Source organism: Phalacrocorax carbo, chromosome 2, assembly GCF_963921805.1.
Source record: "Phalacrocorax carbo chromosome 2, bPhaCar2.1, whole genome shotgun sequence".
NCBI lineage: Eukaryota > Metazoa > Chordata > Aves > Suliformes > Phalacrocoracidae > Phalacrocorax > Phalacrocorax carbo.
This window is the reverse complement of record NC_087514.1, coordinates 114,702,825-114,847,003: the sequence shown is the minus strand read 5'-3', so window position 1 is coordinate 114,847,003 and position 144,179 is coordinate 114,702,825. Positions and strand designations below refer to the sequence as shown.

General features: G+C 40.8%; 2 protein-coding genes across 3 annotated transcripts; both read left to right on the top strand.

Annotated features, from left to right (window-relative positions):
- Positions 1-3,489: 3,489 nt before the first annotated feature.
- Positions 3,490-43,112, top strand: TBX20 (T-box transcription factor 20). The gene is made up of 8 exons (XM_064443931.1): positions 3,490-3,822; positions 5,840-6,074; positions 7,275-7,439; positions 12,724-12,832; positions 18,426-18,584; positions 22,353-22,429; positions 33,319-33,428; positions 37,319-43,112. Exons 1-8 carry the CDS (start codon positions 3,696-3,698, stop codon positions 37,657-37,659), a joined length of 1,323 nt encoding a protein of 440 aa, XP_064300001.1. The 5' UTR covers positions 3,490-3,695; the 3' UTR covers positions 37,660-43,112.
- Positions 43,113-68,480: 25,368 nt separating this feature from the next.
- On the top strand, positions 68,481-121,813 carry DPY19L1 (dpy-19 like C-mannosyltransferase 1). 2 transcript variants are annotated; one of them, XR_010371648.1, is made up of 24 exons: positions 68,481-69,047; positions 69,991-70,059; positions 75,090-75,114; positions 76,404-76,491; positions 77,124-77,261; positions 82,125-82,245; positions 83,908-84,001; positions 87,650-87,707; positions 91,244-91,335; positions 93,392-93,491; positions 94,753-94,830; positions 96,812-96,898; positions 98,382-98,441; positions 100,958-101,038; positions 101,787-101,888; positions 102,690-102,761; positions 104,167-104,216; positions 104,815-104,839; positions 105,973-106,092; positions 112,301-112,475; positions 113,293-113,392; positions 114,743-114,868; positions 115,960-118,692; positions 121,186-121,813. XR_010371648.1 is itself a non-coding variant. In XM_064443930.1 (23 exons), exons 1-23 carry the CDS (start codon positions 68,747-68,749, stop codon positions 116,114-116,116), a joined length of 2,319 nt encoding a protein of 772 aa, XP_064300000.1. In that variant the 5' UTR covers positions 68,481-68,746; the 3' UTR covers positions 116,117-121,813. The 2 variants fall into 2 exon arrangements, 1 of the variants encoding a protein (XP_064300000.1); XM_064443930.1 differs by having other exon boundaries at positions 115,960-121,813.
- Positions 121,814-144,179: the final 22,366 nt, after the last annotated feature.

Here is a 144,179-nt window from a genome sequence, read left to right as displayed (position 1 = left end):
AAAAGGCCGGGAAGAAGCGGTGGTCAACCTTTTCACGGGATCAGGGTTTTCGCTTTTGCTTTTCAGGGATCAGAGAGACGTTTAGGAGGGGGGACTGCAAGCTCCCTCTTCGAAACCCGACGGTGAAACTGAGATGTATTCCTGATTAAAGCTGGTGACCGAACGAGCGCAACGAGGTGTGCAGCAATTACGCGCAGCGGTTACCCGCACGCTGGTTTTTGCCAGAGCACAAGACAGCAAGGAGATTTTTACGCCAAGGAGGGTGGACAAGAAAGGTACTTTGAAAGCATAATGAAGCCTAATGAAATGGCTCTGCCGTACCAGACTGCCACTAGTGACAAACACCTGAATTTGCTAGATAGAATGCGAACTCTGCGGTGTGGGTGGCGTGTTCTTTACACACGGATAAAGAAATAACGAAGGATTTAATGTAAACGGGTTCATAGAAGGCAACCGCCCCGCTGGGATGCAGCAGGGTTTGTAGCTCTGCCGTCGGGTCGGTGCAGCGGGGACAGCCGCTCTGTGCCGGGCTGCAGCGGGGGCAGGCGGTGGGAAGGGCGGCAGGGACCGGCTGCTCCAGCTGCACCCCCCGGGAAGGGCGCCCGGGGCTTTAATCATGACACCCCCTCGGCTGGGAAAGCAGAGGGGGACCACGAGCACTGGGGCAGCGGGCTGTCCCTCCGACACCCCCCGTCTCTGAAAGCCTCCCACGGGCCACGGGCAGGGGCGGCAGAGCAGCCCAGCAGAGCTGGGCTCTCTCCCCTTCCCCACTCGGGACCCAGGACCCGCTTGTCTCCCCGGCTCGGCCCTGGCGGGGGAGGGAGAGGCAGCGAGGATTAGACGGCCGGAGCCGAACCACGTTCCTTGCCCACGGGGGAGGAGGGGGCTCTGGGCGTCTAGACAAGGCTCCTTTCCTTATCGGAGGCGGAGCGAGGGGAAAACTAAGAAAATAAAGGTCCTCGTGGGATAGAGCGAAAGCTCGCATGGCTTAACTGAGCAAACACGAGCCATCCCGTGTGGACGGACCCCGGTTAAAATAAAATAAAACGAAGCCCCCGCTTTCTTTCCACCGGGGTGTTGGATGTCCAAGGTACGAGCGGGGACCCGCACGTCCCCGAGGCCGGACCCTCTCCCAGGGGAGCAGCCCCCTGCCCGGCGGCGATGGCCAGCCCCGTCCCCGCTCCACGGCCGCGCCGCGATCCCGGGCCGGGGCCGAGCCCTTCACCCCCGGCTAAAGGCAGTGACCGGTCACCCCGCGGGGCTGGAAATCCCGCGGCCAGGAAAAGTAGAAAGGGGTCCGGGGGCTGCCGTAGCTCCCGGGACTGAGCCGATCCCCGCATCGCGGTGTTTTCCAGCCAGGCGCTGTCGGCACTGAAATATTCGCCGCCACCCGTCGGCCCCCTCCCCTGAGCCCCGACGGGCCGGGCACGCCGGGAGCAGCCCCTGCTAGGGACAGGTACGGTATCGCCCGGCTGCCCGGGGACGGAGATAAGCAGACAGAAAGGGAGAGGGATTTTTCGCAGGATCTGCGCTGTTACTTTGACGGAGGCTTGGTTTTGGTTTTTTTTATTGTCCTTATTTGCGCGGTGCCCAGATGAGGTAGGAAACCGAAGGGGACCTGGGAATCCCCACCACCACCACAGGAAGGGTGAAGAAAATAATTCCACGGGCTATTTGTTCACTCCCTTGTCTTTCTTTTCAGGCAGGCCGGACCCTGCTTTTCAGGCCAGACCAGGGGAGCGCAGGGCCGTCGCCCCGGGACCCCCGTCCCACCGCCGCCCCCCGGGAGCGGCCCCAGGAGCGGGGCTGTCCCGCAGGGAACCCACGCTGTTAAAAGGAGGGATCTCCCTCGGAGTAAAGCGGTAAAGCGATGTGGGGACTCTTTTTATTCGTTTATTTGTTTTCTTGAGATTGATGTCGGGGCAATCGTTCGTCTCGTTTTCTCCATAGCGAGAGGCGACGCTTCGTGAGCCGACCTCGCCGCTGCAGGGTCTCCGGGCTCCCCGGCCGGCCCCGGGCCGGGCTTTTCGTCTGCCCCCCTTACCCCCTTAGACAAGGCCGGGAACCCCCAGATCACCTTGGGCCACACCGAAATCTTAGCCCTCTGCCAAACGTTTCAGGCGCTTCTAAATACGCGTCCTGTTCGCGATAGCATATATATCTTTCTATTCTATTCTGTTCTACCTATATAATCTATAGGCAATTTCAGCTGATAAAAGGGCAAAGCTCTGTTGGTTCTCGTTCATTTTAAGGTGATAAGGCACTGTGTGTGTTGCCCACTTCCCTGGCTGCGACTGCAGCGGGCGGCCAGAGTGACTCGAATCACTGTTTCTCTGTATAAATTCATTAAGTTCGGCAGGAACAGGAGTGGCACAGATCTGTACCTGACCGCGGGGAGTCCTTCTAGCGGTATGTCTCTTGGCATAAGCCTGCGTATTAAAAGTTTCTGGAATTCTGCTTTGAGTTTAGAAGTTGGCACTTCAGTAAAAAATTAAAAATTGCGTGTCCTTTTCAGTCGTTTTAGCAAGAGAATCTTTTCAGTCCTCTTTTTATTTAAAGGACTTTAGTTAGGTTGTCCGCTCTTGTATTTACGGAAGGTGCTTGCATGATATGTCTAAAAGAGCAGCGGTGAGTAATTGACTTAAATCACTGTCTTGGGATAATCTGCTCGTTGGCACCATCGGCCCGTCCTGGTTTTCTCTGTCTTATGCGCTTGATCAATACCATCTAGTTTGGTGGAGCCCATGAAACGGAGTTGAAGAAAACTGCGGGCAGTGGCCCACGCACTGGGCTGGCTGGGACGGGAACCCAGCCAGGGTCTCACCTGGCGTCGGTGGGGGCGAGTACATCTGACTGGGACGACAATATTTGGGAGCCGGTGCAGAAAAACCAAGTGCCCGATCAGCCTTAAGTAACCTTCTGTCCCAGCAGAAGACAAACAACGACGAAACGGCTGCTTTAAAAGCTGTCGCCTCGTAAAGATTTGAATTTAAAATAGAAAATTGACACGCAGACGAAAAAGAAAAAAAGGGAAAGCTTTTCCTCCTTTCGACCATCTCTCCACTGATTCTTGCCTCGACAAGGCCAGCAGCCTCGGGAGCTTCTCGGGAGCATCCCTGGCCGTGTGACGTGCCCCCCCCCCCCGCCGGGGTCGGAGGGGCGGGCGGCGCGCCCCGAACCGCTCCCGCATCCCGGGACCTCGGCGGGGAGCGGGGCTGGGTTGCCCGAAGGGGGAGCGGCGGCGACAGGGAGCTCTCCCGGGGGCCGGCCGCCCCCTGCCCACCCCGCGGGCGGGCGGAACCCTCCCCTCCCCTCCCCACCCCTCTTCCTCCTCCTCCTCCTCCTCCTCCTCCTTCTCCTCCTCCTCCTCCTCCTCCTTCTCCTCCTCCTTCTCCTCCTCCTTCTTCTTCTTCTTCTTCTTCTTCTTCCTCCTCCTCCTCCTCCTCCTCCTGCCCGCCTCCGCCCCCTCCGCCGCCGGGCCGGGGCCCTTGACGTGTCCCGCCGCCGATTGGCCGCTGGCCGATAGGATCTCCGCGGCCCCGCGTTAAGGCGGGGGAGCGCCCAGCGCCCGGCGCAGAGCGCCTTCATCCCGCCCGCTGTCCCCGCTCCGCTCCCGCTCCCGCGCCCGGCCCGGGCACCGCCGAGCCCAGCCCAGCCCAGCCCAGCCCAGCCCTGCCCGTCTCCGCCGGGTGGCCATGGAGTACACGCCGCCCCCCAAGCCGCAGCTCTCCTCCCGGGCCAACGCCTTCTCCATCGCCGCCCTCATGTCGAGCGGCAGCTCCAAGGACAAGGAGTCACCCGAGAGCACCATCAAGCCGTTGGGTGAGTGGGGACGAGGGTGGTCCGTGGGGCGCGGGGCTCCCGTCCGTCCGTCTGTCCCCGGCGGAGCCCGCTTTCCGCTGAGGCTCGCCTCCCTCAAGGCTCCGGCGGCCGGGTCAGGCGGCGGCGGGTTCCCCCGGCCCCGAGGCTTCCCTTGCAGAAGGAAAAACTCACCGCGAAAGCCAGTTAAGTCCCCTCAACACCCACCGCCGTTTTCAGGCGAGGCTTTTTACAGCACAAACTATTTCCTAAATTCCTCCAGCTTAAAATTACGCCGTCTATTTATCCAGCTTGGCCATTCGGAGAATAATTTCGCACCCTGAGGTAGTTACGTTTCTCTTCGCTGGTACGAAATAAACCTCTTAAATATTTATTGCAAATCATCTATGTTTTTGAAGTCAAATAAGAGAATCTCCGGTATCGTGCCTAGGCTTACAAGGGGTGGTAAAACTTGTACCTAGACCCGAAAATCCCTTCGCTCCACAGCTACTCGATGTAGGCTCATGCAGACTCTCACACTCTACATCGACCGGGAGGATTTTTTAATAGCGATTCCTCGCGATTTTCCGGTAAGCGATTTCGCTTCTATTCGGTCGCCTCGATTCAGATTCTCGACGGCTTCTAAAAAGCATCAGCATCTTCCCCGCCTCCCCGCCAGTTTCTGCGGCTTGTGGTCCTTGCATGTCTCCAAGACGTCGCAGAAAACTACAAAATAATAATAATAGTGTATTAAGCTTTCAGGGTGCCAATGAACAACATTACAGTGGAGCTTAAAGGAATTTGGAAAAGGCAGCTCCATCTGATCAAATGACTCAATAGATTTCACAGGGATTCATTGTAAACTTTATTTTTCAGTCTAGGCCGGGAATGTCGTAGTATTCCCGTTTGACATATTTTCACGGTCCTGTGTTAAAACTAGCTAACTTGCCGCTTTTATTTTTGTTTGGTTGGTTTTTTTTTTTTGTTGTTGTTGTTTTTTCCTGAAAACGCTCGCTCAATTAATTTCGCATATTTTTTTTAAACACGTTGCCCCACGCCATTCAATTAGAAATCGAAGGGAAACGACTGCCTGTATAACTCGGTTTTTATTACCCGGAGACCTGGGCGAGCTCTTCCCCCGCAGGGGCAGGGCGCCTTCGGGCGCCTCCCGGTTCTTGGCGGCAGATGGGTCGCCGCATCCCGGGGCCGGGGCAAAGACCCCGCCGCCCCACTCCCTCCCGTGCCCTCCTTGGCTCAAGCTCCCGGCGGAGGCGCTGAAGCTCCCAAAGCCTCCCGGAGCTTGCAAGGGGTGACGAGCGCCGGCGGCAGCCACCTCCCCCGCGCATCCCGCGCCCCCGCGCAGCTCCCGCGCAGCCCGATTCTCCAGCGGAGAGCGTTCAGCCTCAGCAAACCAGCCGGGAGGCTGGGCACACACGGCTTTCCGGGCCGGTGAGTCCTCGCCAGGCCTTGGGTTAATATTAGGAGCTCGCTCCCCCGCGGAGGAAGCGCGGAACCTGCGCGGCCGCGCTCGGGCTCTGTCTGGGTTACGCGCTGCGCCAGGGCGCAGTTTGGGAGCAGCCGCCCGCGCTGCCCCAGCGCGACCCCGGAGCCGAGCGCTCCCGTTTTAATGGGAATTAGTGACCTTTCCCTGAAAACCCCCGGTTAGCGGGGGGCACCCACGACCCGGCCCGCCCTTCCGCGCCCTGCGGAGGGGGTAACAGCCGGGCGGCGGTGCGGCCTGGGCCCAGCCGCCCCACGAGCATCGCCCCCCGGGAGCCTTCGGGGAGAGGCACCGCGCCGGGCTCTTCCCGGAGCTGATCTCCGAAAAACACCACCCCTGCCCTCAAAAGATGAGCTGACGGCTAAGAAACAGCGCGGATCTGGGGGTGTGCTGGACCACGGGGGGGCAGCTGAAGGAGAAGTGCCTTTTTTCTTTTTTTTGTCTTTTTTTTCCTTCTGGAAAATAATGTTTCTCGGCGGTCGCCCCGTCCTGGCTCAATCCCCTCTCTCTTTCCTTCCCCCCCGCTCCCAAATCCTGCAGAACAATTCGTTGAGAAATCCTCTTGCGCCCAGCCTTTGAGTGACTTGTCCAGCCTGGACCCTCACGGGGACTTTAGCACCAGCCCTTCGTCCCTGTGCACCGAGCCCCTCATCCCCACCACCCCCATCATCCCCAGCGAGGAGATGGCCAAAATCTCCTGCAGCCTGGAGACCAAGGAGCTCTGGGACAAGTTTCATGAACTAGGCACCGAGATGATCATCACCAAATCCGGGAGGTAAGGCTGGGCAGTCCCGGGGTCCCTCCGGGCAGCTGCCTAAAGGTGGCTTTGGCGGCGGGAGGGAGGAAAAAAAAGGCAAGATAAACAAAACCCCGTAGTTTTATTTCAGGAGAGCAGCACGGATGGGCTAAGAGGAGGAGGAGGAGGAGGAGGAGGAAGGCGAAGCCCGGCGCGGCTGAAATCACACTGGGGGGTTCCGGGGACTGGGTAGAAAGCTTGTTCCCCTAATAATTTGGTCTGTGGCTGTAACAGCTCTTTCGTGCGGCGCAGTGATTTTGCGGGGCTGGAGTGCTACAGGCACAGGGAAATGTGGGGTCGTGGGGAAGTAATTCAGGCAGGGCTTGGTTTGGTTTGGTTTCTCTCGCTGTCGCCAATAATGTGCAAAAGAATCCCAGGCTTTCTCGTCACCTCAAACCATGCCGTTTCTTCAGTGAGGCTTTGGGGTTTGGGTCAGTAAAACGCAGTCCGGAGGAGCCGAATGTCTTGTCGGGTTTTGTAATCCCCAGTTACTTGTCATTAATGTAGGTCCCTGATGATTTTTTTTTCTAACAAGACAGCTCTACCCGCCTGTGTTTAAAAAAAATAACTTCAAAAAGTACGTATAAAATCTGCAAATCGAAGTTTAGAATTTTAAACCGTTTAAAGTTATTTATTTCTCGACTACGGCAAACCCTTGCATTTTAAAGTTGCGTTTTTGTCAAAATTTAAGTGAAGAAAGGAAAGTTTAGTTTTGAAAATTCCCCTCAGAAATATCGTGAGCAGGCTTAAGAGAACATGCGTCTAAAATGTGTGAGATTATTAACGGAAATTATTTCTGCAATATTTCCCTAACGCTAGTATGGATCCCATTAAAAAAATATAAATCCCTGCTTCTAAGGACTTATGTACCTTAGGTGCAACTATTTTCTGAAATCGTTGTGTACTTTTAACTAACAGGGCAAACGTATGTGTCTCCCTTCTCACTTTCACGCTTTTTTCTTTTTCTTACAAAAAATCGTTCTGATTTCAAGACGCATTTTCTGTGCGTATTAGAGATACACGGGATTTAACTTCTATCCTGCGGAAGCAGAATCGATAGATGCTTTACATTTTTTTTTCAGGTGGTTTAAATATAATTCTTTATTTTAGCAGCTTTTCAGAAGCTCTCATTTCTTTTCTCCATCCACGTATTTATTTTCTGATTTACCTTTGTTTCAGGAGAATGTTTCCTACGATCAGGGTTTCCTTCTCGGGGGTGGATCCTGAAGCCAAGTACATTGTGTTAATGGATATAGTTCCTGTGGACAATAAAAGATATAGATATGCCTATCACAGGTCTTCCTGGCTAGTGGCTGGAAAAGCTGACCCTCCACTCCCTGCAAGGTTTGTAGATTTTACTGCCGGTCTTTCTTTTATTTTATTTACTTTTAATTTTCTTTTCCTTCAAGAAATAAGTACTATTAATCTTTTCATGCTGTTTGCAAACTGTGCTCTGAGACTTCGAGTCTATGCTTAACAAAGTTGGTTGCAAAGCTCTGATTTTCTGTGATGCAGAATCGGGCCTCAGATCTCTGCTTGAGGTTTGTTTTATACCGAATGTTCCAAGGCATGCAGGATTTGGCTAAAGGCTTTTATATATTTTTATATATATTTATATTTATATATAAATACATATATGCATATATATAAACGACACTTGCCTCAATTCAGATAAGAAAGCTTTAAAAAAAAAAAAATTATTTGTCTCTTGGGTTTGACCCCCCCAGTGTTTGACTTCATAATTTAATGCAATCCAAGCACCACCAGCCAAGTCTAAGTAGGAATACTGCATTAGAGTACTGTGCTGTTTATGCTTGAAAAGATATTATTTCTTGATAACATATCCAACATTTGCTAACCAATAATTTTATTCTTGCTCTTAGTCAGCAGGCAAAGTACGGATCAGTTCTACAGCACAGAGATTGATTTGTTGTTGTTGTTAAGAAATCATGACATTTTCTGAGATGTTAGGAAAAAATCAAGTAAATCCCCCCCCCCCCCCCCCGCTTTTCTATACAGAAACAAAATGCTGTAGAAAATTAATTTCTAAAATCACTCCATTAATGTAATTAATGACTGGCTCCTTTCAGCATTGGGAAGCTGAGGCTACAGCACTAGGCTGTATGGTAGGAGTGCACTTCAGCGGAGATCCACACTTCATCGTACTCAGCACTTCAGTGTGTGCCTACTGAAGTCCCCAAGTCCAGTAAGGCTGAAGCACATGTCGAACGGCTTTGCTGAGTCAGAGCCGGAGATATGGAAATAACGTGGATGCCTCTCTGGCTTCAAAGAAACTTTTTGTGGAGGGCTCTGTGCAGGCACACAGATCCGCTCCAGGTGGCTTAGCCCGGGGTTAAATACTTGCTTATTACAGAGTCAGAAATTAGAAGTGAAACGCAAGAAATGGAAGTGCATTTGTGTGTGTGTGTGTGTGTGTGTGTGTGTGTGTGTGTGAGTATAGGGACCAAATCCTGCACGCTTTCCTCACATAAATAGTTTGACTGAAATCTTGCTGACTGCTGATCTCTGGAAGGCGGCTCAAGGAAGTAAACAAATAAAAAGCGCATGCAGAGAAGCTGTGATTAAAGACAGCAACCTAGGAGTTATGTCGGCTTTGTTTTCATGGCCAAAAACTCCTTCTTGCGATGTGGTTAACGTCTGAGGGCTTCATTTGACGTATTGTAATGGGCACTGATCAAAACCCAAGGGAAAAACACGGATCCTGCTCCAAAAGAGTCAGCACCAAAAGAAGAAATAAGGGAAGGACAGAAATAGTTTTAAGGCAGGGTTGTCCCCTTCTTATTTCTTTGTTCATGAGCCTTTTGGGATACCTTTAAATAGACGGCTAATTCACACTATCTGGCATAGACTTGTTCAATGAGAAAATACAAGGGTATAAGACAAGTGGTTGATCCTTGGAATAATTAGCAACTGCTCCTACTGACTGTTTTAGAGCTGGGGTCAAACCTTCTTGGAGTTTAATATTTATTATCATCATCATACTCTGGTAGCTCTTTAAGGTCCTCATCGAGTCAGTGCCCTGGGTGTAAATGTGTACCTGTGCTGTTTCGTTTTCAGGATGTTTTGCCCCTATGTGCAAACATGTACCTTTCCTGTTTAGTTTTCGGGATGCTTAGCCAAAAGACCAGTGATCATAGCACAGGCACAGATTAATTGTCCTTTGTATGAACAGTACTTGCACATACATTTACGTATTTTCTGCTTCTTTTGCTCCTTTGGTGAGAAAAAAGGATGTCAAGAGGTTCAGTGTGCTGATGTTTGCATTACTAGTGCTTTTTCTGGAGTGTTAATGGATCTTTTTGAGATGGGAAGTCTCAGCCTTGCTCAAACAGATTAAAAGTAGTACTCCTCCCACTGCAAAACGGGTTTGGTCCTGCTCTAGTAACAAGAGCCCTTAATGAACTTATCACTCGTGATTTCTTGTCCTCTAAACACATGGGTTTAGCGCTCCTTGCTTGAGAAGTGTCAGCGAGGCGTGTAGGCATGCTTAGCGTCTGGGTGCTAGTACCAAGGTGTTAACTCCCCACGCACATCACTGCCCGCATCTGCATAGGCACAACCGCATCAGGGGGATTATTCAGGATTCAGGAGCCACGTTGTGCACGGGTGCAAGACTTTGCAGGATTGAACTCCTCAGGTGATTTGCTCTTTCCATCATAAAAATAACTTTCAATGCTAAGACAGCTTTCCCCCCCCCCCCCAAATTAATAAGTATGCTGTGATTCTGTTTGAAAGATTAGCCCTTCAGGGAACTTTCTACAAAAAACAGTTTTATCCCTGTCTTCCTGCTGTCAACGTTTAAGACAAGTTTGTGTTGCAACGAACACTTAAATAAAAATACTTTTCAGAGAGTCTTTTGTAAATCTTCTAAAGTGCTATCTGGGGATAGAATTCCTGTGTGGTATTTCATGTTTGTTCTTCCAAATTGCTAAGACTGTGTGAAACATCAGTTTAATAAGTTTCAGCATGTACCTTTATTCGCTCTTCTACCCTTTTCACCTCCTTTCTTTCACTCAAAAGTCTGGGTTATTTTAAAAATGTTTAATTGTTCTTTACCTGGCTACAATAATTTGTTTAATAAAGTTAGTGTTTACACACTTACAGAGAACTCAAGGTAGGAAACCTTTAAAGGTATTATATTTTGCAAATTATTTGAGACATGAAGGTAATTAAAAGCAGCATGCGCAGGGCTTGTAGGACCAGACCAACTGTTAAAACTAACTAGGAGAGCGGTGTTGCATTCCAAAATATGCAAGAAGGAAGCAGTACTCAAACCTTGCATATATCATGAAACATTATATACTGTGGAGCAAATTCACATCCAAATATGGCTCTTAAAGCCTTTGTGAACTGAAGCGAGCAGCCCCTCGCATCTGGCTGGCCTTATGCAGCAGAGCCCGCGCGAACTTCTGGGGGAGCCTTGTGTGCCGCACTGGAATGTGCACGTTTATTTCTCTAACCCGTTTGCTCGTGCGTGCTCGTGGTCTCGTTGACTACTTCTACTTCAGAGGGCAGTATGTCTAGTTTTCAACCCTCTTCTCCAGGGTGTACAGGCTCAGGCTGTAGAAGTGTGTGGATAGGTGTAGTTCACCAGGTGGAGTCACATGTTGCAGTGGGATAGATGGCGTGTAACAAATCAGTAAAGAAAAGCAAGGGTCTGTTCATACATTTATGAAACAGATATTCAGGTGCCCATCCTTCAGTGACTTTCCTGTTAGCCCTCTGCTAACATCCAGGCACTTCATAGTCTGAAAGCAGCGCCAAGCATTAACTGGCTATGGTGTAAAACAATTGTGCTGAGCTTCTAGACGCGTGAAGATTTTTACTCATTCCCCAGCACATATTTGAAATAGTTTGGCTTTTTGGTCCCAATTAGCCAAACCTTGCTGAGCCTGACACTATGTGATCACAGTAAACATTACTAGCTATCCAGACATTGAAAATTAGGAGTCAGGCTCCGTTTAAAAAAGCAAAAAATCACCAGGCTGGCTGAAAAGTTGCAGGACATGTTTGGGACTGGTTTTATTTTTCCTTTGCTAATTCTGGGCTCTAAAGATTGAGATGTTCACAGGAGGGCAAAGTTAATTTTCATGAGAGGTAAAATTCTTTTGACATAACAGGATTCCAGGTCTTGGGTTTTCAGACACATAATAATTTTTTCATAAGCCTTGCAGCGCAATCAGCACAGTTGATAGCAATGAGGACGCCTGTATGCTAGGAATATTTTATTGCCACCGGAACCCTGGCTCAGCATCCCTCCTGTGGACATAGCTATACCAGCCAAGCCGTGCTTCGGATCAATGTAAGGAAAACATCCTGCACATCTGAAGTGAGCTGTGATGGTAAAACTTCAGTTTCACTGTGTCTTGGGGATTCTGCTGGCAAAAATGGAGAGCGCAAGATCAAATCACCTTCCTCTTTGTGCAACAGAGCTGTGCTCCCCAGAGTCTTCTCTATAGGCATTCCTTGATTAGGGATCAGTGTAGTCTATCAGAGAGTTACGCCCCATTGTTTAGTGGTTTTTCCATTCTCCTCTTGCCTAAACAAAATCGTAGCTCAACAACAACAAAAAATGTTTATCTTTCTAACCCGGCATCTCAGTGTTGCCCCACCCATCTAATGGAAGAAATCCACCCATGTGGCCAAAGGCATCACCCAAAATGAGAGTCCGGCCCTCAGTGAGTGATAACCAACACTGACAGAAGCCGAGCAGGTCTGGTTTGCACAAGCTGAAGGTCTAGTTCAGCTCTTAATTCACTATCACGTAAGAACGTTTGAGTTAAATAGTTTTAAACAACACATTATACCTATAAAATAATTGTTTTTAAATAGCCTGGCACTTGTAATTAGTCTAGTCATAATGTATATATCATTGTATCTACATGTCTTCTGTGCTTCCTTTTCTTCTGCTTAATTTCCCAAGTGGTGGATTGTTAATTACAGAGCTGCAATTAATTTTTTCATGTCAGACCACTGTGCTGGACTGCAGCCTTCAACCTCTTATAAACAGACGTCACCACAGCTAACGTGTGATCGAGTGCAGGTTAAAATCATTATCACGGCTTAATGTTACATATAAAGAAAAATGCATTTTTATCTACATTCCCCCATTATCTCTCTAATGACACCATGTTTTTTCTCTCGGAGCTGTAGTCATTGTTATTTTAAGTGCTTGTTAGTACAGCTGTGGGGAAAGACATGATCAATTTTTCATTTGGGAAAAGACACAACAGTGAATGTTAGTTAATGTCTCCATTTCAGATAACTAGATAAAATAATAGGTATGGTTAGAGAGCAATCTAGCACTTGGACATGGGATTCTTCATTACGTTCCACTGAATTAAACAACACAAGTCATCTGCTTTACTGTCTTTCATTAATGGTTGTATTTCAGGCGTTCATTAATTTGGGGGAGATTGTGCGTGTCTTGTTCAAGTAGCAGCTCTGTATTACCCTAAGCTCTCAGGAAATCCATGTCCGTGAAAACACTGCATATCCCAAAAAGCAAGATATTACGGGCCTTTTGATTTCATATGGAAGTGGTGCTCATGCACAAGTCAAGGGGTGAGATTTTTTTATGAGCAGGCCTTTCCCCTGTGTTTTTTAGGTTGTACGTGCACCCTGACTCCCCGTTCACAGGAGAACAACTGCTGAAGCAGATGGTGTCCTTTGAAAAAGTCAAACTCACCAACAATGAGCTGGATCAGCATGGCCACGTGAGTAGCCCTCCTTGTGGGAAAGGTGAAGGAATTGCCATAGAGGAACTGCTCGCTTGTGCCACAGGGCTAAGCTTGCAGGATAAAGACTGCAATGGGGAAAGGCTGTCATGGCCCCAACCTTACAACTCTCTTGGCCAGCCCTTCACACCGCAGTGGAGTAGGATGCTGTGTGAAGCTTAAACATGTTGGGTTTTAGTCTCTGTTGTAGAGGAACAGGTGATTTCAGAAATCAGGATTCTACCATTTATAAGGTAGAGCCCGGGCCATTGCAAGTGTTCAGCTTATGGTCCTACTGCTATCAGGGGCAGGACATCCACTGGGGACAAGTTCAGGGTGGAGTTGAGTACCAAAGCAAGGGAGAGAAGGGAGGCAGGTGAATTTTTTGTTGTGATTCTGCCCACATTTTGCTGTGACTTGGCAGTATGTTCTGCCACGTCCACTGGCTAGCAAGTTCACACACTTTTCCATGTATGCTTGGAAGCTCCCTCTCGTTACAGCAACCTGTTAATGTTGAGTCCATCAGTAAGAGCCTTTGTACTTCCAGAGGCAGCACAGCATGGGTACAGAGTCAGCCGAAACTACTGATGTGACACCAAAGCAAGGGCTACCGAATTATAAAAATAAGTGTGCCTCAGTTGCCCTTGAAATAACTGTAGGCTACCTGCAAGTCAAGGTGCCACAGGATGGACTTGTGTCTCTGAAGGAAACAGGTCCTTCCTCTGATTGGTACCAGTTTGTTGTCACAAGCCCTGAGGCTGGAAGCTGATAAATAGGATGCAGAGCTGATGGCCATGGCCTCCTGCTATGCTCCATCAGTGGGGGAAACTTCTTCAGCTACCTGGCTCTCTAATGGTAGGTGGTAAGAAAAAAAAGTGTCACCCATCCTGTCCCTTCACCAAAAGGCCCTGTAAAGTGCAGGAGCAGCTTGGTAGCACCTCCAAATTGCAAAGGCAGAGCTAAAAGTGTTATCTCCGGGCTCGGTGGTTCCCCAGGAGAAGGCTGAAGGTGCAGGGGGACGGATTTGAAAGGGTTGTTGGCAGAGAATGGGGCAGTTAAAAAGCATAAAGGCAGTGTTAGTAAATGAGGTGTTGGGAAGAGAAGAGTGATTTTGAACTCTGAAGCATGTGTAGGGGTAACTAACTTGTAAAGCTGATTAATTGTGGCATACATGGTGTCAGAAATCCCTCCCCTAGTGTGCTATTTATTGCCTCTTTGGACTGTGTGAGACAGTGGCTGTTTGTCTGAGCTGTGCTCTGTGCAAATGCTTCTCATCCAAAAGATTATTTTTACTCATTTCAAGGCCTAAGTGTTGAAATACAGCCATGATCATTTAAAATACATCCTGGAAAAAAACAACAACAAAGGTTGTTAACCCCCCCACCCCCCCACCAACAACAAAAAAAAAACCACACAAAAGGAAGCCCAGATAGATGCCTCTGTGTTGTTCTTTTGTAAAGATCCACCTGTGGGTATATTTTTCTTGAATCTGGTTCCCACTGTTGTTCCCTTCCTGACTAGCGGAGAATGTATTTTTTTTTGTCTTCTCTCTTTTATTTCATAATCTGTAGAAGGGCAAAGCTGAAGATTTGTGGGCTCCATCACCGAGTGATGATAGAGCAGTATACGTGCACATTTAAAAAGAAGCATTTTTCATCATAACAGGGGCCATGTGTGCCTCTAATAAAGGGCTTGCAGCAGTATATTGCAAACTAGTTAGGAGCAGTGCAGTTCCCAGAAGCCCAGATGAGTATAAAAAAGAAGTAGGTCTGAGAAGCTGTCGGGAACAGAGACATGTGACAGAGCAAGAAGACGTAACTGTCTCAAATACAGGCAGTGGGAGAAAATGATCCGTAACGTTTGAGATGCGGCCTCCCAATTATCTTTCCAAGAAGGGGCAGAGGTGGGATCCCATTCCTTACGTGAAGGCTTTGGACAGCCGAAGTCAATGGAAAGTTTTGCATGTTCAGTTAAGAATAAGCCCCGAAGGCTTGATCCCATGTTGAGATTTTTGTGATAGGTGTTACGCCTTCGCAGAGCACTCCCTTTTAAATATTTTGTGGGGGTTTATGTTCCAAATTAGGGTGTCAGGTTTTATGTTCTGCCTTATTAAAGCTATGTAAATATCATTATTAGATGCTCAGTGGAAGTAAGGAAGAAATTAATTCTCTGGAGCCTTTAAGGAGAGCTCACTGTGCTATGGCCAGTGGCACTTCTGAGCTCCCATGTACTAAAAGGAGAGACTTGAAATGCCTCCTGAAATCTCTCCCTTCGGTTTGAAAGAGCCCTTCTTCACTGGTGAGAACTTTTTAATTGACTTCCTAAAATGTCAGTTATGTTTGCTAAGGTGTGTTGATTTCTGAGGAAGTTATAATGACTTTATATAAAAGATGCCTTTAAATGCTAGTTATAGGTAGAGAAGCTTGGTCCAACCTGATTCCAGTTTGTTCTAGTTGCTTGCTTTCTCCATCCTCCAGAAGACAGTTTTGGTTGTTAAGGTAATTGTGGTGTTTTATTTGCAGGGTGGTTCATTTCCTGAAAAGGAATCTGAAGAGAGGCATTTGTTTGTTCTAGCATTTGTTTGTTTTCTCATATTCCAAGACTTTTGGACTTGGCAAGCATCTCTGCTTGTGTATCTTCAGCAGTGAGCATAACCCCATAGCTATGTACATATTCTCCCCAAGCATCAGGCAGAAGTCTTATCTCTGTGTGCGTGACACACAGCTTGCTCCATGGAAACACTTTCAGATAGCCTTACCAGAGGAAGGAAATGGCTCCTCTCTCTGGATTTTTACAGCCAAGAAAGTAATTCCCATTTTTCTTGTTGTGGAATGTTTATGAATGTGGGGTTTTTTTTTCCAGGTTTCTGGTGATGTTTTTCACACAGATTGCTTTTTTTTAGGAATATTGGTTGCACTTAGTTGGGGTGGTATCATTTCTGGTTTATGGTGAGGTGAACCATGAATGTATACATTATTGTAATTGCTTTTCTGGCATTTATAATAGCAAAGTGCAAACACATGAATGTTTGTAAAAGCAAACACAAAGGTGTGAACATGGCCAACAAGTAACTGTGAAAGCAGGGGTTTCAGAATAGACACAGGGAAATATGCCCCGTGTGTTTTTTTTAAAGTCTGAGGCAGAAGTTAGGAACCTGCATGTTTTTAGAAAGCAAACTTTGCCTGGTAATGCTCTTCTTTGGTGAATGTGGAAGCTGTATTCACAGCATAGTTCCTGAATTTAAAGTCACCTCGGGGGTTTCGCAGCTGGCATCCAGATCGCCTCTGGTGACTGGTCTGTAGCCAGTGGGAGCCAGATGCCTACAAACCTGCTTGACCTTACAGCAAGCAGGACCCCGTAAGGACAGATCCTGGTCATCTCCCCCGCCACAGGCTGTCAGCATGAAGGCAGATGGGATGACTGGGGGCCTGTGACCACTCAGTACTGCCCGTAAGTGAGTGCCGGGGGGGCTGCTTTAAGTATACGTGCATGTGATGTTACTCTTGGGGCACACCAGCATGAGTGTCACAAAGCTGGCATCGGGGATTTTCTGATAGCTAGACCCATGCAGGTACGGACTGCTTGGACTTTAGGACCACCCTTGGGGGCTACTTTGTGAGATGCACCCTGTGTATCTATCTCCTTTAGACTGTTTTGATGGTCCTGACATAAGAGGTTGCATGGATATTAGGGAGTATCTTTGTGCAGTTTCCTGCTGACTTTAATATCAGTGACTACTGCCACATCGGCAGCCCGTGCGGGGATGCAGATGGAGCACTACATACACAGACCCTCAAGAAAAGGAAAGAGTGACCTTAACCTTGGCCATGGGTTTTTTTGTGAGCTCCTGGCTACTTTCAGTACTCATTTTGTACCTGAATGACCTGCCTTGCCTCTGGTGGGAAGGCGCGGGTAGAGCGTCGTGGCCGGGATGTTATCCATGTGCACTTTTGGTTTCGGAAAACTTCATAGAGGATTATGTGGTCTTGTTTGAGAAATGGAGTTTCTTTATCATGATTTGCATTCACAGAGGAGTGAAAGGAAAGGGCATGTGTGGGAGCTGCTCTGTCACAGCTTTTTCCTCCTTCCGCTCGGCTGCTGCTCAGATGTAATGCCTTGGTGTGGATATTGCAGCCATGAAAGGCAATGGGAAGCGCTGAGCTCTGTGGGCCAAACCTTCAGTAAGCTCATCACCATCCACGCACTGTCCTTTAAAATGTCTTTTCCAGCTGCTTAGAGCAGCCCAAGTGACTAGGCTGGTAAGACCAAATTTTACAAAGAGAGGGAAAAGTGCTGAGAATATTAAGGGCAAGGTCAATGGCCACTCTGTTTGTGCATATATAAAATGGTGAAGTGATTTGAGAAAGGGCCTAAGTGGGTAAAAGCGGACATGCAACACTTTCAGGATGATGGTTCCCCATCACTGTAATTACTTTCTTGTTGCTGTGTGCGACCCAAAGTCACAGTGTGAATCATAGCAATATTTGGCCAAGAAGGAGCAGCAAAGAAAATGCTGATGGAAATTTTAGCCGTGACAAAGCTGTGTCTAAGCTCCCCACTCCAATGCAACATGCAACCTTTCGCATTGACTGAGTTAGCATGAAATACTGCACTGCTTCTGCTGTGTTTCAGCTGAAGTTAATGCTTCCCAAGGAATGCACATTAGCTATTCCAGATGTACAGAGCTGGCTGTAACATCGTTATGGCCCCTGCAAAATAGAACCACCCACACCATTGCCAATTTCGTCTCGTGACTGTGATTATATCCAAAACAAGGACTGGTGCGAGCCGAGCTCTGTATTTAATTCTTATATTGTAATACTGTGGTTAGAGGCAGCCCAACAGGCTTCTAGCCAGTGGTAACTGAAGCAAGTCGGACTCGGTTTGACTCCAGTGAACACTGAAATTGGTTCGTTGGTACATTAGGTTTAGAATTATTTTGGGAGCTTGTAAACAATTATTAATGAGGATAAAATGGCAAAACCTGGTCATTTTTGGGTTCTGTACTGGTTTCCCTCCTAGCTCTCATTTTTGGTAGTCTGTGGTGAAGAGCATCTACAAATTAGTCTGTTTTAAAGGTTTGCCACAGTAAAAGGATCTGGGTATTTTATTTTTGGTCAGCCAGTTTGTGCTGCTGCTGGTGGTGGTTTTTTGGTTGGGTTTTATTTTTTTCATTCTGCACCTGCATATTTTTGCAAGTGTGGATTCTTGGTCATGAGCTTTCAAGGGTTATGTATTTACACTTGCAGCTGACACCTGCAAACTGGGGTACATGCTACCAATAACAAATTCTGTATGTAAAACAGCTCACCTGTAGGAACAGGTATTTATGCTTGAAAAAACATGTGCTCATCAGTGGTGTAGGGTTGAGAGGAAACCAGCTCCTGGGGTGCCTACTATTTCACCTTCCTTTTCTGGAATTGCCCAAAGGAGCTGGGGACTCTGCTCTGCAAATCAGCCCCTGGCTAGTTAGATTTCTGATGCCCCCTCCTGCAGTGTTAATTGGATCTTTTTTCTCTCCTACGGTTTTATAGCCTTCGAGGGTCCTATTAACCTTCCTCTCAGGATGGTGCCTTCTTACTCTTTCTTGCAGATCATTTTGAACTCCATGCACAAGTACCAGCCAAGGGTTCACATTATTAAGAAGAAGGATCACACAGCTTCTTTGCTAAATCTGAAATCGGAAGAGTTCAGGACATTTATCTTTCCAGAGACAGTTTTTACAGCTGTTACCGCCTACCAAAATCAACTGGTGAGTACAGTTGCTAATTTCCACACATTTAACTAAATCCCCCCCTGCTGAAAACTCACTTTTCCCCAACCTAAACTGGGAAACTTTCTGTGATAACCTACATTTCCATGCCAATGCCTGTAGTGACCTTGCCCAGCCTAATTCATATTCAGGAGTAATTCTTCACGTATACAGGTAGTAGTACAAACTTCAATGAGCCATAAGGATTATTCATGGGAGTGAGGATGGCCTGAAAGAGCTTTAATTTGTCTTCCCTTCTGTTTATACAAAGCTGTTTGCATATTATCATTTAGTCCTTTTCTAATTATAGCTCATTAAGGAACTGTTCTTATTTGCAGTGATATTCCACGCCACAAGCCATTATCTGAGAGGGATTCTGGCTTGCACATGATGATTTCATGGGCTTAAAAGGTTGACTAAGCTGTAAGGCTCAAACGTAAGGGAAATCACTCAGAGATATGCTTTTCAGAGGCTGCCCAGATTACCTCCAGATGTTTGAATTTCAATTTGCATGCCAGTGAATAATATATACAAAATGGAGGAGATCACAGCAATGGTTTGCTAATGAGTAATTTTAGGAAGTATATAAACAATTGGAGAGCAGAGGGTCTGCTTGACAATGGATAGGGCTTTAATATTTAAGTCAGTGGAAATATCTTGTTGGCTTCAGTGCTATTCAGTGTGCTTTAAGGGTTTAATGACTCTGGCACCTCAAAAAAAATGTGTCTTTCCCTCTCTAATTCCCCCAAGTTAAGAAAATATAAGTACTGTCCAAACATGTGGGCAGGCAGCAATCACAGTCAATGTACCTGCTGGATTATTTAAGGAAGTCTCGATTTCCTAATATGAAGCAAAAGTAATTAATTTCTAAATGTTATGAATAAAATTAAACTTCTGCACAGGGGTCCAAGGAAGCTCTGAAGATAATAATATTAGTATTAAGCTGGTCCTTATGACAGACCCTGCATCCTGCTTTAAGGCTTTAATATCAGAACGTATTGATTTTAAATTCAGGTTTCTATCTGAATGCTGCAGAAAATGCATTCTGCACCTGGCAATCTCAAGAATATAATGCTTGGACAGGCGGTTAGACTTTTCCACTTAACTTTCTCTAGAAACCAGCAAAATAGTAACAGGCACAAGACCAGCTAAACCTGGAATTTATTTCTGTAGGATGGATTTGTGTTTACCGATGATATTTACACCAGAGACATTTCTAAACTAACCTTCCCAAAGCACATACATTGAGCCCTGGAAAATTTCTCAATGGAACATCTCCGGAACCCCTAGAGGTTGATGCTGTCATTTTATTTATGACTAATGAAAATGGAGCCTTTTTTCATTTTTGCCATTTCTTTCAGAACTGTTTTAAGGAGGGATTGATTACATTTCTGGAGCTTATTAGATAAAAGCTAAATACATTACACTTTCAACAAACTATCTCATAATTTAAGATATAAAGGGCATGCATTTATTTAAACAGTCAAACCACTGCCACAGAGTTGAATTGTAGGTCAGATTTCATTTTAAAATGCTTTCTAGCAGATGTTCTCTGATTGTTTGTGAGACAGTCTCTCAGGAAAAATATGGCCATAAATGATTGTGAGTCTCATCTGGCTTCAGTGGATACAAAAAGTTTCTCTTGTGATGTCATACCAAATCTTTAATATTAGGAAAATGGAAGTTTGATTGGTGAAAATACGCTCAAGAGATGAATAGACATCCTTATTATTCTGCAGTGCAGTTGGCTCAGTGTGTTGGTGATCTAAGTCAATGGAACTAGTTAGAGCTCATCTTTTTTGAAGGTAGTTTTCAAAATGATGCCATAAAAATGTTCACTGGACGTGAGGCACTAACCTGCTGCTCTCTGCAACATCAACATAAGCCAATATATCCATCCAGCTTATGGATATCTTGGGAGTAGGACGAGGCTATAACTAACTTGCTGAGCTGTTGCAAGGTCAGAGAATGGTCTGTGTTGGAAGGGACCTTAAAGATCATCTAGTTCCAACCCCCCTGCCATGGGCAGGGATACCTCCCACTAGACCAGGTTACTCAAAGACCCGTCCAACCTGGCCTTAACAAGGTCCTGTGACAAGGCTAGTGCTCAGGGTAGTTTCCACCAGTTTTACCTACACACTGAGACGGCCTCAAACCCTTGGCCAGCATTGAGGTCCCATGCTGTGTGACCAGCCCATAGAAACAACTGGTGAGCTGCAGCACCTCCTACATACTGCCTCAGAGCAAGGACCTGCCCCAGAGAGCTTGCCTCTGTATGGACCTGAAACGCCAGGCAGTGAAGGCAGCAGTCCAGGGGTGCGGTGAGTTTTCCAGGGTGGCAGAGCAGTTGGGTGGCAGCTGCAGGAGCAGCCGCTCAGCACATCATTCATATACTGCAGACCAGTAAATAAATACTCAGGTTTTGTCTTTGTAAGCCTGTCCCTCTCTCTCTGTGTTTCTCTCCCAGAAGACCTCTTTCTCAGAAAAGTTGGGTTCAGTTGTGTTCTTTTTTGTTTTTAATTTTGGAGGATAAGCCAGCCTATTTTGAAATACATTTGCTTGATGAGAGCATTTGATGGTTTGAGGATTTGGAAAAGATCCCTTTTCTTCCTGAGTCTTGAGGGCCAGCTGTTAAAAAATAGCTTTTTTTTTTTTGAAGGAAGACAGGCTGCCATAGCCGTTTGGTATGAAATGCTGAGCGCCGTTGATTTTCATGGGCTTTATCTAGAGTTGGTGGCATTCACTGCCTTGCAGAACAGGTCCTGTGTTGTCCCTCATCAAGCTCAAACTCCCACTTACAGTTTTATTTTTAATCCTTGGAAGAAGTATGGCTGGAAAATCTGAATATTATGATGATGTCTCAGCTTTTATTCACTAAATCTCATTTGGTCGGACAGCTAGAAAATTTCACAAGGGCAATGATGTACTTTTTTCCTGCTCCCCAAAAACCACAGTGGAAGCCGCCACCTATGCCTGAAAAGTTTGACTGCAAAGTTAAGGGGAGCCCTGATGCTTTGGGGCAGAGCAACTCCTGATCAGTGGGTTATTCTGGCTGAATGCGAAGGTTGACGGGATCTAGTGGGTAGGTTTGTAGCTGGATTTGAAGAAGGGAGGAGAGTTTTTGTTGTAAGACCTCTTTTTTTCTAGGACTGTAATCTTTTTAATGGGGTCACTCCTTTAACCCAGGCTTTGTAATTTTAAATCTGAGTTGTCCCCACATTTTTCCTCCTTCCTTCCTTTCCTCAGCCTTTTTCCATGCAAAATCAGTTAAACAGTCCCTATGTGATTGTTGGTAGGTCTGGCTGAGAACATTTGCATCACAGTTAAAAAAAAAAAACCAAACCAAACAAAAGTGGGGCTGAACAGAAGCAACATCTTCAGGTTTGCAGGCAGTGGCTCCTAGTTTGGGCTCCACCAACGAGGCTCAGATGTTACAGTGTGCTGTGCCTTGCTCGCAGAAACGACAACATGATTCACGCTGTTAAAGTATTTGGAAGCCATAATGTTGTAGGTGGGTGGGTTCCTCCTGCTCTGGGTGACGCGAAGGCTGAGCCCATTGTGCCCTTTGGTCTTTACGTTGCCATATGTGGAATACACCCTGGTTTGTCTCCCCAGCTTTGCAGCATCTCAGAGTAGCGTGCACACACACACACAAGGAATATGGCTAAAATTAGCAGTGAAGTCAGGAGGATGGATTGGTTAACACTTTGTACACTGAAATACCTTAACACTATATTCATGTTGTGTTGCTCTTTTCTGTGTTTCCAGATAACCAAGTTGAAAATTGACAGCAACCCTTTTGCTAAAGGATTCCGAGACTCTTCCAGACTCACTGATATCGAGAGGTAATGGGGACTTTCTGTTTACTTTCCATGCAGATAAGATAAAGAGAAGAGAGAGTTTGTAGGAAAAGCATCCTTTCAACTCCTGAGAAGCTGTGCATTTTAATGTTATCTTGCTGCATATAGTAAGCCTCCTCCACCTCCTTTAAAAATGCTTACAAACTTTATGAAGAAAGAGCTGTTTTGAGTTTTGACATCTGTTCCAGTTGGGGCTGATATATTCGTCTTCCTGAGGGGGTTTCTTGAAGGGGGGAGAGGGTCAGTTTTACAACTTCAGAATGAAAAGCTTTTTTCTTATCATGCCATTTAATCCTGTTGAGGGCTCTGAATTGGGTCACTGGGAAACAAGGGCAGTGGTCCTGTGAAAAACATCTTTATAGCTCCCTACTGCTCCACACAGTGGAAAAGAGAGAGGGGAGCTTCCCAAAATACACTTCAGCAGTCCCAGACACTGAAGTCAGCAATTGTTGCCATCAGGACAAATCCCATAACTCCCACTCTGACGACAAAGATGCCATTTTTGTTTCACCAAAATTGTACTGCAGGCTGCATCAGGGGAAAGCTTTATCTGGAAACTGTTGAGTTTTGTGTGTGTGTACAGCTCATTATAAGCAACTGCTGCCATAGGGACAGAAGCATTAACCCACAGTTGAGTAGGAAATAAACTTCAATCTCTTGGTAGCTCTCCAGCACATCACATTTTTATGATATCTTGTCAAATAGTTTGGCAAATGAAGCAAATTAAGCTGCCCGTGTCCTTTAGGCTGAAAGAGAACTCGATGGAGATGGATATAGCACATCCAAATTTTCCTGTGAGCACACAGGCATGAAAGAAAGTTTGGAGAGGCCAAAACCCTCTAGGCTTCTATGTGGGGATATCCAGATGTATCTGTGAATCATCTTTCACGGGTGCTTATGGGGGACAAACTGCTCAAAGAAGTCATAGCCATACAGCTAGAGAAAGTCTTTATAGCATTTCAAAAGTACATCAATCTAAGCAGGTCCATGGCTGGGAAATAGTGGTATATTTTATATCTTACTAGTGACCGAATCATTAGTGATCCATTGAGTAGGTGGGTGAAAAAAACAGTAATCTGGGAAAGCAAGTTTGTAGACTGCAGTGCACACTTGCAAAGTTGTTAAGAATTGCTTCCGAAGTGAAAGTCTTAGTAGAAAATGGGAAAAAACCCAAAGCAGATTTAATTAGAATAGCATAGCCTGCTGTAGTGACAGAGCACTAAGGTAAACAACATCCAAAGCTCAGGTTTGTATGCAATAAATAGCCAAGAAAAGACCTGGAGGAAGAGAAGAGACTTTGATTTTTCACATTTCAGTTTTCTTGTTCTACAGATAGGCAATATCTAATGACACAGCTTTGCAAGGGCTGAGAGAGTCTGAATAGATAAGCTGGGAGAAAAACTTAGTTACCTCTGTGCAGATGAACCAACTATCATGGTGCTGGATATGAAGGGAATTTTTCCAGAGGGCATCTTATTATAACAGCACATGGCATGGAGTCAGAAATGCTGAGCATAAACCGCAGTGCCCTTTTGTTTATTGATAAGTGTAAGAATAGAGACTGAGACAGGCAGCTTAGCCCAGGCATGAACGTTGCCATGCAAGATAAGGTAGCCAAATGTGAAACCTACAATAAATACAAGAAACAGAATGTGATAAGTATTGAAATGACATTAAACCCGTGGATTTGAGAGTCCAAGTTTGGGTAAGGCCTTATTTTGGCTTAAATGGGGAAGCTTAGCTCTGATCAGGGAACAACAGTATTTAAAAACACAAAATCTGCTGCACAACACATCAGGTAATGAAAAAGTAAAACTGTAACAGACAAGAGAGCTGGTAAGAGACTTTGAGGATTTCCTAAGTTATCTGATATGGTCCAGAAATACCAAGGGTTTTTTTCAGTTCCAACATCAAAATGTTCAGGCAGATGAGAATGTCATTCTCTGAGTGCCCTCTGGTTCAACAGATTTCATCTTAGCGCCAGCAAAATTGCTTAAAGAAATCTGATACAAAACAACAAAAAAAGCCGTAGCAAAATGAGATATGACAACAGGAAGAATTTTTTGCTTGATGTCCATCGTGACATGCATTACAAGATAAAGGTGATATGTTGAATAGTACAGCGTAACTCTTGGAAACTTGGTTAATCCTAGGAGACCACTGCCTCAGAAAAACAGTTATTTGCCAGGGAAAAGACTATGCAGCCATGCATATTTGCACAGCTCTTGAAAATTTAATATTTATCTAGAAACTGTGAAAATACCAACCGTGCACTGCTTCCAAAGCAGGCCTGTGTACAGCACATGCATGCAAAATCTGCAGTGCTGTGCAGTGATCCTAATAGTCGCCTGTAAAGCATCCTGTGATGTTAGGGCCAAGAGAGCGCTCGTTTGTCACGAGTTCCAGCTTTTCCGAGTGACCCAAGTAGTGCGAAAGTGTACAGAGCTTTGTATTTCATTTCCAGGTATTTAAGCCTGCTTTTTCCTAAACAGCCTTTGGGGAGGGAAACAAATCAGATCAATTGATCTTTAGAGACCTAAAGAAATTCAATTAGTCTGGAGTCAGTTACTGCACTAAACCATCCAGTAATTGGATTGCTCCTTGTAACTGATTGAAAACAGCCTCTATCTGTAACAATATAGGGAGCTTTTCTTTATAGTAGATCTGAGAGAAAAACACATCTTTTTATGACATGATGACAGAAATTGCACTTTTTTAACCTAATTGAATATGATTTTATAAATATGTGACTTTAACGATTTCAGGCTTCCCATTCTAGATTTATGATCCCTGTGTAGGGAATTCAAGCTGCAAATGCCTTTAGGATTAAATCTGTTTGCACTATATGTGTTAGAGTTAAAGTAATGTATGTAAAAGTAGTGAAATTTGCAAAATGGTAGAGGAGGTAGACAACAACAAAGCCATTGAAGTGCCTGTATTTTCTTTTGTTCCTGCCTAAATACCTTGTAATGGTTTCCTTGTATTCATAATTATATATGCAAAGCTTTTAACCACTGAAAAAATCTTTGGTGAGTTTGGTATATGTCAAATTTTCAGTAGGATGTGAGATTCCTTCCACAACCAACTCTTTCCATACATTACTTATGGTAATCTATTTATGGCAATGGGGCAGATTTTATCTGGGGCTACTGTGATTTAGATAAGTTGCTGATTCAGCTTTTGATCTTTTTACATGGTATTTACATTCCCTCTATTATAAGAAGGCTCCCACAGTGGTTGTGACTGGAAAACTGAACATTCAGTGGCAATTGTCAGAATGTGGAGCTTAATATAGTGTGGTGTTGACTATGGGGTGCCAAATGCAGTAATGTGGATGAAGATGATCTTTTTCTTACTGCTAATCTTTGTGAAAAAGGCTAACGTAGGTTTTATAAGGAGCAATTCACTCTGGAGATAGGCTTTAAGGGAATACCTTTATGCTTCTGCTTAAGAAAAAACTGCCAAAGCCATAAAGGATGCAAAATCAGAACCCAACAGATTAGGTTTTTTTATCTTGAACCTGAATTTATCTTTTGAGTTGTTGTGAAGAATTAGCCTTTTAAAAATAGATAAATAAATAAAATAATAATAATTAAATATTGTGCAAACAATCCAGTGAAAAAGGTGATAATTTCAAGAGCATGAGTCAACAGAACTACTGAATTGTAAAATAATGTTCAAACAAGAATTGACAGATCATAATCAAGCTGGTCTATTGGTTCCAGTATGTGATAGGCAAGTTCACGGCGTGGACTTGTAACTATTAAAGAGACCTAAGGTAGTATATCCATCTGCACAAGTCCAATAATGATTCTGGGATGTAGATACATACATGGGAGGCAATATGGAAAAGTATGGCTGTACACCCACGTAATTTTTAGGCAGAGAAAGGAAGGGTTGGGGGATGGGGGAAGTAAGTAAGAGGGCTACATCCCAGCATCCCAGCTGGATTTGCATGGTAATCAGATTCTGAATTTTCCCCTGAGGAACTTCATGTCTGAGATGTGGAAATACATTGTCCTGGCCTACAAGGTAGTAAGTGAAATGGATGCTAATGCCCGGATATGGGCACAGCCCTGTTGAAGTAGCAGTCAAAGCCATGTGCTTAATGATGAGCTGTCGCAGCAGTCCTCTCTTCTGTCCCTTCCCTGATCAATCCACAGAGCTGCCTTCCTCCCCATTCCCACTTTTTACTGCTGGTCTAGAACTTCACTGACTCTTGAAAGCCCCCTACCAACAGCCAGAAATGTATTTGCTTTATGACCTATTCCTGTGTCCACGGTTAAGTAGGGTTTTGTCATAGTTCTCCAACAAGTCAAACTCACCAGCTAGTTCTCGGCCTGTGAATGTCAGTAACCAGCCATGGGAGATCATCTCCGATGTTTAGGTTGGGAGAAGTAAAGTCCTGAGTTTAGGAAGAAACACCAAGGACCCTGGTGCTTAGACGCCTGGTATCTGGTGCCATTCCAAATATGCTGAGGTTACTCCAGCCTCCAGCTGCTGCTCCAGATGGGTAGATGGTTTGTCTTTATTTTCTGTATGATCCCTTCTGTTGCAATGGAACAGCTTTTCCTCATGTCAGGCTTCAGCCAGGCTACATCACCTCCATGCATATTATAGCTCTTCCAGAATTGCCATTGGCAGCCAGAGGTTTATTGTAAGGGCACCAGTAAACACCACTTTGGAGGTACACTTGTTCTTTCTCCTGCAATGATCAAAACCCAGATTTTTCATAATTTAATTCTCATTTCACTTCTTTCTTTAAATTGCATGTATTCATGGAGGGTTGCATTCACCCAACACTTGCCCAATAGTTTTGACTTTGTGTGAAAGTGTTTGGTGGCTCTGTATGACCTTTGGGGCCAAATTAAACTTCAGCTCATGTGAGCCAATGTGGTTTGATGGGCCCTGGTTCTTCCCTGGTTGGAATTGTTTCAGCTCTAACCCAAGCAGTGGAAAGGAGCTACTTTGTTCTGCCCAAGGATTTGGTCTGTACCATGTCAGAGCTGAATTAGGCTCCTAGGGTCAGTCTGTAATATTAATCTATCAGTATATGTAGCAAATTAATATGTCTGTATATTTGTGCACGTGTAAAAGGGCAACTAAGAGCCACAGGAGCGTGAAGGCTGAGTGACATCCAAACAGTTGTTCTGTTAGTGTTTGCTGTTCACTCTTAGCTGCTGTTATGGAAATGTATTTGTTCCTCCTGCTGTGTCAGGTTTTTTTGGTTTGGGTTTGGTTTTTCGTTGTTTTGTGTTTTTTACAGACTTGTTTTTAGCACTTGCGTCTTGGACAAATTAGTCATCTTTTCCCTTTAAAAAAAAAAGTTCTAGTACAGTGCGACTTCCGACAAGTTTATTTTTGTGCCTTCTCAGCCCATTTATTCCATCTGTCTTCACCTCACCTCACTTCTGATGTCTTCTGTTATCTGGGCTTTCTTCCAAACATACTAACTGGCAGCTACAAAAAAAAGGAAACCTTTGAAATGCAGACCTAAAGAAGTCATTCAGGCTGCAAACTGATAATTCATACACTTTATATCCTGGTCTGTATTTTTCTTTGTGTTGAACTGAATAGCCAAGCAAAACATGGTTGTCAGTTTTATTATTTTATTATTTTCCTTCTGTTAATTTTTTTATTAACATTGCCTTTTTCTTGTAAGGAAAAAGACAAAAAACCAAAAACAACAAAAGAAAAAAAACCCAAACTCCATGACACCAGGAACAGGGAGTGGACTCTGAGCATATCCTTACCTTTTTGCTTACCTAGCACTTGGATAGTATGGGCAAAAAGCAGAAACGCGAACAGGTTGTGTAACCCTGCTCTGAAATTTGTACCTCTTGCAGCCATTCCTGAGACAGTAACTTCTGCAGAAGATATGAGTTCAGAGTGCCTGTCTCGGCCGCCTGCTCTTTCTCACCTCAGTCTAGCTTTTGCACGTTGTCTTCAAAGGAGGTTGAACCTGGCTCCCAGTGGAATGGGTGGCTGCCCATTACACCAAGTCCATCCTCTTTGGAGCCATTGTATAGATCTAAGAGGGACACTAACCCAGGCCTGGCTCCAGCAAGCTAGTTCTAGGTTAGATTTTCTAACACATTCTGCCAAAACCAAATATATTGCCTCAAGCCTCCTCATCACAAAGGGAGAATGTAGGCTTCCTGTCTCCATCCCCTGGGTGCGCAGTCTGCCAAATTCAGGAAAATCCATAGCTTCAGGTGCATACAGGCATGTAGCAGCAGCCGTGCTGACAGTGCATTTTGGCCAGGTGAGCCCTCTTTCATATCAGCAGGGCTCGTGGGCATGCACTTCAGAATCAGGGTCATGATGATCACCAGGCTGCTGCGAATGCACAGCTGAAGCAGAGTAACAACAAAAGAGGCAGAAAAAAATGACATGTAGCATCAAAGAGATGCCTGCTTCCACCTACAAAGAAGCACTGTTCTTTCATCTTGATTAAAGATCCTGCTTAGGGTAATCTGGGACTTTACCATCTCGAGAGAATTTCTGTAATCTGGGTTGACAGCAAAAGGAAGTGAGCATCCTCACGCAGGGCCTCGCTCCTCAGCTGCTTCCCAAGTCAGATCTGTTTTCTACCATCTCCCAGTTCATATCCACGGCAAGGTCTTGGGTTTAGTCTGTAAAGTGTTAGTGAATAATTTGTCAGCTACATCATGATTTTCCTATCTACTTTTGATCCTCTGAGACTACTCTGTATGTACAGGGCACTGTTAACTAAACAAGACCAAAGGCTCAGCTTGTAGCTGCAAGACAGAAAGCATCCCTAGCTGGAAATTTAGTTTCAGAATCAGTTGCCAGCAGGGACAAGAGTGACACGCTCAGTCAAGAGGTTAAAACCTGCAGAATGGCAAGATGTTCCCTGTGCACCCTAAAACCTTGCTAATTGATAAATTCGCCCAACCCCTCACTTCCTTTGATTCCTGGTTCAAAATTAGCTGTTTTATTTCTTGGACAAAGAAGTGCTTCATTCATAATAAACAGAGGTTTATTGACAGGGCTGGGCTCCAGGTGTGCTTCTGTCAGAACACAGATCATTGGGATCAGCCTGTGCTCCTTTTCCATATTACCTCCTCACATTTGTCCTGCCTCCGCACCTTCCTGTGGGCGCGCTAGCCAATACGAGCTTAGTTTTTTCCTCTCCATTTGGCACATAGTTCCTTCTTCTTTTTCTCAAACAGCTTCATCTCCTAACTTGCTCTTCTCCAGCCTGTCATCTTACTGCTGCTATTCATTTGTACACATAGCACAGTTTAATCGTAGTAATATATTATGCCTATGTGTGTGTTTTTCCCCTCCTCTGGGTATTTACAAGACATCTGTGAGTTGAAGAGCAGTCTGGAAGACTGAAAATGGTTGGTAGACCACACGAAAGAATTTGACGGAAAGAAGACATCTTTCCTTTATCCAGCTGGCAGCTTATGATCTCGCAAAACAAAGTTTATTGCTAACTTATTGCTAATAGAAGGGACTGTGGAATTCTAACATATATTAAAAAGTAAAAATTGTTAGGTCCAAATATTAGATAACAAGTGTCTGTCCACAAACTGAGTAACAGAAGTACACAAGTTGAGCACTAAGTAACTGGAAGTCACTGTTCTTCAGCCAGTTTAGTGTGGTTCAGCTCTGAAAAAAAACTAAAAAGCTTTAAAAAAACCTCCACCATACTCTTCACTTGTTAAATTTTTTTTTATTGAGCAGAATTATTAAATGGCAAATATTGAATTATCATTCAGTAATGTATAAAATTATTTCCAAAAATCCTTTGAACCCCATTGAGATATATGAAGATGTTGCAATCAGAACTATAAAGCCAGAGGTTTAATGTATCTCTCTCTTATTATTAGTAGTATTAGTATCAATATTTTAGGACTTAAAAAATTTATTTTATTGGTCCACTCTACAGAACACCATATTCTGGATATCCTAAACAGTTCACATTTCCATAAACAGAATTTTAAGGCAGATTTTGAGATTTAGGTCCTTTCGGCCCCAGTTGACAAAAGGGTATGAGCAGGAACCTGTGTTCCAGATTGCCACCTTTGTTCCTGCAGTTCAAACTAGATTTCACAGGCACTTAAATCATATTGTTAAAATTTTGCTTCCTCCTACACATCTACTTTGGAGAAAGTCCTAAAGCACCTCTGTCTTTAAAGGGTGGAGGAAGTTGGCTTCCTCTTTCCAACCTATGTGGGAAACTCTACATGTTCCCACAGATTAGATGAGTTGCAACCTCTTTCTTCTCCAGGAAGACTTGACCTCTGGGAGGTGTTGTCTGAGCATGAAATATTTGAGCATGGTGCAGAGGCCACCACCCCTTTCCTTTGAAACACAAGGAGAAGGAAAGATTATCCCTTAACTTACGTCACTTGTCCAGGATGGGGGACACCTGAGTGCAGACTTCAATTCTTGTTTTTCTAAGTGGAAGGAACAGTGCTTGGTGGCATAACTCGAGATATATTTCACAAGTGGAGGAAAATACACCACTTGTGGCTTTTGTTTCTTGCCTTTTGCATGCTTAGATGGCTTTCTGCTCAGCCTTTTGCATTTCGTAGGTCTGTTTGGAGGTTTATATGCAGCATGTGTTGTATGTGGAAAGAAGAGTGTCCACCTGAAGGCTGTGGGGGCCAGGTGCCTAAATTCTACTGTGAAGCTCAACGCTTCACACTCATGTTGTGAATCACACCTTCAACCTCTAAAATGAAAAATTAGTAGGTGTGATTATAGCATAGACCACCAACATGGTTAGGCAAGATAAGCATATATGATTTTGAATATTAAAACCCAGCTGCACAAAAGGAACTGCTTCTGTGAAATTAGTTGCTTCCCCTATTCCAAGTTTCCTCATTAGACCGTTCCCTCTGACATGAAAACCTTTGCTTCTTGTGCCAATGAGTAAGATTAATCTTCTAAAACCTTTAGCATACTACCTGCAACATTACAATGTTGAAAATAAATAAATAAACCTACCACATAGTTCCCTGGTTTCAAACTTTGCAGATTCAAGGTTCACTAAGAAGTCATCTCTCTTTTTCCTTTAAAAGAAGACAACCATATAGAATAATAGAGTTCTCTGTCTAGCATACAAACCCATCTGGAAATAATTTAGTCTGCAATAATTGTGGGCATTTGATTTAGATTTAAATCCCTGTAGGTAATTCAAATGTAAATTTATTGGGGTGAGTTTATCCCCACACTGCCATTGGATCTAATGTTTTAGAGATGAATTTGGCCTACTGCACTAAAACTACAGCCTGCATTGTTTCTTGCATCAGGATATTATTACATCCTGTAATATTCGTCATTATAAGCAGACCTTTACTAGAAATAAAGTCAACAGAGACAATACAGACAATCACCTGAATCACATTTATTTTTCAGACCTTTAAAGAGTAGTAATTCTTTGGTTATGAATATATTTATAGACTGGTATCTAAATCATTCAGACAAACATTGGTCTAATTCATTATTCTGTTATCCTGTACCCATCTGAGATACTCTTTTTGGTTAAGTAAAATTCTTTGCATTTCACGTTCTGTTTCAGGAAAAAAAAAGTTTCAAGAGGCATTCAGCACATAATGTAAACAATGCCATCTGTCTTTTTCTTTGTAAAATCTTCTTTGAGATAGCCCTTATATGCCTACTGTTTTCAATCACTTAAAAGGCAGTAATTCAATTATATCATCCTCTATGTAGGAACTGCCATTGCTTTCAGTCCACTTCCAATCCTGACACAAGTAAATCACTTTGATAAGATCCCCTTCTTATTTATTTTTTTCTGAGGAGACTAGCATAAGTAATGATGCCAGTGATAGACCAAGGACAAAATAATCATAATGGGCTTTCTGTAGGAAAGGAAAACATGTGCCATTGTGATTTATTGTGTTACTTGGAAAATGTTTTTCGTGGAATTTCTGCAACTGCCACACTCTCTGAGCAAAGGGCATTAGCAAGTATGAATGGCTAAATGGTAAATTCAGACAAAACCTGCACCGAGAAGCAGATTCAAACCGCTATCGCTACCTAGATTTCTTAAATGGGAACAGAAGGTCAAAGCCATTTTGGAAATGTGCCTAGGTCATATTAATCTTTGGTATAATGCCACCTACTTACATGGAAATGCACTGGGAACATGTAAGGTTGGCTCTTCCTTACAAACTGCTATGGCTTATCGTGCAGATATGCCCTCCTTCTTTTTAAAAAATTTTTTGGGTGACTGCAGTGCTTTGTGCCACCAGCCAGGCGGGGTCCTGGCAGACACGACTAACCTCCCAGAATAGACACAGCACAAGATTGGTAGTATCTAGACTTCCTGCTATGAACTGGCCTTGACTCTGACGCTGAGAGAGCATGGTTAGAGCTGAGCTGTCTCTGGACATATCTATCTCTTGCCCCTGAATTCAGAAAAATGGGAGAATGCCAGAAGAGCTAGTCAGATGTGATGTGAAAGCTTGTTTGAAAGGAGCTGGACTGCAGGTGTCCCTCTGAACCCAGATTGGTCACTCAGCAAGACTAATCCCAGAGCTTGTGTTTTCAAGTTTGTGAAGAACCTTGGTTTTATATTCCCTGTCTGAGACCACACCCACAAAACACAGTGGGAAGTTCACTCTACTTTGTCTGCTGAAGAAGCAATACCATGCAAATAAGAGGTGATCAGCAATGTTAAAAAACTGCAGGCTAAGTTTGGCATTTCCAGTGACATGCTATGAGGTAACTCTTTTGTTAAGTAATTTTGGACAGTCTGTGTGAGAAAGCTGCAATCTGGCCAGGGAAAAGGCAGCATGTTGTTTGTATTCAACCTAATGAATTAGGAGACTGTTTAGGATGTTATTGATACGATATGTTGTTTCCTTTCACAGAGAAAGCGTGGAGAGCCTTATCCAAAAGCATTCCTATGCCCGATCCCCCATTCGAACCTATGGAGGAGAAGATGATATTGGAGATGACAGCCAGGCAACACAAAGCAGAGGTAGGAAAATGTGCTCGTGAAGTAAACTGCGGTGACCTAGTTATGCTTGAGAAAAGGAGCACCGCAGTCATTACTGTGTTACTCTGAAGCATTTCTCTGGTGTGTCTGTCCGCCATGAAGTCTATAATGAATAGGAATACTTGTTACCTTATGGGTCTTCTGGACATCTGTTATGCCATGGCACTGGTGTGGATGGCTAGTTCAGAAGGCAGCTGTAGAGATGCCTACACAGCTTTTGCCAGCAGAAGACAGCTGTCTCTGCTTCCTCTTCAAGATGGCTGAAAAACAGGCAACTTCATTACTGTGGTGCTGAGAACAAGATAACACTCCCTATCCCTTGGCAGGACTTACTAGCTGGGTCTCAGCACTGTTTGTAAAGTACCACGTAGATGTGCTGTTTGCTGCCCCTCCAGCCACCTGTGAACAGAGGACTTGGTTCTGACCATCTTCAACCAGCTTGTGGTTAACTTGCTTTGCCTCTATAGGAAGGAAAGTCCATGGCTCCCTGTAAAATAGATGTTAAATTGTTATTTCTTGGTATCTAAAAGGTGCTTTTCTTGCTGAGGCAATTCACCTCAAATGCTTTATCAAATGGTTCGTCTACTTTTGCAGTTGCAAAAAGTAGTATAAAGGCAGAGTTGTTGTTTGTGGAGATACAAATCCCATCTGTCATAATTTGCCACTGGAAATAGATCTCAAATCCATCCTGTGGGATTGCTGACTAGCATAAACTTGTGTTGCATTATATTCCGCATGTTGACTTCGTGACCTGCCTGATATGCAACAGCCACTTGAGGTAAAGCAGTTCTATCTCTCTTCTGACTGGCAGTGCCCTTGTCTTGTCCTCTAACTTCATACAGCGTTGCTAAGATAAGGGCATTATTTCTGGTCATAAGCTCTTTGGACTTGTGCAGGGAAAACATACTTATTTTTAACCATGAGTTGCTCTTCAGCCAAATGTGATTAGGTGGGCTTGTTCATACATGTCTATTCCCAGAGCAGTTCCTTAGATTGCAGAGTTTCTGGAGCGACTCCTCAGCTGGTATGATTCCATCCTTCCACATACTTCTGGGGGATTACCTTGCTTCCCGTCAGATTAGATCCTAGGCCAGTTATTGTTGAAGACTGTTAAATTTACCCTTGCCAGAAGTGCACAAAGCAGGGCACCTTTTCGTCAAGAATTACATTTCTCCCTGGTATGCCCTCCTTTGGGAGTGAATGAGGTGAACCTCCCTGTGAGAACTGGCCTTTAGAGCCTTTCTCTTCTGAAGAGAATCCCAAGGAAGGTGTCAGAGGATGAAGGAATAATTTATTAAAATTAATTTTATATATAATATATACAGGGTGCAGTTCTGCATTTGCTTACAATATGGCAAATGAGTAAGTGAGGAAGATGATGAGTTGTGGCAACCAACTCTTTTCTGATCTGGGAGCCATATGCTAACATAGGATGTGATTGCTCTGGGCAACCAGAGGCATGCACAGAGGATAAAACATACCGCTCTTGCAGATGAGTACCTTGTACTGCCTTCACTGTCTGTTTAGGTCTGGTGTCCTTAAATACAGAAAAGTCCTCCAAGATATGAGGAAATAACGACCTTATTGAAACTCTATGGACGTTTTTATTTCCTCTGATGTATTTGAAAACTACCTTACCTGCAAAATTGAGGGGTGTCCTTCCGTATGTATGACGGTTGAGAGCCAAACACAAACACACTGCTGGGTGGTATGTTTTATAAGGTCTTGACTGCCTCAGAATTACTACAGCACATTTTCTTGGTGCTGGCAAATGTGGCATGTGAGACATTTTGAAGTGCTAAGTTGCAATTAGACCATTACAGTTGGAGGAGGAAAGGGCCCTTATGGAGCTTCCTTATGAGAAGGAATCACGTACTTTGTTCTGTATAAACAAAGGAAGTCTATCACTGCTATTTATTTCTAATTACATCCAGAGCATTCTCATCTCAGCCAATTTCAGCCATCTAAACATGGAAGTGGCTAGCCTTCAGTAGTATATTTATCACAAGAAGCCTGTTTCCAAAGGAATTAACAGATATGAAATATATAAATCCAATTAAAACTCTTTAATGTGTAATGTCTTTGTGCCTGTGCCCCAGCATCCACACACAGGATTCATGGTGTCCACCTGGAAGAGAACCAAATGTAAACCTTCTTGTCAAATCCAGATTATCATCCTGCTTTTCCTGTAGTGCAATATTGCTCAGGTATCCCCTGATTTGCAAAGGGTTTTGCTCTGGTCTGTGAGTATGGTGTTATCCTTACAGTCTGGCTCTGGATCCTAACTTCCCAGCAGTTAGGATTTGGTTCAAGTCTGTTTCTACTGCTGAACTGACACTATTTCTTTTTCCTGTTACTGGGCCAATTTACATGTTCCATTAAGCAGAGAAGGAATTAATCCAGAGTAGCACTCTTTCTGATTTGGGAATATATCCCCAAAGAGATTTATTTTTTAAAAAATAATAATTTACATTTTTTTCTGTTGTTTTCTCATATTTTTGTTCTGAGTATGTGGCTACAATATACATAATTCCAATAAGTTTACCTTGACAGATAGATGTCTTCATATTTTTTCTTTTCATAGTTTGGATGAACCTATCTTCTAGAATCAGATTTGTAAAACCAGTACCTGTTATAAAATTTGTTTTCTCAGAACGTTTTGCAGAACTGGCTTGAAATAATATTTTGCAAAATATTCTTGCCAGTAAGCGTATTCCTTAAAGTAAGAAGCATTTTCTCAGTGGACAAAGTTGGACAAGAAAGAAAATACAGAAGGGACATGAGTGGAATTGCTGTTTGAATAGGAATAAAAAAATAAGAGTTTATTTAAAGATTTTATTGTATTCCTCATTTCTAGAAATCAGACATCTGATAATGACCAGATGCATAGAGGAACCGCAGAGGTGAAGGGCATCAACGACACCAGATTATTTGAAAATGACCATGAATAAATATCAAAACAAATTACTCATTGTTTTCAAAAAAATATTACTATCAAAATAAAAGAGTAATTAGATACAATTTAAAGACACCATTTTTACTTTTTTCCTGATTTTGCAATCTTTAGAGAAAAAGTGTTTTAAAGAGGTAGAAAATTGGTGAAGATAATTTTTGGAACTTTTCAGATTAAGAAAATACCAAAGAAGCCACTGCCATTTGATCAAAGGTAGATAATTACCCTGGGAGCAAGCTTTTGATATTTTTGTGCATTTCACTTAAAACCCCCCATCTCTTACTATGATTATTTTTCCAACTGTGTACAGTGCTCTGAGAAACAACAAATGTTTTGACATTTTAGAATTTTTTGTTCTATATTTTGGAAGAAGTCAAGTTCAGTGAAAAGGTGCAGCGTTGACAAGTTTTACTGGGGTAAAAAAAAAGAGGAAAACTCATAGCGCAAATTACATTTTTCTGCATTTTTTCCAGACTGAAATTTTAGGAAAAAAACTCAAACCAACAGTTCTGCTGAGGATCTGATGTAAAAAGCTACAAGCATGTCTTCAAAAGAGGCATGTAATGCAGTGAGATTCCACGTCAGAGTAGATGCTTCAGTGCTTAGTAGCACCATTGCAAGGTTCTTCAGTGTTTAATACCAAAAATGTCTAATGTGCAACACTGATTTTACCGTTCAAGCCACTGCAGCCAGCTTCTCAAAATGGAAACTTGTCTAAGATGTAGTGATAAAGGACGGCAACTGGCAAATAATAACAATATAAAGAAAGGTATAAGGGGAAGTATTTCGGAAGTATTTCCAATGACAACTTGTCACTAAAATTAGCCTTGCTGTGAAAGACTTTTTCTCCCTTTTTGCTATTTTACCAGCTTTGTGTATTGCAGTGCAAACGTCAGGCATTCTTTCTCTTTGCTTGCAGGGTCAGCTTTTACAACATCTGATAACCTGTCCCTCAGTTCCTGGGTATCTTCCTCAACCAGTTTCCCTGGATTTCAGCATCCACAGTCTTTGAGTGCCCTGGGTACCAGCACTGCATCCATAGCTACGCCCATTCCTCATCCAATCCAAGGATCTCTGCCTCCATACAGCCGCCTGGGAATGCCTCTTACACCCTCTGCTATAGCCAGCTCGATGCAAGGTAGTGGCCCCACTTTCCCTTCCTTCCACATGCCTAGGTACCACCATTATTTTCAGCAGGGTCCTTATGCAGCTATCCAGGGACTGCGTCACTCCTCCGCAGTGATGACGCCGTTTGTATGACTGATGTAAGGCCAGAGAAACACGAGATTTTAAATGTGCAAGTTTGGTATGAAAAATAGAAGGGACCTTCCTGAAAGGCCTGTGGCAGGAGTGCTGAACTCATAAAAAACCAGCTAAGAAAATGCATTATGGATATAGATTCCTCTGTTGAGGGATCACAAGAAACAAGCATGCAGCTTGGAGCTGCTCACAGATCTATGTGTAAAACAGCCGAAATGGATCCCAAAGCTCCCAGGATTTTTGGTCGCGTGCAGCTTGTCCCAAAGGTACATTATACCTAGCGGAAAGAGATTATCTTTATGCAGCAGTGTACAAATTAATTGTGCATAGGTCTTTTTTTGTACGCTGGAAGAATTCTGAAAAAGGCAATACTCTTACTCATCTTCATCTCTTCTTGTGACTGATGAGTATCTAAACAGAAAAAAGGTATTGCTATAACTTTGAGCATGTTTTAGGCTATCTCAGCATACTTTTGCTGGGAATGGGACAAAGTGGAGAAGGCCACTGTCCTTTTTAAAAGACTGGCTTATATTCACCAAAAGCAGTATTTCTTAGTTGCCACTATAATCCCAAAGAGAAAATGATTAATGAGTCTTTCTTTCTTTCTTTCTCTGTTTCTTTCAAAAAACACTATCAGTTCTGAAAAAGAACTGTTACAGGACTGTAGCAGTAATGATCTATTCTGTCCTTCAGTCTAAAAACCCCATTTGTTCTATATCGTAGGAGGAGCAATTTAACTGTCTATTAAGGTATGATGAAGGAAAATGTTGATTTGGGATATTCTGTTACTTAAACTTAGAAACCGAAGGTATCAAAGTAACGTTTGTTTGCTGCTGCGCTTGTCACTGAAGTCCTGTTGCTAGCTGCAAACGTGTACCAAGATAATGGAATTTCAGGCTAGATCAGTCTATAGGCTCTCTAGACCAAACTGTAATCAATGGACTGGTGTAAGATGAGTGGCATTGGAATATCCTTCTACTTGTTCTGGCTTTCTTTGGTTTGGCCATGGCTGTTATTATACGAGCTGTTTGGCCAGGAAAATAAGGGTTGTACTGTCTGTTTCTCCATGTCCCAGGAGAATGGTGGAGTTTCCTTGGGAAAGTATCAGCGCAGAACTTCACATGTACTTTTTTTTAAAAAATTCATATCTGCCTTTTTTGAGTTAGTAATTAGGGTTCTAATTCAAAGTACTGTCCACTTTTTCTAGTATGTTATGTCTGATGCAACAGAGGAACTGTAGAGGTATAAGAAAAACATGACCTCTCTGCAGAGAGCTAGCACGAATCCTTTGCACTGCTGAAAAGAGCACCAGTGCGATGCTGGTTTTCTGCATGGCGGGAGCTGGGATTTCACTGTAAATAAGGAGTCAACACGGAGTTTCTGTGTAGAGTTACATCCAAGTTATAGGTGATAACACATCTACTGATAAAAAAGAACTAGCAATCCAATCTCATATATCAAAGATCTCTGTAGAGCTGGAACACAGAATGGAAACCAGACCTTTTTGGCACTATTCTTCTGTACTTTTGACCAGTGTGTGTTGGTATAATATGGTAAGAAGCAGAGTGCATTACACTGAGTCACCTATCTCCCATCTCAGTGAAGGTCAAGGCACGTCACATGCCTTTTATTTTGTCCCATTGCCTTGTCTTAAATGCCCAATCACACAGAGCAATGAGAACCTCTCAGGCTTTTCCCAGTTTTTACTGTAGGCCAGTATTTGCATCCCACAGATAAGGGGCATCTTTATGTATTTCCCAGTAGTTAAATTCAAAATCTTGCCAAACTTGCCATTTTGATTACCTCAGTTATGGGCTGTATCATCCCAATTTCCCTTTCCTCACTGTTGGATCTGCTGATAAAAAATGACCTGAAGCAATTTACAAATTTTGTGCTCTGTATGTGAATGAAAACAAACTTTTATTTACAGTTTCTGGGTCCAGAGCTACAAGGAATTCCAGAAATGCATATAATAAGCTGAGCTCTGCAGTATTTAAATGGTTTAAAATCAGACACTGAATTTGGTTTGATGTATCCAAATACTAGATTTTGTTCCAGGCTATCAGATTTACCTGAACAGTGCATGTTGCAAAGTTGTGCCTATCCATGACCCATTTTGATATAAACCCCCTGTTTTTCAGGAAATTAGATGATACTAGCCCCACAACAAAAAAACTCTTGAAGTACATATCTAATTCCACAGAAATTAGGATTTCAGGGGAGATTTGGAAGATTATTTTAATCCCTCTCCTTCAGTTGCCTGACTTCTGTTAGAGTTCTATGAAGGTCCTATGACAGCATGCGCTAAAGCCTGTGGTGAAATTCTATTTCTTTTATCTGTTTCCCTCTGCAGCTCCATTAACTTATCTGGAGTTGCAGGGGATATGGTTAGGTTCAGAATTTGAGCCAGCAGCTGTAATGCTGATACTTCCATCAAGAAATGGTCAAGTAAGTAGGCAGCTTTCACATGACTCCAGAAATAAGTTTGGAACAGGCAGGCTGATGTAGGCATGCTTTACAAGTCACATAACGCCTGCTTATACATTGACCTGTCCTTCCTTCATGAAGCAAATTCAGGGAAATAAAGTGTACAATCTCTTTAGTCCTCTCCCAGTCCCTGTTCTGAACACACCAATATTGGGCATGCAGAAATGCCCCTGATACCATTTCAGGGGAAATTCTCCAGGCTTCCTGGAGAAGGAAACTGGGTTTTGACAACATCATTTACAATAATATTAAATGAAAGACATGCAATGTGATCTGAAAAAATATGGCAGTAGACTGTCCCTATATAAAAACATGATACGGCCAACTCCTCATCCAAATTCTCTGTGATGAGTTTCATATTGTAGATGATGCAGAACTATCTGTTTAAAATCCACAGCTTGATTTTTTCAGTCAGATCAAGTCTCTCGGTGTCCTCATCCCTCCCCACACTGCTCTCTGGCATATCCTGCTCTCTGAGGATTTAATTCTTTTGTATCAGAAACCCACTGGGTTCCCCACTAATGCAGAATCACGGGCAGATCCCAAGCAAGGGAACCAAGGCAGTTTGTGAGAGCCTTCCCCAGGAATAAGGTCAATAGTCATTCCTGTTCTCACCTCCTCTTCTTTGCTCTCACAATCCTACCTCCAAAACCTGTTGTGCAGAGTTCAGGTAGAAGGCATTAAGTTCACAGAGACCACAGGATGCCAACAAAGAGGTCCTGCCACCTTGCAAGGTTTCTTCTACCTGTCTCTCTCACTGTCCTGCGGGCAGGGGCCAGCATGAGAGTTGTTCCATGGATACAATTCCTGCCCCACCAAAGTCAGCCACAGATTTCTTGACTGTAATGGAGATGGGATTTCATTCAACATTCTTACCTAAAAATAAAGCCTAACTGTAAGAACAGTGATTGTAGGGACAGCAACAATATAGGTACTCTACAGAAAAGGCTAAAAACCAACAAGAAATCAGCTTTAGCATTGATTTCACAATTGGAAGAAAATGAATGTAAATTAATAATTAATCGGTTGAAGAGTGAAATAGCTTTTCCTAAAAAAAATTATCTATATTACTTTGACAATAACTCAGTAATTTCTTTAAGGAGTTGCTGTACTGCTGTCAAAATTATATCACTTTCAGGACAGAACATCTGTTGCTGGTAGATGGTCTAGGAATGCCAAATATAATCTAGAGCTTATTTTCCAATATAATTCTCATTTTATATCCCATGAGAAGTGCTCTTCACCTTTATGAGCTCTCTTGGCTGAGCAAACTGGTGCTGGTTTATGTTGGGTTTAGTTTTTTGTTTTTTTTTTTGTTTGTTTTTTAAAAGGTGGAGAGAACACGCCTGAATATGCTTTTCAAAGAGAATTATAAGATTATCATCCAAAGTGTTACAAGCACTTTTGGGTGTTTTCTTGATTACACTTTTATTCATAGTGAACAGCCTCAGGTCTTCAATCCAACAAAAGCATCCCAAAGGCTAACAAAACTGACTTAGATGCATTTGTCTGATTTTTTTTTCTTCTACTCTTGGACCCTGAGAAGCTACACATTAAAAAAAAAATATTTAAATTTGGCTGTTTGGTTTGCAGTATTGCTTTATATGGCCTGAGGCACTGTCAAAGACAGAAATTCAATGCCACTGGTTTCAGCAATACTCTTATAGCTATAAACTGACGAACAAGCACAGATCAAGTGGATAAAGGTGCAGAGTTTCTAATGGAAATGTTTCTTCACATGTTCAAAGATAGTATGTTGTATGATAGCTAATATACTTGGTAGTACAGTCTATGAAATGCAATAGAAAATTTTCTCCCAGAAGGCTTTATCTGTGGAAGACATGACACTGTGTGATCGTGTACACATAAGATGTTGCAGCTTCCAACATCCAGCAAACATTAGCCAGCATTTGAAAAAGATCCTCTTTTAAACAGAAAACGTTTTGGCTGGCAACTTGATTATGCACTACATCCTCTTCATGTGTGTGTACTATAGGGAAACATAACTGTCAATGAAAATTATTGCAAAAACTTGGGGAGCTTTCAAAAAATGTAAGTTAATAAAAATTGTGGTAATTTACCCCTAGATAAGGGGTAAAAGCAACCGTGAGATCAGTGTAACACTTAGGGCTCCTTATCTGGGAGGAAATTGTGGCCACAGTGCTTATACGAATCATCTGCGGAGGGATGACATTCACTCGCTGCAAGATTATTTTGGGGTTAGTGAGATCTTATTCTCACTGGTCCTTACAGAGTATTTTCTGTTGCAGGAGATTGGTTTCTTTACTAACCACTTAATTGCTGGCCAGAGTATTTATGTATTACTCTGTGATAAACTGTCCTTGCATATAGTCTCTAGTTTATCAAGTGACAACTTCTTTTTCCTTATTTTATCTCTTTAAAAGAAAACTAAGCAATGATTTAAGTACACTCTGAACTAACTTTTTATGATAGTTTAAGGACAAAAAATACAGGTTGCTGTATTTTACCTTTAGCACATTTAAACAATCTTTTTTTTTTCTTAATTGTACCTTCAGAAACATGAGGAAAGATTTGGTTTATAAAAAGGAAGGTAAAAACTGGATGTAACCTCTTTAACAGAATGTACCACAGTTCTGCTGTTTGCTGTGTTGACTTTGTTGTTTATAATGCATTGCGTGAGCACATTCACCATGTACTGAAGTGTGTGTTTGTGTGTATGGGGTGGGGGTAGGGGGAAATCTTTTTATGGAAAAAGAAGTTATGAACATAAACTATGAAGCAACATCTAATGAAAAGTTTCTTTTTAAGTGCAATATATTTATTTCTGCTAGAAATATAATATCAACATTATGTAATATTTGAAGCATTAAATGTTATTTGTAAACAGCTTAAAATTATATATATATATCACAAAAATGTACAGAAGTGCAAATGTGTGGATATTCAGTTTCTTTCATTAAAATATTGGGTGTTTTGATATATCATTCTTATTTAGCCAAAGCTTTCTGCTTCTGGTTTTTTTTTTTTTTTTTTCTCTCTAACCAAGTGACTGAGTGCAGTGGAACCAGGGACGGATTTTTCTGAGAGTGCGCAAAATCTGGTAGGGCTTTTCATCTGCAAAAGGTGGTCTAAATCTTGGATCCATATGGAGTGATAGTTGTACTGAAGTTAAATACAACTGTAGTTTGCATGTAGTTACACAAATGATTTTTTTCAAAGTGCTTTGCAATCATACTCAGAAAAATTGCTGGTTTTGCCACCGGAGCCCAAATAAGAGGCTGAAATATGGGGTTCCCAGGATCCCCAAGATAATAAACAGAGACCTAGGAAACATAGTCTAAGAAGAAAGTGGAAAGTAATCAGGTCTGTTTAGCCTGCGGAAGTGAAGATTATGGGAAGGCACAGTAAAGTTTTAAAATGTATGAACAAAGTAAAGAAGCAAGGAATAAATTCCTCTCCATATCTGCTGCTGCAAGCTTTTATTTAATAGGATTTTATTTCTGTTTTAATAGCATGTATTAAACCAAGGGAGAGTTACTTGAGACATCTAAGATATTCAAAGAAGAGGGATAGTGAAGCACAGCACTGGATTGCCTGGAGAAGATAAGGAGCAATGTCTATCACTGGAAGTCTTTAAGAACAGGTTGAACATGCATTAGTCAAGGATGATGTGATTAAAGCTAATCTTGCCTTGGGACAACCAAACAATCCCTTGAGGTGCTTCTGAGTTTTCTGTGAAAGCCACCCCTTAGAGCAGTTTCTGACAAAATCCTCATGTTGCTCCAAAAGTTTTTGTTACGCACCTGTAGTTCAGCTTGTCCTCAAATTGAGGCCAGCTGCTGGTTCTTTTACAGCTAGATCACAAGAGTTGCTGGCTTACAAAGAAACTTACAGATAGAAGATAAATAGAAGAGCTGCAAGGTCCTAATGAACAGCAGTAGCCTTGCCTTAATTTGATTTTGTCTGTGAATGTAAGCAAGGAGAGAACAGCCTGAGGTAATTCAAATTCACTTTTAACTATGTTGAGTTGCAACCGTGCATTAATGTATCTCTTTTACATTTGGAATATATGAAAATGAGGATAGCTCACTGAGTTGGTAACCGTATATGATGCCTTTTGCCTCTGTATTATATTTTTATGTTGTCTTGGTAGCAAAAAGCATGTGTTCTTTCATAGATAATTCAGTGCTGTGAAAGTCTTTTGCTTAACCTCAGGCTAGGGGGCTTTCTTGATTACATGTAGAACAAAGTCTGTGCATTGACACTTTCCTGAATCAGAGCTATGGGCTGTATGTTGATTCAAGATGTAGGTTATGCTAATGGTCTCACTGAAATCAGTCGGCTTGCTCACTTAAAGTTAAATCAATGTTTAAGTATTTCAGTGGCTCTTCAACTGTAAAACTCCCTGTGCTTTGTAGAATCAAGACCTTTGGGAATAAGTTGTCTGTGCAACAAACACGTGTATAATTGGAGCCTTTATTTGCTGTTGTCCAAAAAGAAACCAGGGGGTTAAATAAAGTGAAGACTGAACTGCCTCTCAATAGAGTTACTCTGAAGAGACTGATGAGTAGTCATGATGACTGTAGGCTGCCTTGTGTTTCACATTTAGAAAACAGGTTTATATCCAAATTATCTATCTTGGAGATAAGCAGTGCAGAAAACAAATGATTTGGGGAGTGATAATTTTCTAAACTTCCTGTGCAGAAGCACAATGAATGCACCGATTTAAAGGTATGCTAAAAATATGAAGCAATAAATTATATTTTGAGTCATGAGTAAAAAGACCTTTTCAGATACACATAAAATATTTATATTATACACCATCAGATCAATATATATAAACTAACAATAATCAGTAATGATAATTCTAAGAATAAAGAATTAAAATGTCAGTGGTCTAATGCCAGGGAAGCTTAATAAAGTTAGTCATTGATATCAGGGTTGGTTAGTGAGGCTCTTGGAGACCTTTGTGGGAACTATAGAAGCTGGTCCTTGTTCTCTGTGGTAATAACCAGAGGGACTAAGAAAAACCCATGGGGATGCCTAGCAGAAAGGTTTGCCAGAGAGGTTTTTTTAGAAGAGTAGGATGACAGCTTCTCCCAATGCAGAGAGTATTAGATAATTCATCACTGCAGCATTTTTAGCTCTGTTAACATAAAATACAGTTTTACAAGTGCACCCAGCAAAATCTGGTATTTTTAAGGCTTTTTAGGTGGGAAAACATGCTTAATACAGGGACTGCATTGACTAACCAATTTGTTGAATTAAAATGAAGCGATCACGCTAAATCATTCTGTTTGTTAGCTGACTTTCAATTGGTTTTATTCTCATTGTGAAGCCTGCCAGGTACATGTGCCGTAATTTTTGAGTGGCTTCAGGTTTCTGTGCCCAACAGAATCTCCTGGTTTTGAGTCCTGTTTTCACTGACTTCGTGAGTACCTGCTTCAAAGTTCTGTGCTCCCCTGTGTTTGGAGAAGGGTGGTTAGCAGAAATAGTGATGAGATGAGTGATTGTCCTTCAGACATGCAAGGGGCGCTCAGCTAGCTCTGTCTGTTTTAATTCAGCCAGCTGTTGCAGGGGACTAGCTCGAATGGTAAGATGAATTAAAGAAGGGCAAATGCTTGCAACTGAATCCGTAATTGATGATATTTAGGAAAAATAACCTCCCAAAAGGTGGAGATGTTATAGTTCCTTGAACAGCTGCAGCTTTTCACTGGTTAGATGCTTAATGGCTGGTCATTTGTTCTTAGAGGTTCATAGAAGGGAACAAGTACATAGCATAAAATCTGTGCCTTTTATCTACATCAGAAGTCTGTTATCTACTCTTTCAGAGGCAGCATATTCATATGCCTTTGTCACCTCAAACCAGAATTGTTACTGTGCTTTTTACCTGGGTCTCTGTCTTAAGGCATCTTAAAATGTCCTGAAAGCAAAAATACGAAATTGCAGAAGTTTATGATGTCTTTACTTACAGTCCGTGCTGTCTGTCAGTCAGCTTCTAGGGACAATGCATACTGCAATTTTGCTATAAAAGACTAAATATTTTCGGTATTTGGTCTTATCAGAATCCACCCTCTTTCTCTCACTTTGAGTTCCCAGAGAGCTGGAATAAGCTGTGATTCTTAAAGTGGTACTCTGTGCTTAACAGAGGCTGCTGGAATTGGACTGCCTTCATTCAAGGGTCTTTCTATTGAAAATCACTCCTGTTCTGCCTGTACCTGCATTTTTGTATGCTTTTATGAGGCAAAACGTCTATTGGTTTTCACTGGTGTTCTCCAGCGTGAAAGCCGAGTGTGGGAGAGAACAGGTTTTTTCTGTTTGTTTCACTCCCTGTCTTAAAGTCATGGTTGATACATAGTGACTTACAAACCTATTATTATTTCCTTCTGTGGTCTCTCATGGATTGATCCCAAGGCAGCCAAAAGAATTAATTTTTATCTTGATGCAAATCACTGACTGTAAAATTTGCCTTGGTAATATCTGAACGTGTACCCAGGGCTTTGGAATGGCAGGCTTCAATTACCTTCCTCTGAATGTCATAGCTTTTAGAGTTGAGACACCCGTCATACTACTCATCTTCAATGATATTACAAATAAGTTAGTAGTACTCAGGAGATTTATCAGCCTGACTTTATTTAATCACTCCATTTTCAGTTAACATAGTCACCCCAAACAGTGCATTTCCAGAGGATGATTAGATTGTTTCAGATGGTTAAAGACTTTGGCCTTTTTTGCTTCTTCATTTTACAATGCACTAGGAACCTCGTGCATTTTTGTATGAACACTTGTGCCCCCTAATTTCCTTTACAAGGCTTTAAACATTTTTCAGTTGTTCTTAAATGAATTAGTATGTACCATATAGCCTGCCTGGCACTTAAGACAACCTGGCATGGTTTCCAGTAGTTCTGGATGGACAACTACTTGTGTTTTCAGTCACAGAAAATGTTTTCCTTCCTACATGTCTGTTGAGAGAGAAGACTAACAAGGAATGTTATAGGCTGAGATTTCAAAGCCATTACAGATGTAGATGCACAGCTCCCACTAATTTTAGCAAGCATCATGCTTCTAAGTCCTGTTTTGAAAATCTTAGCTTTAGTGTTTGCTATTTTGAAAGGTTTATGTTTTGTTTTTTTCAGAGACGAGTCTAAATGTTTTATCATTCCTTCCTGAAACAGTATTTTAAAGCTTCTTTTGCTCCATGCCATAATATCATGCCTTTGTTTAACTGTTCTTTCAACCTTGGCCAAACTGTTAGAGAACACGTGGATACTTCCTTTTGAATTGCTACCTCAATAATAAGAGCACTTATCTAAGTTGCAGAGGTTAATTTCTCTTGTTTGTTTGTGGGGTTTGGGACATGTTTGCTTTTGTGGATCCTCCTCCTAGGAGCTTAATTCTTTTACGCTTTGCAGAAGAGTAGTCTATACACTTGTCTCAAAGGCAGAGCTGCCATCTTGACAATATAGGTAAAACTGAACTTTGCTGTCTGAAATATGAGGGATAGGCCAGAGCTTTCTTCCCACAAAAGAAGCTGGGAGAAGTCAGAATGTAAAGTTACATGGAGGAGCGTAGGTTCAGCATGCTCTTACTGCAGCTAGCAAGTGGTGCCTCCAGCTTTGTTCCTGAGCAGCTGCTGCTGCCCTGCATGTTCAAGTTTCTCCCACAGCAAAAGCAATGCTTCAGGGCTTTAGTATAGGCAGCAATGCAGGCAGTGGGTTTGGGTCTGGTCTATCCCTGCTGTCCACCAACATATAAACACACAAACTATTTGATGTTGAGGAACTGCCTTATCAGCTTATGCCTAGAGCCACTCAAGGCTGTGGATTCCCCATGTGACCCAGAAGCCTGAAAACTAAGATCTGCAACATTTAAGTCTCTCTTACACATACAAAAAATTATAACTTAAAATAGTTTAACACTTATATTATTCTCAAAATGTGAATCTACAATGCAGCTGTGATGAGATGGACAGTTTTTCCAGAACGAACACATTGGAAAAACTAGAAAGACATAAATAGCAACTGTCTGGATGCTACAGTAGAAATAAATTGGAAGCTGATCATAAGATCCAAGTGGGTATTTAGAGTTAGTGTAAATAGAAATACCAAATTAAGCAAATAACATGTAATTTTGAGATGAATTGCCCCATGAGCCAAGCATAAAACTTTGCACTGACTATGCACTGTATGATAACAGGAGACTAGGGGAGACATTTTAAAACCTAAAATCACATGAGAAATTGCAAACCACAAAAAAAGAATATTTTACTAAAAGTCACACGTGCAATGTGATCATAAACAAAACTGCAGTACGGTTAAAAACAACCCTATCTTAGGAAGAAGGTTTCTGTTACCATGTAACCTGAAGGAAAACCAGATCATACATCCAAGTTTCAGCTATACCAGATCCTGATTGAAGTAAATGTTAAAAGTCACCCATATAAGCATGCTTAAGCACAGCAAAAATGAATGTTTACCCTAATTTTTGTGTTAGAATGCACTGCTAATTCCCTATTTATGGCTTTGGTTCTGGAGTATGTCCACATAAAATAACTTGCATGGCTGGGCTAAACCACTTACTCAAACACAACAAATGGGATGACAATAATGGATTTCTGCTTTATCTGTGGTTCATGACAAGGGCTGAGCATGCATCCAGATGGAGAAATTATTCAGAGAAGACGAAAAGGACCCCAGAAAAGGAAACGGAGAACTGTATATCATCTTCATTTAAATAATGAAAGCCATAAGAATTAATAAGTGCACCAAGCTGTTGGAATAAAATTGAGAAAAGAAACAGAGCTCTGCAAAATTTCCCCCACCAATTGAATATGCCATAAATAACCTTAAAACGAACAATGACTTCATTTTTGTTTCGCTCCACACTTCACTGGTGTTGAATTCACAAATGCCTTAAAATAGATTTCTCCATGTGAATTTGCTTTGAAAAGTAGCACTTGCAAAAAGCGTTTTAAGCTAGTGAGGAAATCACTAGTCTAAAGAAAAATGCAAGCCTTTGCAAAAAATCTGATGTGATACTCTGCGCTTTTGCTAGTAAAGAAAGCCATGATTCTTAAACATTATAAAGTTCAGGCATAAATCTGATTCTAGAAGTGCTATGTATCTCTGTGATGGAAAGGACTGTAGCAGGGAGCTTGTTCATGAAACACAAATGTGGTTTCAGCTATTTTTACTGGATTTCCTTATTTATATCTACAAGATGTTATAAACTAGTTGTTTTACTTTGCTCCACCCAACCTCATATGTATCAGATATCCAGAAGTAGAGCTGTAAGGTATAAGACTCTCTTAAAATTTGAGTATGGGTTGGCTTCAATCCCTGTAATCTGATTTTAAGACAAAAACACTTAATTTCAGCATTAGAGTACCCTTCCTGCCTCCCCAGCAAGAGTCCCCTTGATTTTTATTTTGTAATTTTATTGTGACTTTTGTGATGTTCCACTGTTTTTCTTAAAAGCATGTCCATGAAGAACAAAATTTCATGAGAACCCCAGCTTCCATTAAAAATAAAGAGGAAAGGATGGGAATACTTGAAATAAATCTGCTCCAAAATTCAGGATAATAATATCTAAAACACCCTTACGATTCTTGTTAGGTTTTGGTTTGGCGCTTTTTTTCCCCAAATTTTTGGGACTGGAAATGGCAGAATAACTTTTGCTGTCATTGCTATGCCAGCAAATACATTTATTTCTAATATAATTTATTCCAGTTGCATAACAAAAATAAACAATGATGGCAAAATGACTTTTCTTCACTGTCACTCTTTACACAACTCTACTTGCGAATCTAAAATACTGGGCTTATGAACGTTTTTTGGTTGGCTGACGAACCGAAGAATTAGGGGAAAATTAATTCAGAATGAATTGAAAATGAAAAAAAAACAAGTTTGAAGGAGTATAAAGGGCTGATTTAAAAGAAGTACAAGAAAGACCAAGCATTTAAGGTAAACGTGCAATATTGTATTCACAAAAAATACTTGACCGTGTCCTCAGATTAGTTACCTCTCTTCCTTATTTATTTACATCAGTTTCAAAATGAAACATTAAAACACTTTATCACCTATCAAAGTAACGTATTTTTTTACTTGTGATATAGCTTCCTCTTTTTATTTCCAGCTGAAAATCATTTGGTCTGAATTAGAAACTCATTTCAATTTCAAGCAAGCAGATCTTTCTTTTGATAAATTCACTCATCACTGAACTTCTTGGCCATGTGGGGTCCTAAGTCACATTCCTTCATTTGAATATCTAATCTTTACTGTATTATACAGTGTCATTCCATCATACTTTTTGTTAGACACCAAAAAAATCCCAACAAAAACCCCCACCCTAACATGAACTGCAGTCTTGACTACTGTAAAGGCTGAGACAATGTAGAATTTCACACCCCCTTCTGTAGCTTGGGATGCTGTGATACGCAGACTTCTGGAGCGGAGGGTTGCACCGGAGGATCCTTCTTAAAGCAGCAAAACAGTGGCAAGAACCATGAAGGCAAAATCGCAGGGAGAGAGCGGGAAGGAGAGAGCTCCTGACGTGAGGCAGCTCTGACTCAGCGTGGGGGGCGGGGGCACAATCGAAGGTGGCAAAACCCCCTTATGTACAAAAGCAGCCCCCAGGGAGCACAAGTGACCAGGCTGGCACGCGGTAGTTCGCACGGGCAGGGCAAGCAGTGAGGGCGAAGTGTCTCTCCCAGCTCTAGAGGTAAGATCAGTAAGTTCAGTTGGTGAGAGGGAGTGTGGCCAGCAGAAGGCTCTACCCTCTGCACTAGCCAGAAAGGATGTGTCAACCCAGACTGAGCTCCCAAGAAAACACGCAGCTGTCCAGGTCTCCAGTTGCAGGGAGTGCCACCACCTTACACTGGAAACAGATGGCAGCAGAGGGGACAAGTGTGTAAGGTGTGATCAGGTGGACTCTGTACTTGGCCTGGTGGCAGGGCTAAGAGAGGAAATAGATAGGCTAAGGAGCATCAGGGAGTCTGAGCAAGAGATAGACTGGTGGAACCATGCTCTGACGTCCCAGAAACAGTGTCAACTACCAGAAAGAATCCATGATCAAAGAGATCCAGTATCATCTCCCAGCCAGGATGTAGGCAAGATCTTAAAGGGAAGCAACAAGTAGAAACAAGTCCACAAATGGGGCAGCAACAGAACCCTTCCCTTGCCCACCACATCCCCCCAGGTGCCTCTGCACAATATCGACACCAGAGGTGTCACTGAGATCAGAAATGCCTACCTCCCGTTTTACCACCATCTCCACAGGGGAAAAAAAGATGGATCATAGTTGTAGGAGACTCCCTTCTGAGGGGAACAGAGGGTACAATACGCCAGGCTGACCCTCCTCATAGGGAAGTCTGCTGCCTCCCAGGAGTCCGGGTTAGAGATATCACTAGGAAACTTCCTAGCCTGGTACAGCCCTCGGACTACTACATGTTAATGCTCTCCTGTGTGGGTGGTGATGAAGTTGCAGTATGTAGCCCAAGGGTGATTCAAAGAGACTTCAGGGCCTTGGGATGGTTAGTGAGGGAATCTGGGGCACAGGTTTTCTTTTCTTCCCTCCTTCTGGTTGTGGGCAGTGATGCTGTGAGGAACAGGTGGACCTAATCTATCAACACATGGCTCTGTGGCTGGTGTCACTGACACAGCTTTGGGGTTTTTTGACAATGCAATAGCCTACACGGCACAGGGATTCCTGGTGTCAAATGGGAGCCACCTTTCTCAAAGGGGAAAGAGGGTCTTTGTTCAGGAGCTTGTGGGGCTCATTGACAGGGCTTTAAACTAGAGGTGAAAAGGGAGGCAGAACATATCAGGCTTGCCTGTGACAAGCTGTGGGACAATACACAATGGTTAGAGGGATGGGCTGCTAGTATGAGCCCTCAACCTGTTGCCCAGGGGTGTGCCAGGGACACTGCAGCACAGTCAAAGCCTTGCGGAGATGAGCCGGGGAATCCTGAGGTAGTAGGAGCCAACAAGAAAACCGCTATGAAACACCTCAAGGGAATCAAGGGGTGCTCTGCTAAGAAGGAGACATAGCCCACAGCACGGATTAAATGCTTCTACACTAATGCATGCAGCATGGGAAACAAACAAGAAGAGTTGGAAACTACTGTGCTGCTAGAAAGCTATGACCTGATTGCCATTACTGAAACTTGGTGAGTCAAACCCCATGACTGGAATGTGGTTATTGATGGCTACAGGCTTTTCAAAAGGGACAGGCGAGGAAGGAGCGGTGGAGGCATTGCCCTCTACAGCAAGAGATCAATACAGTGTGGAGAGCTGTCCCTGAAGAATAACCACGAGCAGATTGAAAGCTTATGGGTAAGAACCAGAGACAGAGGCAACAAAGCGAAGCTTGGTTGATGTCTACTACAGGCTGCCTGATCAAGGGAAGCATACTGACAAAACCTTCTTCCTCCAACTCTAGGAGGCTTCATGCTCACGGGCTCTTGTCCTACTGGGGGAATTCAACCACCCTGACATCTGCTGGAAAAGTAGGACGGTGAGCTATAGGCAGTCCAGGAGGTTCCTAGAATGCATTGAGGATAACTTCTTGAGCCAGGTAATAGGCAGCCCTACTGAGGGGATGCAATACTAGACCTGACGGTCACCAATGCAAGTGAGCTCATCGGTGACACCAAGATTGGAGGCAGCCTGGGCTGCAGTGATCATGCATTGGTGTTCACACTCCTGAGGGATACAGGAAAAGCTAGGAGTGTAGTCAGGACCCTAAATTTTAGGAGAACAGCCTTGCAGCTCTTCAAGGAATTAGTCAGCAGGACCCCCTGGGAAACAGTCCTCAGGGACAAGGGAACAGAACACAGCTGGCAGATCTTTAAGGATGCTTTCCATACAGTGCAAGAGCTTTCAGTTCCCAGGTGTAAGAATTCAAGCAAGGAAGGGAAGAGACCAGCATGGCTGAGTTGAGACATGCTAGTCAAACTAAAGAGCAAGAGGAAACTGCACAGGCAGTGGAAGCATCCTGGTAGTGGAAGGTATCCTGCGAAGAGTATAGGAATGCTGCGCAGTTGTGAAGGGATGGGATCAGGAGAGCCAAGGTGTGGCTGGTGCTGAATTTGGCAAGGGGCGCAAAGAATAACAAGAAGGACTTCTACAGGTACATAACCAGAAAAAGAAAGTCAAAGAAAGCATACGCCCCCTGACAAACAAGAATGGAGGCCCAGTACCAACAGATAAGGAGAAGGCTGAGGTACTCAACAACTTTTTTGCCTCAGTCTTCACTGGTAAACTCTCTCCTCACCCCTCCCAAGCCAATGGATCGCAGGATGGAGACCAGGGGAATAAAGCACCTCCCACTGTAAGGGAAGATCATGTTTTGACTGCCTGAGGAACCTGGATATACACAAGTCTATGGGACCTGACAAGATGCAACCCAGAGTCCTGAGGGAATTGACTGATGTGGTCGCTAAGTCACTCTCCATGATATTTGAAAAGTCATGGCAGTCAGGTGAAGTCCCTGGGGACTGAAAGAAGGGAAACATTGTGTCCATCTTTAAAAAGGGTAGAAAGGAGGACCTGGGGAACTACCATCCTATCAGCCTCACCTCTGTGCCTGGGAAGGTCATGGAACAGATCTTCCTAGAAACTATGCTAAAGTACATGGAGGACAGGGAGGTGGTCTGAGGCAGCCAGCATGGCTTCACCAAGGGCAATTCCTGCCTGACCAGTCTAGTGGCCTTCTATGATGGAGTGACTACATCAGTGGACAAGGGAAGAGCAATGGATGTCATCTATCTGGACTTCTGTAAGGCCTTTGACATGGTCCCCCACAGCATCCTTCTCTCTAAACTGGAGAGATATGGATTTGGTGGGTGGACTGTTTGGTGGATAAGGAACTGGCTAGATGGTCACATCCAGAGGGTAGTGGTCAATAGCTTGATGTCCAGATGGAGACCGGTGACGAGTGGTGTCCCTCAGGGGTCAGTACTGGGACTGGTACTATTTAATATCTTCATATTTAATGAAGATATCTAATATCTTCATCAGTGACATAGACAGTGGGATCGAGTACACCCTCAGCAAGTTTGCAGATGACACCAAGCTGAGTGGTGCAGTTGACATGCCAGAAGAATGGGATGTCATCCAAAGAGACCTGGACAAGCTGGAGAGGTGGGCCTGTGAGAACCTCATGAGGTTCAACAAGGCCAAGTGCAAGGTCCTGCACCTGGGTCAGGGCAACCCCTGATATCAATACAGGCTGGGGGATGAAGCGATTGAGAGCAGCCTTGCCAAGAAGGATTTGGGGGTACTGGTGGATGAAAAGCTGGACATGAGCCAATGATGTGCGTTTGCAGCCCAGAAAGTCAACTGTATCCTGGGCTGCATCAAAAGAAGTGTGGCCAGCAGGTCGAGGGAGGTGATTCTGCCCCTCTGCTCTGCCCTGGTGAGACCCTACCTGGAGTGCTGCATCCTGCTCTGGAGCCCTCAGCACAGGAAGGACATGGACCTGTTGGAGCAGGTCCAGAGGAAGGCCACAAAAATTATCTGAGGACTGGAGCGCCTCTCCTACAAGGACAGGCTGAGAGAGTTGGCGTTGTTCAGCCTGGAGAAAAGAAGGCTGCAGGTAGACCTTACTGTGGCCTTCCAGTACTTAAAGGGGAAAGATAGGGGTAATCTCTTTAGCAGGGCCTGTTGTGACAGGACAAGGGGTAATGGTTTTAAACTAAAGGAGGGTAGATTTAGACTGGATATAAGGAAGAAATTTTTTGTGATGAGGTTGCCCAGAGAGGTGGTAGATGCCTCATCCCTGGAAACATTCAAGATCAGGTTGGACAAGGCTCTGAGCAACCTGATCTAGTTGAAGATGTCCCTGTGCATTGCAGGGGGGGTTGGACTAGATGACCTCTAAAGGTCCCTTCCAACCTAAACCATTCTATGATTCTATGATTTAAACCCTTTTTTGCACGCGCAAGACCAGTGCTTTGAGGGCTGCTGCTCCTTCCCCACTATGCCGTACGCCTCATGAGCTTGCATTGTAGAGTGCTGCCTGCTGGAGATTGGTGTCCTACATGGCTGGGCTGCTGCAGCTCTGCCTTTTTCCACCAGCCTCCTTTTCCAGGTAGAGATATGGTTCCCTCTTGCATGCTCTGCTTGGGGTCAACAGCTTGAACTGCTCCACGCCACAAGCCTGTTTCTCTGCCATGCTGCAGTGGTTGGAAGCTTTGCATAGTACTGAGCCCACTTGATGTCTATGCTGATGTCCATGTGTGTGCGCGTACAACTCCTGGCACAGGTGTCCCCTCCACAGCACCACCTTGCTATGAAACTTCAAAGCTCTGGGAAGTGCTTCCAGCTCAGGTGTCACCATGGGGGAACTGTTTCACGGGGAGTAACTCACTGAGAAGGCCACTGCAGGGGAGGATTGAGTCTGCTGCACTAAATGGAGGGCAGTCACCGTTGTAATTTCTTGTCACCAGTAAGTTTGTCTTTTTCCTCATCTGTGCCCTAACACGCAGCCTAACCTGAAGCTATGCAGGCACAGGGAGAATTCCCACCTTTGTTTCTAATCCTAAACAAACTAACCGTCTCTGGGACACAATCTGACCCTTCCACTCCTGTACTTGGATACAAGTCTGAGGAAAAATGCCCTCTGGAAGAGAAAAACGTCCCCTCCTTCAGGCCGGGGAGCGCCGCGGCGCGTTTCGCGGGCGTCCTGCGACCTCTGCCGGCGGCAGCCTGCGGGGCCGCCCCCAGCCCGGCCACGGCCCCCAGCCCGGCCACGGCCCCCAGCCCGGCCACGGCCCCCAGCCCGGCCACCGCCCCCAGCCCGGCCACCGCCCCCAGCCCGGCCACCGCCACCAGCCCGGCCACCGCCCCCAGCCCGGCCACCGCCACCAGCCCGGCCACCGCCACCACCAGCAGCCCCTCCACGCCCAGCAGCGGGCTCCTGGCGGCTCAGCGCGCAGCTCTTTGGGGACGCATGGGAAGGTGGGAGAGTAAATAGGGAAAGGGAAAAAATCAGAAGGTGGAAGAAAAGGTTTGGTCTATCAAAAATTTTCTGTGTCGTGCAGACTCCATTACTAGTATTCCTCAAATCCCCTTGTTCCTGCTGGCCTCCATCCTCTGCCCTCAAGCCCCTGCAACAAACAGTGTAGTTCCAGTTCTTTCCCCAGGAACCTACTCTGTCAGTGCTGCAAAATTTCAATGTACTGCTCCAAGCATTTTTGAGGCAGCAAAATGCATTTTTTTTCCCCCTACACAATATGTAACAGACAGTCTGGCTTGAGGATATACCCTCAGATTTTCTACCAGGTCCTCAGGTGCAAAATCCACATGGTGAGTAAAAGGATGCTGGCCTGCATCAGCTATCTATTTATGTTTCTTAAGTTGATTAGGCTGTTCTCTGGTTTGTTTTTATCTCTGTTTGTTTGTTTGTTTTCTACTTACTGGTTGGATGGCATCCAGGCAGTTGTAAACCGTAATGTCTTTTTTGGATTATGGATGGTAAGATTTTTTTTTTTTTTTACTGTCTTATTTTCAGCAAATATTAGTGTTGTCTGTAATAAATGCTATCTGAACAAGAGAAAATTATTAGCTCATATCCACATGCACTACTTCTAATTTCTTCCTGGTAGACAAAAAAAAGTATACCAGTCCACATCTTAACAAAGACGTTATTGTTAAATACTTTTGGAACACGTACTCAACACCATACCGAGCAGAAAATACACAGCCTGATTTTCATTTACACAAAAGCCAATTTATAATGCTCAGGAAGCCTTGCAAGGCTTAAAGCAGATGTCTGCACCCACTTAAAGCTTTATTTCCACACCAAAGCTGTGTAACTGGAGAGTCGTTCGGGACTTGCTGTTGCCAAAGCAGGTAGGTGTGCCACACCTAACACCTTACTTGGGGCAAAACTATGTAGATTGCATGTTTGCATAAAGACGCATGTGTTTCCTCTCCTGGCAATCATTTTCATATGTTTGCAGTCTTTCACTTCAGGTCTCAGAAAGCATGATGACAGTGAGCTCTTGTGATTTATTTTCTTGCAGCAGTCTCAACATTTTGTCCTCTTTTCCTTCCACTGTTTGCATAGATCTAAATTGTTTTTAATACAGAAGCCATCCAAACACAAAACCACACCTTACTATTGTAAAGTGTGACCGTTGAATTAAGTTGGAACAGTAGAGAATCATTTGGTATAGTTAGACAAACTCATGTAAGCATATACAGGGACTTATTTCTGTAGGTAACTGCATAAAAATAATGAGCTTAAGGACTTCATATTAAATCTTCATTATTTTGGATTCTATATTCAAGCGGACACAAGGAGTGAAATTGATTCTTTCCCTGAAAGGGACAAATACAGCCTCTGCTGGAGGATCAGAATGTCTCAGCTGGGCTCCCTAGTGAAAGGGGAATAAATCTCCTTCTAATGGAAATGCTGAAGTCCAGAGCATGTGTTTGCCATAGCCTTCCCACCTCTGAAAAATAGAGACACGCTTGACTGGCTGTGGACTTTGAATTCCTCCTTGTTCTTCCAAGCCATATTTTGGGAGCTTTTCAGAAACGGGAGGGCTAAAACCCAGGAAAGAATATTCCAATTTGATTAGTGCTAAAATTACCAGGGACTAAAAGACAAGGATAAGGCATCTTTGCAGAGTGAAGCAGAGAGAGGACAGAAACCTGACAGTATTTATTGAGGTAAAGCTTACAACAGGAGAAACTTGAAGATGCAGTTGCAATATTTCATCTTGTAAGGTGTAGGTTGGTATGAGCTCCTTTTCATTCTTTAGCTTTCCTTTCCTTCAACCACAAGAAGTATAGTTCTTTTTCAGATTATAATAGTGACAATGAGGAAGAAGGATAAGAACCACGTTCTCCATGAGACATTTGGGATCTATTTACAGAAGCCTTGAGGAAGAAGAGATCTCCACAGTCAGTTCAAGGGAAGACGGCAGCAAAAATATCCATCACGATAGACATACTGACCCACTTTCGGATGTGGCCAATAGAGTGGATATCATTCCATGAGAAAGCAATATTTATTGTATCCTGGGGTAGAGAATGTAAGTACAAGGACGCCTTGTCAATCTTTTGAATTACCTGAAAAAATTTAATTATGACTGAGCTTTTATGCACTGCTTCAAAAATGTGAGACCTCAGGGCTTCTGACCTACTATAAGCTGCAGGTCAGGAGATCCAGATCCTAGGACGAAGTTTCTCTCCAACATTATGGTATTTCCTTTCTACCCTTTAAAAACATATGAAGCACTGAAAATAGCAGGATCTTTGTCAGAGTTAGGTCTTTGTTGCACTTGCACATTTAAGGTTATTTTCCATTATGACTTTTCCTTCCCCTTTCTTTCTTTGTTTTCTGACTTTTTCTTTTCTGACTTTTCATTTTCTTCCTCATTTATTGCCTGCTGCTTCCCAGTCTTATTCCACATACACTGTCCCTATTCTTAATGCTAATTATCAATTATTGTCACAACTCGCTTCCTTGTTCTCACCTCATTTTAGATCATCCACCGTACTTACAAAGGAGATCTGTGGCAGACCCATTTGTGAAACTTGGGTGTCTCTTTAAGACCCAAGCTAGTTTTCAACTGCAAACTCAGCGTTTCCTCCTTCTTCTCCTGCTCCCCACCTCAAAACAAAAGCCCAAGCAAACGTTACAGGTTTGGTCCTGCTCTTCTTCTTCTTCTGGAATTCTGTTTGTTCTCTTGGTTTTTTTTTCAGGTGTTGGCAAAATTTGAAGGTGCTGACATGTATTTCATTGTAGAAGACTGAAAATCTCTGAGTTACGTAGAACCTTCGTGATAAACTATCATGGCCTGGCAGCTCAGGGTAAAAGTAGCATCTTCCTTGGTATATTAGGAGCTGGGTGGTCTCTACCTCACAGCTGGGTCAGGGCATACTTGGGATGAAATTTTTTCATAAAGACTCATCGAGGGATTAGCTGGTGTATGGTAATAAAAAGTAGGGCAGGAAGGGATCTTCAGAGATCATCTCCTTGGCTCAAACCAAGATCAGTTTATAATTAAACCACCTCTGAAAGATGTTTATCTTATTTGCTTTTAAGAGCCTCCAACAATGGAGATTCCACAGGTCCTTTAAAGAGTCCGATGCTTAACTATTCTTTCCTTAGAAATTGGCCCTAATGTCTAACCTGACCCAGACTGTAATTTTAGCCCTTCGTGCCTTATCCCTTGCTCCTGTCTCTTCTTGTAGCAACCTTTTGCCTGTTTGAAAACTGATATTACATTGCCTCTGATTACTCTTCTCCAGGCTATTTTTCACATCCTCCTTCTGTAGACTTTAAGGGGGTATTCTGCTGCGTGTATGTGTTTGGTGGAGCGGGAAATCTGCTTTGCAACTACCATGGCTGATGTAAAATAAAAACGACAGTAGGTATAAAGGAGATTAGTAAAAATCCCTAAACTTCAGTGGGTCCACATCTTTCCTAAAGTGCAATGCTCACTATCGGACACACTTCTTTAACTGAGATCTTACCGGTACTAACTGGAGTCAATAGATGACTTCATGAGTAAGACATGGAACTCCTTTTCACACACTCCAGTGAAGCATTCTTTTTTTCCATGCTGTGCAACACTGTTGACTGATTTCACTATAATGTAAAAGATTTTTTTTATCAGTTTACAGTAAAGTAAGATAGTCTTAATTTATTTTACATTCTTTCTTCTGCATTCTAACAATGCCAGCAATAAAGCTTATCATGACAACTGAAATGCAGAGGTTCCATGGTGCTTGCAAAATGCACTTCTGCATATGCATACAGCATGTAAACGTAAAGTTACTTTAAACCTGGTACAGGTAGTTCATGAGTTGTTAGTGAGCAAGGAAGCTCTTTCTATTTGAAAAGTGCGTAGAATTTTTTGAGGTATTGCCTCAGCAGATGGGAAAAAGAAAATCTTTCTAAAGAGAAAACATCTTTTTAAACTTTATCACCTTTTTCTGTTAGTCATTCTGCATTTTTCTGCTTCCCTGCATGATCCCAACAGTGTGTTGTTGCACCCAGAAACAGCAGTAAGTATTCCCCCACCCAGCATACTCTTCTGCTCTTTGACATCCTTTTCTCCTTCCATTAAGTGGTAGTTTTAAAAGCATCCTTCCTGTGAAGTATTTCTTCAGAGAAACGCAGGATTACAAGTGGGCCACAGTTTCCTTGCAGCACAGCCCTGGGGCTTATTCTGCTGCCTCAGCTCTACTCAGTCTCAGTGAAATTATCTGCAACTTTATGTTGTGGCAGTCGCATGGAAAAAATGGCTAGATAAAGACAAGTATGTCTGCTACATTTGAAATATGCCTTCCATGCCCAGCAGTACTGTTTGGGGTTTTTTTTTTAGTATTTTATAGATATTTTTATACATACATGCATGGAAACACACACACTTACATATGTATGTGTACACTTGAAAGTACATTGTTTAGTGAACTGTCCTCATTTTGCTATCAGACTAAGAAAATGAATGCTGTACTATATTCAGGCTTCAGTCCATCATCAATATATACATTGATATACATCATCAATGTAATCTCTCAGGAAGGAAAATCCTCTGAACTCCTGCATGTCATGCTATGGGGAATCATGCTATGAGATCCTCTACTGGGAAACAAGTTGTAGCACCTTGAGGAGCTGGAGTGGTTGCACCTGCCTCATGAAACAATAAGCCAGCTGCCATTCTCTGAGCAAGATGAGTTGTTCTGTCAAGCTAAAAAATATTGCAGAATATGAAAGAAACAGTATATTTTAAAAAGACGTGTGTGTCCCCTGCCATAACCCCTCAGTGCTACCTGCTGCATGCTTCTTAAGAAGCGGGCCGGGCTAGGGATTTTTGTTGGCTATAGGTGCTTCTTTTGATCTGAGTTCTCTCTGCTAAAATCAAAAGCAACTAGGATTTTATAATGGTAGGGATAGGGTGAGCAGAGCAGCCCATGTCTTGTGTGAGTATAAATGGGGCTTTGGGGTGCGAGAGGGAGAGCATCACAAGGGGTCTGTGGTTACTTGTGAGAGATGGGCTGGTGGGAAGGCAGGGATGGTCCCAGGCTCACTTGCAGGACAGTCTGTGGTGCTCCAGGGGGCACTCACAGGGGAGTGAAACAACCTACAGTACCCCATATCACTCATGAAGAGAGATGGTGAAGGCAAACACAAACAGGAGATGGGGTTGTAAGGAGCACCTCCATATGCAACTGATGATTTGCATCTGCAGAGTCAGAATGATCACCAGGAGCAAGACAAATCTGTGGCAGATGTATTTACAATTTGTACTCAAAACACAGGCCTGGTTGTTCTTACTTTGCATGTTTGTCAGAGCGCTTCCTTATGTGCAACACTCAACATTTACAAGTCAGGTTGCAATTCAAGCTCTGCATAGATCAGTGGTTTAATTTAAATCAACAGCGACTCTGACAAGCAGCCTCATAGTCAGCAAAAAATGACTATGTCCTGGCCAACCCGTTTTCTGCCCAATCAGGCAACCCAGATTTGGCCTGCTAGTCTAAATGAAAGTGTATCTTAAAACAAAAATGAATGTGTTAACTCTGAAAAAAAAAATTGCTCTTTTTAGGGAGTATATAAACATTTGACATACTGGCTTTTTTAAACCAAGATGATGAGGATGTAAAGAGGATGCCTTAGGCAGTAGAGGGCACTGTGACCTCAAAAATAAGCTCCAAACCAGGCCGTAGTTGTACCTCCTCCTCAGCACAGCTGATGGGACACAGGCAAAGGCCTTATTCTAGCTGAAAGGGAGCACTGTTTGTTTCACAGTAGTTCAAAAGACTGGAGTGGTGATGTGAAAAAGTAAGCGGGGGACAGACTGGTAGGTAATGTAAAGCCACAATGTCTACAAATGAACTGTATTTCCCCGTGGGAAATTGAAAGAAAGGGATGAATTCCATCAAGTTGTTTGACACAGTGGCGCACCTCAGTGTTTTGGGAACACAGTCTTTAAAGCCTGATTTGGATGCTGTTATTAGCAAGGTTTCAGAATGTTATAATGAAAGTACACAAATATGATCATGATTTGAGTCAGATTATCAAAAAGTTAAAAGGTGAGGAAGGACATGAGGAACACATAAATTGCTGCTGTTAGTCACCAACAAGGACTCCATATGCGATTTTCAACTTTTTTGTGTGTAAAATTTCTGTTGTATTTTTAGTTTTGTGGGGGTATAAATTAAAGGGTTTGTAGCCTCAGCATCATTTTTTCTCCTCTTGATAAGGTCTCTGGCAAAAAGACCAGATTTACCAAGAAGGGATGCCCCGCAGCCCTTGAAGTGACTCTGTTAGTCACTTCAGGTTGTCACAAAGAATTCACCTTTTCTCACTCATACACAGGAAGGAAACAACACTCCTAAGTCATGCCTTTATTTGTCATTTAAAGAGTGTTTGATACATAGGATCATCTTGCCTTCCGCACAGCCTGACATTTTGCTTAGTTTGCCAAGGGTACTTTCTATCACTGTCTGTGGGTAATTAATCTGCCTTTTCTCTACCTTCATTAACCAGGACAGTAAAGAATACATTGAAATCCCCTCTGAAATCATTATCAGGGTAAGCAAAGGGTGAAATGGAAATAAACTTGCTAACATCTGAACAGGCAAACTTAGACCCTGCTGCTGTTTTGGATACAGCTGTCTGCAGGTATTTCACAGTGGTCCACAAGCTTCTCTCGCTCTCTTGCCAAAAAAGATTTGCCAGTAAATCTCCAGCAGTGCAAGTTCACTGACTTTGATACGGCAACGTATTTCAAGAGCCCTACTGTTTCTCACATCTGGCTGCTCTGCCAGTTATTAACTGAAAAGCTATTCTGTGAGCACTTCCAGATCACTGCTTTTCTCATGTTTCTGTTCTAAGACCATCGCTGGCCTTCCCGTATTTCCACCATAAATGGTGTCCATATTCTCAGTCTCACAAAAATGGCATCTTCCATGAAACATAGTAAAAGCTCAGCCCATGTCCATATGATCCTGTTCTGTTGTTGTCACTTAGCTCCTGCTCGTCACTGCAAGCTGTTTCCTCTGATGCATCTTTTAGCAGCAGCTACTTAGAGACACACCAGATAAACACTGACTCTGCAAAAAATGAAGCAAAACCATGGCGGCTAGTAAATCAGGTTAGGGTAAGCTGGAACCATCACTTCTGCTTGTAACAGTGAGTTCTGTGGTCTCCAGATAACTTGCTCTATAATTTGCTCCTCCAAATAGAAGCATAATGAGATGCAGTTGCTGTGGCTGTGAATCATGACATTTCTGCCAAATTATCATGACTACTAGCTGTGGCCAAATGCCACGCAGTGAGAACGTGGAGCATACAGCAAGAGAGCTTCATTTTGAAAGCTGTAAGGAGATTATACCATGCAGAGGAGTTAAAAGTGCTCAGAAAGGTGAAGCATTACAGAAACATTCCAGGCCACAGCTGGGAGGAGATGATCACACTCCGTGTTATAAGAAGGGGCACTGGCAAGTCTCCCAAATCAGTTGCTCAACAGGGCAAGTGGATGGCTGTGCTGCTTTGATTGTCCTGACTGCAGCAAGGAAGGAAGGGTAACTGGAGATATGTTAGACCTATGAAGTTCCCAGTGTAGCTTAATTTTTTCCCTGATATTCATATTATTTCTTGTTCCTTTTTCTTTAACTATTTTTTTTTCAGAGCTGCAGGGAAGCATTTAAGGTAGCATGAAAATGGTACTGGAAACTGAAAGCCAAGAAGTCAGAAAAAGTCTGGTGGAGAGTAATTGGGTTTTCTGAGTCACTAATGTTCTTCTGGCAGCAGGCAGTTTGAGACTTACAATCGTCTTTATAGAAATGAAGGAGGTAATTTTTGTGTCAAAGAAAGAAGGGTCTTCAGGACCTCTCATTATAAAAATGTGATATTTTTTTTTGTTGCCAGGGTAGGCAAGCTGGGTAAATTGTTCTAATTTATTTCTAGTAGAAACAAGCTTTTGCTTGTGTGAGAAGTTAGCCATACAGACATAGATGTTCCAGTTCTATATATTTTTGTATCTACATAGTTAAAAAGCAACTGCAATTTTAAAAGTGAGAGAAGATAAGCGTGACCAGAGGTGTGCAAGTAGATATCAGATTGCTGTATTACTGACTCACCAGGAGCATATTTTCCCCTTTTCAGAATACAGGCAATGTATGTTTAAAGGCGTTAACTCAAGGGGGGATATTTGTATCCTGTAGAAAGAAAATTGGCCCCAGAAAGCTGTTAAATAGGACAAGGTACACACTGTAACTTGTTTGCCACTACATTCTGCTGGTTTTTTTCCTGGCAGATTCCGCCATGTACAAACTCCAGGGAAAATCCTGCTTCTTTACTTCTGCCTTAGGAGACTCCTTAGCCTCTGCACTTTTATTCAGCCTGAACTTCACAAGAAGAGGTCCCAACTATCTCTGTTCTCATAAATTCTTTCCAAGAATTTGTCTGCTCTGTGACTGGAGCTCAAGTAGGATTAGAATGAGTTAAGTCAGCTATGGCCATATGGTATGGAGCTCAAAATCTTTAACTGCCTGGCTAGTTACCTGAGGCTCTGAGCTCCACATTGTTGCAGCTATGTTGCTGTCGGCACTCAAAATGGCTAGTTTAATGCTAGGCTGAGTACATCTAACCAGGCAGCAACCACGCAATTGTTTGCTCAAGAGACATACTTTCCAGATTATGCCTTCATTGCTTGCTAACCTTGGATTAAATAAACCAAGGAAAGGGAGCCTGAAGTTCCCTAGCCTGCTACATTGCACTCCTGCTATTATTAAGACTGCTGCTGAATGTGTGAAAGTGTGTGGGATCAACACACTCTTAGCAGAAGCAAAGCCCTGTGGTAGATGGCAATGGCAGCCTTGCCACAAAATCTGCACAATACACTCTGAGGCAGTGCCACTGGAACAAAGCAGAGCAGTCCAAGAAACATTATTATAGGTATAAAAAGGGAATTCTCTATGGGCACCCTTATTCAGATCACCTTGGGAGAGAGAAGGGGTTGGTATTGGTAATAAACTGCAAAGTAAATGTCTCACTTGAGGCAAGAGGAAGAGCAAGACAACCGGTGTGAAGAAACAGTACAGAAGATGAGAATGAGTGAAGGAAAAGAAAGCAAGCTCTGGACTATTCAGTGACTAGGTGTGCATGTCCACTGTCTTGAGGAATGAATACTGCTAGAGAATATACTGGCACTGCCAAGGCAACACGTTTTACTTGCAGGGCCTGATACCTGAGGACTGAGAGTTATCTCCATTGACAGGCAGTGTGTCACAACTACCATCCAGCTCGGCATCCTGAGGTTGCTGGTCTCTGGCAGAGTGATTTGGAAATATGAAGAGACAGCCCAGCGATCATAGAAAACGTGTGGTCAGAGATAGGGAAGACCTAGCAGAAACAGGAATGTTGTGTTCCAGGATGTGCTTTGTCTTGGGATAGCAGAAAACTGTGGAGCAACATTTTGCATATTTAAGTCAGGATAAACTGATTAAGATGATGTCTCTCCTATGGCCTAGTATATATCCTTTAGCACCCTCAAGAGTTGAGGGAAATCAAATTTACTTTCAAGAGTTAGCATATTTCCTCCATCCCCCTTTTTTATTATAAACAGCAAGGTATGTGCTGGCTTACTGGGTTCACTCCTTTTGCTGTCATGTGCAGGATTAGTAATGTATGAAGCATGATGTTGGAAATAAACATAGCGCTTCTAGAAAAATATATAACTCCTGTGATGACATAAACCCGAGGTTTATTTCTTACTACTTGTGCCTCTTACAGATTGAAGCAAGTGTCATTTTTATTTTTAGAGGTGTACTGCTCTACTGCAGCTCTTTGGAAGTACTGTTGACAGTTTTCTTTAGTAATTCATAGTTGCTGAATATGGACACCTTTACGTTTAAGAATGTGATGTTCTGACTTTGCATTCTTATAATAACTTCTGAAATCTTTAGAGTTTACATTTAGTAGTATGTGCCTTTGTAATCGGGTTCTGGGGGTGGTACCTTTTGAAATAAATTGACTGAAGGGTTTTAATCAAAGAAAACAGCCCGAAGGTAATTGATTTGCTGCAGGCTGGAGCAGGCCCAGTTAATCTCAATGGTCGAGCTATCCCACAGCAATCATTTGAACCTTAATAATCTCAACCCTTCAAGTTTGTAAGTGTTCCATGACTCTATTGATTTTGGCAAGAAAAAATGAAAATAGGTTTCAGGAGTTAAAACTCAGCAGAACATATCCTATTACTCTTTTTCTGTGCCAGTTACATGCAGAACCCCTTAACTATCTGGATCCTGTGCATTTCAGTCACTCAGCCAGCAACAATAGACTCTTTTGGATACTAAATTTATGACAAGGCTGCATGATTAAAATCAAATATGAAAAAGAACAGATTGTGGAACTTTCTCTTGGAAAGCAGGTGGGAAAATAGTATGGAGTCTTCAAACGTTCAAATGGTGTTCCTTTCACGCTTTCATTTATGTTTAGTATATAATAAGCACAGATAAATGTTTCTTGAAATACTAAACTGCTACAGATAACTCACGTTGGAAGAAGGACCTGCATGCTCAGGAGACTGGCTGTTTTATGTAACTATATAAGCTGATCAAATGAAAAATACTATTTCTTCCTTGCTCATTTTTTGAGATCAATGTAACACATGCCCTTTGCAATTATCTCCCAAAAACAGCTGGGGGTAGAAGGACAATTTTCCCTCAACAAGCAAAGAAGTGTGGAGCCAAGAGTACTTTTGGACACACAGGCCATCTGTCAGTCCCACAGACCGGTTTGTTTTATCCGACCATACCAGCTTGTATCTTTGTACCCTTATTGTGGTAACAACCTTCCTACTACCACAAGGATAGCAAAGGCTGTCCTCTTCTCATACATTCGTTACTTCGGTAGCTGAATCTGAATGAAAATTACCTTCCTGTGCTAGCAATATGCTGACTATATATTTATCAAAAATATTTTTAAAATACTATTTCAGTGTGGTATTTGCCGCATAAGGCTCAAACCATGGATTTCACAGGGTAGGATTCATAAAAATAACTAGGAAAGGAGATGAAAATAAAGAATGGAAGTCGTAAACATTTTAGAAAGCGTCACATGCCTGTTATGTCAGAGAAAGGGGGTGGAAAGGCCAGGAAAAATAAACAAAGAGTGGAGTGGAAAGGTAATGCCAAGAAAACTCAAACATGTAGAAAACTTGGGAGCAGAAACATATAGAGAGAAATGAAGAGTGAGCAGGGTCAAAGAAAAGCCCGAAGACAGCAATGAAGACCACTGGGAAGCAAGGAACATGTACAGTCAAGAAAGAACTTCCAGGGGAAAGAAATAAGACAGGAACAGAGAGGAAAGAGTGAAATGGATCAGTTTGGAGAGGCTGCAGTTGATGAAGAGGTTATACTTTGCTATATTTAATCAACATTATCAAAAAGTTGGAATTAAATTAACATATCCCTATCGGAAGTGTCATTGTCTGACCACCGTCGTGTGCTGAGCAAAAAAGCACGCTCAGGAAGAGGAAAGATACCTTTGCTGTAGCTGGGGCTTGTTTGACAGTGTTGTTGTATATTCAAAACCCTTAAAAATAACAGCAATTCCAGCTGTTAGCGTCAGAGCTACAGGGATTGCTGCTGCTGGGTGCTGAAGACTGCTCTGGAAAGCCATGAAACAACATTTCCGGCCTCGAGGGCCCGTGTTACACAGGGCTTCTGTGTAACACGCCCTTTTAACCTCAGAACCCGGAGCAGTGTTTTGGCTGGAGTTTTATGTGGCCTTGCTTCACCGGGGAGCAAAGCAAGCAGCCGAGCTCCCCTGCCTGCGGTGGCAGAGGCCACAGCGGTGGCACGGCGCTGGCACACGGTAACCCTAAGCCATCGAGTTTAAACTCCTGAACAAGAAGGAAGAGGAGGAGGCAGCGTTTTCCGTGGCCGGGAAGTCCCTGGGACACCTTCTAGCAGTTAATATTTTGGGGATTTGAGAGGGTGGGAGCACTCCAGAGAGATCTCCCGCCTTTCTGGGGTGGGGTCGGTTTAACTGAGACGATGCTCACAAAGCTAAACGGCTTGGGAACGGGCAAGGGAAAGGCAACGGCGGGCAACACGGGAGGAGGGGTGGCGAGGAGAGGAATCTGGACGCGGCGGCAGCGCCGGGGCGCGGGAGCCCCGCCCGCACGGGGGCCGTCCCTCAGGGAGCGGGAAGAGCCCCGCTCCCGCTCGGAGACAGGGCCCTGCGGCTGGAGCCCCGCGCGCGGGGCGGGCAGCACGTGCGGCGCGCTGGGGGAGGGAGCAACGGCTGCCTGGCGCCGGCAGCGGGGCGGCGCGTGCGTGAGCGGCGGGGCGGAGCGGGGGAGGGGGGGCGCTGGGAGCCGTTACCCGCCCCGCCGGGGAGCGCCGCCCCCGCCCCCACGTGGCCAGCCGGGCGGAGCAGGCGGCGGCGGCGGCGGCAGTGGCGGCGAGTAGTGACCGGCCGCCCCCTCGCCCCGTTACTACCAGCCCGCCGGCTCCGTCTCCGCCCCGTGGCCTCCGGGCCTTGCCCAGGGGTGGGGGAACCTCCTCGCTGAGGACCGCCCCCCCTCCCCGCCTCCCGTCCCCTCCGGCGCGGCACCCCCGGCCCCGGCGGGGACTATGCGGAGATGGTCGTCCCGACCCGAGGCAGGAACAAAGAGTCGCCGCCGCTCAAGCCCGGGCAGCAGCAGCAGCCGCCCCAGTCGCCGGGCGCCAGCCCCGGGAGCGGCCGCGGGCGCCCTCCGCACTCTCCCGGCAGGCAGGTCCCCGGCGGGGCCCGCGCCATGCGGAAGGGAGGCGGCGGCCGGCGGGGAGCCCGGAGCGACCCCCAGAGACCCTGCAGGGAGGGGCCGGCGGCGGAGGGGGAACGGGACGCGCTGGGCCGCGGCCCCCTGAGGTTCCTGCGCGTCTGCAGAGACCGGCTGCGAGGTGAGGAAGGGGTGAGGGCAGGGAGCCGCTACCCTCCCCGAATCCTGCCCCGCGGGGCTGGAGGGCCAGCCCTTCCCCCGGGGAAGCGGGTCGGGGCTCGGTCTCGCCTCCCTCCCCGCTTCCCGGCGGTGGGCAGACTTGCCCGGCGGGGCGGCAGGGCTCCCCTCCCGCGGGCTGGCTTTTCGCTACTACCGCCCGGGGCCGGGATGCCCCGGGACGCCCTTCCGCGGGAAGGGGATCCGGGGGCGGGGGGAAGCGGGGCGAAGTGGCCGCCCCACCCCCGTGGCCTCACGGCCTCCGCCCGGCGGAGGAGGGTCGCGGCCGGCGCTGCCCGGGGCAGCGGACGGCTCCTCTCCCGCCCTCCCCGTCCTCCAGCCCGGCACAGCGCGGGGGGCTACCAAAAAAAAAAGTAAAAGCTGACAAGACCCACACCGGTATCGGCGGGAACCGGGGCGAGGAGGGAGGAAAAGAGGTTTTTTACCATCTTAGCATCATTTGGGGAGAAGTGGGACAATGTGTTGTTTGTGTAACTAACGAAACAGTCCCTTTGATGCGATTGACTAGCTCTGCTTACAGTCTTGGTAGGACCGGCTTATTTCTTAACGCTTTATTGAGAGGATGGGGGGTTGCTTATTCTTTTAAAGTTTGACTTTCTGTTTGAGCAAATTTGTCAATAACATGTCTATGAAAAAATCCTCTTTTGACAAGTTATTTTGTAAAAGTTATTTCAGGAATTAAAAGCCCGATGATTTATGTCGTTGACCTAATAGCCTGTGATGTTCAAAGCTTTTATGTGTACTTACCAGCTTGCAGTATGAAATTTCTTTCAGCAGTTTTGAAGTCAAGGTTTTTACAGAAAACTAATGCTGCAGAGTTCGAACATATTTCAGTTTACGGAGGCTGTTCTTAATTGATGCTTAAGGTATTTGTTTTCTTTTGGCAGTATTTGTTGATGACAGAAAGGCCTTCATTGTAAAAGCTGATAGCAAGATATGGCTCACTTTCCTTCTGGGTAAGTAGAAGGAATATGTCAGGGGGAACACACTGTTCTTTTTACCTTTCTTTCTCTGAAATTGTAAACTGTATCAAAATATATTCGGGCATATAACTTGGAAAAACAAAAAGGGATAGTTTATGTTGAAAAAGGACAGGAAATTACTTCATCCCTGGTAACTTTTGTAAAGCTGTTATTGTAGCAGTTGATGTGGTATCAGAATATTTGTAGGAAAATAATTGTCCAGATACTTATGGATCTCTCCTATCCAGTCATTAATTTCTAGGGGAGAAAAAAGCAACTCTTATTAAGTAATGTCATCAAAACAGCTTGTTTTGGAAGGATTATGGGCGGAAGAAGATAAAACTGTAGGAGGATCTAAATTCAATTGTTATCTTTGGGAATATTTTGGAGTAAATAATAAAATGGCTCATGGCCAAAGTCTTGGAAAAAGCACCTGAAGTATTTGCAAAATTAAATAAGAAATATGTTCCTAAAGTTAACAAATGTTAAGTAATAGCATATTTGTCAGATGCACAATTAGATATACTCTAAAAGACATTATATTAAAAGGCTGTCAGGGTATTCCAAAGATGCTGGTACTATTAATCACACCACCGGTAGTCCTTGTTGCCAAAGGGAGTTTCTTCAGTTTGATGAATTACATTGCAAAGTAGTAGCAGGGAAACAACCCTTAGCTTAGAAAGTAATTGATGAATAAACTGTTCCTGAATTGCTTTGCTTACCTGTGTTTATTCAGCATTTCCTCGACTAGTACTTAAACATTAAACTGATGGGTCAAAATTGAACAATGCTTCCTTTGACATTTGTGAGCAGATTAGGTAGATGGCTTTATAATTTCTGCAGTTTGAATTTGGCCGTGAAACCCAGATAACCATAAACAGCTCCCTGAAGTATTTAATTGGTTTTAATAGGAGTAAACCCATAACAGCAAAGTATGTAATAGCATACAGTATTTGCAGTAGCAAAGACTGTACATATACTAAATATGAAATAGTGGGCTTTGGTTAGTTTTAGTGGTATTTGAATTTTTGTTGTGGTTTTGCTTAAGCTTTTAGGTTCAGATTTTAAAAACAGAGGCTCCCATGGTTTGAGCTAGTCTTGTTATAGGGTGTGATTTTTTTTTTTTTCTCTTCAGAATTATCCCCAGTTTTTATGTGCAGTAATAAAGTTGTCAGATTTCCAAGGACATTCTTATACAATGCTTTGCCCTATTGTGTTGGGTTCTGTTTAAATGACCGTTGAATTGAGGCCTTATTCTTGAAGACATCCTTTCTAGATTGCACAGAGTCTCACAATGAAATGTCTTGGCTAAGCTGCGGAAGTAGTCAATGCTTGCACATTCCTCATTGTTGCCAGTTCTGCTGTATTCCTACCTAGTCATTTTTTGGGGATATTTGCAAAGTATTACTCAGTTTCTAGTACATTTAACATCCTGTTGCGTTACAGTATCTCAGCATTTGTTGTTCTCTTGGTAAATGACTTCTGTATATTATGGCTTTATTCTTAAGAGTTTAATTTCTAGAATTAGAATCCTTTTTTATGCCATTCATATTGTTTTATTTGGAACAGAACACAGGCAAAGATAGGAGGTCTGAAAAATAAACTATCAGATTTTACTGAATAGCCATAGCCTGCAAAAATCTGATCATATGCTTTGCTTTTAGGGATTCTTAGGTTGGGTGAGAAAATGGCATCTGCAAGTTCAAGTACACAGTAGCTGTATAAGTCTTTGTAGCATTAGGACTCCAGTATTCCTCTCCTGCCCTCTCCTTCATTCCCTCCCAGTAAGGACATTAATGGGATCAAAGGATGGCAATTTAAGAGAAGCTGATCTGCATGTTTTCCAGTAGAAACTAGTTTAATGTAAGTCTGTGTGCAGTCTGTTGAAAAATGCCAATTTGTACTCATAGTGGAAGTCTATCAATTAAGCACATTGTTTCTTGAAATGTGACTAATTACAAGAATTGCTGTGTGCTTAGGAAAGGTCTTCATTTTATACTTATAATAGAGTGATATTGTGAAGTTTTATAAAAATGTGTATGAAATCCTCCAAAATAACTGTGAATGTATTCGCACTTAATGCATTGACTTTAAATAAAACATTTACCGAAGGGAAGAATCAGATTTAAATATACTGTTCTCTCTATGAAATAAGTGGTATGTTTGAATCTGAAATGCAATTTCCATATTAATAGATAATTTATTTGCAACAATAAAATACTGCATTTTTGGCTTATTTGGAACCACATGAATTTGAGATCATGGACAGTACTGGTAGCTAATGTGCATTTATTTTGACTTTACTGTATATTCTTACCTAATGTTTAATCTGTATCAAAACTTATGGGGTTTTTTTTGTAGTTGGGGCGTTTGTATATGTAAATGTATTTCAGCATCTAATCTTACTGGGAATCTTAGAAATGTTGCTGAGGAATGAAATAATGCCTTGTGCAAATGTGAAGCTCAATAAGTAATAAATAAGAAAGGTAGGGACTGCTCTATTTCTTTCCATACAGTTACTGCAAAATGTGTTTGTTTATGGAATATGGTTTTCTGTGTTGCTGATATAGCTAACGTGCTTACCTGGAATTTCATACGATATCCATATCTGCTTTTCTGAAGAAGACATTTGCAACTTTCCAAGAGAACTAACGTGAATGTCCTTAAATACCACTTAATGTGAATCGTACTGAGCAATCTTCTGTTTTTTTTTTCTTTTTTTTTATGGAAAGCATATGTAAAAATGTAAAGTTTTAAATGAAAGCTTGTGGTATTCATTTTCTAACTGAAACCCAGGCTTCTCTTTGAGAAAACTACTTCAGTGACTGAAGTGGAGCTGAAAGACTCTTAGGGAAGTTTCAGTGTGGTATTGTAAAACCTCAACTACTATGTGAAGTATGTAACTTGAGGTAAAAGTAAAATTGTACAGGGAAGGTAGTTTAGAATTTTTTTCCCCTTAGGCAATTTTTTTTCTTCCGTCTTACCCAGTTTCACCTCGCACATCTTCTGAATACAAAACTTTAATATTAAAATTGAGGTTCATCACTGCAGTTAGTTGTATTATGACCTGTGGTGACAATGATAGCAAGTACTGCCAGCAGCAGCACTTCCAGGCTCTGTGCTGGAGGAACGTGTGGTTTGGGAATGTATACTAAGGCATGAAGTGCACTTTCAGTCCACCCTTCGACATAAATTTAGTGTTTTTGCAAAGGTGTGTGTGTTTTTGTTGTCCCCGCTGCTTTCCAGAAGCAGACCACTGTATGCGTGTAACGTGTACTCTGAACATGTGCATGTTCACGAACTCTCCGACTATATTCTGCATCCGCGTGCAGGCATTCAACGCATGTTTTACCTTTGTGCAAGTCAGAGACAGACCTGACCCACTCTGTGCCCTCCCAGAGGCGAGGGCCGTGGCTGTCGGTGGCAGGGGTGTGCGCAGATCAGCACCCTGGAGAGGGACAGGGTGTCCAGCACCTGCCCGGCTCTAGTAAGTGGGGAGGTGGTTGTCCTCTCCACTTTCTGCTCTGTATAGCCTATGTGAATAAGAGGGCTCTTCATTAACCATAAAAGACCTTCTTGGATTGAAGGCAACCAGTCTACCTGCCCTTTCTGTGGCAGAGAGCTGCTGTGTGCCTAGACAGCAACCAAGGCACCTTCAGTCTAGAAGGAGCACTGTGGTTGCTCTAAATGCCTACCCTTTACCCCTCACTCATGCTCGCTTTGCTTCCATGGTGAGCTCTGGATATGTTGTGAATGCTGCCCAGGCAAAATGGAAGAGCTTCTGCTCTCTGTGGATCTTGTCATGTTCAAGAAATCAGACACCTACACTGTTTACCCATCACTTTATCATAATTTTTCTTTTCCCTTTGACCCTCACATCACCTTCTTTGTTCTGTACCTATGTGACAACAGTGCAAATAGTCTCTGAATGGACAAATGGAATGTTAATACATGGAGAGTCTACCTTTTCTTTTTAGCAATTATAGTCTCAGTTAGATTTCTGTCGGTTATCACAGGCTGTTTGGATCTCTCAAATTTACAGGATAACATACTCTGTAAATTAAACTTTATTTTATGAGCCTATTAGGAAAGAAAACAAACATACATGACAAACCAGGACTTGGTCCCCTTTGTACAGACTAGTCCAACATGGGAATTCACTAATTCATCACTTAAGGCATGAGGTTTCTGACTCATAAGTTCTCTAATTTGCAACTCGTAACTCCTAACTTGTGCACCTATGAGCAAAATAGTTATCAGCCGATGGGGGGAGTGCTCATCCCTCCTCTTCCGTCACGATGCAGCTGTCCCCCGTACCACACCGGGAAGCACTAAAGCCTCAGCTGTCTAGCTGCTGCTGGATCTGCGTTAAAAGTTTTTTGGGTACGTTGGTGTATTTGTACCTTCCAGCTTGGAAGTTTGGTCTGTACCATTTCCATGAGTTAGCAGATTCTGAAGAAACTGCCAGACAATCGATATGGGAGGATTATGGCAGCAGGAGACAGCAAGCTGCAGGTGATAATGCTGCATAATGACCTTTAGCCCTTTCTGGTCACTGGCTCCTGCCTGTGTGTTGCCTTTCTTTTGACCTTACAGCGCTGCTCCCACCATACATCAGGCCTTAATATGAGCTGTGTGTTAGCCAAAATCTGTGCAGCAGTTGAGTGCGCAGCCACAGCAGATATCTTGAAATGTTAAAAATATTTATGCTTATTAAAAATGCTTATAATTCAGTTTTGTTATTGATAGCCGAAATGAGTGCATTAGATTCTGGTGGATCAACTTGAGTAATGCATGATATAGGTGGGAACATTGCCTGTTGCTGAATGCCATCAGCGTAACTTAAGACTTTCAAAGAGCTGGCCATAAAAGTTAATTCAGATGTTCCTATTCTTCTGTTCCTCTGGAGGCTGGGTACCTTCTGTGCACCTCTGAAGTCGTACCGTAATTACTGTAAAGAACATGATTTCGTGTTCAATGATTTAAATATTTGAGTAACTTGACACATTTTGTTTCCTTTACAGCTGCTTTTGCAGGAGTCCTACATTGGTAAGGTTAAATTTATTGCTTGAGAGTCATAAGATATTTTAAAATAACAAAAATACCATTTTGACTTCTATTTAGACAAGTTTGGGATACTTTATATTTAGATATTTCCCCTCAAAACCAAATAGTTGTCTCTAAGATGAATACTCTTCTTGTAAAGCTGATGTGAAAGGTTTCTTAAGCCTGTTCAGTGAAGAGTGAAGCCTACTTTCTAGGTGGAAAATTGTTGCCTAGCTATACAAATTCAAGTGCATTTCCACTAACAGACCTTTTTACTCTGAGCGGGTTTTGAAAGTCCAGGTAAATCCTTTTAACTGTTTTCTACGGTCTGCTTATTTAGATTCTGCTTTAATTTCTTAGTTTTACATTGTGTTTTCTCTAACCTCTTCAGAGAAGTCTGGCCAATGTTTTCTTTGTGTACAGATAATGGCCTTTCAACTACTCTCCGTCAGCGTAACCCTTGTGTGTCAGGTTCCATCCTAATCCTCGCCCTTCCTTTTTGCAGTATAGACTAGAAATAGAGTGGCTTCTGTAGCGATTTTCACCAGCTGCTTCTGAAGAGATAAAAAGTAACAGCTTCTGCCACTCTGTTTTTGTCTCCTAGCTCAAAAGGAACTATTGATTTTTAGTAGTGTGTTTCGTGCAGATTCCTATTCAAAAGCACAGTCGTGTGCACTGCTCTGTTTCTCTTTTTCCATCCTTTCTGGAGATGGAGCTTCTCCTGGAAATTGCAGGTTTCACCTCCAAAATAATTTGCATTTTTCCTGGTGCTCCCTCCCCGCCCCCCCCATAGTTGCACCTTTATTTAAATATACTTTTGATGGTAAGCACATCTATATATAATGGCAGGTAATAGCATTAAAATACAAGTCAGGGAAGATTTTGTGGAAAAAAATGTACGCTACTTCTATGTGCACCATTATTTTCACCAGTATTTAATCTATGATTCTTTTCATTTGTCAGATATTTGAATTTTCTTTCCTAATATGTAGACTTGATAGTTTTAATAGATTTAAACTTTTGATCCTTAAGTGTCTGCACTTAAGTTAAAATGCATTAGACTATTGTAACTAATTCCATAACAAAATTTAATAAATGTTATATGGATTCATATTTTTTCCATTTAAAATAGTCTGAACAGGAGAGAATGTTGGTATACTATATCAGTAAATTAAAACAGCAGTTTGTAAGTAAACTTTGGGTCTTCACTAAATGTTTTGCCAGCTGTTCCTTGGTATATATGACTTAGTTCTAAAACTCTTTATTCAGTTTTAATTATTATTTTTTAACAGGTGCCACATAACAACTCTATTTGAAAATGACCGTCATTTTTCTCACCTGTCAACGCTAGAAAGAGAAATGGCTTTTCGCACGGAAATGGTTAGATTATATTTCAAGAAAAATTCAATGATGGGAAAACAGTCTGTAATCTTGTGATTGTGGGCTTTCCAAAATTTCTTAATACCTTCTGGATAAGTAAATTTATTGATACCTTGCAACTATCATGCATTACGCTTCTATATGCAGAGCATTTGTGTGTCTTGCAGCTGATCACTATGAATGTATCTCTTCACAGTTCAGTTAAAATATAATTTAAAGATATGATTATAGAACACCTAATATACAAAACTGCAAGAACCTTGCTGATTACTTTCGATTATAGTCTTACTATGCAGCTTTTTTTCAAAAAACACTTTTTAAAATTAGTGTTTGCATACGTATACACTGTTCGGCTGCTTTTATTTTGAGAGTTGTGAAATACTACGCTAGTGCATAGTTAAAGCACAGATGAGAAATTTCCGGATGGGTTGTGTAACAAGGTGGAAGGAAGCCCACATTGCTTGTTTCAGTGGCACTAATGGAAGAGATTTGAAAAACTGGATAGTCATCTTGAATTGTTTTGTCCTATTTATTATATTCAAAATTTTATTGAAAAACAAAGCTCGTATATGGCAGTTCATGAAGCAGAAGTGAATTCTTTAATTGTAAATAATGATTCTGCTCTCCTGTAGGGTCTTTATTATTCCTACTTCAAGATCATTATTGAGGCACCGTCGTTTTGGAATGGAGTATGGGCAATTATGAATGACAGACTAACTGAATATCCTTTAGTGATTAACACCTTACAAAGGTTCAATCTTTACCCAGAGGTGAGCTATGTTTTAAAAATAATACCTTCTGCTAAATCTTTGGTTTCTTTAGATTTTACTATAGTTTTATAAGAAATGTTACTCTGGAAAATGTGGTTGTAAAGATACAGTGACTAATGAAGTGTTGCTTAAATACCTTATTTTAGTTCCAAATTCAAAATGAGAAAGTTGCTTCATACATTGTGATCAGTTTGCAGACTTAAGTATGTCCAGTCAAAGGTGAGTACTCTCTAGATCTTAGTATTTCATGCCCTGAAGTTGTACTCCAATTCTATACTACTTGTCTTTTATTCTTTTCTCTGAAAGCAAGTTGCTGACATTGTGTACTTCAGGAAATATGATGTATGAAGTATCAGTAGTATGTGACAATAACCTCTGCAGTGATACAGATACTGAGAGGTTATTTTGGCTTATGTTTTGTGTAGGACAATGCACTAACAAATCATCAAAGTTCACTGTGGCCCTAAGATCTGTGAATGGTAATGGTTTACTTCCATGTTGCAGAAGAAATTCCTCTGTAGAAGACTAACTGCTGCTGTTTGTAAATACTTGGTGTTAGACTTGTTACCTGGTTAGATTACATTCCTACTCTGCTTTTTTTGTCACTAGAAAAAACATGTTTTTATGGAAATGTTTGGTTTTCTCTTATGGTTTTACCAGTGCATCTCAAACATTTTACAAAGGGAAAACTCTTCTGGTTAATGTACGTTTCTGTAACTCCATGTGTCAGCAACAGCTTATTTCTGCTTGGAGCAGAGCTGCTTTCAGGAATTATATGTGTAAGGATTCTTGGCATGCATGTATTTATACAACTTGCATGTAGTGGTTTCATTTGCTTCTTACTTCCTTGCTCTGGAAGAACTAAATGCTATCGATGAGTGCTTTTTGTTACCCTCTCACTGGTTTTAAGTTTGGCTGGGGGAGGGGACGGATAGTGGGTTTTTTGTGGGTTTGTTTTAACCCCAAAGAGATTACAGTTCAGTTCTAGAAATGCAACATTAGGAACATGCGCCTTTTTTGAATACTAAAAGTTATTTTCTTTAGCTGGGAAAGATTTATTGACTTCAGCTGCAGCCTGACTTGCAAAAATCAAAGGTAACCGGTCAAATGAACTAATTCTTAGAGAATCATCAGTATTACTATGAAAAATGACTAAGTAAATTGGATGATGAAATCAAAACAAGAGCAGTCGGATATAGTGGCTGACGTTCTATAAGAACATTAGGTAGATTACTGTGCAAACTATGTAGGCTTGTCTGTTCATTCAGACTTTTCTAGGATCTTACTGGCTCAGAAATTGTTGATAAGGTATGAATTCATTCATCTTTTCTGTGCCTGTGTGGGCATGAAAATCAGACAAATAGTCTCCTGCTCCTTTCAGTCATATACTGTTTGATGTCTAGCCTTCCTGTAATAGTTGGTTTTTCTTTTAAAGTATGTTTCTTGAGTACTCTTGTTTCCACGTAACTACATCTATAAAACTGTCGATAACTGCAACTTGACATTTGAAAGTATGTTCTCCAAATTTATCTACCTTTACTTATGATTATAATGGGGCTGGGTGGTGGGAAGATGCTTGTGGATTTACTTGTTGGCAGTGAAATTTTTCCTTCTGATATCAGCTTCCAGTCATGTTTTGTGAAAGTGTTTCATTTCCTGTTTGATATTTTAGGATCTTTCCAGGTCTTTCAGCCCAATAGTAGCATTAAGGCTGAATTTTAATGTTTTTGTTTAGTGGATTTCAAAATTAATTACATCAAAAATAGCCTTGAAATCTAGTTACTAAACAGGATGTTAAATCCATTACACAGAGTAGAACAATTTACCTGCATGTACAGCTGGTACTAGCCATGAAAACTTAAGAACGAGGAAAAAAATAAAAAAATGTAAAGTGAGTCCATAGCAATCACTACATCATCTGTGTAAATTAAAAATATAAGCATTAAAAAAAAACAACCTGTCAAAAGCAACAACTCAGTCTGCGTAGTTATACAATATTATAGTCCCAATAAAGTCTTGATTTTCCAGGTATTTGCTGCATAGTCAGGTTGTTCCAGTAGTTGTGTTGTTTTTTCATCTGTGATCCCTGATGCAAAATGACAGAGAGATAGTGTTCATTTCTTTGGTGGAGAAATAATGTGTTAAGTTTACTTTGTGGCTGCTCATCATTACAGGACAGTTGATACTTCTGTGTGTGGCAGTGATGATGAAAATTTGAGTTGGAGTGATGAGTGTTGTGTAGTTAGTGTTAAAATGCTTACTCAAAAGCAGCTAGTAAAAGGGATTGACTTTTCTACATGCTCTTTTACAGCGAAGGACTGGACCAGCCCACAGAGATCTGCTGAGTCTGAGAGCCAGTCTTTTGTTTTCCAAGTTTTGCATTTACTGCTGTATCTGATATGGAACAGTAAAAATTCTAAAAATGCCATTGTGCTCTAATTGACCTAGCAATTTTGTGCTAGTAATTTGCTTCCGTTTTTATGCCCATGTTAACTGTTTTGTGTAGAGTAGCTTTTGGCAAAAAATGTTTGTTTTGCATGAAGTACCTAACTTGGTACCTTTTTAGGGAATATTCATATGTGGTAACACCTGCAGCAGACACATGCACTTGTGACATAAAAATGTTAAGTTGATAAATCAATAAAATTTCAACATTGGTTCAGCAAGAATGTTTTATGTGCTTAGGGTAATGTCAGCTTTTCAGGGCTGGTGATGCAGATATGCTAGACAGATATCTCTAAGCTGCCACATGCATTCTTTTGGCAGTGTAGAAACCACATTCAGGTGATAAGAGGAAAGATTTGGTCTTGGTTCCCCAGTCCTGTTGTTGCCTGTCTGGAGATGGGGCAAGTGTCTGGCTCTCGTATGCACACACACACATTCAAAAGTGCCAGGGCACAGATATTTAGAAAGCCTCCAGGAATTCAGGATAGTGTACTTTGCAGGACATAATGCTGAGATAGGGAGTCTTGGTCTAGAAAGATGTATTTTAAATATATGAGATTTACATTGTGAGAGTGTAAAGGCCACAAATGAAGTGAGCCATGGTGATTGGAGCCCTGGTACTAAAATTTAATGAATTATAGAGTCGCAGAATAGCTGAGGTTGGAAGGGATGTCTGAAGATCGTCTAGTCTCAATGCTCCGCTTGAAGCAGGGTGAAGTAGAGTGTGTTGCTCAGGGCCATCTCCAGTTTCATTCTGAATATCTCTACCTCTGGGCAACCTGTTCCAGTGTTTGACCACCCTCAAAGTGTAAGCTTTTTCCTATGTATAAGTGGAATATCCTGTTTTTAAATTCATGCTCATTGTCTCTTCTCAACAGAAAAGTCTCTCAGTCATCTTTACTCTATGTCCTTCTTGTCTTGGGCAGCCTAGAACTCAGCACTGGAGGTATGGTCTTAGCAGTGCTGAGTAGAGGGGAAAGATCACCTCTCTTGTCCTGGTGGCACGCAGCCAAGGATACATTTGGCTTTCTTTGCAACAAGGGTTTATCACTGGCTCAAGTACAACTTGTCCACCAGGACCCACAGGTCCTTTTCTGCAAAACTGCTAACTGGTCAACTCCAGTCTGTACTGGTACACGGTGGCGTTCCTCCCTGCTGCAGGACTTTGCATTTCCTTTTCATGAGATTCCTGTTGGCCCATTTCTCTAGCCTGTTGAGGTCCCTCCACATCAACCACTCCTTCCACTTTTGTATTGTGCGGTCTTGCTGAGGGTTTTCTCTTGTGCCATCATCTAGTATAAAGACATAGAACAGAATTGGCACCAGGAAAAAAAAAAGCATCTACAGCTGTCCCTGGATCTACCAAGACAGTCGTCGCAGAAGATTATGAAGTTGGTCAGTCATGATTTCCCTTTGTAAATCCATGCTGACTGCTTCCAATCACTTTTTTGTCCTTGGTATGTTTGGAAGTGGTTTCCAGGAGGATTTACTCCATCACGTTCTTGGAGAGGTGTATTTCTCTGCATTTCCTTCTTGTCCTTGAAGATAGAAGTGACATAAAGAGTTTTATTAATTGTATGGGGAAAGAAAAGAGGGAATCATCCTTCTCGTACATGTTTTCTGTGACACAGGGCTGAGACAGCTAGTACTGCAGTGGTGAAACATTTTCAGTCTGGAACCCCTGGGTTATAACTTTCAAAGCAGCTCGACTGGAATGGCCACATTATTCATTTATGAACTCTATAAAGTCAGTTGTATCCTGACAGGATAGCTTGGTAATGTTAACCAACGACTTTGCTGTGGGATGAGTTGTTAGTCTTCTGTGTGTAAAATACTGATGTTTTTTGTGTCAGGTGTTAAGATTTAATTTTATTGTTATTGTTACAAGAACATTACGACCTTTGCATGGAAAATGGGAATGCTGTCTTATATTGCATCTAGAAGCCCTTTCTAACGCATGCTTAAATTTTTACTCAGATAAACTTCGATGGGTTAACCCTAATGATTTGGTCCATTAATGTTCTTGCCAGGTGGAAAAAAATTAGTTGGCTATAATGGATTTAATTTGGCTGTCCTCTGTCAACAAAACCTGGGATTTTAATATCAGATAAACAAAAATAGTTAAATGGGGAACCTTCTAGACAATATTGAAATATATAATTTTGTAAAATATTGCAGTTTGAAGCATGAAATTATTTCTGTTCTAAAGCAGGCATAATTTTAGTCTATTAATTAAGACTTGGGTCTATGTTGGATGCCTTTAGGAAATTATGGTCAAAAATGCTAAGTGGTTGAGAACAATTCTGAGTTTAAAAAAAAATCCTGGATGAGGGCCAGTTGTCATGAGAGGTTACCTTGAGCATTGAGCTAAACTTGAAGTTCCTTTTTCAGAAACTTCAAATCCTGTTTTCCACCTAGGTGGTCCTCGCCAGCTGGTACCGTGTATATACTGCCATTATGGATTTCTTTGGTGTACCAACAAAGACATGTTGGACTGTAAATAGAGGAAAAGGGCTTAGTCCGGTTGAAAGCTGCGAGGGTGAGTTGTGTTTTATTCTAGTTTCTTCCTGGAAGCATATAATTGTGGCTTTACATATTTCAGAAATAATAAATGTTCCTGTGTCTTTATCACTGATATGCTTTCATTTGGCTAAGCCTGTGTTTTTGGCAGGTTCACAGCATAAGTGAGAAGCATGAAAAAAGATACTTTTAAGAACACCAAGGGTGAGAATGTGGGCTTTGCTTATTAGATAGCTCCTCCTACCTAGTTTGAATTTATACTGCATTTCAAAACTTCACAGTTGTAGTCTCAGCCTTCATAACGTTGTAAAGAATAAGATGTCCTAAATGTAAATGGAGGCCACTGTACATGTATTAAATTTTGTAGCTTCTGTGTAATCCCCAATACACTCCAAGTTCTTACATTTCAAAAACTTACCCTCTGTATTTCCTCCCCTAACTACAAATTGTGGAGAGAGGAGGAAGGGGAAAAAGGTAACTGCAAGGCTCCCTTTTAGAGAAATCCTGTGTAGTGATTCTGCTGGGAAGAATCCTCTTCCTTGTGTGACCTACTGTTCAGTACAAGAATTTCAATCTTACACCTTCATTTTGATACCAAAGCTTGGATGCTGACACTTCTTTGGTTTTTTTTTTCCCACATTTAAAGTATTGGCTTGTCAACTAAGCATTATGCGATAAAAGTACCTTGCCGAGAAGCACTTTTGAGATGTTCTACAGTCAGTTAAAGCTGAAAGATAGATGGTAGCTTGTGAAGTTGTTTCATTTTATCATTTAAAGTGTCTTTGTGTGGTGACAGGTTAGTATTTTTCCTTTGCACAAAGGCTGTAAGAACTTTCTTCAGAGCTTGAATGATTCACTTTCTCTAATTCTGTCAGAAGCAATAAACAGTGAATAAATGTATAACTTTTCATTCCCGTTTTTTGTAAAAACAAAACCAAACCAACAAAAACACCAACTATTGAGACTACCACGTTCAGTGAGCATATCATCATCATACTTTAGAGAACTGTCTTGCTGTATTTTCAGCAGTGGTGAATAATCGTTTCTGCATACAAAACTATGAAGTTTTGCTTCTTTCTCTATAATGAAAAGCTTTTATGTCATATGGCTGAAATTATTAGAGCCAGGGGGGTTTAAAGAAATAATGGGAAAGAGAATAACAACAGAAGTGTGAATGCAGAAGTGTGTTTGAATGAATAAATTGAAAGACTTGCATTATTGGAAAATCTTTTGGCTTCTAATGAAACAGAAAAAAAAAAAGCAAAGAGCGTTGTGTCTGATATGTTTAACAATAGATTCAATCTTGCAAGAGATGGGAAGTGAGAGTATAGGGGTTACAGTCCTGTTCTAAAAAGCTCTATGAAGTTGAAACATTGTCTGTAGAGAATGTTCTTAGTGATGTTTATGCTTTCTATACATTGCAGTGTGTTTTTTTACAGTTAATGCTTCCCTTTTGGCGTGTTCTGTTGCTGACTGCCCCAATGCTGTGTCCGCCCCACCTCTTCCCCCCCACCCCCCGAAGTGTAGTCTTCCGATTTGTGACATTAACTTTTTGTTGTTTCTTTTGTAGATATATTGTGGTAGTATGCTGTGTGCTGTATTATACTGATTGTGTGGTGGTTTATAAGCAATATGGTCCTTGTTCTGTATCTGACAATATGTGTTAACTTTTTTTTATTAGGGTTGGGAGACCCTGCTTCCTTTTATGTTGCTGTGATTTTTCTTTTGAATGGATTAATGATGTCACTGTTCTTCATATACGGTACATACCTCAGGTAAGGCAGTTGAGACTGAGCTGTTTAGTTGGTACTAGCTGACAGTTTTTTATACAAAATTTGAAAAAGTGAATGCCAAAATATTTTTATGGAATATTGCTTCCTTGTTTGTACAGTAGTAGTTTTTTTTATTACATATAAATTGTCACTACAAAATTACTGGAACAGAGAAGCTTTTTTGCTTAAAATAAATGATGGTGCTGGAAAACGTTGTGGAATACTTCAGTGAAGTGGTAACTCATTGATACCACCAGGCTGTGGATAAAACTAAATGCTGTACAGGTTTTGAATTACTTTAGGCAGGTTTCTGCTCTTAAAATTATCAGTGTAACTTAGTTGGTTTAAAAGTTTGAACGACGTTATACTTTTAACTAAGACTGGAGTTTTTCCAATGCTTTGCCTCATGTCATATTTTATGTCTTTCAATTTTACCCTAACTGAGAAGGCAAAATATTTTTTAAGATAATGCATTCTTTTGGAGATTTGGATTCACTTCCTTTTTTTCTATGAATTTCTGTTTTCAGTATCTGTCCTTAAATTTCAGGAACTGTAATATACATTCATACAAAACCAGACTCCACATTTAGCAAAAAAAGGGAAGTGGAAATATTTTTCTGTTTATGTCTGTTTTTATTTGTTAGTTTTGCAAAAAAGCAAAAGGCTGCTACATTTTCCTCTGACAGATGTGATTGCTTTCCCCCCTCATTCCCTGGCTTCACTGTCTTGTGGGGTTTTTTTCCTGCTTTCTCTGAAGCATGTGCTGATAGTTCAGATAAAGAATAGTGCAGGGCAGGTGCTGACAGTGAAAAGAGAAAGTTGCCTAGTGCAACTATTAGGTGTTTGGGGGTAAAGAACATATGTTTGTAGTCTTTAACATAGGATATTAATGTCTCATGTTTTGAGGAAGTAGATAAACTTTGAATATTCGTGTCATTTACTTGTCATTTTTGTCTAAAAGGAGACGTATGGAAACCTACATTTTATATATTAATGCCATTGAAAAATCAGTAAGGTCTTAATTTCTCAGTACTTTCCTTAGACTTGGGCTGTGTTGAATGTAAATAACTATCAAATATCAATAGTAATTCAGTTTTTACTATAAATAGTCTGCAATGTAGGTAGTCAAAATGACTAGAATATAAAAGCAGTTTTTTCAAGGTGTAAGACACTAGCTGTCTGGGGTAATGAAAAATAACAAGTGCCTACGAAGTTTCCTGCAGGTAGGATTTTTACCTTACTAATTTATTCTGAAGAATATTCATAGATCTAGATGACTGCTTAGTCATCATGGCTGTTCCAAGGTTCCTCTTGGTCAAAGCAAGCCAGAATATTTAGGCTTTTCCATAAGGTGTGAAAAATAAGAGCTGAATCTGGATTGATGCTATTCTACTACACTGAAGTAGGTAATCCTATGAATTGGCATAAGTCTCCTTCATAAAGCTGATTTGTTTCTGCTATGCATTTTGAAAAGCTTTTTCATAGCCTGACTCATTTGATGGTGGGAAGCAGTCCTCTAATATTTTCTGTCTTTTCATTCCTGAATTTGTTAGCAGTAGTCATCTCAAGATTACACCATTGTCTTTTCCAGGTTTTTTTTGTCTCCTTATATGTTCATAGAATGTGTAATCTTTTTATTTCAGCCTTTATTTGCTTTTTAGTCTTTTTGCAACTTTGATTAGTGATGGAAGGTGGCAGGATAGTGGAAGACCATTATTTTCCAAGCTAGCATGTGTACGTCTGTGCTCTCTGTACTCTATCATGAGCTTGTTCAAAGAGTTAAACTAGCAGAAAGCTAGTTGCTTTTGTAGTTTTTTGTTGCAGGACTAGTTTTTTGCTGTTTAGCTCCCTTAACAAATTTCCCCACAAGGTTAGAAGATTGCCAGGCATAGTATGTCCCTGCCCTAGCACTCTGAGTGAGGTCTCTGGTTATGCAAATGCATTTGGGAATCTTATATGATGCAAGTTAGTCTCAAGCTCTGGAGCATTCTCTGTTAAGGTAACTGAAGCAATATGGTGAGAACTCATGCCAGTTTTTAGGGGTTTTTTATGGACACCGGAATGGCATTTGGATGATAAGCACTTTATGCAATTGTAAGATTCTGCCTCCCCCAACCTCCCTGCCTCTCTATTCTTGTAGTCAAGGGACAGAATACTTAAGCTGATTGTCAAATACTGCATCTTGAGGAGCTACCAGTAAATTTCCCGTATCTCCTTCTGACAGTACTTTTTCAGTATTTTGTTTCTTGCATGTTAATCAGCAATGAATTGCAGCATTTCCCCAGATGACTTTAAGCTTCACATTGTTGTACCCAGGGAGTCAAAAGACTGGTTCTATCATTATTCCTGAACTGACTCTACCAGACAAAGTATAACCATTCAGGTCATCTGCAGTTCTTTCAAAATTACTAATTATTTATTGAATTTAGATTATTCTGTATTAAACATGGGAGAAGTAGGTTACAGCTGAAGGACATATACTTCATGAATTGCAGTACGGTATGGGAATTTCAGTGGAAAGTGGCATAGAAAGGCTTAACTATGTGTCTCTTACATGATAGCAGTGCACTGTTAGAAGATAACCAGTGTAACTCAACACTATACACAACTCTCTGTGAAATAGGCTCTGTTCACTTCCTTTTCTCAAAGATACTGACAAGGTGTGTTTCCCTGTGCTGTGCTACAGATTTACCAGTATTTTCTCATGTGGTAAAATAGTGATCCCTTATAGAGGCTGATAGCTCTAAAGCATTCATAATATAATTGAGATCTTTATATTCTAGACTTTAAGGTTTTGTCACATTAACCTTTAGCATAAGTGTTGAATTTTGTTTCTGGTTTTGGGTGGGTGGGTTTGTTTTTTTGTTTGTTTTTTTTTTTTTTTTTTTTTTGCAAATTTTGTTTGCTTTGTTTCTAAGGCTAACATTTTTTAATATTAGGCACATACTTTTAGTCATTATGGGTTTCAGCGTTGATGCTTTTAGAATTTGTGGAATGAAATGTTGAGTTTTATGTGCAAGAATGCACAATTCCTGGAGATCGTTTTAGCACTCAGTTGGTATCTTTCACCCTCAGATTTTGTACCCAGACCTCACTGTTTGTGTTTGGCTTGTATATTAGTGATGTTAGTGATAATATCATAGTTATGTTAGTGACAACATAGTCTTAGATTTAGACCAAAATTCCCTGTTGGATGATTCCCTGTTGGATGATTGAGCATGCAAATCCTTAAGTTTTCTGCTCAACATCTTAGGGAAGAAATACACCATTTATATTACCTGGTGTTTAAAAAAAAAAGTTTGGCAATTTTCAAGACCAAGCTCTGGGTACAGCAGATGAAGCACCAGACATAATGATCTAAACTAAAGTTTGTGAGGAGTGGAATAACTGTTTTCAAGTTATTTACATTAGAATTGGTGTTTTGCAGAAAGGAGCTGGTATATGAAGAGTGGTCTGCTCTGAAATAGACATTATCTGAATACCTTGTATTTTAATATTGTGTGTACACTGGAGATTGCTCTCCCTTGATGCTTGAAATCATTTCCCCCCCCTCAGTAAATTTAGCCGTACATTAGTGCTGTTTCATATTTTTTAAGCAGCATTGACCATTAAGTGATTCTGTTGTACCTGTTTTTCCGATTCTTGTCACAGTGGGAGCCGTCTAGGAGGCCTTGTTACGGTGATGTGTTTCTTTTTCAACCATGGAGAGGTAGGTGTTCCCCCTCCAACCTCCCTCCTCCATTTCTTTTTTCTTAAGTTTAAGCAAATTCTCATTTCATTAAAGATAGTGCTGTTGCTTATATATTAAATTTAAAGGGAATAAGATATAATTGAAAGCATAATAGGCTATGACTCAAAAATGTATAGCACAGTCCAATACGTCACCTTAGATGCTAAAAAAAAAATAATTCAGAAAGGACATATATTGTGAAGTGGTCCTGAGATTGAAATCTTAGGACTTCAAGTTTCAAAACATCAAAATATTCTGGTTTTGTGCCCATTCCTGGCATAACTAGGCTACATGTACCATATGGACAAGCTTCAGAAATGGAGATTTTCTTTAAATTGCTATGTATTTTACCAGAAATTCATGAGTAAACACACACACACACGGCAAAGAAACCTATGTAAGTGCTGATACGTTGTAGCCAGGATACACATATTTTAGAAACTGTGTATGTATATAGAGAATTCTAATGCTAAACTTCTTTAGTAAGCTGCATTACAGGAAAAAAAACCAAAACCAAAGAAAACTGTCACTTAAAACATCTCCCTGTGTTCCCAGCTAATGCTGTTCATGCCATTGTTTCATATTTTGGAAGAAAACTCATGTATTTTATTCAAATACCCTTGGGCAGTGTTTGTTTTTTAACGTTCATTTTATGCATATAAATGTATATAAATATTTGTTTTATTTTACTTAAAATGCAGCTGTACTGTAAAGATTTTCTAGATGGAAACAAGCTACCTTATGACTTTAAGGATAAAAGTTGTGTTTTGTTTTCTTATTTTACTGTGCTGAACTTGATAGAAAACTCTGAGTAGTAAGACTATGTAGTTGCACATAACAGAATCAAAGATGCTTCTATTAGTGAGCTTTGACCATTTTCTTATAAAACAAAAATCTGTGTGATGAAATAGCTATTTTATTTTTAAGTTTCATTTGACATGTTTTTCTCTAAATATCATCTGTGAAGAATTTTCACCTGTGGATGTTAACTGCCTGGTCCAGACCAGGTAAATGCTACAAAGTTTCTAAACTTTTTTTGGTGGTCTAAGATGTAAATACAAAGAGTTTTGTGAGTTTCCATTCTTCGTAATGGCATTGTGAAGTGAATGTTTCATCCTTTGCTAGGAAATACTGGTAGAGTACGCACTGTTTGCCAAATCTGTGAAGGTGATACAGTGTAACTTCAGAAAGGAACAAGTTGAAAGCTTCAAAGGTGGTGGTAGCAATAATGAAAAGAAGCATTTATTTCAGTATGGTACAGGTGGGTCTCCTATCCCTAGGAGACTCTGTAGGAGAGCTCCCCTCTCTCTATGGGTGACTTGACTTGGGGGAAAAACACCAATAATGTGTGTCTTTTAGAGAATGGCCTGAAATTAGGCTTGCATAGCTCTACACAGATGTAGTCTGGGCTTAGGTGGAGCTTAAGTAGGGTGACTCTGATTCAGGCTCAGCTGTATAGATTTCTGGAGAGCAATGGGACTTACTTGCAGAGGTGCAGTGTTAGGTCTCAGCTGGCTCTTTGCGCTTGTACTGTACCTAATGCAATAACTCAGAGTTGTATGATATTGTTGTGTACATAGAATTATGGTAATATATGCAACTACATGTATGTAGGTGGTCTAGTGTCACTGTGTACTGTTGAATCACATGCAAGGGGTGTGCATGTGCACATATGTGTATAAAACTATTTTCTTTATCTCTTCAATATGCCTTCGATTCTGTGGAAATTGTCTTGCATGTGGTTCAGCAGTATGTACAGAGGAGATAGATGAATTGCTAAAAATTTGATTTCCTCTTCTGGAAGGACAGGACTGAGTTACAGGAGTAAGGCTGATCTGCAAGTCTTGGTATATCAGATTTAATGCTGTGTAAAAGTGATCAGCCTTCTGGCTTTGAGCTGGCATCCTAAGGCAGTATGTTTTCATTTGTGCTGTGCTTGTGCTAGTGTGTTTAAATGATTTCAAGCTTAGACAGATCTGATGTATTTATACCTGCAGCAAAGTTAGTTTAGAGCCTTGATAAATCATCCACAGATGATTGAGTTTAGTATTACATTCCAAATATGGAAAAATAGCATGAGCTACATCAGTAAATCCACTTTAAAGGTAATGCTGCCTTTTTATGGTTGTATATTCTCATCATTTCTTTCCTGTCTTTATCTATCTCCTCCAGTATCAAAAGATTTAGTAAATGAAATGTTGCTGTAGTCTTGAAAAATAATCAGAAACACTACACTGCTTTAGAATAATCATTATTTTATTTATTGGTAATAAAAATAATTTTAACTAATCACATCTGTGCATTCAGCTGAAGGCAACACATTAGAATATATATTTATGAAGGGTTTATTTGAATGGTAAACTGGGTGCAACTTTTACAGAGAGTGCTTTTAAACAGCAAGGACTGTGTTTGATTAACGTGTTTGGCTTCTGTACTTCACATTTATTTTACACTATTAATTTAATATATTTGTGAAATAGCGAGATAATAGGCAAGGAATTGTATAATGTTGATTCTAGTGACTTCTTTAGTAAAACAGTATTTTAAAAAATGGCTTTAAGATTATAGGAAGCAGAGAGGGAACATCCTGGCATCAACATCCTATAAGCTTTCATATATTCATTATGGTCCATGTTAAGATGAACTAAATTTTTGTCCTGTACTTGTGAGGAACCTGCTACTGATATTTAGTGCAAACTATTGATAGCCATTTTGAGCCCATTTGTATGTATGTCAAGGTTGTCCTGTAAAGTTGTAATTATTTTTTTTTTTTGGTTAATGTAATCTGCAAGCAGTTTATAAAAAGCTGAATATAAACATTGGAGATGACAGTTCTAGCTGAGCCATTTGCCATGAACGGAAAATTACTGAAAAAGCTATTCAGGTGACTTCATTGTATTGTGCTTTGCTTTGTTAGGGTTCAAGAATGAAGTATATAAGTTAGTATAAGCTCTGTAAGAGCCTAATTTCATATGTTCAGTTTTACTGGCCTGTTTTGGAGGGCAGCTTTGGATTTTATACTTTCTGTGCTACTAGAAATGTGAAATGTTTATGACTTAGAGAACTGTAGCATAATGAAGAGTGTGTTATTTTTTCCATCAAATCCTCTCCCCACACACTTTCTCTATCTCAGTGTAGCAAGTCACTTCCTGAATTTGAGAATGGTTTTAGTTACCTGAATGAGTTGTTAATTTCAGCAGAAGCAGGGACAAGCAGCTGCTGTCCTGCCTTTTTTCCTTGGATGCTCTCTAGCTGCCACATTTAATTTTGAAAAAGCAGCAATCTATTTTAATTAAACAATTCATCATAAACCTCAAGTCTGGAGGCCACTCCGTTTTTCCTCCTCTCTTCTGATTCCTGGCTTGTTATTTTTTTGAAGTTTGTGAGTAAAATCTCATGTACCTTGGTTTTTGCTTTATTGAAGTATCTGTAGTCATTAATTTTCAAATACAAATGCATTGTTTTATGGAAATGTAGACGCAAATGTTATCATCTAACCCAGTTCTTATTTTTAGTGCACTCGTGTCATGTGGACTCCACCTCTTCGTGAAAGTTTCTCATACCCATTCCTTGTGCTTCAGATGTTGCTTTTGACCTATATTCTCAGGTACCTCTCAATTTATACATGGCTCTTTACAATGATTTAAATAATTGAATGTCACAGGACATTTATTTCAATGCATTTATTTATTTAAGTGCCTCTGTGTGCTGTAGCAATGATATCATTAACATAAGAACTTTCCTGTGGCTGTTACATTGCAGACGCTGCACCAGTAGAGCTGCAGTCATATTAATCACTTATTAAAAGGAAAAACTTTGCAACTTGAAGACACGATTAAAATAAAAATCAGAATTACTCTGGCAAATACGTATCTAAACTAAAAAAATCAGAATTTTTGGTTGATGTCACTTCCTTCCCATGAGAAACAAGCTGATACTCCATCAATTGGTTTTGTCCCTCTTGGAGAGTGGTATGTTGGTTGCACTTAGAATAAGCCTATGCTATACAGCAGAGGATGCTATAGGCACCCATAAGCTAGTATGTTCTTGCAGTTTTCTGTGACTAATTAACCAGTCTAACTAGTTCAATGATTTAGAGCAATCTAATTACATTACTGCAGGGATGCTCTTGAGTTCACTAGTTCACTGAGCCCTGCTTTTCAGTGGTTTGTTGCTGCTTGCAACATGATTGTGTTACTGTCTTGCCTCTGTTTTGAAAAATAAGCATGATTGTTAATACTTGAAGGCTTTTCCATCAACTCCATTGCATCAAATTTGCAGTGTATGATTAGCTGAGCTTTGTACCTGTAACCCCAGATTTTCCTTTATTAGGTCATACTGATTTGTAGTTATTGATGATTAAACCAAAAATATTTCATGCTCGTCACTGACTTGTAGTTTTCAGGTGAGGAAAAGATACATGCTGTCTAGAAAAATGTTTGGGGGAATGGTTTACAGAGTCCTTACTAGATTTTCTATTAGAAAGACACCTGTTCATTTTAATGCTAAATTGTGAGGTCAAATGAAAAATGAGGAATTGGTCTTTAAGTCAGGGTGGTCAGAGCACATATATTCTGTACCCATAATAATGACACTTCTTGATAAGATAGATTCACTCCTGTTCTTCAAATCTTGTACATAAAATAGTACTTGGGCTTGCTTACCAAAGAGAAATAGGTATGTAATCTAAGCATTTCAGAGCGAGGTTCCAAAAAGGGGATAAAAAAATTTAACTGTTTCTCAGTTATAATTCCTGTTTCAAGAGCAGCTCTGTTTTATGTATAGCAGTATTCCAATGAAACATAGCAACTGTCTTTGAAACAAAGACCAGAACTTAAATCCTCCTTTATTTGTATCATTGTATCACATTTGTATAATGTATTACCTAATACATTAGACTCATGCTCAGCATGACTTCCAGTAGAAGTTAATCTTCAGGATTTGTAAAAGAAGCTGAAGAAAAATTTATAGAATTTGGTGAGATCTCTGTAATCTGGTGGGTTTGGGTTTTACAGCAGAATACTTATGTGGTCTTCATCTGTTGGAGGCCACTTAGTGAAATGGCAATGTGACACGTTTCTGAAGTGAACTCGAAATTAACATAGGATTAAATAAATAACTCCTATAGCAGGTCATAGAAAATGGGCTGTTTTCGGTTAAAGATGAGTTTCATGTATTTGTTGTTGTCTCCTGCCCTGAAACCTCACTCAGGATTGCTAGCAGAAAGTTGCATAAAGTAAATATGGAAGAAATGTGAGAGGATTGAAATCCCTTTCAGATGCAAACTGTTCTGAGAATAGTTGTGATCCCAGCTGAAATGGAAATGGGAGTGACCTGACTGTAGAGTTGTTACAAGAAGGTGGACCACTGCAGGTGACGTAGGGTGGTGTGATATATTATATGCTGCCAGGAGAAGACTTGTTTGGTAATGAGTGGTTCATCAAATAGTTACGAAACATTAAACATCAGAACGGTTGTTTTTGGAAGCTGATGGAAAATGGATATTAAGTTTACTTGAGCAGTCTTATTTGTAGTTGATCAATATTGCTAGTGAACTTCCACGGTAACTTTGTTTTATTGCATTCTTTATTGTAATTGTCAATAATATGCAAACATCAGTGTAATTTTACTTACTGATGCCTATTCTGTCTCTTTTTCCCAAGGATTCCGAATATTAATACAGGAAGCTTGATTGCACTGTGTGTTTCTAATATCTTTTTCATGCTTCCCTGGCAGTTTGCTCAGTTTGTTCTTCTAACACAGGTAAGACCATATTCAGCTCTAGCCTCTTTGTCTTATGGAGGCAAATTGACTACTTTGTATAGACAGCTATTGAATTCACAACTATACCAATGCTTTCCTTTTAGCCAGATTTCTGTCTTAGGAAAGATTCACACCATTTATCCCATCAATATTTTTCTAGTCTTAAATTTAAAAGTTGATCATTTACATCAGTGAGTCTTCTGTTTCCAGGACGAAAAAATATACTTTTCTCTTAAAAGCAGCCTCCAGCCTAAGATCGGTACATTAGAACAAGTGCAGAACAAGAAAAAACTTTGTATATTGAAGCACAAAAATAAAAAAGCATTGACCTTGCATCTCTTCAGGCTATTCCAAATGTTTTAATGGAGCAGTGTTTGCATGGCATGTAATATCTGGCATGATTTTGCATGATTTCCTATTTAATTTTGATGTGTCTGTGAGTAGTGGCATAGTCTTGCTGTCTAAGAGTTCGGACAGCTGAAGTAACTTTAACTAGTGTTGGAATACAGTAAATGCTAATGTGAGCAATGGGATAATGTCATACAACGTACTTTCTTAGCATTTAAATTGATTGAATCGTAGCCTGTTCTTAGAAATCCATGTATGTCTCCATACCTTTTCATTTGTCTGTCCTACTTGAAGCAGATGTTGCTTAGTTTCAGTTGACAGTTTTGAACGATCAATATATGCTGTGGTATGCACATTTTCTAACTGCAAAAGAGGAAGCCATTAAATTCTGTAAAATATTGTGAGAAACTCATCGCTATAACCTGTTTAAGATGCTGGGCCTGAAATTTGAAATTACAGGTTCAATTCATAATTTCATTAATTTCCCATGTGACTTTTAGCAAGCTGCCTAATCAATGAATTGCATTTTCCTCAGCAGCAAATTATGGATATTCCCATATTTTGCTGAAAAGTTAAGGTTAAATAATGTTAATGAATGATTTCTTGGGTTTGTTTTGTCTTAAAAAATCTACGAGTGAAAGATGTGTCAGTGCTGTGTTTTGATGACTTGCATTTTTTTAAAGCTGAATACTTGTTTCTTAGATATTTGAATATGTTTGATAATTGTTATTCAGAGCACCACAATAGGGTTTTTTTGTTAAGGGAACCATTATGAAATGCCTAAAGTAAAAAAGTAGCAATAGAAGTTAGTTTATGATTGTGTGAATAATCCCTTTTTGTATGAATGTGTGTTCTGCTAGAAAGAGTATACCACTGCAAATTGTTTTAACTTATCTTTCGCTTTTGATTCTAGATAGCTTCATTATTTGCTGTGTGTATTATGGGTTATATTGACTCCTGCAAATTACAGAAGATACTCTCTGCTCATATGGTAATACTTTTTTTTAAAAAAAAAACAACCTTAAATCCCCTCAAACAGGTCAGAGCATCAAAAGAGGCCATTTGTCTGAGGTGTTTTCTTTAGTTGCAAGATGGTTGAAAACATGCGATAATAAGGGATGGAGTGGCCTGGATTTGAATATTTGATCTTATGTATATTTATATCACAGTGCCAGAAACTAGGATCCCTCTGGCACACAGGAATTTTTGAACTCCAGAAAAATTGTCAACCTAAGAGATTTGTAGAAATATCTGCCTCTTCTTTCTGTCTCTACTCATTCCATGGACGTGAAAATATTGTCTCAAGCAACAGACTAGAAAACATACCAAGTAATAGAGCATGAGCAATAACAAGATGAAAAGGCAGCATTCATCTCATGCCATGGGTTAGTAGAAACAAGAGAGTTAGATGTAAGTCTTTATCACTGAAGGAGAAGAACCCCAAATACAATTGGGTTTTGAAGACTACTGTAGTCTTGACTATGCAAAGATATTGTGGTTGAACTATTTGGGGAGATAGTTAGAAAGGAGGACAAAGAAAATAAACTGTTAGTCTGAGGAAAAGCTATTTTTTCAAAAATGGTTAGGAAAGTCAACAAAGGAAAGAGATGATAAAAAAAAGGCATGTAAGTTTCTGCATAATATATCTGATTTTCATTTTTGAAGTTAAGATAATGATCAAGTTTTGCTACCAGGAGTTTTGATCTTTAAAGCAAGATTACAGTTTTAAATAGACAGGAAGATTTAAACAAATTTTTTAAGAAATATGGTTGTCTTTAAAAATATATTTTTGCTAAAATTGGCCTATGCAAACTCAGTGGGCAAAAAGAGAATGTTTACCACAGGAAAGAAGCTTTGAGCTAAATTGTATTTCATGTGTTTTCAAATATATTTTGAAATACTGTAAATGATAAATTAAGGGCAGTAGTAAGTTCCATGCAACTCACTTCTGATATAAACCCAGGACACCAAATACTTGTTCCCAGTCAGATTCACCAGGAAAATTTGCAAACAGCATCTTGGGTTGGTAATTTTTTTTACAGAAGCAGAATGAAATACATAAGCCTTTTGGCTTATGTCAATAGCTATATCATAATTTTGGTGCACAGTGTCATAAAAAGCCCATTTTCAGATCGATAAACAATCATATTACAGAGAAAGCTTAATGAGGCTGGGTAAACTGCCAGTCTTTGTTTTGTGGTGTTTTCAATTTCTGCTCCCCCCGCACTTTTCTATGGAGTATGAAAGTCTAACTCTTTGAGGGGGAGTACAAAAGTCTGCATATTTTACAAATAACTATGTTATTTTTACTTATTCCTGTGTAGAGAAGGCAGCAGAGACTGATCATTGATTTTTGCTCTCCAAGTTAGAAAATGTAATTCAGCTTGCTTTCTATTAAAAAGAAAACACAGTAGGAGATCAGGATGGCAGATAAAGGTTGTATTTCAGCCTTGACTTTCAACCTCATAGTTAAATGCGTATGATCAAACAGTCAGAGTCCTGCTTCCTTGACTTTGTTGATGATTGTATTTTAAATATATGCTTCTTGGTGTGGAAGAAAGAAGATAACAAACATTTTATTCAGCATTTTTATGTTTGTCCAGGATTCTGAAAGTTAACAAAAGGTTGGAGAAATAATCAAATATTTGAAAAAAAACCCGAATGTTAGGAGTAACTTCAAAAATGTGTCTGGTGTATCACGTAAGATGAGTTAGTCCTATGATCGAGTCTTTTTGTCTACAAGTGCTTCTAAAATATAAATTAACATAATAATCTACACTTGGATACCTGTTGCCATTAAGTCCTTATAATCAGTGTTTTCAGAACAATTGTGTAAGCTGAGTATCAAGCTTGCGCTTGCTATGAAGTAGGTGTCTTTAAACTTAAAACTGTTGATACAAGGTAATTTCTATACTTGGGCAATTCTTTCCTGTTCACTTTTAAATTTAATTATCTTTATTTTCTTCTTTCAGGTATCTCTTGTGGTGTGTTTTATTCTGATGTTTGGTAATTCAATGTTATTGACATCATATTATGCTGCATCTTTAGTAGTTATCTGGGTAAGTTCTTTAAGAAAAAAAATCATATGACCTGCTACGACTGTAGTGCTGTACTGTTATGTATGTATTGATGTAAAATGTGAAACTGCTGCATTACCAGGTAGTTGAAAAATCTTTCATGTGACAAACAGAATTAGACCTTAAAGACGTTTGGAGAATGGGTAAATACTAATTTAAAAAATCATGTTTTTACACCAAGACCTCTTCATAAGAGAACCTCAGTTAAGCTGGCTCAATTCTCTTGTTTTATAGCTCTCTTCTTTTTATAAAAGTATCAGATTTATCACATAGGTATTTTTGACCAGAGTAATTGTAAAACAAGAACATGAGCAAGGAGAAGCTTGTTTTAAATGCTTCTTTATTGATTGTGAAACTGCAAATGGAGAGTGACTAAACGTATGTAACAATGGTTCTAGACTATTTGAAACTGCTGAGTCATACGGCCATGTTAGTGAAATTATTCACTGAAGACTCATCATCTCTTCATTCACTATCTTAATTTTTCCTTAAATAGGAAAAACAACCTCCAAACCTCTTTCAGTTTCATACAGTTTCTCTTCAGGGAATTCTGTACATAGGAAATAGGAGATAAGATTGTGTGAACAGATCTAGTTTAGCACACTACAAATCATCTCTTTCTGATTCTCTTTGCCACTCCTAGAAGCATAAAGTGAGCTCAGTGATTATTTTTTTTTTTGTTCTTTTGTTTTTTCCATCAGTAAAACAGAGGTAATCTCTCACGTTAAAATAAGCTGCCTTGGCCACTGGTATTTGCTGTAGTATAATTTGCTTGTTAGACACCCGCTTGAGTTTCTTGTAGCAGCTTTTGTAATTATATAGTACATACAAGTACATTGAATTTCTTGCCTATTTTCTGCTTTGGTAAAAATATTTATTGTTTGTCCATTATTTGGGTGGCCTCAGTCTTAGTGTCACATGTGGACTGGGTTTCAGAAAGCTTTTAAACTCATTCTCAGTTTTTCCTAATTGCTTTGTTCATCAGATTAGCTTAAAGTGAGTCTTCCTTTTGTCATAAAATGAGCAACATAATGTGAAACAGAAAAATACCAGTAGGTCCTCCCACCCCCCATATTCTTTTGGTTTTTTTGAAACTTGTTTGTATTATGTTGCCAGTAACTTATTTATTGCTTCAGATGTGTCTTGTCACTCATGGAAGCGGACATAATTCAGTTTTCCATTGGCTTTGATTTAAAGAAGCTTAGAACTGTCTTCCATTAATTGTATAAAAACTGCAACAGGAGTTTTTATATTGGCATGTTTTGCCAGTGCAGGGTGAAATCACAATCTTATACGTTCATTCACACTTCAGGTTGTATTAATTATGGAGGGGTTTTTAATAAATAGCTCTGTTGTAGAACAGGTGCTTATCAAAACAACAACGACAAAAAAACTCATCCAGGGTACTGGAATATCTTGTTGTTGCTATATGTTACTAGAAAATGTACATTCATTTTATTTTTAGGGAATTCTTGAATTGAGTCCAAAAGTCTTGAAAGGCAGCAGAAGAGAGGTCTATCTGTGGGTAAGGAATTTCATATATTTTGAATTTCAGAAAAGAGCTATGACTTTTTTGTTTTAATGAAATACAGAAGTAACTTCTGGTTTAGTTTGAAATAGTTGGAAATCAAGAAATATAGCTGAACTATTTTCTTTAAGTAAATTGTCCATATTCCCAGAAATTAATCTTAAATTACTGAAGGAAGAAAAGGGACATAAACATACATTTATATCAGAAAACTGAAATAGTCTTCAAATGGCAAAACGTTTAATTTTAAATTACCAACTTAAACATGTTTACAAAACCTAAGATCTCTATGAATATCCCTTTAAAATAAAGGACAATTTAGAAAAGGCAAGTAAAAGGCTAACAGTGCTTGCAGAAATGGAGATTAAGATACTGCATTAGGTATTTACTAAAATGTGTCCTAGATAACTTTTTAAAGGATATTTCTTATAACAGCAGCAAGCAACTTACGATTACATAAATAAGTAAAAGAAAAGAAGCAAGTTGGAGTAAAAGACTGTAAGGTATGGGGGTAGGGTTTGAGGGCAGTAGAAGCCATGTCCAAACATGGAGGGCACCCTAAAAGCTATGCCAAATAAAATATAACACTGTAGAAAACATGAGAAGCAACTTGCTGCTTATGATGTAACATTCTCTTCTAAAAACACCTGAAATGGGACCCTACTGAGACTATGCCTGGCTTAAGACAGGCATTCTTGTTAAATAAAGGGTAGCCTGTTAACAAAACTGGATGGAATTCATGCAGTTATTACAAAGAAATTAGAATATAAAGGAATTAAATATATTTATAACAAACTGCAGTGCATGTTAACCTGCCAGTGTGCTTAGCTGTGGTACCAAGAGAAATGGGAGTGTAGACAAATCTCATGTCAGTTTTTAAAAAGGAGATTCAAGGCATTTGTGGAACTGCAGACCAATAAGTCTAGCTTTTGTAAAAGAATGAAACTTCAACAGTGATGAAGTTGTTAAGGCTATATGTACTTGCACTATAAACAGATAGGTCTGATACAGCCTCTGTGAAAGGAAGTCACATCTTGCAAATACACTTGGCTCCTTTGAAGGATGTAGGTAAGGGTATGTGGGTGAATGTAATGCACTTGAATTTCATAAACCTTTTGTGGAAGATACCTAATTGGAACTATAAAAGAAAATAAGCTCCATGGAATAAGGTAAGAAACAAAGGGTGCGATTAAATGGCAAATTTTCAAAAGAAGACTACCACCACCCCCCGTAAGTATGTATGTAAAATAATTGATCCTAAATAAGTCCTTGCCACTCAGCGGAGAAATCTGGGTGTTCTTATGAGAAGTTCTCTGAATACATCAATTCATTACTGAGCAGGCATCAAAAAGGAGAATACATGATGGAAGTCATGGAGGTGGAACTGGAGAGAAAGCAGAAAACAGAAAATATTTTTTTATTTCGTAAACTCATACTTAGCATCCTAAATATTGCATGCAGTCTTAGTCAACATGTCTTACTTTAAAAAAAAATAGTACGCCTTCCCCCAGAACGTACTACCATCAAATTTAAGTAGAGAGAGTATGAAGATAATTATTAATGTAGAATTGCTCAATAGCTGAGATATTTTAAAATAGGTTAGAATTCTACATCTTGTAAAATCAAGGTAAACATGATAAAGCCAGCGAACAGAAGTAGCATATAATTATAGTTTATTTAGTGCCTCTTATGCTAACAGCAATAAGCTTATAAGAGAGAAGAGGCTGTGGAAGAAAAAAAAAATGGAGGCATTCAGAAACGGATTAAGAACCTCCTAGGTATTTAGGTTCATTTGCAGCCATTAAATGGGATGATTGAATGCAACCCGTCGTCACGTAAAAACACTGGTTACATTAGGGTAAAGATCAGTTTGTATTTTGTTGTTATATTCTGTCTGAAAGCATCTGCTGCTGGTCCCAGATACAAGATACTGAGCCAGGTTGTCCTATTCAGTTGATCTGGTTTTATAAAGAATTAGGTAGATTGCCAAGAATTTAATCTTTCTGGTACAGGGATAAATATGATATATAACTAAAAGTAGTAATTGTACATACTTTCTTTGTATTTCCTTCAAGTTGTAACTTGAGATTATCTTGAGAATGTACTATAAATCACCAGATTCCTTCAAATATTTGAATTATCAGAGTAGCACAATCTGATAATATGGAGAGAAACAACCACTGCACACTGGTGTATGCAAAACAGTTAGGCTGCCCCTGTTTAAAGTTAACTTTGGTACCTCCTCTGCCGCAACATTATGTGCAGTGGTACAGCCATAATATAAAATAGTTGCACAAAATTATTTCAGCTGTAATAGAAAAATAAACAACCTCAAAACACCTCAGCGTACCGAAATTTGGGAAGTGTAATTGGTTAGAAATTACTGTACTTATTGGTGATAACATAGAGTTTGTAGCTAGTAGCTAAATTTAATAAGTAACATTTTCTTTTTTAAAAAGCTTTAAAGTTTTGTTGAGACACGTTTATTTCATTCTGAATATATTTTTTTTAAGGTAATTGAAGGATGTGCCTGGTTATTTGGGACAGTCACCTTGAAATACCTAACTTCTTTAGTTTTTGGGATAGCTGATGATGTAAGTTCTCTTGTCTGAGTATCTGGTCCCTGTCTTTTGAAATTTATAAAATTTGTAATATTTTGATTTTGGCATCTTATTGATATACTTTCCTGAAATTCCAAGATTTGTTTTGCAAATGTGAGAGGGATTGCATATTTGCTTTCTCATTCGTTATGTATTATCACTTTGAGGCATTATTACTGAAGCTTGTGAAAAGACAAATGCTTTTACTATTAAGTTAGTAAATGCTCTGTGTTTGTTTTTAAATATGGATTTATAGATCTTTGTTTATTATGGGGAAAAGATGTAGGTAGAAGATACCTATTTACTCAATATCTTAGTTTGTGTTCCTCTGAAGTGAATTTCTAAGACAGTTTTGAAATCCTTATTGTAACTAGAACTCTTCGCTTCACTTCAGCCCCTTTACTGATTCTACTGTTTAAAAACCTATCTGCATACATGCATCAAGGGGCAAAAGATGGGAAGCTCATGTCTTAAAATACAAGTATGCAAAGCTACTCTTGTTGAGCCCAGTTGCAATGGTAGCACCCTTTTTCTGCTGCTTTCTGCTTTTTATTTAACACAGTCCAGTCTGTGTTACACTCAAAGATGCCATTTAATATACCGGAAATAGATTTTTGGTGCTCTTATAACAATATTGTAAATGGTATAGACTTCTGTTCTAATTAAAAATATTTCTCATATGCATGTTGTGGAAACGGGACAGTTTTTGCTTATTACAGCTTTTTCCTCTATATCCTACCAGGCTCACATAGGAAATATATTAAAATCTAAATTTATTGGCTATAAGGATTTTGATACATTAATGTATACCTGTGCTGCAGAGTTTGACTTCATGGAAAAAGAGGTAATTTGATCAAAATAGATTATTATTAGAAGAGGGAACTTTTTGTTTTATCTTAATTTATAGCTGAAAACATCTGAGAGCCATAACCTCTTACTCTTGTCACAAGTTCAAGTGTTTACTCGTGAAGTTAGAGACGTTAACAAACTTATGCCACATTTAACAGGTTTTGTTGCTTTTAAATTAACTAAACACAAAACATTGACTTTGGATCTAAGAAATGTGCTTGCTTGAATGGAAGAAGTGCTTGCTCAGGGATAAATGAAAGGCTACAGTTCTGCAAACTTAAAATCTTAAGTGACTGTCTGTAACTGCTTTAGAGTATATGGAAAATGTACTGAGACCTGCAGTGGTCTTGTGTGATAGATTTAGACTACAGAAGAGCATTGAAGCTTCTTAATGGCATCTAGACTTTTCTTAGTTCATCAGTACCTAGGTATTTAGATAGTTAGATATTACCAGTATCTAGATGCTGTTATTTAGATACAGTGTTTAGAACACTCATAGGTTACTCAATCCACAGTACTCAAATTCAGATGAGATACAATCTACTTCTAGTCCTTGGGTGGCTTGCCAAAGAACTGGGACTAATTTACTAATGATCCTAGTATTATGACCTCTAGTGGGATTGCTGGGTGGAGTTTGGAGTTTAAATTTGAGATTCTTTAAGCTTGCTTTTTTCTTGTTGAATGTTTAAGTTTACATTTTACTCAAGGAAGAACTCTATATTGTTTTCTTTAAAATGATCGTTGAAGTAATTATATGTGAGCAGAAAGCAATTAATTCAGTTTATTTCCATGGCAGACTCCAGTAAGATACACAAAGACGCTGCTATTACCAGTTGTTCTGGTGGTTTTTGGGATAATCATCAAAAGGGTAAGCGATTGATTTGGTGAGTCACCTTTACCTTGAATTTACTTTTTACATTTTTTGTAGGGATCACTATTTGTTTTCAGATTGGAAGAAATTAGTGTGGTAGATTAACCTTGGCTGGCTGCCAGATGCCCGCCAAGCTGTGCTGTCATTCCCCAGGGGAAAAAGAGAGTTGAAAACTCTCATGGATCAAGATAAGGGTAGGGAGATCACTCGCCGATTTACTGTCATGAACAAAACAGACTTGAATTGGGGAAGATTAATTTATTGTCAATTAAAAATGGAGTAGGATTGTGAGAAACAAAAATAAAACTAAAAACACCTTCCCCCATCCCCACCCCCTTCTTTCTAGGCTCAGCGGGTCCCTCCCACAGGCTGCAGTTCTTTAAGAATTGTTCCAATACTGGTCCTTTCCATGGGGTACAGTCCTTCAGGGTCACAGCCCCTGCCAGAAAACCTGCTCTTGTGTGGGCTCCTCTCCAAAAGCAGCAGTTCCTGCCAGGAGCTTGCTGCTGTGTGGGCTTTCCATGGGTTGCAGCTTCCTTCAGGTCATGTCCACCTGCTCTGGCAAGGGGTCTTCCACAGGCTAAAGGGTGGATATCTGCCCCACCATGGTCCTCCATGGGCTGTAGGGGGAAAACCTACACCATCACCACTGTCTTCTCCACAAGCTGCAGGGGAATCTCTGCTCTGGTGCTTGGAGCACCTCCTCTCCTTCCTCACTGACCTGGTGTCTGCAGGGTTGTTTCTCTCCCATTTTTCTCACTGCTGTCTCTTAAAGCTGCTGCACAGTGTCTTTTACCTTTTCTTAAACATATTCTCAACAGTGGCACCACCAGCCTCACTGATGCACTCGGCTTTGGCCAGTGGTAGATCTGTTCTGGAGCTGGCTAGAACTGGCTCTGTCTGACATGGGGGCAGCCCCTGGTCTCTTCTCATAGAAGCCACCCCTGCAGCTACCAAAACCTTGCGGCATAAATCCAATACAGTTAGATAAAATACAGGTTTTCAAAAATGTTTACTTAAGGTTCTGTATTTTCTTTACACAGATTTTTGCAAAGGTCCAGGCCCAAGTCAGTGGTAAAACTTGCTTTGATGTTAAGCGCCGAAAAAATTTCTGTCACTTAGCTGATGAGTACTATAACTGAGGTTTATAACTGGTTTTGTAAATTTGATTATATATAATTTGTGTAAAAATAACTTACAGTTTATACAGGAACAGATGGGATAACTGCTAACTGCCTGGCTAATTAAACATCCTCAAAAAGAATTTTTAGCTAAAACATCGCATGTCTTCATCTTAGCATTATCTCAAAATGAGATTATGCAGGTGTAATTTAATTTAGCAAATGTTGAAAATGCTGTTGAAAGTTTATTCATACTTTTTATTGGCTCTTGTTTTCTTCAGGCAATTAAATATCTTATGTGTGTCTTGTCTCAAGCAGGCCAATATGAAAGGTAAATATGAAAGGTTCTTTTTTTAATGTAAAACTGAATTTTCTGCTGGAAGATTTTGATTTGCTATATGCTAAATAATTTAGAAATCTACACTATGTTGGTCCTTTTCAAAGGGTAAATTATGTATAGTTCAGTAACTGAATGGCTTGGATGTACTTCATGCGGTATTTTTATAGGATGTCTAAAACCTAAGTTTAGCGGCTGAACTTAGTTTTAGACATCTTAACCCTCTCACCCCCAAATATTTTATTTGATAATTTATTTTTCTGCTCTGTTCCTAAACCAATAGTTATTTATATGCTTATTTGCTTTGCTCCTGTAAACAACGAATGCAAATTCTTTCTTCCCTAAACTGCTAAAATTAATTTTCAGATTTCCAAATACAGATACAGGGATTGAAGAGGATAGTTACTGATTTGCAATATATTTCAGAGCTTGTTATAGAGAGGGTGGGGGGAAATCTGTGCAGGTGCTGACTCATGCTACTGGATTAGTTCAGTTGTCTAGTCACTATGTATGACTTCAAAGTAAAATGAGTGCTTCTCTAGTACATAAATAATGTGATTTTCTGTTGTGTTTTTGTTTTTTTTTAATTCAGAGAGGAACGTTTTAACCATGGTGAGGTAAGATACTTTTTCAGCACAATTTCATTCATATGTTAATGTGAATACTCATATTGAAATACAGGTTGCAATGGTCTGATCCTGATATGTGGTTTATTTGAAGGTAAGTATTTGCATCTTTTATTCCCCTGTCTTAAATTGGGTCTAGTATGTCACCAGAATAACTCTGGAATGTTGAGCAAAAAAAAAATAATTATACTAGCTAATGGTGGTGTGGCAGTGCAAGAGAGAATTCTCTTGGGCTTTTGCTGTAACAGTACAGAAAAACACTGAAATTTTTGCTGGACCTTCTATTTTCCCTATATAGACTGAGAAGGAGATTGGATCCCTTACTTCGGGCTTCACATGGCAGATAATGTTAAAATTCTGATTTGAAATATGCCATAATGAAAATAATTCTACACATCATTCTTTTAATGAAATTATGCAAAAAATATAATTGAATGGCAGCTTTCTTATGTGGCTTCTTTATTTGCAATGAAGTCAGCAAGTACAGTGCAAAACTTTAACGGCAGTTTATTTGTGTTTTGTCCTATGAGACAAATCTCATGCCATTCAAAATACGATAATCAGATAAAAGCACCGATTGCAAAAATGCCTCTGATTTACCACAGCACTTCCACAAGTAACATAGATTCAGTGTTAGGAGTGGTGAGTGACATCTCTGCTTTTTAACCTTTTTTGAGAATGCTAAAGCAATCTGCCTGCCAAGGATGATTTCGTTTGCTTCTTTCATTTCATACTTAGGTATTTTATGTATTAAATAGCAAGGTCTTCTCACTTCTAGATTATACAAGAAATTTCACGTAGGTATTGCCTGCTTATGTTTCAGGATCTTTTGCATAGCTAGCCATTTCTCCAGCTGCTTTTGGTTTTATTATTAATGTTTATCCTTCCTGCTGTTCCATACCTTAGCATACTACACACGCTTTAGAAAAAAGAATACAAAGTGCTTATCACTATCTGAAATGAGATGATCTTCACTTTGACTTCGAGTCTTTTTCAGACAAGCTCATTGTTTTAAGCTATACTGAAAGTGAAGTTGTACATTTAAGACAGAAATTAAAAGTATGCAAATATGCTATGTGTGGTGGTTGGTTTTTTTGTTTTGTTGTTTGTTTTTTTTTTTCCAGCTTGTATACCATGCATTGCAGCTGTTGGCATTCAGTGTCCTAGCGATTTTAATCATGAGACTAAAACTGTTTTTGACACCACACCTATGTGTTATGGCTTCCTTGGTGTGTTCAAAACAGGTAAGGTCTTTTTTTAACACTGAAGCTATCTCAGTACTTGCAGTATTATGCAGATATTTGTCCTAAAGCAAATTTCTGTGTGCATAATTGCTGAATCTGAGTGTACCAGTTAAAAATAAACCAGATTATATTACCCATCAAGAAATATGGTTACACAAGTTCCATTCTCCCCTCTCCCCAAATAAGGCAAATGTCTTGTTTTGTGATTTGTCCGATTGCATTATTATACAAGTTAATATGCTGTGTATTGAGATTGAGCATACAGAGATATACACTGGAATTTACTGTATTTACACTTCTGTGCCATTAGAAGTTTTTTATTGACTATTAATTTTATCCAAACAGTGTTTGACTTTGTTTACACTGTGTTTTCACAGCTCTTTAGGGCTTATTGCCTTGCATAGTTTTTGTGTATTAATTCTTTCCATAAGTATAGTCTTTAAGTCTTGCATGTTGAAAATATTTCAGCTGTAAAAATCAGAAGTCATATGCCTAACTCCGATTTTTAATTTTCCTACCTGGAAATCATCTATAACATAAAATGTTACTAGATTTTCTCCAGATATAAAAGATCTTAGAATTGGCTTTCCATGTTTCAGTATCTGTGTTTTTGAGAAGAGAACTTGATTACATCTGTATCTTAATAACTTTTTTAGAAGCTAAAGCTTCAGAAAGTAGGGTAAGCAGTCCTTTGTCTGGGAAGCAGACAGGGAAGTAGATTGAAAACTGGCTGAACAACTGGGCATAGAGCAGGGTTATCAGTGGTATGAAGTCTGATTGAAGGCCAGTAACTAGCAATGTACTAGGGGTCAATACTGTGACCAATCCTATTCAACGTCTTTGTTAATGGTGTGGATGATGGGACAGAGTGTACCCTCAGCAAGTTTGCTGATGGTACAAAACTGGGAGGAGTGGCTGGTACACCAGATGGGTGTGCTGTCTTCTAGAGAGACCTTAACAGGCTGGTGAAATGGGCTTCCAGGAACCTCATGCAGTTCAACAAATGGAAGTACCAAAGTCCTGCACCTGGAGAGGAACAACCCTAGGCACCAGTACATGCTGGGGGTTGATCATCTGGAAAGCTGCTTTGCAGAACAGGACCTGGGGTTCTGGTAGATTCTAAGTTGAACGTAAGCCAGCAATATACCCGTAGTGCAAAGAAGGCCAACAGTATCCTGGGCTGTGTTAGGAGGAGTGTTGCCAGCAGGTTGAGGGAGGTGATCCTTCCCTTCTATTCAGCACTGGTAAGGCCACAGCAGGAGAGCTGGGTCCAGTTCTGGGCTCCCCAGTACAAGAGAGACATGGACATACTGGAGACAGTCCAGCAAAGGGCCACGAGGGTGGTCAAGGGGCTGGAGCATCTCTCCTGTGAGGAAGGGCTGAGAGAGCTGGGACTGTTCAGTCTGGAGAAGAGAGAAGGTTCAGGGGGATCTTATCAGTGTGTAACAAACACCTGAAGGGAAGGTGCAAGAAGACAGAGTCGGGCTCTTTTCAGTGGTGCCTAGTAACAGAACCAGACACGATGGGCACACAGTGAAATGCAGGAGGCTCCCTCTGAACATCAGGAAACACTTTTTCACTCTGAGGGTGACTAAGCACTGGCACAGGCTGCCCAGGGAGGTGGTGGAGTCTCCATCCTTGGAGGCAGTCCAAAGCTGTCTGGACACAGTCCTGGGCAACTGGCTCTAGGCGGCCCTGCTTGAGCAGGGGGTTGGACCAGATGACCTTCAGAGGTCCCTTCCAATCTCAACCATGCTGTGATTTTGTAGAAAGTGTTACTTATGTCACACAAAGTAAGAATCTCACATTGATAGAGTGAAAGATTATGATTAATAGTGAGCTGGGCTTACTAACAAGAAAACAAATTGGAAAGATGAGATGGGGAACTCATGAAAATGTCTATATGGAGAACATCACCACAAGGATGAGTGGGAAAAAGAATCCAGTGCTAAGAACTGTTGCGGATATAATACTGAAGAAGGAGAAGAGAAAGATGTTTGACAGGGTGGGGAAACTAGCAATGGCTGGGGGAGAAAATTAGGATTTTAATAAGAAACCTGAGTCATTAGGTTTGTCGTTCTTGAAAATTGAAGAAATACAGGAATAACATTGTTTTTCTCACAATATCTGTGGTTGGAGACCGACCTAAAGGTGAATTAGGGTTATATGGTGAAGGCAATTACTGGCTGTAGAACATCTGACACCTGTGTCATACAACTAGAAGGTGAGTGAATGAGACAGAATTATACAAAGAGGAGAAAGTGGTCCCATGTTAAGGCAGCTGAACAAATGATAGTTTCCAAGATAACTGGATTGCTTCTGTGGATGCTCTTTCAGGGAAGGACAGTTCTTGATAATGCAGGACAGGCTACACAGTATCAGGCTGCTTAAATGTGCTCGTCGCTTTCTTGATGCCTGTTTTGTTACTTGGCATAGGTAGAAGTGCTAGGTGTTTGCCAACATTAAATGAATCTGGACAGTGAACATAAATGCTAAAAACCGCTTTAAAAAGTAACTGTTTAGCCACCTTGTGACTGAGTATTGGAACTTAAGAGAAATTCCCTTTTCCTCTATGCTCTTGCTACTCTGTAAGGTTCACAGGTGTTCTGTTTCCCAGCTCTTAGTTGTTATTGAAGTATTGGTGTCCTCTTGGGTGGTCCAGTAGCTTAAGTAATAGCAGTTCCACTGTGGTTAAATTTTTCTGAATGAACTTTCCCGAGGTGTTTCTAAGTAATTTGAAATTAAGTTGCTTTTCAAAAGTCAGAAAAGAAAAAAGTCCATTCTAACATGATTTCTGGATAACAATTACAGTATAAATTAATCCAGTCCAAAGTTAAGTTTTTCTTAATTCTTCTTAACTGTGTGTTCTTAGAAGAAAATCCGTGGGCCTTTCTGCCCTTCATTACTGAAAAATTTTTGTAGAATTTTCTAGTGAAGTTTAGAAGTATTTCTATGTTTTTAGCCATAGCAAAAGGCCTTTTTCCTTCTGAGAATTGGAAAAAAACCAATAAAATCAGAATGGCTGCTTTTTCCCCCGTATGGAGAGAAGCAGTCTCTGAAAGACAGGGAAAAGTACCTTGCAACTGGTAATGACTGAAAGATGAGCTGCTAGAAACTGTTTCTATTAATATGCAGCCTCATTTGCTTTTTTCTGTATAGTAAGTTAGCTGGTACATGGCAAATTAGTAAAAGTTTTCAGCTGGTGATATCTCTGTTTTCTTTTTTTAAAGCACCTGAGTAATGGCACTACAATAATTAATCATGGATTGTTGTGGTTTTAGTACTGCAGCTAAGGTCATCAGGCCAGTTATTGAAAACTGGTGCTTTTGGTAATCACTGCATTTTGGATCTTAGAGGATGCTACATGTTATCACTGTGTAAATATTGGAAGAAGGACAGGTTCAGAGTATTTTATAAATTATTTTTTTCTGCTGCTTCCAAGTGCATTTTTGCACTTTGGTTGTTCTGCTGTTTCCTATGGTTGTAGAGTGAGAGTAAGCTTCTCAGGAAGCTACAAATGCCAGATGATAACCTGTCCCGGGAGCTGCCCCTGTTGGAGCATATGGCTCAGGTCCAGTGACGGCTTCACCCTCTTCTGCAGCATCATGAAGGCATAGTTGGCTTCAAAGAAATAGGTCTTGAACGCTAGGGAAGGTAAGGCTTTAGATTACTGCAGTTTGGACAATTGTTCTGTGCAGAAGGTGATAAATGACCAACTGCCCCCTATAATAAGGCCTGTGGCTATCCTGGCCCTGGCTTGGGCCTTAGATGTACATACCTGTCTTCAAGAGTACCTAATTTTAGGTGGGCAATGTAAGTAAATATAAAACTAATTCCCTTGCGTTGTTATCAGTGAAGGTTCTTCTGCCTATTCACCAGGTTGTCTAGGTTGGTGCTGATTGATACCTGTAAAAGACAAGCTGGACTTTTTTCTGGTCTGATTGATGTATCCTTTCTTTAGTAGGGAGTGGCTGGTAATCTTCCAGGTAATATATGACTGGCTTCCACCTGAGAAAGAAACACTGGCCTCTAAGGCTGTTGAGCTGCTATTGATCAAACCACTTCTAAGACTTGTCTGACTTAAGCAAGCAAAGGAATAAGAACTTTTTTTGTTTTGTTGGGTCAGGAAAATATCAAGTGGGTTTTGGTGAGCTTTTTCTGTCCTATGGGCCGCTGAGCAGAAGTAGTCTTTTGAGACTGAAATATCTGACAGAATGTGTAATATTGAATCAGAAGAATTGCTGTGATGAAGGGAGGTGAGAAGGGGAAGATGGGACTTGTAACCGAATGATTGATTAACACTTGGTACATTTACAATTACATAAAGTTTTAGAAGTTCGCATAAAGGAGTTGATAAGCAACAACTTGTTTTGATAGGTGCAAGAAAAATTTAAACAAATTTAACATACATGATTATCTCATTGTAATTGAGGTCAACATTGTGTCTTCCTCTAGCAGACCATGAACATTTACCTGCAGTAGTATGATAGTATAACTAATCTATTTTGAGGCTACAGATAGATAACTTGTTAATCAGCTGCCTTCGAAAATATATTTATTAATTAGTGAACAGTCAGCCTGAGGTGGACATTTGTAACATAAACCAAAAAAGAACAGAGAGGCAAAAGACATACTAGAATTATTCTGCACACAGAAAAGGAATTTCGTATGTTGTGTTATTTCAGCCCATGGCATGAATCTGCGTAGTTTGATTACCTCAGTGTTGCAGCTTGCGGCAACTGATGGACAATGAAAATGTTAACTGTTTACATCCACGCATTTCCTCTTTTCCATTGGGAGGAATTATGCTATCCTGAGTGGAAATTTCGAAAGCAAAGAAAAACAGCTTGAGAAAGACTTTTAACATACTCCTTTGACAAAAACAAATTAAAAATCCTTAAATTGATATAAAAACCACATGAGGAACAGCATCATGTATAAGAAATGCTCCTCTTGAATTGCATATATGTTCGATCATTCTAGGCTCTTTAAACAAAATAAATTAAACATTAGTAACGTTTTATAAAGGCATGATATGAATGTGACTTTCTTTGATTTGAAAACTCATGGAACTCAATGAAGAATTCCAAAGTTGTAGCATGTTCTTGAAGTGAGATTTTTGTGACTGTTGGCAAAAAGGAGATTTGCTTATGTAGAGTGGTGTACAAATGAATTAATTTCCCTTCATCCTTCCAGAGCACCTACCTACACAGTGGTCAGGCATATTTGTATATTAAGTTTCCCTGGATAGTATTGCTGTTCTTGCTAGAGTGTTTAGCAAACCTTTGAGGATGAGAGTAGAATACACTATTTTTGGAGGGGTAACTTGAGGGTTTTAATAATCCAAAGCAGTTTACAGTTATTTTATAACAAAGATAACACATACTACCTAATTGGCATAGTCGTGCTAGTGGGAGGTTTTACTGTGAAACTTTATTTAATAATTTCATGCTTTAATTTAAAAAATTTGATAAAGGTACTCTGAATTAAAGGTATTTAGTGCAGGTTTGATATTTTTGAAATGTTAGGCCTTGCTTCTAATTAACAATACGTTAAAAAAAAGTGTAATTCATATTTTGTCTTATTTAAGGTTTAGGTCAGATATGGATGAGATAAAGTGTTCTTGCTCAAACTAAACTTCAACACAGCAAATTTGGTACTTCGTTCTTCTTAACTACCCATTTCACTTATTTCTGAGTATTTACTTAGAGCCTCTAGTGAATAATCTTTAGGAAGAAGTGCAAAGACAATCTTTTTCAGTTCAAGAGAGGGAAGAGTAGGATATAAATCAACCTTATATCACCGGAAAGGCAGACTTTGGGATGTTTTTGGAAGTTTGCAGTACAATCTCTAATCCATATACTACAGCTAGAAACTCGGTGTAAATAGGAGATAATATACTGAAAAAGTGCAGTTAGCATTATCGAGTCATCTTTACTTGAAGAATTTGACATTTAAACTACAACTTTAAAAGCCGCGTTAATGTCAATTTTAATTTTTATTTTTTTAGAATTATTAATATAATGCCCTACATTTGGTAAACATTAACACTTCTTTTCAGGTCTCACTGAAGTTTAGTGGAGAAGCAATAGCAGAGGTGTTTCATCGTAATTTATGTTAAGTTCCTCACTGAGAAATAAAAATTAATTGTGCTGCATACAACATTACAGAATTGTTGTCTAGAAATTAATCGATTCTTGCATTTCAGTTGTTTGGATGGCTCTTCTGTAAAATCCAGCCCAAAACATTGGTCTTTGCTATTTTAGCATTGATGGCAATAGAGGGATCAGCAAACCTTCAAACTCAGTGGAACATCATGGGAGAATTTAGCAATTTGCCACAGGAAGAACTTTTAGAGTGGATAAAAGTCAATACCAGACAAGGTAAACTATTCAATAATGTATGATGTTCCCCATTTACTGTGAGATGTAACTATATAACTTGGTAAGAATGACTGAAGAGGTATTGCTACTAGCTGTGGTTTTGCCGTGGGACTATCCTACAGCCATGGTTTAGTCATGTATACTTGTCCATATAGAAGCTGTCTCAAATGAAAAAAAAATGCCAAAAGCTTGCTTTGTTAGGCTCCAGGCTACTAGTCTGGAGGTTCTAGCCTCTAGTATTTCTACGACAAAAGAGTTTTTGCAAAGTTCAATTAAAACAGGTTTTTGCTTGCATGACACTGTTCCTTTATGTGGATCCATGATCATAATTTTGCTAGAAGAGAATTCAAAGTGGATGTGATGTGGTTGCTCCAGTCCTTTTATTAAAGTGAACAAAAGTGTCAGGAAACTAGCTGGAGACAAAGTAGTCACCTTTTTAGCAGGAAAATACCTTCAAACTGAAGTGGACTGAGATTTTTATTGCTCACTTAACAATGGTGTAAGAAGTGACAAATGAAAGCACACTGTCATAATGAATATGTTATTCTACCTAATCAAGAAAAATAAAATGTAATAACTAAACACCTATGAATGGAGATTTATCTAATGAATTATAGTGAGTTCAAGATTTTAAAGAAAAGGAAAAAAAAGTTACTTTGTGTATCTCCGGTTGGTGCCGTATAAGGCCTTTTCAAAAATAGTACCCTGCCCTCTTTATGTTTTTCCACAGGATTACTGTTTGGATATTTGAAGGTTGCTTCTCTGCTTTTACTGTTTGATTCTTCACTTCAAACATACCTTTCATTCTGTATTTCAGATGCAGTTTTTGCAGGAGCAATGCCTACAATGGCGAGTGTTAAATTGTCTACACTTCGTCCTATTGTAAATCATCCTCACTATGAAGATGCGGGATTAAGGTAAATTTCAAAGTTGAGGATTTATTTTTATTTGCTATTAATGCTCTTAATGTTGGTAATATACAGTAGGAATGGCATCATGTTAAAATGTAAAATTTGATAAAACCCTGTAGAACTTGATTTATTATTTTAGTCAGATTGAAAACATATGCAGTACTTCTTCAGGATTTGCGTTCATCAGGCAGGATAAACTGTAGGATAGATACAGCTTCAAACTTAGATACAAAAAAATCAGAATACAGTTATGGAATTGGAATTAGCATGTACTATTACATCCTTTCTTCATTCTGTTTATTCCTCACATTGCAAACAGATGACTTTTTTCTCCAGCTAGCCAGTTTAGTTAATTACTATTAGCTTTCTGAGATGAAATGTAATTTTTTTCATGATAATACATCTGATTATTGAAATATTAAGACTAGTTGAAACTGAAATTTTGTAATGGAATTACTGAGTTTTGTACTTTGTTATTTTCAAAATCAGCTTATTTTTATAAACAGAAATTTATTTATTTGCTAAGGTAATTAATTTCTTTTTTTACTTTTAATATCATAATATAATTTTTTTTTGTAATTTGGTAAAACTGGTTAAAAAACCACAACAAGAAAATAACACAATAGAGGCAGATAAAGGAGGAAATGAGGGGATTCATTTTATATACCTTATGTCCTTAGTTCTGTCTGGCATTAATTGGCTTTAACTTTTGGTCAGCTCTGAATTGGTCAGGCCGTTGGACAAGATGGTCATTGTTGGGCCCTTCCAGCTGAACTTGTCTAACTACAGAAATATAGGATAGGGCGCAACTGGGGAAAATAAGCTAGAGATGATACAGCATCAAAAAATGAACAGGAGTTAACAACATCATGCTTGCACAATCAAAGGAGGATATTACTGGGTAATATAAACAGGATCATGGTTTACAAGTGATGATTTTGTTTGATTCAGCGTAGGCAGACGTGAGGCCTTGCACTCTGCATTTAAAAAAGTCCAAACAAGGTCATTGAGTATGACCCTTTTGTGAAGGGACTGGGCATATGATTTCTTTGATCACCTCCAATCCAAGCAAGGTCATTTCTAGCCTTGAATACATTTTCTGTTCACGGTAACCATGGATCTTGTAACAAAGTTGTCTCTTGCTACAGGAAAATCAAAGGGCTGTATACGTTGTTCTTGGAATCATTATATTTGCGAAGAAATGATCACATTAAAGCAAATGGTACTATTAATTTAGGCTTTCTTTTAGGCTAGCTGTCTTGTGAAATAAAAAAGCCTTCCTGTGCAGCCTAAAGTTAAAGCTTACGTTTCATGCCATGTTGCTAGCTAACTTTTATGGCTTTTCTTTTTTTGAAGGGCCAGAACTAAAGTAGTATATTCCATGTACAGTCGAAAACCTGCAAAAGAAGTAAAAAGAGAATTGATAAAACTAGGAGTGAATTACTACATTCTGGAAGAGTCATTGTGTGTAAGCAGAAAAAAGTGAGTAATCTGTTCTCTTTCTCACAAGAATGATATGCCACTCAAATATGTAGTCTAAGATTCATATCAAATAGTAGTTTTGAAATGTTGATCTGTGCTCTATTCAAAGTGTCCAAAATACATTTTTGTCCAATGTCTCCAGATACTAATAAATATAATTAACTCTACCCACACTAGCAACCTTGTGGTCTTTGTGTGCACCTGAAAAAGTGTTGTATTTTTAAACTTCACTGTAGAATACAGAAGAGATTCACAAAGGAAACAAGTCATTCTTCTGTGATGGCAAGAACAGATGTGTGTGTATACTGAAAGCCTAATATGAATAAAAGGCGCAGAGTAAAAAATAGTTTGAGCACCAAAATATTATAACCATTGCTGGTAGCTGAAAATTTTGTCACATCTAAACTGTCTGTAAGAAAGCTATGCCTTCCCCCCCCCCCCCCCCCCCCTTCTTGCACTTCAGAACATGATTCTTTTGGATTTTCAATTTAATTTTCTTTGCATTTGGAATAAAATAAAATTAATCTGTTCTATTATCTTTGACAAAATGAGGAAATTTTCAGTAATTATAACTTCGGGATAACTGTACAGGGAATTGATGTTGGTTATGTGCCTTCATAAAAATGCAAGGAGTTATTACTTCTTGTTGCAAGGAGCTATTACTTTTTGTTGGTTTGTTTCTTTGTTTTTGTTTTTTTTTTTAAATCTAAAAAAAGATTACTTATTACCTGAGTTTTCTTTAGAACTGTTAGGAGTGTGAACATCACCCTCCATTTTATAGGAAGTTTTAAGGGTCCCTAGTAATGTATATTGTATAATTGCTGTTGTTTTATGAGCATCCTCCTCCAAATTAATTATTATGTAACCACAAAAGCAGACAAATTTTATGCATTCTAAGTACTATTTTGTGAATTACTACTATATTTATTGACTTTTGTAATCTGATAAGAATTTCTAGTATGAAGACAAACAAAAAAAGATAGAAGGCACAACCAGGTATTCATGGGGAGGCTATAAATCTGAGTTCAGCAAACTGTATGGTTTTTGATGGCACTTCTTCATTTCTCTTTTCATATTCATATGTTTTCTAGGCCTGGCTGCAGTATGCCTGAAATTTGGGATGTCGAAGATCCTGCTAATAGTGGCAAAACTCCTTTATGTACCCTTATGAGCAAGGATTCCAGGCCATATTTCATCACAGTATTTGAAAATAGCAATTACAGAGTCTTGAAGATTCCAAAGGAGTAACATTTCAATGCAAAGAACCATCAATCTTTCAACTTTTTAAACTAGTAACTATAAGAATTCTAAATCAGAAATACCTTTTCTACTAGACTTAAAATGGAAAAATAGGTATTTTATTTTTTACCATTTTAAGTGAATTCTGATTATAGAAATATCTTAAACCGAACAGTTTGGATTTCTATTTCAGGGTCAGTCCCTTGAGATTTGCTATGCAAATGATTATATGTTTGCACACTTCATTTAACACTGATCCAAAAAGAGTTAAAAGTAGCTATGGAAAGTAACTCCATTCTCAAAACCAATGATATTGTGAAATGGGACTGTCAGAATGTCTTAGCAAAGCAAGTTTGTTTAAAGCTTTGGTGCTAGCAGCTAGGAACAAAGGAATGGTGCTATAGCATCTGGCATCACATTTCTCATGTCACTTTCATTACCCATCTCTCTTCTGGACAGGGTGATACTAGAAATTCTCTTAAAAGTCACGTAGTTTCACTAGTCATGTCAGAGAAATACATTTTTTTTCTTTGAGAGGATTAAGAACATTCATCAGTTTGGATCACTTAACACATGCTTTTAAGCTTGCTTTTGAAATGGAAAAGTTTGTAGGCAGACTTGAAACTTCATTATTTAGGTGCATGTTCTTGGAATCTTACTGATGTTAAAAAAGATGACTAATAAGAGTACTATTTGCAGTGAGCAATAGTTTAGCTTCTCAGTGTCCAAGGATTTTTAGCATTCTTATGCATTCAGAATAAGCTGGCATAATATACAGGAAATTTTTAAGGGAAAATGCTTTATTCAGGAAAAATCTGTCATAGCCTTAGAACGATACTAAAATAAATCCTTCACTGCCTTAACTAGACCTTCAGCGCCTAACTTGGTAAGAAATTACTTTCAAAATTTATGCCCTATTTTCTTTCCCCACGCATTAGATCCTGCCTGGATTTTATCATCAGCATTAAAGGAAAAAAGAAATTTAACCCAATTGTGATATGGGTGTAGTCAGTTGTGTGGGTATAATTGCTCCAAAAGTATTAGACTGGTTCTGCAGTTCTGTCATCTCAGTGTCACACCAACATTATCAGTTATAAAGAATTTAGAGAATTTGCTTTCCAAGATACCCCGTGCAAGGACACCCTTTAGTCATTTAACTGACTTGATAGAATGTTTGTATGTTTATTGCCATTGGGAAGTATCACAGTAATTGTGATTCTACAGTATAAGACTTCTAAAATCTAATGTTTCTCTGTATATCATTCATATTTTGGCTTTGTTTTGGCTTGTTTTTTTGTTCAGACATCAGTCTATTGGTATGACTGGTCTTTTTAGCTCTAATAGCATCTAGCAATGCTAGATGCTATGGGAATAGCGTCCATCATGCCTATAAGTATCAGTTAAATGGGATTCTCTGATGGAGTAGTAGTGTAACAACTGATCAGTATTCTAAGACTTCTTATTTTTTTAAAATCTGTTTTATTGAAAGGGTGAGGGAGAATGGCTGAAAATGCATTAGCTTTTTAACTTTTACAGAATAGATTTTGGAAAAATTTCTATAAGGAAACTATCACAAAAAGGGCTTTTGGGAAGTCACTTTTTAAAATGTTAAATGAATTCAAGGAAGCAGGAAAAAAAATCTTTATATAAACATTGTGACTAGTGTTACAGCACAAAAGGTACTGTATTTTTATGAAGTTTATGCCAACTGTTGACATGTACTTATGTGGTTAAATAAAAAAGAAAAAGATGGAAATTGTTCTCTTGTTTCTGATGGATGTTACATTTCTGCTCTTATGTCTATTAAACTGAAGTTTAATAAGTTGCCACAGCAGATATGATTGAAGCTGAACCCTCAACTAAACAGTGCAAGGAAGTGGTTCAGATCATTAAATCAAACTCACGCACCTCTTTCCAGCCTCCTTTTTATTTGGAGTATCAGTGCAGGAATATGTGAAAAGACAGTGAGAAAATGTCAAATATCTATTTACTCGCAAGGTGAACTTGGAAGGGAATTCAAAATTATTCTCTTTTTGTTCTAAGTTTCTAAACTCAATCAAGAGTGAAGCCCAAATACTGGTAGAATGAAGAAACATTTGACAGTTAAGGTTCAAAGATGTACTTTAGTAAAAATGTTCCCCATGTGATGAGGAGGCTGTTGTTACTGAGTACATGGCCAGACCCTGTCTGTAAATTTTCAGCTTCACCTGAGGGAAGTGATAATGTCCCTTTGAACTGATCTTAAACCCAAATAAGTATTGTCATCTAATGTTAAGATGATAAAATCTAGTAATGGAAAACTATAAAGTAAAAAATGTTATATAAGATTGCAGGGAAGAAGCATGGGACTTGATTAATTGGGTGTACCCTGTTATGAATTTCTTGTCATCTCAGTAATTTGCTCTCAATTCCAAAGGAATGAATTTGGGTTTAAATAATACAACACTTTACATGTAGGAGCACCATGTTAATGTTACGCTTATCACTGCAGCTTGAGCTGGAAAACAGAAGTTTGAGATCTCTTAGCTCTCACTGAAGTTGTGTTTTCCTTTTGCAAGATCCTAATCAACAAATCTATAACTCAAGTAAGTTCATTTTTTAAATATGCTCTGGCCTTGATGTACTTCAGGCACAGGACTAGAATACTTCAGTACCTGAAAACAGTCTCTGTTAGGTTCTAGTAATATTGGATCATATAGATTTATCTCTTGCAATCTGAAATATTGCTAGCTTTGAATACAGTAAACTTCATTACAAAAGGTACAACTACAATTTGGTACCAAACTTCTGATAGTTGTGCAAACTGTAATACTTACTATGGAGATCAAATGAAGCACCTTTGTGAAACAAAGATGCTAATTCCTATTCAGTACTGCCTTGCACTTTGTCATTTCATCTACTATTTTAAAAAGAGGTTTTGCTTTTGCCTTTTTTTTTTGCAATTCAGCTTAAACTGTGAAACTAAATCACTCAGTATCTCTTGGATTTTTTTGATTATGATATCGAGTTCCATAATGTAGGACTCACTCCAAGATAGGTAAAGAAAATGCCTTCAGCAGCAGCAGATATGTAGGGAAGAATATAAACACAGCATTGTCAGAAATCAGTATTGTTGAAAGGAATTACAAAATTATAATTATGGCTTGGGACCTGTGTTTTGAGATTGCGTTGTTGTGTAGTTTTATAGACTCACAGAATCATTTAGGTTGGAAAAGACCTTTAAGATCATCAAGTCCAACAGTATAACACTGTTATAACAACCTATAAATGCTGTTGTTTCACCTAAGTTATGTAATGTGAAGGACTGCAGTAAAACAACATGATATTCTTAAACTCGAAAGAATAAGGTGCCTCTGAGTCATATTGGCAGCCGGACAAAGGAATCAAAATCCTAACTGATAGTGGCGCTTTTCTGCGTAAGCTTTATTGTACTATGAGGAAAGAGCAGGATGGTGGATGTGGTGTGGAAGGAAGACTTTGCTGCTTGAATATTAATAGGAGTTTAAATGTTAGGTAATAATTATATTTTGAGTGAAATCAAAGCTGGGGACATAAAATGGCGTGCAGAGCTTCGAAATCTGAGAGCTGGTCGGCTGTGCATGAATTGCTTGGGGAGTGAAAGCTCTCAGTGCAATGATAAACAGATTCTCATCTGTAGCTATAAGACATAAGCACTTCTGTTTCAGTAGTCAAACATTATGATAAACTGTCCGTAGCAGAGCTTTAAGCTGATCTCTGAGGTTGGAGCAGACAAGTAGAAGGATTTACAGGGTTAGATAGAATTCCTTCTCAGCAGGTTGGCTTGTTTCTGATCTTGTGCTGTAATTCTCCGTTACGGACTGAATTCGTGCAGTGTATGAAATTTTCAATTATTTGAGTTGATTCATCATGTAGTAGTTCAACAGCTTTATTCCTGTTACAGCATGTATAGAACATTTATTGCCAATAGATCATGGAATGGATAACTGATATATATAGAGTGAACGAATAATACTGGTTTCATGTCTGGCCGAGAAGTCGAGCAGGCTAGCCCCATTTCAGCAGCCACCAGTGATATCATAAGATACCATACTGATGCTACCTGAGCATTTGCATGAATATCAGGTCAACTTCCCTGGGCTTTGGATCAGGCCTTACAGCTGCTCAGCTTAAACACCTCCCCAGCCATGTCAGAAGTGCACAGGAATTCATTTCTTGTAAAATTTCTCATTTTCCTGTTAGGTGAGAAGGTACCGAGTGATTATTGTGTAAAATGACTGCAAATGAGAAATCCCTGTGGCCAGCCTTCTACCCCGTCAAATTATCAGTGTTTAAATTAATTCTTGGGTGTAAGCAGCACTTGTTTTGCCTGTTTGCAGGAAGGATGAGATCTAGCTTTTAGCCTGAAGAATATGGAAATTCTTCTTGGATCTCAGCTAATACTGAGCCTGAAAGATGACAACTTCTAAAGGGAAAACTTCTGTCCTTTTGATGTTCATCTGGAAGGAAACAAGTCACTCAAGTTTGTTTTTTTTCAGGCTTGACCAAGCTTATTTTCAAAGCCAGTCCTCAAAATTCTTTCGTTACTAATTATCACTGTGTTCAGACACCTGAGCAGTATCATCTTTATGTTACCGAGCAACTGGTTGCTCAGCTTCTCTGACTACAAGTCCCTAGGGTGTCTTAGGATGCAGTTAGCAAACATTATTTGCAGGCAGTCAGTGTTTTGCTGTAGATACCTCTGCCTGAGTTCTGGAAAAAAAAATTCTAGCCTCTTTTGAATTTTTAGGATTAGTTAAACTACAAAAGCCAATACTTCAGCTTTTTTTTTTTCTTAGCTAAAGAAAGGTAGCAAAGGTTGAAAGTACCCCAGAGTAGGATGCCTCCTGTTTTTCCCTTAATTGGTGCTTGAATTACTGCATCTGCATTTGGAGAAGCTTATTTTTATGAGCAATGGAAGGTAAAATTAGAATCAAGCTTATTAGAGTAGAAATTCTCATATTCGTGAGGTATTTTAAAGGCTACTCAACTCAAAACACAGGTTATATGAAAGTGCTAGGAGTAGGTGTTTTCCTTAACCTTTGTATCCTTTGTTCTAGATCCTTGCTGGATTTAGCTGCAGCTTTCAGGCTACAGGCTGCTGCATGCAAGACCTTTGCTTTGATACTTTTTGGCCATTTTTGTGTTATTACATAACTTAAAAGGATGAAATATTTTGAGAAGGGAGAAATGGTAACAAGATGATCAAAAGTAAGTTGTATTCCATGACTTCTTTATCCAGTACTTTAATCTTAGAGTTTAGTACCCACAACGCTTAAATCAATCAAATGTTACTCAGCAAGTGGTGTTATCAGAATCTGTAACTAATTTTTAAACTAATGAGGTCTTGGCTATTGACTTGAATAGTTGCAGATTTGCTTCATCTATTAGGTTTTTGCCTGAGAAAAAAAGGGATTGTAAAGACGCCTTTGAATTAGGAGCCTGTGACATGTATTGCCTTCCTTTGAACCCTCAATGTGCAACTGAAGTGATAATTGAATTTAGAAAGAAACCTGTCAGCGCTGATGGTTTGTTTTGTAAAATTGTCCTTACACATGAGGAAGTAGAGAAGCAATAAAGTTCAAATTGAAATAAATTGAAAAGCGTAAATATTTGCAATGTCAAGGTGCAGCAGGATTGCCGAAAGGAAACATGGTTTCAATAAAGTCAGACTGTATTTGGAATGTGGTTTTTTCTGTTGGTTTTTTTTTTTCTCCTGTGTTCTGTTTCATCTTATGCTGTTTCACTTTGATGCTGGGAAATGGGATAAAACTGAACCGAATAGAATTGAGCAAAATTGAATAGCTGAAACTGAGAACGTGTTTGTCTCTTCCAAACGTGACCTGTTTTTTCTAAACCTTGTCAAAATGCTTGGTTTATGCCAATGAACTAGGTGATGGAAGCTGTTCATGTTAGCTGGCGTTCCTGTACCGGGGTAGTCTGTCAGCATTCTCCATTGCTCTGCAATTCATTTATTAATGAGTTAAAGAGAGTGTGGACTTATTACAAGGATAAACCTGGAGGACACATCATCATCAGGACCTCACAGAAAGGGTAACAAGGACAGCTAGAGGAAAAACCCACGTGAGTCATCTGTGTTTGTTTATATGGTCTGAAAATAACTTCCTTGGATACAAATTCCACTAGTAGCATATCTTAACTCATTTCTGTGGCACAGGTCCTCACCACAGTAAACTACCAAGCGCAAGCTACCTTGTGCTGTAATGACAGGAGCCAAAGTGGACATATCACAGCGTGTTGTCTTCTGTGTGGTCTTGAGCTAGTCACCTAGTAGGAGCTGGATTTATTTTTAGTGAGGACTAAGCATGTTGCTATTAACCTAATCAGTAAGTCCAGAAGTGTGTTTTACTGAGGAATTCATTCAAGCTACTATGAATCAGAATGACATCTGTGTTATGTCATAGTGGTGATTTGACCAAGTTTCCCAGACTTTGACTGCAATTTAGGAGACCTTTGGACAAATGTTGTATACTGTATTATGGTGTAATCCTTCGAAAGGAGTGTAATCTGATCTGCCTGATGTATGTAACCAAGCAGAAGAGCATAGAGGAGGCACGCTGGAGGTCAAATAGCTTTCTGCCATAGCTGCTGCATTCAAAATTCTCTTATTTATTGCTAATTTTGTAGAAGACTACTTAGAATTAGGATGCTTCTCAAGGTCGCAGCAGAAAAATCAGGGTTTATTGAGATTGTTAATCACTGGAAACATAATGAACGAACTTCAGCACAAAATAGGTGGAGGACTGGCTTTTCAAAAGTAATGCTTTTGTGTGCCTTCATTCCAAGGTATTCAGGCCTGGCCCAACTACCAGAAAGAAATATTGGCCGGGTCAGTCACTCAGAATTGGCTACTTAAAGCAAAACTTTAACCCCCAAATACTGTTTAAAGGAAGAGAGAAACTGATACCCTACCAGTAGTTTACTCCAGGCTATCTGTATAACATTAGTTAGAGTAAATCTTTCAAGTATTTCAAGAAATATATTTTTAGTCTTAAAAAGAATATCTGGTGCTCAGCGAGCGCTTTTTCAAGCTGCTCTTCTGCTTTGAATGTAGGACTAGAGCTTGCTAATTTTTTTTTTTGCTGCCACATGAAGAATTACACAATCCTGTTCTGAGGCTCCTCTTTTTTTTTTTTTCTTTCTAAGACTGATGCTAAAGCACATTGAGACAAGTCACTGAAGGAGAAACAGGAGGATGTTGTTCTGCTATGCTAAGTAGTTCAGTTAGACAGCTTTTGTGAAGAGCTGTGCTTAATGAACATGTAACCTATGCAATCACCCCTTCTGGTCTCAGAGTTTCTGAAACAGAAGATGACATGTCTGGGGTGTTTAAAACCACAAAATTTGAGTTATTTGTGGTTGGTGATGTTATTTCATGGCATTGTTTTTTGCCAGTTTAACTGCTTCATTTATCTTTGTACTGGTGTGCTTTCTGAATTGTTTCAAATCATTTAGACCCTCCTAGGCAGCACATGGGTATTGTCATCTTTGCTGTCAGTGCGGTGAGGCATAGGACCTTGGTGTTCCCTGTTACCTCACACTGTGTTTTCCCCCTTTTTTTCATTACCTTATTACCATTGCGCATCATCCAATGCCTTTGTGCTTTAAGTAACACGCCACTCTGCAGCTGAAGAGATTTAAACACCATCTGTGCAGAGCAACAACTACGATGGAAAGTTATCTGCTCTGTGCTCCCTTGTTTACATTTCACAAATAGATAACAACAGCGATGTACTTTTTGATGCTGTTGCCACTCTGTAAATGCCTGCGTTCCCTTCTGGAACTTGCTCCTGCAAATCTGTGACAAGCAAATACAGAAAATATACATGCAAGTTTTACTGAATACTTCACAAATCAAGGCAATTTCCTCTGATAAAGTGACCAAAAAGTCAAAAGAAGTTTTCTTACAATGTTACAGAATCACAGTGATCTGTTTGTGATGGGTCAGGTTACACTCAGTAAGAACCAAGGATGAGGGAAGCACACAATTTGGAAATGCAACTGAGGGTGGACAGTACAGACACTCTTAATCTGTTTCTGGTCTCTTGATACCCTTCTGTATTTTCTTCCTTACAGCACAGTGTGACTGCAGGCCGCCCTTCGCTATTGCCATCTGAGCTGATAACAGAGAATAATTGAGCAGTGAGACCATTTTAGGATAAAAGGCGAAGGAGCCAAAGTCTCTTGCTGGCTCACGCTTATTGAATTCACTGTATTTATTGTTTCAGCACAGTCAGTGGCAGATGTCCATTGCAGCCAATCCTTCTGAATGTTGCTTGTATTGCTGGAAGTAGACCCTGTAAATGAACTTCATTGATAGCTGCGAATCAGGCAGTCACACAGGAGTGATAAAGGTGGGTGGCAGTGAGCAGCAAGTAAATCCATCCAAAAGGCACACTCAGAGCTGAGAAGTTATGTACTACGCTGTGGGCTGTCACCATGGAGCATGCTGACCTGCATAGCTGATGTGCCATCATTCAATCAGATTTCATCTATAGCAGGTATCACTGCCAGGTCAGATGCCATTCAAGTGCCACTCCAGGGCCTTCAGGGGGGTAGCCCTTGGTTTTAGTCTGCTTACCCAGGAGCCCATTTTCCTCAGGCTTTGTTTTGCTAGTGCTTGGATTCAGTCTCATCACTGGATGAAACTTTGTTGTCATGTACTAACTCACATGTTTGATTTTGGAAGAATTTAGAGGACCATAAATTAAATTTTCCCTGAGGTAGAGATTTTCTACTTCCTCAGGATTACTGAAGCCTAAAACCCATAATTTGTACAAACTGTAATACCACCTCCTAGAACTATTGTCTGACAGGAAGATTGAAAGACTGAGGGGAAACACAGCGATCACATTCACTAAGAGAAAAACATTAATAAAGTATTTTTTCATTGAGTTTATAAAAGAAATTAAATTAAAAATAAAATGAATGGTGAACATTTGAAGGAAAAAAAGTTAATTTAACTCTGAGAGAATGGCTAATGCAAAATACAGCTTTGAGAATGTTAAATACAATCTTCTAAAAGCTTTCCCAGCTCAGTGATTTTAAAATTGTGGAAGGACTTAGTCTGGCTAAAGCTGTAATTCTACATATGTGGCAGACCAGCGTAAACTAGAGTGCCCCTGAAGAAGTCATTCTCCCCCCACCAGCTTACATGCTAGCAAGAACCTTCGCACAGTCAATGCAGTACACCATATCAGGAATTAGTCCAGATGAAACTCACCTGGCAAAATAAATTGGTTTTTATGTCAGCTGAGTACGTAATCATCTCATTCATCACATGCTACAGGAAACCTTGGAACAACTAAGGAGAAAAGGCATCATGGAGGAGGACACAGAGAGTCAATACCAGCTTTTTTCAGGGGTTGAGTCACCCTACACTGATTGAAAGTGGCTGTGATGCTGCACCTTCAGGAGGGTCCCTCTCTGTCAGTCCCTACCAAAAAACTTCAGAGCTCGTGCCTAAGTTCAATGAAATTTGATGGGGAGGTAGAGCTCTCAAAGATAATTCTTTACAGGCTTCGGTGAAACTGGTAGTTAGGAGGAGGAAGGCAGGAGAGATCAGCATTACCACCCCCACTGCAAAATCAGCAGAACCTAGCTGAGTACCTCTGCCCTAACCACAACCTTATTGTCTCTTGCCTGTGCAGATGTAGTGAGGATATAGGGAGAGGGGGGTTATTGTTGTAGAGGAAAGGGGAGGGGAAGCAAAGGAAAATAGGCTTCACTGTTCGTAGGACTACTAGTTTTTTCCTTTGGCAAGTGTTTGTATTTCAGAGCTTTTTCCCACACTCTGCACACAGGAGGAAGAGAGAGACCTTTCATTGGAAAGCATCAAGATGCCTACAAGGTACCCATAAGATGTAATGGTTGCACAAGCCTAAAATATCTGCCCCCTCCAGAAAAAAAAAAAGCCCTTCTGCTGCCTTATATCCACAGGCTGTGCTGGAGGAGTGGATACATCTCCCTGTCCCTTCCATGCCACCCACCATGCCTCAAGGGCTCAGAGGTGATTGCTGCAGCCTTTGCAGAGCACACCCCACCCCTTGCTGAACTGTGCTGAGTCAGCACAGATAGGATGAACACCTGCTGCAGGGAGGTCTAAGACAGTGACATTGTTTGAATGTTACTTGAAGAGCTGTGGAAACTCTGGCAAGTCATCATCTGGGCTGCAGGGACATCCTTCCAAGGGCACAGCAGAAAGCCAGAAGGGGCTGCAGGTCCTGCAATTGGTGGCTCTCTCCTGGGCTGGCTGAAGGTGAGGGGCAAGGGGGCAGGAGGAACGAGGAACTGGGAGGGGGGCTGCTGGAGGGCTGTGGGGGAGGGCTTGAGCCATGCATCAAGCCATAGACCTTGGTGCAGGATTGAAAGGCAAGCCGCAGAGCCGAGGGGTTTCTGTGGGTCCTGTGTGGTGCACAGGTTCAAGGGGACTGGGTTTGGGACAGTGAGGATGTGAAGTGTGGGGCTGTGTCTGCATTTGTGTCTCCATTTGACCTGGAGAGTGCCACGGCTCTGGGGGAGACAGTGATGCGTGTTTCTGTAATGTAGTGGGTTATTTCCTAAGAGGTGGTTGAGCCATATTATACCGCCTTTATTATCTGCCAATAGTTTAACTAAGTCAACCAAACTAAGGGGTGAACAAGGCTTCTCTAGCCTTGGGCTCCTTCACTGATGCAAGTGGAGTCTGCTCTAAGGATTGCTGAGCACTCACAGCTGCTCATAAAGCCGTTAGGTTTGGTTTGAAAATATAAATTTAAACCAGATGATGCAAAACTGCTCTTCTGTGTCCGTAGGACTGGGAGGATGGGCTTCCTTACAAGGGTGTCAGGGAGATAATTTCATGGATGCATCTGATATAAGCTCATGGTGCAGTCATGGGTACAAAATAAAAACCTAAGGCAGCGCATCTGAGAAGTGTGGAGTTAGGAAGGTGTGTGGCCATGAACTGAATGCTTGGGATAAGGTGAAATAATAAAAAATAATTAATCAGGGCGGTCTATGCTGTATACTATATAAACCATATATACTTTTTGGTAATAATTCTGTCCTATATTGTGTTACAGCCACATGCAGGAAAAAAGAGTAAATTAACCGCCACACGCAACCTTAATTTTGGCTTGCGCTGGTTTTGGAGTGACTAACTTTGACACATTTGTGGGTTTTCTGGTGTCTGGACATGCATACAATCACGTTTGTGTGCTGTCCAGTTAGAGGACACGTGTATCTGAATAGTGGGTCACTGCCAGATATAATGCTGGCTCAGGCTTTTCATCTATGGTACCCTCAAGTGCTTTCTCCTCAGAGTACCTCTTACCAATTATTTTGGAAAGCTTTGACCATTTGAAAGGCTGCCTGCTTTCTGGTACAAAGCTAACATCAGGGGTCCACAAGCAGCTTCATAAGCTGCTGTTGTTGCCAGAAGGCATGGTCTGCTGGATTTCCCTCTCCACTGACCTCTCCTGGGGCTAGCTGAGGTGTTCATGAATTCACACTGGGAACTGGGTATAGGAAATGGTCGAGATAATACTTACTGTGTTGCTGAGATTAAAACTAAGTTAAAGTGGTTTTGCAACATAAGCATAGGAGTGGGCACATGCAGCCAACAGCTGAGAGCTGAAGGTGAGGGAAAGAGGCACACTGGAAACCCTTAGCGAGCCCTCTAATAAACTTGCTGTATGTTACAAAGTCACACCCTAAAGCCTGAAGTGTTAGACTTGTTTGTGGTGAAAAGTGAGGTCTGGTTTTGATGTGGAAGTTGAGCATCTGTGAGACTAAGCAGTGCGGGGTTCTGAATGTGTCCTGGGTAGAGAACCAACTGCGGCTGAATACCCTCCTCCCACCAGCAGCGGAGAGGTCTCCTGTTGCAGAGAGAGAAATTCCCCATTAAAGCTGCAGAAATTTTCTTCCAACATTAAAAAAAAAAAAAGAACATTTTGTGACAGTTGTTCAATCTTATGTTCAGATTTTTTTTGATTAGGAGGAGAAAGGGAAGTGCATGACAAACATGATATATAAAGGTACATGATAAATATAGGTTACCACCTGAGCAGTCACCAGCTTTGCGTGTGCATACACAGGGGGGAGGGAAGCGTTTGACATGAGCTTGCTTTGTAGAGTGAAGCTATAATCATGCCTGAGATACCTTGTGTGCTGTAGAAAGTGTTGTTAGTTTTATTTAGCCTCCTCCCACACTCTTTTTCAGGTATGAGGAGAATATAACAATTGTACGATATGTTAAGGAAAACCTCAGAGTGCATAAATGGTTCAAAAGAGTGAGAACAATGGTATTCCATCTTGTCTGTTGCCAACAGTTAATGCTGACACAGCTCTGAAAATCCAGGAAGAAAAGTGAAGTGGTTGAGCTGTGCCAAATACAAGAGGAGCAAAGTTCTCTTCTTGAGTTTGCTCATCTTCATCTCGAACAGCCAGAGATTTGGAGAGAGTTCAGGATAAAATTACTAGGAACTATGAGGAAAAAGTCTTTTGATTCCAGTAGCTGGCTGTATTAGGCTTCTGTAGCAAGCACTGCTGTAGGTAGGTGCCACCTTTGTGACACAGAAGGACAGGTATTGGATCCAGACTGTCCTCACTGGCACTGGTCAGCAATGTCTATCCTAGGACAAGAGTGTTTTAACTAAATCCCAGAGCTGTAGGGTCTTAGCAGTTGTCGTCCCAGGCACTAAAGTGCTGAAAAAAAATGATGGATGCATTGAAAGTGACCCAGTACCCAGTAGCAGCCCACGCTGAGTGGGCCAGATCCAGTACCCTCCTGTTTTGTTGGTGGGACACACAGGGGCCTGAAGGAGCCTTACATATCCAGGACACTTGGCACCTAGAAATTCTGAATTACAGTGGTCTGGCTGAAAGAGAATGCAGATGCTGAGATCGGTTCGCTCTCTGGTAGCACAGTGCAGTAACTGCTAATCCATCGTGAATGAAGCTTAGCCCAAAGAGGAGTTTGGAAATGCTGAGTTGACTGAATGCTCATTGTCAGCTTCAAAGGGTAGTCAGTTGCGGTCTAAAATGGCTGGGGTTTGCTTTCAGTTTAATGTTTGATATGCTGTTATCTCTATAAATCATGCATGCTGGAGCTCTAGAAAATTGCGCTCAACTTTTATTGCTTTTTCGTATTCTCTGCATGTTTTTTCCTCAGGTAACTTCAGAAACTTAGCTTATTTCAGTGTGAAAGTCCCTATGTCAAAATACTGTCCTTTGTATGCTGTATCACTAAAGGAGATGCTAATATATAACCCAGAAAAGAATTCTCCCTTTAAATGGAAATGCAAAAATAATTGAATTTTTCTGTTCTGGAAATAGTCTACTTTGTTTTTCTTTTCATTTAGGCTCATTTTAAACCCCCTCTTTTCTCAAGCGCTGGCGTACAGCTAGGGGGTGTTTCAGAGGTAAGCCTGAAACCTGCAGCACTCTTGGTCCTTGGCATGATGTTGCAGCTTGTGTACAAATGAGATGGGGCGGTTAAAGGGTTGAGAGCGTATCGACTTTGCAGTCAGGGATTTAAAGATTGTAGCTGGCATAAAAGCAGAGGCACAAAGCTTTTATCTCAGTAGCTCAGATGACAAAAGTGAAGTAGCTGCAGCAGTGCTGGTCCTGAATGTTTAGGCAGATATGCCTCTGACTTGGGGTGATCTTGGGATCCTGCATGGTCAGATGAAAAGCCACCTTGCATGCACCTGCACAGCCTTATTTGCATCCCCGATATTGCACTGTCGATGTGCTGGAGAGCAGACAGACATCCATGCATGGCGAAGCTGTGCCGTGACCTCCTGCAGCCCAGAGCACGGCTGGGGACATTGTGGCTCTTGTTTGAATTGTGAGGGGGCTGGGAAGCACTGCCCTGACTCCTGCCTCCAGACATATATTTAAAAGGAGGTAAAGAAACAGTCTCGGAGCCCTGCAGCAAACCCAGTGCAGTGTGAAGTCTCGCAGCGATGTAATTAAAGAGGAATTCAAAGTGTAGTCAAAGGTTGCGCAATTTGCTTTCAGTAATACAGTAAAATAGAATTAAAAAGAGGCATATAAATAAAAAATACGTGCACCTGGATGAATATAACGGCATTTTGAAAAGGACAAAGGATTCTTCTGAATAATATTTAAAATTTAGTATTGCAAATCGCTTGAATGAATAAAAATGACATTTTTAAAAGGTCAGAAATTGCTTCAGAAAGGTATCTAATATTTAAAGTTGAGTAAAGGAATCTGCTTCTTACAGCCATGCTTCTGCTGATGTTGCCTGGGACTCGCTTCCAGCTGAGGTCGTGGTGCTGGGACCGACCCTTTTGCCCTGTGGGTTATGGTGAACTAACCTGGATGCACCTGGCCCTTTCTGTTTGGTTTTCATTAATGCCAGTGACTGTATGAGCTGCTTGGTGAGCTGAACAGGCCTGTGGGAAAATCCACCAAAGCCCCAAGGAAAGGCAAGGGGGAAAATCTGAGCATCCCATGTGAATCGCAGTCTATATTTTCTGTAGCCATCTGGTTGGTATCCTTTTCCTTCAGCCCTGCATGGAGCCTCTTAATGAGGTGCCTGGCATTTCCCTCCCCTTGCTTTTATGATGTGGTCTCAGATTAGGGTTTCCCTTGCTTTCTGGGGGCTGTTTTGCATGGGTGCAGGGTATGCTGCAGCTGTGGGGCTGTCGGGTTGCAGGAGAAACAGAGGCTGCCCTGGCACAGGTGGCTCAGCAGCCTGTACCTGGAACTGGTGGCCTGAACTGGCATCTTGGTGCTCAGCCTGTCTCTGTCCAAATATTGACATGCTTAAACACATTTTTGGTATCGATGGTGTTACAGACGGCTCAGTTAACCGCATGACACCCAGGCAAGGAAGGTTCCTGGCATGCCCAAAGCAAATATCCCAGGGAATGGAGGAGAATGGGGTCTGAGAGGCAGTAGCATGACCTTTTGTAGAAAGCATAATGGTGTGTTAAAGTCATATTTCGAAGTAGCCCTCTGAATTAGAGCTGGTGGTGGAGATTGCCCTGATGCATTGAGAGGCAGTATCTGGCTTACTTCGAAAAACCCAGCCAGCAAGAAGAAACGTGGTCCTCTTGCAAGTGTGCTTGTGCTCCTTCCTCCTCTTCCTTCTTGTCTGGCAGCCAAGGAGAGCAGGCAAGCAGGAGATAAACCATGTTGCCATCATTCGTACTGGGTTAAACAAGGGCTGTGGGAGTTTTGAGTTGCCAAACTCAAAAGTTTTCCACCCAGGAGAGGAGTGGCTGAGTGGTTGTGGCACAGACTGACGTCCTCTAGGGGCCAAACTCCCCATGGCAAATTCTCCACCTCTCTTGGCCGATCTTATTAGTCTTTTGAATGGTAAGGGACTATGTCGTGTGGAAACCACATATGTTGCAATGACCTTTTACTTGGCGTTTTCTTTTTACCAGTTTCGTGAAATTCCAAGGCCCAGTTACAATGAGGGCTGAATAATTATGTTGCTGCTTTAAATGCCTATTAGGTAATTACAGTTACAGAGACAATATCAGCCTCTTTTCCTCTAAAGCTGTTATCCTGGTAAGGCTGTTTTATCACTATCATATTTTTGTTAATATATTTCATCTTCTTAGATTAGCTCTGACTTTAAAAAAAAGGTTTTTTTCTATGCTATCACAAGAGTGAAGCAGGCATCATCTGCACACTTGTCCTTGGGTGGAGAGTCCCAGGGGAACACGGGTGGATGGCACAAACTACAGCGATGCATGTGGTTAGCAATAGACCAAGGAACTGAGCAAACAGGAAGGCTTTGCCTGAGCTCATCAGCAGATTAGATAAAACAGTCTTTGCAGGCTGATTAAAACACTAGTTGGTCACAGTGTCAATGAAGCCTCATTGGTGAGCCGATTGGAAAATTGCGGTTATCCTTCTGGTAACTTTGAATGCCTTCCCTCCCTTCCTACCGCCTCCTGCTATTGTTTCACTCTGGTATTTCAGAGCTGTCTCATTGTGGCTGGTATTTCCAAATAAAACAAAGTCACGTTCAGCAGCAAAAGAAATATTGTTTGGAAATTCGCTGTGGGAAGAGTTGTCAGAATCCAATTTTTCTGGCAAATGTGTAAATAACTGAAACTTGGAGTTTGACTGACTGTCCTCATCTGTTTCAGGCGGGCTAACTTGGGTACGCCCTTGGATTGATGCTGACAATGTGTTGGGGAGGTGACTGTTTCGGTCTTCTCCCCACCCTGTGCTGACTGAGGAAGAAGGCAGCTCAAGGTCACTCTATAACCTGGTAAGGCTGACTTTTTTCTTGTAATGGTGATGACCTGCCGTTCTTTGACTACTGGAAAGCGTAAAATGGCAAGCATTGTAACAGTCGAATTGTGGGGCACAGAGGTTTCACAAATTTCTGAACCAAACCTCTCCATCCTCAGTGGCGGTTCAGCAGCAATGAATTCATTCTTCAGGATTTGCAGCAGGAAGTTCTGGTTAGGTCAAAGCAGTAAACCCGTCAGCAAATTTGATGTCTTCTGCGCTGGTCCAGTAACAAATATACGCTGTGCAAAGCCAGATGGCTCACTTTGGAGAAGTGTGAAGTGGCACTGGGGCCTGCCTCTGTCTCTGATTAGCAAGAGACGGGTCTCACCTGGAGCACCCATGTCTCAGTTCATTTTGTGCGTTTACAGGGTTGAGACCTCGGCAGGATACCCCCCTACGTGTGAGGGAGGCAAGAATTTGGGTGGCATGAGGAGCTTGCTCCTGGTGCTGCCAGTTTTGTGTTAGGTAGAGGTGTCTCATCAGGCTTGCCAGGGTGCAGGCAATTTTGCACATGGATTTGTGCACCTTCGCAGTGATCCTGGTGCAGATTTGATCCATCATGGCTGCTCCAGTTTGGACTTCCATCATCGTCCACAGCATGTCTGCACTGCCTCCCTGCAAGCTGATGCTAGTGGTTCTCAGAAATGATCTGGCTAGGAACAACCCTAACAAAAATAAATGTTATCTTTCTGCCAGCCTGGTGGCTGAGGCACTTCAGAGTCAGATAAGTTTCAGTAGCTGTGAGAAAATCCATTGGCTTCAAACCACATGGAGAGTTGCTACCCAAAGGACCTAAATCGGCTGTCAACCTAAAAACTGTATTACAGGATGCCCATCCCTTCTTTCTCAGCATCCTTACCTGGTAAGTGCATGGAGGTGTAAGTGGAATTGGCTGCCCTGTTGCTATCTTCTGTGGAAATAATGAAGCTGAAGAAGCCAAAGAAACTTGAGGAAGTGGGATTTATTCTAGCACAACCAAGAGCTCAGCTTTGTAGAGATGATGGCCCAGAGAATTGTTAAATGAGCAGGTTGCTAACAATTTGTTGTGATGGAGGATGAAAAATAAATTAGACAAACTTTATCATTCAGAGTTTGGGTGACATTTGAGAAATGCTAAATTAACCTTCAGAATGTCTCCAAATGTCTTGCTTAGGGAAAAAGAAGGAAAGTCAAAGATATTCAGTCTGGTTAACACTGACAATGAATGAGTGCATGTAAACAAATTCCCTCAAGCATTCGTGAATACATTTCCTCATCTGCCAGTATTTCATCAGGTAATGAATAATTTCTATATCTGTCTTATTGAACAAAAAAAAAAATACCATCGTCTGAGCTTGAAGGTGAAGAGGGAGCAATATATTTAAACTAAACCTGGATGTAGATGAACACAGGTTATTAAAAAAACCCTGAATGCTCACAATATTACCTTCCAGTTCCAATGAGAAGAAATTAAAACAGGCTTAATTATGTATTTTTGTTTATAGTACAACTTTGGCATTAGTTTGTGGGATTCCAACTTCATGCCTTAAAAAACTGAAATGAAAACTGAGTGAAAAATTGCTATAGGTTAACTAACTGTTGTAAAGATCCTTACCAGCCTGCCTTGTGCTTGTAGGTCCTGTGCTTGCATTCCCACACACGAGATGCTGATGCACACACATGCCCTTTCAAAGAGAGGCTGTCTCTTGAGGGTTGCTCAAGCATGTTGAAGACCCAGCATCGCTGGTGGAGCCATGGAGGGAACAGATTTTTCCTTGCTGCCATGGGTGCTGGGGTCCTGCATGCTGAGGTTCTCCTAAGGGACAGACTGGCCTGTTGCTGCCTGGCTATGGGCATCCTGGCATTTATACAAGGGCAGTCGTCGAGTTTTTTTGAAGCAGAACATCTCAATAGTCACAGTAGACCACATTCCCTATGGGAATCTGCTGAATATACTGCCTTCAGGAAGGATTAATGCCCACTAATCCTCCACTCAGGAGAAAATGACTCAGGTGTTTTCCAGTTCAGTCCTTTCCCCCCCCCCCCCCCCGCTTCTTTTTTTTAATAAATCCTTCTCAAAATTACGGAAACAGATCCAAGCCATCACAGTGACTCAGTTGTAGAGCTATAAGCAGTCTACACTGCAGATTAAATTTGCAATTGGTAATATCGTTGTGCTGCACTGTGAAAATGAAAAATTGCTCTTTTCCTACTTGCTACACACAAAGTACAACATGCAAAGGTTCACATCAAACCAGAACAGCTGTTGGAAGAGAGAGTGGGGAATTGACATCCTCAGACGGGTTAGAGACTATCCTCTCCAATGTCCTGTTTTACCTACAGGCAGAGTGACCTTGCCTGGGTTTATCAGCAGAGGAGAAAGGAGACAGACCCAAAAGCAATATATGACAGGACATTAATTCGCAGCTGTATGTTGCAGGGAATGGAATTTCTTTCTGATCCCACCCGTGATATTTTTTTTACAATATTTTTAGCAATCATGATATTTTTAATCTGAAACCCACCCAGAGCTACAGTTACTGCAGGTGCTGTTGTGTTCAGTCAAGATTTAAACTGATTAAGAGTTAGCATGGAGTAATGAATTCCAAATACCAATATGCTAATTATATTATTGCATTTAAAGTGATTACTTACAAGTGTGATTGCCTTTCTAATTGAACCTAATGCTCTCTTCTTTGGTTATGGGACAAAATAGATAGGAGTGTCCAGTCTGTTCTACATGTCTGTTTTAGATACCTTATTCTTGTCCTTTTGAGGCAACTGCCCCAGCAGGACATAAACGCTATCACAACGTTGTTCTGACTTTTTCCCAAATAAATTAAGTAGTGTTTGTGTGCAGTCCTGGCTCATTTTGAAGTCAAAGGCAGAATTTCCATTGACTGCAGTAAGGCCAGGAGATCTCCTTCATAGTCCTGCAAGTTTCTTCCTGCTACCCAATTGTGGTCTTGTTCACCCCTTGCTCTGTTTTTCCTGTGTCCTGATGGGATGAGGTTAGGAATCTGCTTTACTCAGACTGAAAGTCCCATCTGCTGGTTTCCCTGTGCCATTTCAACATGTTCTAAAAGATACCTAGGCATTTTATGCCTTTTGCTTAGTTATAAACACTTAATGTCTTGAGCTTGTTTCTATCCAAAATCAAGGATGCAAAAATCAGGTTGGAAGCTGACCAACCATTTTTCCTTTGGTACTTATATTAGCCAATACAGCTAACTATTGCTAGAAGAGACAATGCAAAACCCTGCAGAATATAATTCTGCTTTTCAAAGACTTTTAAACTGTGGTATTGTGCTTAAAAAATATAAACTCATCAACTTTGATTAGAAGACATCAAAGATGAAGAATCCAGTATTTCTCATGGTAACTCCTTCCACTAGTTAAACATTTTCAATGTTAAAATGTGATCCTAATGTCTGACTTGATTTGTAGACTTCAGCTTTATACCACTGACATGTAATGCTTTGCTCCACTAAACTTAATTTTTTGGCACTGTGCTTTTTCTCCCTGTGCAAGTTCTTAGGTGTTGTTATTGGTAATCTTGTTCTAAGCATAAGAGATTGATCTTGACATTTCTTACTGTAGGAAATTTCCTTCCATCCTCAGATTCATTTACAGCTTTTTTTCTGGCAGCCAACCCAAGTTTTGTGAAAGCTTTTTGAAAAATATGTGATTTCCACATCTGTCCTTCCCATTGTCTGTGGAAGGGTATTGAACAAACCCTCGTTTCTTTTCACTGATCTCCTTTGATCCCCTGATTACACTGGGAGCTCATGCTGTGTTGTTTATTCATTATTATTCTCCTTAGTTCCTTTCTAGTCTCAGGCTTTACAGCCACAGCACCACTTCATGTAGATGGGACATTTTTTTCCCCTTGATGCATAGCTTGGTGTTTGACTGCACTAATACACCTTTCATGTAGGACTAATTTACTGAATGTTCTTGTCCTGCTTTTGTGAACACTCAACCCTCATCTGTGTTTATCTGTTTGCCATCTGCATAGTTTAGCAGAAGTTATTTCCTTTATATTTCCCAATCAGTGATGAGCGTACTGAATCAGATCAATACGATATTTCTCCACATTCTTTTTGGTCTGCCTACAGGCTTCAGACTGCATAACACTTGGTAGCAAGGCGATTGCAAAAGCCCTGGTGCAAGGACCTTCAGTGGAAGCCCTCTTTGCCTGCCCTGTCCTGGCAGAGGGCACCTGCTGCCAGATCTGCCTGTCCCCTGCTGATCCCCACATTTCCTTCTGTCTGTTGTCTGCATAGCAAGTGGAGCTGGAGGATTAGATGGAAAAGGGATCACTGCCATCAGTAGGATATTGTGTGCTTTGGATTTCCAGCACACCACAACCTGGTGACGAGAGGATTTCTGATGTGCCGTTAGGCATTTAAGGTGCTGCAATGGTGGCAGAAGAAAGCCCTACATGTGGGGCTTTGGTATGCCAAAATGTCACACTGCATTCTGATGGTAGCTCTGGGTTGCAGTAAACAAACTTTCCTGAGAGTCATTCTCTACTAGAACACGCTTTTTCTTCCCCTCCCCTTCTCAGCAATGCTTTAAAGGACTTAAAGGCAGATTTAGAGCAGAAGTGCCACTTCTGTCTCTGCTTGCAGGTATGCCACCTGAAATAGTATGAACCATAAATCACAGAATTTTCACAGATCCTCATGATTCAAACTTCAGAGGAGGCTAACGTGGCAATTCAGAAGAGGAGGAATGGGAAATGACAGTTGTGTTTTGTGCTGCTGAATGACTGAAAAGGTCATGAACAGAATTCAGCTAATCACATATGGGTTGTCAGTCAATAGTGCAATGTTTATATGTTTGAAGGGTTTAATTACTCCACTGGTGAATGTCCTCTAGCTTGATAATCATTTGTAGTTGAATTAATTATGAGTCATATCAGCTATGTGAAGCAGAGGTGGAGTGGTGTGTGGCTTTTATACACCATAGAAATGTTGAAGTCAGATTGCTATATCATGGATCTTAAAAAATATTATCTTGACAGGGGAAACACTTTTACTTTGAAGCTTGCCTTTCGCTTGTGTCTCTTGGACAAACAGCAAAGCAATCAGGCAGGTGAGTCTTTTATCCAGGAGCCTTTATTAAAAAGACAGATGTCAGACTTGGTGTGACTGTGGGCTTGTTGTAAGGGTGGCACATATGCAGAGACAGTGTCCAAGGATGCAGCTGGGTGCAGGGGCGTGCAGAAGTATCTGGACTGGCTCTGAATACGAAGCAGAGTGGCCAGGGTACTGTGGCCCCTGACTTGCATGTTCCCGTAACCTCACTCATGCACTTATGGGGAGCTACTCAAATAGTGGTCATGGACCTGGCTTTTGATGATGAGTAAATCTTTCCTGGACTTTTTCCAGCATGATTCTGTCTCTCTTCAGACTGGGGTTCAGGCTGCAGCAACAAGCACGTGTTACCAGTTACCACACAGTAAGCAGGGTTTCCCCAGGGTGCAAAGAGGTGACGACAGTGACTCCCCACACTCCTCATGAAGACCCTGGCACCTGTGAAATACTCCAGACATGCCTTTGAAAGTCTACGACTTGGTCACGCTCTGAGGGCAGGCTAGTAAATTTTATTTACCGGTCCCATGGATTCTGTGCTGTTTAATCCCAGTTCAGGGCGGAAGGGAGTGAAATTTGGTGGAGGTCTGATCTTGAGTAAGGAGAGGCTTACGTTATCCCTTAGAATGCCTTTAGCTCCAGTAGGTGTGACTCTAAGCATACTCAGTGATTCAGGAATTATACCACTTCTGAGCCCATAAAAATGCCAAGTACAGATCTGAGGTTGTTGCAATATTCTTGGATTGATTTGTGTCCCATAGTGTCATCAAAGACACTCGGTTTCAAGACTGTTGGTATTCTATGACTTTTTCCTGTCTGTGGTGTAATTTGAATCCACTGAATTTCAGCTGGATATCAGGGCAGTCTTTCAAGAAATAGGCACGACCTGTGCTTCTAGGAACCATGTATTATTTTTTTTGCCCCCTCTGTTCCCATTTAAGTGATTCCTCCCATTCTCTTTCTTAGGTTTTTCTTAGTGCACATTGACATAGATTTATCTATTTTCTCTTAGCATTTTGCTTGGCCGACCTGAAAAAGTCTCTGCAACCTGTTTTTTAAATGTCAGTTTGATTTGGGGTGGCAATTAAATCGGTTCAGTCTTGCCCAAAATAGTAACTGTAAACATGTTAAACAGGTCTTGTGTTCTCCTTGAACAGAGCCAGATCAACTCCTACTGAAACCAGCAAGAAGAATCTTCCTGGTTTGTAATAGGGCTGGGTTGATCTATCAGTAACATTTATTCATCACCCATTAGGCCTCCTCCAACGATGTGAACTGAAGTTCATGCTACTCTATCTAAGAAAAGAAATTAAATTGATTTGATACTTTCAAAATATAGCAGCTTAATTGCCTTCAGGCTATTGCAGTGTCTCCAGCTGTGTAGACTACTAATCTTTTGCAATTATTCTCATAATTATAAAATTATAATTACGCCTGTTTTCTGATGACTGATCATGGTTCAGAATGGCTCACACATACATTCCTTGATACATGGATGTAGGCCTGATCTAAAAACACCATATCTTCAATGGAAGGTGATATAGCCCTGATGAGATACATGAACAGAGAAACTGGCTCAGAATTTAAAACAGGTTCAAATGTTTAATGCTGGGTTCCCAACAGTCCCCTCTTGATATCTTGCTGAGCCCCTGTGTGAGTGACATCAACAGCATGCCTCCGTACGTTGTTAATTGGGTATCTCACCCACATCTTTGGGACTGAAACTTTGAACGTTTGCTGTAGTCATGTAGCATGATACATTGCAATGATTCTTGCCTATCAAGCAATGCTCTTTTAGAAAACTGAGACAGACCCACATTATTCCTCTTGACTCTTGGGTTAAACTCACTTGCATGAAATTTCTTTCCTTTTTTTTTTTTCTTTTCTTAAAAATGCACACATTTTTGCAGACTCAAGAAGTTGCAAACCACATGAAAAATCTTGACGTGGGAGGGAAAATAGACTGAGAAAGAGGGAAGCAACTGCAGAGGTGTACAGAAGCAAAGGCAGCTCCAGTGTGATCCTCTGTGAGGGTCTTCACCTTTGAATGGGGAGTAATGAGATCAGTCTGAGGGGTTCACCATCGCAGGGTGGATGCTGGGCACCATGTGGGAGAAGTCGCAAGGAAGCATCTCCTTGCCTTTGCTGTTGGAGTTGTTCTCATCCAAATGACTGAGTATTTGTTTAGTACCTGGCTGTATAGACCTGGGGTTTTTGGATCTAGGAAGCTACACGAAGACCTTGTTTAAGCATGTTCCCTAACCCCGTGGCCATGGCCATGGCTGTGCTGAGGTACCTCCCTCTTCTGTTTGATCCAGAAGATGCTTGCTGCATGCAAAAAACTTCAAAATAAAAGTTTTCTTAAAAATAATAATTTGCTGCAGGAGTTTGACACTAAGTATTCTCAGATGATGCTACTCCCTGTCCCATGGCAATAACCGCATTAACAGCCCATTCTTTGGGGATGTTCAGGGAATTGCCAAGTATTCCTGAAAGAGTGATGGCATTTGATTCTCCTCTATGAATTATCCTACACCCATGACATTTTATAAACAACAGAATGCCGAGTTATTTTGGCACCAATCAAAACTAAGCATGCTTCTTCCACCTACCTGATATCTATGCAAATCAGTAATTCCCCTGTGTAGGTTTTTAAAAGCTCTCTTGGAGTAATCCTCCCCGCCAAAATGAGGAGATTAAGCCATGGGCTCTAAATGGGACTTAGCAATATTTTCCTACTTGATCGCTTTAGAGTCTTTTCACTCTACGGTATCTTCATAAAGTACCTTTTAGCTTTTAGCATGATCAAGGGAGTCTGTTCTCTTTAATTTTCTCTGTAATGCATTTAAGGGATCCAAATCCTTTAAGTCAAGGACACTTTGTTAATTTATGGCTACGAGAATTCTTCCCTTTGGCATTAGCCTGTACTGCCCAGGAGGTGCAGTTTTCCAGTCACGCCATGCATAAATATATGCCTGATTACAGGCTCTTAGTCACTTCTTTGTAAAACCATGAGCACGTATGAAAGTAGTTGAGTGGCAACTCAGTTATCAGATGAGCGGACCCAGGCTGTCTGCAAGCTGCCAGCGCGGCTGTAGGCTGCTGCTCCAACACAAGGTTGCCGTGTGAGACCAAACAGTGTGAGCCACGGTGTCTTGGGCAAAGAAGACAGAGGATTATACTTCAATGCTTGTATATAATGCTTGTATATAATGCTTGTATAACTCTGCTATCATCAGTATTGGTCTTAACCTGAAAGCCTGAACACAAGCGAAAAGGCCAGCTGCTACCTTGCACTACTCTGAAACCTGTGATGTGAGTTGGCAGAGCAGGGACGGGGCGGGTATGCTGATGCCTGGAAGTTCATTTGCTTTTCCAGCTCCAACAGCTCGACCTAAGATGATATTATCTCTCCAAATAAATGTCCCCCACCGGCAGTCTTCATATTAGATGACCTTGCTGCACCATTACAAAGGCATGGCCATTAGCATGATTCAAAATGAGAGGAACAAGCTCCTGGTCCCCTTGACAAGCTTGCCCTGAAAGTCTTGTCTTGCCTTGCATTTAGATCTCAGTAAACGGCCATGGCACAAACTAGGAGGGCTCTCTTATAACTGAAAAGCTTGTTCCTGACACACGCAATAAGGTCTGGGCAGGCTGATCCTTGTGTCTGCTGAATTTGTTCAAATTTATTCATGGTGAGATTATGCCAGCAGGCAGGGTTTGTTGTGGATTTATCATGTATTTTAAGTAGTTCTCTCCTCTCCCTCCTTTTCCCATTGACATCCTTGTGTTAACAGGCAACAGAAATACCTCTTTTCAGCTTTCCATTTTACCAGCCCCAACAAGCCAAAATCTCAGGTTGTTCTTTTCTGTGTTCTGTCTTCTATTTTGCAGAGTGGCCTCAACAGAGGGCAACAGTGACACTAGCTCAGCCTTAGCTCTTCTGACAAATGCTTCACCAGATACATGTCGGGATCATATTAGCCCCCGACCCCACCAGCCACATTGTTGTCAGTAACCAACATCGTCTGGTTGATGAACACACTCAAGGCTTTCTTCTCTTCAGATATTTCCAGCTGATGAGCTCCCAATATATAACAGAATTTCTCATAATTTATGTAATTGATTAGCACACAGCGTGGTACATTTCACCACATTTCTGCTATTCGGGTTCTGAAGATCATCCAGTTCTTTCTATGTGATGCCTCAGAGACTGTTCATTTTTATTGAATTTATTAAAGCTGTTGAATTTTAGCCCATTTTCATTTGCCTCGCTTGAGTCTAAATTAACAGTTAAGCTTCTAATTACGTACCACTATAACCAACTCGGTCTGAGGAATCAGCAATGTCTATTTGTAAATTCATGCCTGTGTTTGTATGCCTAACCCTCTACTCCCATATTTTATGCGTATGCAGAATAAGATGCCATCAAACATGACAAAAGATTATCTGATGAACCATTCAGCTATAATGCTTATCTAAATTGAACGCTGTGTAAAATAAATTACAGTTTGCTAAAGAAAATGAAATATATTTTACCTTACACTCAAAATTGCATTTACTCCCCAAATCAATCATGTTTCCCAAGGCTGATGAATAAACTAAAATCTCTGCTCCTGTAAGCACCAGGCTCTGGGTTGGAAGGTAGAGACAGATAGCTTCTGCACTAGTTTATTTTTATCTGTAGGATGATTCCTGTCTTGAAAGAAGACACTTGTGCCAACAGCATATATATACGTTTTTGCTCTGATTTCTGCAATTTCTTTCTTTTGTAGTTGTTCTGTTTCCATCAAGTATTTCTGAAGAGTACATGCGGTCCTTGTGAGGGGTAAGGTGAAGTGGCAGGTTCTCGGCTTGTCTGAAACAAAACCGCACAAGCAGCGAGGTAGGGCTTTCTGAAGGGATGCAGACCCAGAGGCACCTTGCCAGCAAGTGTATTCCTTGTAAAGAGAGTGCTAAGAGACTATTCTTAGTTATCTTGGGTCAGAGTTACCCCAAAGCGCTCATATCTTGAGAAACTCTCTGCCAAAGTAACTTTGAAAATGTTCTTTTTGAGTCATTTGTTCCTATGTTTTGAACAGGGGCCTGTGGTTTGACGGAGGATTTTCCTGATTTCCTGCATCTTGTAGTGTCAAGAAAATATGAAATCTTAAGAGACATAAAGCTTTCTGGTATTTAAGTGCCATGGCTTGAACTAAAAAAAGTACTAGACTTGCTTTCATTTCTCCTGCTTATGTGACCCTAGAGACTGCTATCAGTAGGGGTCTGATGCTTGTAATGGCCAGTACTCTAAAAACATGCTGTGAAAGTCCAGTTCTGTAATGATATTTATGTGTCTGATTCCCACTAAAACTATTAATATTTAAATGTCTAAGTAACTCGTAGAGTATGGTTCTTCATTCATTCATGCCTTGCAAGTCTTAGAGATGTATAAGACTTGATTTTTTTGTTTTGTGGAAGACAAATCGTCCTGTATCATATCAGAAGGTCTAATTATTTTTCTGTGAAAGATATCTTTCAAAAAAAACCCCAAACTTACCAATAACCAGGCAGTGGCTAACTTTTTTTTTTTTTTGCACCTTTAAGCGCTTGGTCAGCAGTGTGCAGGAGGATGCAAAAAGCTTCTAGGTAGGCTTTTACTTTGGTATTTTTCCATGGTTGCAGTGTGAATATTGCAATCCATTATTAGCGTATACCTACACAGCTATTTGGATGTTAAATTTTGCTGTCTTGCATAAGTTTTTTCAAAGTAAAAATAAAAAAGAAGACAGAAATTTCAAAGGCAAAACCAAGATGAAAGACAAAATACTGCTTTACACTTTTAGCAACAGATGGAAATAGGGACTAAGAGAATTGAACTTTAAGTTACATCAAAAAATATCCAAGAGCAAGTTAAATAGCTTTCTCGTTCAGATTTCATTTGAACCTGTCACAGAAAGCACACATTTTCTATTTTCTTGAATTAATGTATTCGTTTCAAAATTATCCTGGTCTGATGCTGTTTGATGTGACTTCTCTGAGGGATGAGTATCCGATTTTTCATGCTTCCTGGGAATGTATAATCATACAGGACTTTATCATCATACAGGATTTTATGTCCTAACAGTCATGCATACAAATATTTCTGGTTGCTGTGGGAATGTCAGAAGGATCTCAGATGCATCTTGAAGTGCTAAAGCTAATGAAAACACAGCTCCTCGTGGGCTGTCACAGACAAACCAGCTGGGTGCCCTCTTCTTCTGGTGTTCAGGCTCTCTCTGGGTATTTGGACCTTGACACTGACTTTTGCTGCCTTTCCTCATAGGCCTGGGGTCTTTCGTAACAACGCTGTCACAGTTAAGCAACTAAACATCAACTGATGTAGAACAAGTTGCAGGCGTGGCATAAGAGTAAGAAACTTACTGGAGTCAGTTGAAATTCCCTAAATCGCTCTCCCAGGAGACAAAGAAGGGCCATGCAAGTGTTTTCCAAACTAATGAAAAAACTCAGCTTTTTCTCAGTTTCTTTACAACAGAGGTTTTGGAGAATATAAGAAGGTACTAAAATGCGACCTCTTGCACAGTAAGAAAGGATAGAAAATGAGATAAGCTATTTATTTCTGTATTAAGTCCTTGGAAGGGATGCAGACAAAAGTGGTGTGTGGCCATTTAAACTGAAAGATCCTCATATGAGGAAGGGCACCACGA

Bases quoted from the DNA above. Each gene is read 5' to 3' on its own strand.
- TBX20 (XM_064443931.1), top strand. From the start codon at position 3,696: ATGGAGTACACGCCGCCCCCCAAGCCGCAGCTCTCCTCCCGGGCCAAC. The intron at 7,440-12,723 runs GTTTGTAGATTT...TGTGTTTTTTAG, and splicing joins GACCCTCCACTCCCTGCAAG to GTTGTACGTGCACCCTGACT. The intron at 18,585-22,352 runs GTGAGTACAGTT...CTGTGTTTCCAG, and splicing joins CCGCCTACCAAAATCAACTG to ATAACCAAGTTGAAAATTGA.
- DPY19L1 (XM_064443930.1), top strand. From the start codon at position 68,747: ATGGTCGTCCCGACCCGAGGCAGGAACAAAGAGTCGCCGCCGCTCAAG. The intron at 93,492-94,752 runs GTAAGACCATAT...TTTTGATTCTAG, and splicing joins AGTTTGTTCTTCTAACACAG to ATAGCTTCATTATTTGCTGT. The intron at 104,217-104,814 runs GTAAATATGAAA...TTTTTAATTCAG, and splicing joins CAAGCAGGCCAATATGAAAG to AGAGGAACGTTTTAACCATG.